Here is a 102,471-nt window from a genome sequence, read left to right on the forward strand (position 1 = left end):
TGTTGACATGTTTGCTGTAGTATCTGAAGTCCATGGTTTCATGCGAATTGAGATTTGAAATTGTTTGTTGTACTAGAAGTACAAAAGGGGGGAGTGTGGAAGCCAGTAAATAATTAACAAGGTTTTGAAGAGATCTTAATGAATGTTAGTTAGCATGAGTTAGGTTAACTGTGACCCTGGTTACGTGAGGAAGCAAGATAATGTAAGACAGAGTGAATTGTGTGAAAGTTATTACGACCTTGCAATGTGCAGTCTTGCAGTCTTGTTTTTCTAGTGAGATAGCAGGAAAGCTTATGTATAAACAAAATGTATTTGTTGCTTTTTACTGTCTGTATTATTGCTAGAAATTGTCTGTAAAAGGTATAAAGGCTTGCTGTGATTGTTTACCAGTGGAGAGACCTGTCCAGGACCCTGTGTCCTATGGCACTCTCTCCCTCCATGGTAATTACTGGAGAAATAATAAAGTATTTGATTTTGCTGCATCCAAACAAAAAGTGAGAACTGAGTTTTTCTTCGACAGTTGGAAAGGGACTCCTGAGGAGATATTATTTGGTTGTGTCCACCATGTTAGCGAGTCTTTTACTCTGCACGGCATTGTGAGGCATCTGTTGAGAGAGTGCCTATGTGGTATATACACTTGTGACGGTGCTGCCCGTGGGAGCCAGCTGAGGTCACTCAATTAGGGTGAACTGCAAACAGAACAGGGCAGACAAACCTCAGAAGCTGGTGGTTATTCTAATACTTAGGTTTACCAACCAGCACAAAACAGTACCTCACTGATTACTCAGAAGTTTAAACAATGCAGTTCCCTTAAAGTGCCCAGCCTCAGGCCTCCATTCAGACACACCTGTCAGATATGATGATGATTACTGAAAATCTTATCTCATCATATAAAAGAAAAGGTTCTTCCAACCCCAAAGGATCAGCCACATACCCAGGTCCAATTATAACTTAGATCTTACCCAAAATACACGCCACAGCCAATTCTTATTAACTCAGCTAAAATTTATTAAAAAAGAAAAGAGAGAGAGTGTTGGTTAAAAGATCAATATACATACAGACTTGAATTCAATTCTTGAGGTTCAGATACACAGCAGAGGTGAGCTTGTAGTTGCCAAAAGTCCTTTTAGATATAGTCCATAGGTTATAGTCCAATGTCCATATTCAGGGTGACTCCAGTCAATGACTGGGGATCTCAATTCTTATGACTTAAGGTTTCCCCTTCTTGAAACCCAAAGCAGATCTGAGATGAAGTAGGATCATGTCCCAGGGTTCTTATACATTTCCAGCAGCCTTTCAGCCTGAGAAAACAATAGGCTTAATTCTTCTTCCAAACATCCTGGCAATTAGCACAGGGTAATTTATCCATTAAACAGTTCAGATACAGGTTACCACAACCTTCAAAGAGACACATAGACAATAATACTATTTCACTCAAGTATCATCATAAATGTTAATATTCCTTTTTTGATCTTTGCATTAAAGTTATAGCAATAGACAAGACTTGTTTGCTTACATCACAAGACCTGAGCAAACATCTACCCTTGAGATCTCTAACAATGCAGACTTGCATTTCAAAGCTATATTTATTTACATATCTTCCTAACCAGTCCTTGAGGTTCACCCATGGGTCAGGACAGTCTGTGAGTTAATTAACTTTTTCTGGCCTGGTCATCTTTTAACGAGATATTAGATCAGACTCATAACATCACAACACTGTTTGAAGCCAGGCCTGCAAGCATTTCATGTGGAGTCTGGCATATTTCACAACAAACGTTGTCATTGACATATGCCCCGAGAGATGTAAGCATGTTCTGGCGGTCTTAGTGGTTGTTTGTGGGCTGCCCATCACCACTGAATTAGGTCACTAAAGTGAGAAAGTGTTGTTGAGGTAATATTGCTGTGGCTGTGAGACAATCGAAGTAGGCTCCTATGAATTCAAACTCTTGGACAGGAGCCAGTACATTTTTTTACATTTTGTACATTTTGTACATTTATTGGCAACCCTAGGTCCGTGAACAGGGTTATCGTGTTCTGCGTGGAGTTTATTGCTTCTTGCTGCTTTGGTGCCCTTATAAGGCAGTCGTCTAAGTGTGGAAATATCACTCCTTGTCTGCGGAGGTGAGCTGCAACGACAGCGAGAACTTTGGAAAAAACTCTTGCAGCAGTGGAATGGCCAAAGGGTAGTACTCTGTATTGGAAATGCTGTTTCCCTCGGGTGAATCTCAGGAATCTTCTGTGTGATGGGTGGATGGTGATATGAAAATAAGCATCCCGAAGGTCGAGGGCCGAGAGCCTATCTCCTTTCTCTAATGCCGGAAATATTGTGGTTAGAGTTACCATTCTGAAATGTTGTGTTCTCAGGAATTTGTTGAGTTTTTGTAAATCAGTCTCCACCTGCCGGTCTTTTTCTAAGTTAGAAAGTAATGTGAATAAAACCCTCTCCCCTGTGTTGTAATGGTATGGGTTCTAATTGTACAAGGTGATTTATTTCCTGTTGGAACAGATGCTCATGAGAGGGGTCCCTGAAGAGGGATGGGGAAGGTGGGTGGGATAGATGTAAAGGAGATGGAGTAGCCCTTCTGGATAATCTCTAAAACCCATTTGTCTGTCCTGATGGTGTTCCAGGCTGAGTCGCATGGTGACAGACGGTCTCCGAATGGGCAGGGACCATTTCTGGTTCTGGAGTGAAAGAGTGTGGTGGTCTCGTGCCCTTGACCACACCTTCAAAATGATTGTGATGGATTGGACCCCCCTTTTCTGGGGTCCCACTGAGTCCACCTGTCTCACCAGCTTGGGTTCCCCTCACTCTGTGCTGCTGTGACCGGCTCTCAAGCCTCTTTCCAGCACACGCACAGGTAGGGACACACCCAGCTATAGAATCACACAGAGCCTGCGATCAGCTCTCTGTGGGAGGACTCAGCTAGGGGATTGCCCAGCATTCACGTGCTCACCTCCTTTGGGGTGTAAACCCAAAATAATATTGTCTTGTGCTGTATAGAGAGATCTGCACAGCGCAAACTCATACAAATCGCCCCCTCCCTCAATGTGGAGGGAGTTATGCACAGCTTTTTGCCCCCCCCTTCCCCCAGTATGGGGGGGCGATGCCCACACCATCCTCGTATATCTGCAGATGGTGGGTGATGAGATGGTCCTGGCTTGGGTTGGGAGTGCTGAGGAGTGTATATTGCTGCATCATCCTCTTCTTTCTCATCACTGGAGATAGTAGGGGCTGATCTGCAGGGAGTAGTCAGCTGGCTTGTTATCGATCTGGATAGGGTGCCCTCGATGCCAAGTAGAGGAGATTCCGGCGTTGAAGCCACTATCAGGTCCGCATGCCTCATAAATTGCTGCAGTACTGTAAGGCTCGGTGCCGGAGATGGCACGGTGGAAGACGCGGGAGCATGAGTTGAAACTGCTGGTGCCAAGCATTTATGGCTGTGTGGCAAAAGTACAGCAGGTGGCGCCATTGTACCACTTGGTGCTGAGATCTTCAGCTCCGTGGGTGCCGAGTTGGCAGGTTTCACTTTAGTGTGTGAACCGCCATTAGAGCTTGCCTGCATAGGGTCTTTAGCTCGTTGGGCACTCTCGGTGCCGGATGTGCCTAGTGCCTCATGGTCTGGTGCTCTCGGTGCTGTCAGTACCAGGGCAGATTTTTCATAGGAGATCGCTTTCTTTTGGGCGACTCCTGGTGTGGGGATGTCTGCGACCACTGTTTTGTAGCCTTGGAACAGGCTCCTTGGCAGCCGTTGTTGGAGCAGAGCCCATGTCAGAGGCTGCCACTGGCGACCGTTGGCCAGGGAGTGACCTGGACTCAGGATTGGAGGCTGGCCTGAGGGATTTCTCCATCATGAGGAGCTTCATTTGGAGATCCCTGACTTTTCTTGTCCTGGCTGTTAACTTTCTGCAGTGTGGGCACTTATAAGTAATGTGCTTCTTGCCGAGGCAGCGGACACACTGAGTATGGCCATCAGAGATTGGTATGGAGAGTCTGCAGGTCAGGCAGCATTTAAAACCAGGTGAGCCTGGCATGCCTGACTGAGTCGGTCCTTTAGAGAAAAACGTTCAGGCTAAGGCTGTATGCCTGTCGGACAGCTTGGGGTGGGGAGTAGAAGGAAAACATTTTTTTTATGAAATTAAAGAAATGAGAGTAGGGCAAGGGGGTAGGGAAGCTAATTACAAACAAGCTAACATTACCAATATGAATTAGCCACTATAATTTTTTTCTTAAGTAAGAGGGTGCTGCTGATTGCTCCGACTCAAGCCAAAGGCAGTGGGGAAGGAACTGGGGGGATGGTTGGCTATGCAGTGCTACGTAACCACTCGGAGTGGTGTGAGATGGCTACTGCACGTGTGCGGCCCAACTGGGCACTACTACCACAAATCTCCAATTACAAGTGTAGGGCGTCAGGACATCTAAAGTGGAGCACCCACAGAGACACTCCTCAAAGAAGAACAGGTAGATACAGAGAGATGGTGGAGTATAAAGAAATCATAGAAGATTTGGATTGGAAGGGACCTCAGTAGGTCATCTAGTCCAACCTCCTGCTCAAAGCAGGACCGACCCCAACTAAATCATCCCAACCAGGGGTTTGTCAATCTGGGCCTTAAAAACCTCTAAGGAAGGAGATTCCACCACCTCCCTAGGGAACCCATTCCAGTGCTTCACCACCCTCCTAGTGTAACAATGCTGCCTCTGGTGGGACACAACTGAGAGTATCAGTTCAGGACAAATTGCTTAGAGGAGGGAAGTCACAACCTCAAGCTGGTGGTTCTCCACCTCTAAGGCATCAAACAGCCAAACAGAGAGGACTTCGGTCTCACCCCACTTGCTAACCATAAGGCATACAAGCAATTCCCTTAGACCAGGGGTTCTCAAACTGGGGGTTGGGACCCCTCAGGGGGTCGCGAGGTTATTACATGGGGGGTCGTGAGCTGTCAGCTTCCACCCTAAACCCAGCTTTGCCTCCAGTATTTATAATGGTGTTAAATATATTTTAAAAGTGTTTTTAATGGGGGGGGGGGAGTTTGCATTCCAAGGCTTGCTATGTGAAAGGGGTCACGTGTACAAAAGTTTGAGAACCACTGCCTTAGACACTCCAGTTCCCCAGGATCACCACCAGTGCCACTCGTTATGGGGACAAATGGTTATGGAAACCAACACCCCAGTAAAAGAAAAATAGTTCTCTCGATCCCAAAGGACTAAGTCCCAGATCCAGGTCAATATACAAGTCAGATCTTACCCACAAACCACACTGTTGCCAATCCTTTAGAATCTAAAATCTACAGGTTTATTTATAAAAAGAAAGAAATACAGATGAGAGCTAGAATTGGTTAAATGGAGTCAATTACATGCAGTAATGGCAAAGTTCTTGGTTCAGGCTTGTAGCAGTGATGGAATAAATTGCAGGTTCAAATCAAGTATCTGGAACATCCACAGCTGGGATGGGTCCTTTGTTCATAGCTTCCAGAGGTATGAAGCAGGATTGAAGACAAGATGGAGATGCTGCTGCTGCTGCTTTTTATACTCCTTTTGCCATGTGGCTTGTGCTTTCTTTGTTCCAACCCTAACCCTAACCCTGCCTGCCTTGCTGAGGGACAAGGTGTATCTGCCTTCTCTCAGTGGGGCAATTGTCTAGCTGATGGTCCTTCATGGGCCACCAAGCAGGCTAGGCAGTGCTGAGGCCAAACTGTCTGGGGTGTCACCCAGAAGCATGGCACAAGTTTGAAATACAGACAGTATAGGACAGGGGTGGCCAACCTGAGCCTGAGAAGGAGCCAGAATTTACCAGTGTACATTGCCAAAGAGCCACAGTAATAAGTCAGCAGCCTCCCGCAGCGTCCCCCACCCACTCCCAGCGCCTCCTACCCACTGGCAGCAGCACCAAGCAGCATCTCCCCCTCCCTCCCTGCACTTCCCGATCAGCTGTTTAATGGCGTGCAGGAGGCTCTGGGGGGGAGGAGTGAGGGAATGGCAGGCTCAGGGGAGGGGGCGGGAAGGGGTGGAGTGGGGGAAGGGCCCGTGGCAGAGCCAGGGGTTGAGCAGTGAGCACTCCCCAGCACATTGGAAAGTTGGCGCCTGTAGCTCCAGACCCGGAGTCGGTGCCTATACAAGGAGCTGCATATTAACTTCTCCAGAGCCACAGGTTGGCCACCCCTGGTATAGAGCCAATACTTATAACTTTAAATACAAAAATGATGCATGCACACAGATAGCACAATCATAACCAGCCAACCATAACCGTGTCATAGACACCTTACTTGACCTCCTTTGTACAAGATTGGGTGCCACTACATGGCCTTGGTTGCAACAGTGATCTATATGGTCACAGTTTATGTCAGTAACGTCACACTCAGTGAAATAGTTTTTCCTAATATCCAGTCTAGACCTCTCTCACTGCAACTCACCTTTTCGATGATGCCTACAAAAATCTTGACAATGGTTAGGCTGCTGGCATGGAGATATCATGGCTAATCATGCTGACAGATATGGTCTCATTATTTTATTGGGGATGTGGGCACAAATGATACTGCCAAGAATGACCTTGAAAGGGTCACTGCAGAGTATGTGGCTCTGGGAAGAAGGATAAAGGAGTTTGAGGCACAAGTGGTGTTCTCGTCCATCCTCCCTGTGCAAGGAAAAGGCCCAGGTAGGGACCATCGAATTGTGGAAGTAAATGTGTGGTTATGCAGGTGGTGTCAGAGATCGGGTTTTGGATTCTTCAACCATGCCTTATCTCAGTCAATATCAACATGTCATGATGCAATGTCAAGTTTTGTCACAATGTAACTTGTCACCAGATATCCCCAGATTTTATTATTATTTTTGTGTTAGCGTAGTGCCTAGGAGCCCCAGTTTCCATACACACAGAGAAAAAAGTGTCCCAAGGTCAGATGTGAAAGTAAGCCGGCATGGCCCGGTACGGCGTACCAGCAAGAGCCGGTACACAGCCACCTGTACCGGCAGGGGGCAGCTTCCCCAGGCGGGCAATTTAAAAGGGCCTTGGGCTCCCAGCAGCAGCTGGAGCCCCTGGCCCTTTAAATTGCTGCCAGAGCCCCACTGCCGGAGCCCTGGGGTAGTGGCAGCAGCTGGGAGCCCCGGGGCTCTGGCAGCAATTTAAAGGGCATGGGGCTCCCAACCACCGCTACTGAAGCCGGAGCCCCGGGCCCTTTAAATCGCTGATGTAGTGCCGGGGTAGTGATGGTGATTTAAAGGGCCCAGGGATTAAAAGGCCCCGCCCCTTCTGCCTGAGGCCCCGCCCCTTCTATCCAAGGGACAGTCCCCACCCCCCATCTGCCCAGGACCTCGGTCCTGTGTACTAGTAAGTCCCTTAAGTTACTTTCACCCTTGCCCAAAGTGCCAGATCCCAGATGTCCAGAAAGATCACTCTGCCCCTAATTTCTCACAGAAATTAGGTCTGCACACAGATGGCTCCCCTCCCCCACTATATGTGACTCAGCATGGGGTGATCTAGGCCAGAGGTTCTCAAACTGGAGGGTGGGCCCTCCTGCGAGGGCATGAGAAGATTTAGGAAAAAATTAAGAACTCACTGTGCTCATTTTACTCACAGCGATGAATAATTAGCAAAGCTGATTCCTCCCGACAGATCAGGTCCTCAGAGGGCGCTGTGCATTTTGATGGAAATCTGTTAAGCTTGCACAGCATTACACAAAGTTGTTGCCATCTGCACATTAATCCGTTTGTTACAACACAATGTACATACTTAACTGTAAACACAATCGTAGCTTTGCTTTTGCTCTTCTTACCTTGTGGGAGCATCCTATAACCCCCATATTCCTCGATTTTATATAATCCCGATCTTACATACAAAACAGGCCTTGTAAGGTGTCGGGAAGGGTTATGATCTGCCAAAAGTCATTTCTCTATCCATAGATGTGTATCATGAATTCACAGGAAGTTATGAGAATTGTGGTGTATGGTTGTCACTAGAACATGCTGTAAGTTGGGGAATCAGCCAGTTATTAACTCCCCAGAGGCAACAGCCCGCAAAGTAACCAACACCCGGGCAAGGTTTCAAACAACCATTGTCCAGCAAGGGAGCTACAATTCAGCAGCTCACCTGTACGAGGCCACACCAGGGGAATTGCTCAGCCTGGCCTGGAGACTCAGCAATGCCCCCAGACTGGCCTGGACTTGTGCTCCCCAAGCACATGGACTGAGGGTATAAAACAGACAGAGTGGGCACATACTGGGCCCTTCTCCTGCCCCCACCTACTCTGCAAGCAACTAAGACACTCACAAGGCTGAAGAGTCCAGCAGGGGAGACTGGCCCAGGTTTAAGGGACAAACCTGCATATTAAGGACTCATCCGGTGGGGCGAGTAGCTGCTTAATCTAGATGCTGCCCAGTCTAACAGGGCTGAGAGTTCAGACTGTGGGCTTAGATTTTCTTTTCTTTTGGTAACTAACTCTGACTTCTGGCCTATCACTTAATATCACTTACAATCTACCGTTTATAGTCAATAACTGTGATTAACTGTTTCTCTTTACCAGTGAGTTTGTATGAAGTGTGTGGCAAATCTGCTCAGGTTTTGCAAAGGCTGGTGTCCCCCAGTCCCAGGCTTAACTCTCGCCAGCCTGGGCTGTCTGTCACTACGCCCTGCTAGTGACCAGCAGCAAACCCCTGCAGGCGCTGAGATCACTCAGCACACCCGCATGTGGAGCCCACACCCCCAGCTAGATTGCATGGACGCTCCCAGAGCCGCTCCGAATCACACAGGGAAAGGCACCAGCCAAACCCCCAGCTCCCAGCCTTGTACCTCAGGAATATACCGTCTTGCAGATTTATTAATTGGTTCACCACTTCAGCAATGGAAAGTGGATGTACACCAGCCTTTGGTCAATTTCACAGTCAGAGGATTTAAAAAATCATAAATTTCATGATTTCAGCTATTTAAAGCTGAAATGTCATGGTGGTGTAATTGTAGGCTCCTGACCCAAACAGGAGTTGTGGGGGAGTTGCAAGGTTATTGTAGAGGGTTGTGGTACTGCTACCCTTACTTCTGGGCTGCTGCTGGCAGCGGTGCTGCCTTCAGAGCCAGGCAAGCGGCGGCTGCGGGCCGGGAGCCCAGCTCTGAAGGCAGAGCTGTCAGCAGCAGCACAAGAGTAAGGCATGGTATGGTGACATACCTTACCATGTCACCCTTACTTCTGCGCTGCTGCCTGCAGAGTGGGGCCCTCAGCAGTCGCAACTCTCTGGCTGCCCAGCTCTGAAGGCAGCAGGACAGAAGTAAGGGTGACATGGTAAGGTATTGCCACCCTCACTTCTGCGCTGCTGCTGGCGGGGTGCTGCTGGCGGGGTGCTGCCACCAAATTTCGTGTTGCCCTAGGCAGCTGCATGCTGCGTATGTGGCACTGGCTCTAGGGTGATCAGACGTCCCGATTTTATCGGGACTGTCCTGATATTTGCTTGTTTGGCCCGTGTCCCAAATGATGTTTGGTCGGGACACTGGACAAATAAGCAATTTTGCCCTCCGCTCCCGCACACAGGTGGAGCCCGGAGGGTCTCGTGCCCCCCCCCCCACACACACCCTGACTCCATCCCCTCCTTCCCCCATTGGATCCCTCCTCAAATCCATGCCCTGGCCCCGCCCCCTCACTGCCCCATTCGATCCCTTCCCAAATCCCTGCCTCTTCCCCAAGCACGCCGCATTCCTCCTGCCTCCCAGGCTTGCGCCGATCAGCTGTATGGCAGCGCAAGCACTGGAGAGAGGCCCAGGGGACACAGGGGAGTGCGGGGTGAGTGAGTCCGGCCTGGCCCTGTGCGCAGGCAGGAGGGCAGGACGGTACCTGCAGGGGCAGCCCCGGGTCCGGCCTGGGGAACCGGCTCCCTGTACACGCCCATGGGTGGGGGTGGGGGAGCAGCAGCTGCCCACGCAGGGACTCGGACGGGGCTTCACTTCCTGCCACATGGAGGCAGCAGCAGCAGCCCCGTTCATTCCCCTGCGGGACTCGAGTGGGATGCGGGGGCTGGGGCCTGCTGCCCCCACTCTGGGGCTGCCCGCCATGCTCTGCGGGTCAGCTGGGCGCGGGCCGGGCCCGGGCACACTCGGGGTGACGGGATTGCACCACTCAGCAGGGCGGGCTGTAGGGAAACCCCGCCCCAGGGCAGAGGCAGCGGCAGCCCCGTTCGTGCCCCTGTGGGACCAGAGTGGGACTGGGAGGCTGGGGCCTGCTGCCCCCACTCCGGGGCCACCCGTGGGATTGCACCAGCTGGGCACCTTCCCCTATGGGGGGGAGGTGGAGACGAGGCGAGCTGGTGCGGGGGGGGGGCCTCTGGCAGCTTTTTTTTTCCCTCCGCCCCAGTTTTGTCATCTGGTCACCCTAGCTGGCTCCAGCGGCCAGCCCCATCCCGTCCTGCCCCATTCAACCCCTTCCCCCAAACCCCCACCCCTGCTCCGCCCCACCTCTTCCTGCCCCTGCTTGACCCCCACCCTGCCCCCATTCCACCCTGACCCCTTCCTCCAAGCCCCTCTCCCAAGCGACAGGGCTGGGGCCGGGTCGCTGTGCTTCCCACTGCCACCGGTGAGTGCGGCGTGTGGGGGGGGAGGGCTGACTCCTGCTGCCAGCACCAAGCCCCCCGCCTTTCCCCCTGTGACGGTGCTGCCCGTGGGAGCCAGCTGAGGTCACTCAATCAGGGTGAACTGCAAACCAAACGGGGCAGACAAACCCCAAACGCTGGTGGTTATTCTAATACTTAGATTTACCAACCAGCACAAAACAGCTTCAATAGCACCTCACTGGTCACTCAGAAGTCCAAACCCCGCAGTTCCCTTAAAGTGCCCAGCCTCAGGCCTCCGTCCAGACACACCTGTCAGATATGACGATGATTCTTGAAAATCTTACTTCATCATATCAAAGAAAAGGTTCTTCCAATCCCAAAGGATCAGCCACACACCCAGGTCCAATTATAACTTAGATCTTACCCAAAATACACGCCACTGCCAATTCTTATTAACTCAGCTAAAATTTATTAAAAAGGAAAAGAGAGAGAGAGTTGGTTAAAAGATCAATATACAGACAGACTTGAATTCAATTCTTAAGGTTCAGATACATGGCAGAGATGAGCTTGTAGTTGCCAAAAGTCCTTTCAGAAATAGTTCATAGTCCAATATCCATATTCGGGGTGGCTCCAGTCAGTGACTGGGGATCTCAATCCTTGTGGCTTAAGGTTTCCCCCTCTTGAAACCCAAAGCAGATCTGAGATGAAGCAGGATCGTGTCCCAGGGTTCTTATACATTTCCAGCAGCCTTTCGGCCTGAGAAAACAATAGGCTCAACTCCTTCTCCCAAACATCCTGGCAATTAGCACAGGGTAATTTATCCATTAAACAGTTCAGATACAGGTCACCACAACCTTCAAAGAGACACATAGACAATAATACTATTTCACTCAAGTATCATCATAAATGTTAATATTCCTTTTTTGATCTTTGAATTAAAACTATAGCAATAGACAAGACTTGTTTGCTTACATCACAAGACCTGAGCAAACATCTACCCTTGAGATCTCTAACAATGCAGACTTGCATTTCAAAGCTCTATTCATTTACATATTTTCCTAACCAGTCCTTAAGGTTCACCCATGGGTCAGGTCAGTCGGTAAGGTGAGTTAATTAACTCTTTCTGGCCCTGTCATCTTTCAATGAGATATTATATTACACTCATAACGTCACACCCCCGCACTACCCTCATCCTCCCTGCTGTGCTGCTGCCCCCCACAGCCCCTGCGCCCGCGGCCTTGCAGCCCTTGAGCACAGCCCCCCTAAAGATATTTAGGTGCCTAGTGGGATTTTCAGAAGTATTTAAGTGCCTAAAGCCCATGACTGAATACTGCAGATCCCTAAACTCACTCAGCACCTGTCATGGAATGCTAATCTGTATTATATTATTAAGCCATTAGGTGACATAGTGTGTAAAATACCCTATTAAACTAACCTCAGCCATACCTGGCAGAGTGTTAAAGGATCTTATGCTGAACCCATCTGGAGTGTATAAGCAAGCTCCGTAGCCAGTCCAGCTCTGGTACAGAGGAACATGACACGGTGTCAGGCGTAAACTAACAGAAACAGAAGGAAAACACCAGCAAAGGTTGCAGACAGAAGGAACAGCACCAAAGATTGAAGGCTCTCATCCACATGCCCTTCTTCAGTGCCTCAGAGAACTTCAGCTTTGACAAACCTTCACAATTAAAAGACCAGAAGCAGGATTTTGCATTGCTACCAAGCTGCACAAAGACACTGGAGCTATCCAGGTATTATCTTTAATTTATACTATGGGTAAGCAAACATAGCATCTGTTTAAATCCTTTAACTTTATTGAAGACAGTCATAAAGATGACTATGAAAGGTTTCTAGCTATGTTTGATACATACTTTATACCTCAGAGAAATGCGGTGTATGAAAGAGCATGTTTTCACCAGAGAATTCAAGAACCATGGGAAAATGTTGAATGTTTTCTAAGAGTTCTGCATATATTGGCTGAAAAGTGTGATTTTTTTGGGAACGCAAATCATGAAAATATCAGAGACAGGCTGGTTATTGGGTTAACAAGTGATAACTCTTCACAGCTGGGGTGGCAGGTTTGTAGAAGCCCAGAACCCGCCCCACAAACTCTGTCCCTACCTGCCTAAGGCTCTGGGAGAGAGTTTGGGTGGTGGGGAGGAGGTCTGGGGTGCAGGCCCTGGGCTGGAGCAGGGGATTGGGGTGCAGGATGGGTGAGAGGTTGGGCTCTGGGAGGGAGTTTGGGGGGGCAGGAGGCCTGGGGGTGTAGGCTCTGGGATGGAGTTTGGGTGCTGGGTGCAGGTTCCAGGCTGCAGCAGGAGGTGAGAGTGTAGGAGGGGGTGAGGGGTGCAGGCTCTAGGATGGAGTTTGGGGGCAGGAAAGCGTGTGTGGGAAGGGGGTGCTGGGTGCAGGATCCAGGCTAGGGCAGGGGATGAGTGTGCAGGAGGGGGTGAGGGTTGCAGGCTCTGGGAGGGAGTTTGGGGGCAGGAAAGGGTATATGGGAAGGGGGTGCAGGCTCCAGGCTAGGGCAGGGGATGAGTGTGCAGGAGGGGGTGAGGGTTGCAGGCTCTGGGACTGAGTTTGGGTGCAAGCTCTGGGCTAGGGGTGCAGGCTCTAGGAGGGAGTGGGGGGTGCGGCGCTTACCTGGGGCTCCTAGGCAGGGCAGGCCGGGAGTCTCCATGTGCTGCTACCCCCAGGCCCTGCCCCTGCAGCTTCCCACTGGCCACAGCAAGGGGCCGGCAGCCACGTGGAGCAGGCAGGAAGCCGCTCAGCTCCGCTGCGCTGCCAGTGGTGAGTGGGGGCCCCGGGCTGTTTTAAATGGCCCGGGGGATGCGCAGGGCAGGGGCATCCAGGGCGGAAGGCGGGGCTGAGGGAGAGACCTGGTCTCAGACAGCACTGGAGCTGGGCCCATGGTGCCTAAGCACCAGGAATATTTTAATTTTTAATAATTGGAGATCTCCCATCTCATAGAGCTGGAAGGGACCTCAAAATGTCATCAAGTCCAGCCCCCTGCCTTCACTAGCAGGGCCAAGTACTGATTTTTGCCCCAGATCCCTAAGTGGCCCCCTCAAGGATTGAGCTCACAAGCCTGGGTTTAGTAGGCCAGTGCTCAAACCACTGAGCTATCCCAGAGTCCAGGCACCATGGGCCTATAGAACTCGCCACCCATGTTCACAGCAGCTACAAATGATGCGAGATTAACCCTAGTCACAGCTATACAGAGAGCAAAACAGTCAGAATTAGCCGAACAGAACAAAAGGCAGGAGCAATTTGAAAAGCCTGAAGCTAACTTAGAAGCTATAAACAGACACTTGAGTGTTAAAAGTCATGATCATAGAACCCCGGAGGCAAGGAGAGAGAACGCCCGGGCTAAGAGGGACACACTCCAGCCTGCACAAGGTGGGGAAAAGGGCCTGTCCCAAGAGATGACGCATGTCCAGCCAGAGGCACATGGTGTAATAATTGCATGAAATATGGACATTTTGCAGCTGTTTGCCGCACCAAAGCAGTCAGGGAGTTGACTCATATTACAGACAGCCAAGAGCCATTGTTTCTGGGATCTATTACGTGTGATGATATAGAGCCTGCCTGGAGAGTGAAACTGAATATTCCTGGCAATGCTGTTGTAACCATGACCGTCCTGGGGAATTAGAGAGACAAGGCGGGTGAGGTAATAGCTTTTATTGGACCATCTTACGTTGGTGAGAGAGACGAGCTTTCAGGCTACACGGAGCTCTTCTTTACATCTGGGAAACGGACTCAGAGTGTCACTGCTAAGTCCAAGTGGAACAGACTGTTCCTTTAGCCGTGACACTTCGAATACATTTCCCACACATGAGGAATTGCTCTGTGTAAGCTCCAAAACTTGTCTCTCTCACCGACAGGAGTTGGTCCAATACAAGACATTACCTCACCCACCTTGTCTCTTGAATATTCCTGGCAAGACTATTTACTTTAAAATTGACTCTAGAGCTGACCTCAGAATCATCTCAGAAGGGACTTACAATCACTTTCAACCTCTCCCAGAGCTGAAGTCACCTAGCACAGCTCTGACCAGCCCTGGTGGTATTCTGAACCCCACGGGCCAGTTCACCAGGGAAACAACTCACAAAGCCAAAAGCTTTGCATTCAGAGTACATGCGCTCAAAGGATCAGAGACCAACCACCTCCTCAGCTGTCGCGTGGCAGCCATGATCAGGCTAATGAGAAAGGTGAAAGAACTTGATGGAGGATTTGATGATATTGGACTTTGGAAAGGAGATCCAGTAAAAATCAACTTAAGAGACAATGCTGAACCAGAGAGTGTGCAAACACCCATGTTGGCGGTGAAAAGAGTCCTTGGAAGAAACTAGCTGCAGATTTATCTGAATTCAGGGGACATTATTACCTGGTCATAGTGGACTATTTTTCCTGGTATGCAGACAGGGCCGGTGCAAGGATGTTTTGCGCCCTAGGTGAAACTTCCACCTTGTGCCCTCCCCCGTCCCTGAGCCCCTGCCCTGAGGCGCCCCCCCTGCGGCAGCTCCCCATCCCCCACCCTCTGCCCTGAGGCACCCCCCCGCCCCAGCTCACCCCTGCTCTGCGCATGAGCAAGAGCACCCTGAGCACGCCGTGGCAGCTTCACTTCTCCCACCTCCTCCCCGAGCACGCCGTGGCAGCTTCACTTCTCCCGCCTCCTCCCCGAGCACGCCGTGGCTGCTTCACTTCTCCCACCTCCTCCCCGAGCACGCCGTGGCTGCTTCACTTCTCCCACCTCCTCCCCGAGCACGCCGTGGCTGCTTCACTTCTCCCGCCTCCCAGGCTTGCGGCGCCTAAGCTGATTGGCGCCTCAAGCCTGGGAGGTGGGAGAAGTGGAGCAGCTCACCCCTGCCCCGCCTCCTCCCCGAGCACGCCGTCGCTGCTTCACTTCTCCCGCCTCCCAGGCTTGCGGCGCCAATCAGGGTGGAGTTCCCCTGTGTGCCCCCCCTTACTTGCTGTAGGCGGCCCTCCCCGCGCTCCCCTGCCCCAGCTCCCTCCGCCTAAATGCCGGCGGCAACCGGGGCAGCTGAAGATCCGGCCGCCATGGTTGCTGCTGAAGAAAATGGCGCCCCCCAAATCTTAGTACCCTAGGCGACTGCCTAGGTTGCCTCAATGGTTGCACCGGCCCTGTATGCAGAAATAATGTACTTGAAAGACATAACATGTTGCAGTGTTACTGAGAAACCGAAGTGCCCTTTTCCCCACTCTGGTATTCCAGCAACAGACCACAGTTCACTGCAGCAGAATTTAAGTCCTTCCGAACAAAATATGCTTTTGATCATATTACCCGCTAGCAAATGGAGAGGCTGAGAGAGCTGCACAGACAGCCAAGAAAATCCTACAGCAGGGAGATCCATTCCTTCCTCTTCGGAGTTACAGATCAGCTCCAACAGCGGCTACGGGACACAGTCCGGCACAGCTCCTGATGTACGGTGTGAGGCCTTTTTCTGCAGCCACATTAGGAGAGCAGCAGCCATGAGCCAAGAAGCAGAAAGTCACATCCTCACATTCCATTAAAACAATGTGCTATGGGGCTGTTAGGAAGGAGATCCTGTGCTAATAGCGCCCACTATCCCCAGAGAAAGAAACAGATCTTAAGATGGTTAAAGAAAACTTTTTGTGTCTTATCAGTTGTGGCTGTAAAATCCCTCACTTCTTTGTTTGGTCTTTATGGTCCTCACTGCTCTACTGTTGATCTGTCTGGTCTCTGTCTGGTTCTTTGATTGTTTCTGTCTGTTGCATAGCTAATTTTGCTTGGTGTGAATCAACGATGGTGGTGGGATCTGATTGGTTAAAGCACTGTTTGACACTATATTAGGAATTGTTTCGTAATACTTCAGTAAAAAGATTGGTTAAGGTGCAGCTAAGCAGGAGCCCAGTTTCACTATATAAACTGGGGTCCAAAAGGAAGTTCTTAGGAGCCATCTCCAGGGCACAGCCCCAAAGATCAGAGGTGCCAGAGCTCAGCGCCCTGCCAATCACACCGGGCAGAAACTGGAGTCCCCAGGTGACCTGATCCTGGCTGGCCAGCAGGGAAAGTTCATCTGCCTTATGGGAGTGCTGAGCGTTGGATGCTTAGCGTGTGCATTCTGATGTGGTGACTGCTAATAACTAGGTTAAGGCTATTGCTGTGTAAGGCTTTTTCACTGGGAAAAGACCCCATAAACTCACAAAAGGTCACGCCCTGAGCCCTAGGAACCGGGAAAGGGTGGGGTGCCTAAATTGACAGGGTTACGCTGGAGCCCACGGAAGAGTAAAGGTGGGTTCCCCAGAGTGTGCAGGGGTGGCAGGTTTGTATAATTTTTGGTGTTGCCCAGAACGGGTCCAAGTCCTGTGCTCTGCCCCCCCCCCCCACACCCACACCTGCCTAAGGCTCTGGGAGGGAGTTGGGGTGCGGGGTCTGGGCGGGGGCAGGAGGAGGGGGTGCGGGGGGCAGGCTCTGGGAGGGAGTTGGGGTGCGGGGTCTGGGCTGGGCTGGGGCAGGAGGAGGGTGCGGGGCAGGAGGAAGGGGTGCGGGGGCAGGCTCTGGGAAGGAGTTGGGGTGCGGGGTCTGGGCTGGGGCAGGAGGAGGGGGTGCGGGGCCGGCTCTGGGTGGGAGTTGGGGTGTGGGCTCTGGGCTGGGGCAGGAGGAGGGAGTGCGGGGGCAGGCTCTGGGAGGGAGTTGGGGTGTGAGATCTGGGCTGGGGCAGGAGGACAGGGTGCGGGGCAGGCTCTGGGAGGAGTTGGGGTGGGGGGTCGGGGCGGGGGCTGGAGGCGGGGGTGCGGGGGGCTGGCTCTGGGAGGGAGTTGGGGTGCGGGGTCTGGGCTGGGGCAGGAGGAGGCGGGCTCTGGGAGGGAGTTGGGGTGTGAGATCTGGGCTGGGGCAGGAGGTGGGGTGCGGGGCAGGCTCTGGGAGGGAGTTGGGGTGCGGGGTCTGGGCTGGGGCAGGAGGAGGGGGTGTGGGGGCAGGCTCTGGGAGGGAGTTGGGGTGCGGGTCTGGGTTGGGGCAGGAGGAGGGTGTGGGGGCAGGCTCTGGGAGGGAGTTGGGGTGCGGGGTCTGGGCTGGGGCAGGAGGAGGAGGGGTGCGGGGGCAGGAGGACGGGGTGCGGGGCAGGCTCTGGGAGGGAGTTGGGGTGCGGGTCTGGGCTGGGGCAGGAGGAGGGGTGCGGGGGCAGGCTCTGGGAGGGAGTTGGGGTGCGGGGTCTGGGCTGGGACAGGAGGAGGGGGTCCGGGGGCAGGCTCTGGGAGGGAGTTGGGGTGTGAGATCTGGGCTGGGGCAGGAGGACGGGGTGCGGGGCAGGCTCTGGGAGGGAGTTGGGGTGCGAGATCTGGGCTGGGGCAGGAGGGGTGCGGGGGCAGGCTCTGGGAGGGAGTTGGGGTGCGGGGTCTGGGCTGGGGCAGGAGGAGGGGGCGGGCTCTGGGAGGGAGTTGGGGTGTGATGTCTGGGCTGGGGCAGGAGGAGGGGTGCAGGGGCAGGCTCTGGGAGGGAGTTGGGGTGCGGGGTCTGGGCTGGGACAGGAGGAGGGGTCCGGGGCAGGCTCTGGGAGGGAGTTGGGGTGTGAGATCTGGGCTGGGGCAGGAGGAGGGGGTGCGGGGGGCGGGCTCTGGGAGGGAGTTGGGGTGTGAGATCTGGGCTGGGGCAGGAGGAGGGGGTGCGGGGCACGGCTCTGGGAGGGAGTGGGGGTGTGAGATCTGGGCTGGGGCAGGAGGAGGGGGTGCGGGGGCCGGCTCTGGGAGGGAGTTGGGGTGCAGGGTCTGGGCTGGGGCAGGAGGAGGGGTGCGGGGGCAGGCTCTGGGAGGGAGTTGGGGTGGGAGATCTGGGCTGGGGCAGGAGGAGGGGGTGCGGGGGCAGGCTCTGGGAGGGAGTTGGGGTGCGAGATCTGGGCTGGGGCAGGAGGGCGGGGTGTGGGGCGGGCTCTGGGAGGGAGTTGGGGTGCGGGGTCTGGGCTGGGGCAGGAGGAGGGTGCGGGGTGGGCTCTGGGAGGGAGTTGGGGTGTGGGGTCTCGGCTGGGGCAGGAGGAGGGTGTGGGGCGGGCTATGGGAGGGAGTTGGGGTGTGATATCTGGGCTGGGGCAGGAGGAGGGGGTGCGGGGCGGGCTCTGAGAGGAGTTGGGGTGTGGGGTCTGGGCTGGGGCAGGAGGAGAGAGGTGCGGGGGCAGGCTCTGGGAGGGAGTTGGGGTGTGGGGTCTGGGCTGGGGCAGGAGGAGGGGTGCGGGGCAGGCTCTGGGAGGAGTTGGGGTGTGATGTCTGGGCTGGGGCAGGAGGGACGGGGTGCGGGGCAGGCTCTGGGAGGGAGTTGGGGTGTGGGGTCTGGGCTGGGGCAGGAGGAGGGGGTGCGGGGGCAGGCTCTGGGAGGAGTTGGGGTGTGATGTCTGGGCTGGGGCAGGAGGAGGGGTGCGGGGGCAGGCTCTGGGAGGGAGTGGGGGTGCGGGGTCGGGGCTGGGGCAGGAGGAGCAGGTGCGGGGCGGGCTCTGGGAGGGAGTTGGGGTGCGGGGTCTGGGCTGGGGCAGGAGGAGGGGGTGTGGGGGGCAGGCTCGGGGAGGGAGTTGGGCTGCGGGGTCTGGGCTGGGGCAGGAGGAGGGGGTGCGGGGGGCAGGGTCTGGGGGGGCGTGGGGGTGGGCGGACTGGGATGGGGCGGGAGGCGGGGGTGCGGGGCGGGCTCTGGGAGGAGTTGGGGTGTGAGATCTGGGCTGGGGCAGGAGGACGGGTGCGGGGCAGGCTCTGGGAGGAGTTGGGGTGCGAGATCTGGGCTGGGGCAGGAGGAGGGGGTGCGGGGCGGGCTCTGGGAGGAGTTGGGGTGCGGGGTCTGGGCTGGGGCAGGAGGAGGGTGCGGGGCAGGCTCTGGGAGGAGTTGGGGTGCGGGGTCTCGGCTGGGGCAGGAGGAGGGGTGTGGGGCGGGCTATGGGAGGGAGTTGGGGTGTGATATCTGGGCTGGGGCAGGAGGAGGGGTGCGGGGCGGGCTCTGAGAGGGAGTTGGGGTGTGGGGTCTGGGCTGGGGCAGGAGGAGAGGGTGCGGGGGCAGGCTCTGGGAGGAGTTGGGGTGAGATCTGGGCTGGGGCAGGAGGACGCGGTGCGGGGGCAGGCTCTGGGAGGGAGTTGGGGTGTGGGGTCTGGGCTGGGGCAGGAGGAGGGGTGCGGGGCAGGCTCTGGGAGGGAGTTGGGGTGTGATGTCTGGGCTGGGGCAGGAGGACGGGTGCGGGGCAGGCTCTGGGAGGGAGTTGGGGTGTGGGGTCTGGGCTGGGGCAGGAGGAGGGGGTGCGGGGGCAGGCTCTGGGAGGGAGTTGGGGTGTGATGTCTGGGCTGGGGCAGGAGGAGGGGGTGCGGGGGGCAGGCTCTGGGAGGGAGTTGGGGTGCGGGGTCTGGGCTGGGGCAGGAGGAGGGGGTGCGGGGGCGGGCTCTGGGAGGGAGTTGGGGTGCGGGGTCGGGGCGGGGGCCGGAGGCGGGGGTGCGGGGGGCAGGCTCTGGGAGGGAGTTGGGGTGCGGGGTCTGGGCTGGGGCAGGAGGAGGGGTGGGGGGGCAGGCTCTGGGAGGGAGTTGGGGTGCGGGGTCTGGGCTGGGGCAGGAGGAGGGTGCGGGGCGGGCTCTGGGAGGGAGTTGGGGTGCGGGGTCTGGGCGGGGGCAGGAGGAGGGGGGGCGGGGGGCAGGCGCGGGGAGGGCGTTGGGGTGCGGGGGCTGGGCTGGGGCAGGAGGAGGGGGTCGGGGGGCAGGCTCTGGGAGGGAGTTGGGGTGTGATGTCTGGGCTGGGGCAGGAGGAGGAGGGGTGCGGGGCGGGCTCTGGGAGGGAGTTGGGGTGCGGGGTCTGGGCTGGGGCAGGAGGAGGGGTAGCGGGGCGGGCTCTGGGAGGGAGTTGGGGTGCGGGGTCTGGGCTGGGGCAGGAGGAGGGGGTGCGGGGGCGGGCTCTGGGAGGGAGTTGGGGTGCGGGGTCTGGGCTGGGGCAGGAGGAGGGGGTGCGGGGGCGGGCTCAGGGAGGGAGTTGGGGTGTGATGTCTGGGCTGGGGCAGGAGGAGGGTGTGGGGGCAGGCTCTGGGAGGGAGTTGGGCTGCGGGGTCTGGGCTGGGGCAGGAGGAGCAGGTGCGGGGGGTCAGGCTCTGGGAGGGAGTTGGGGTGTGAGATCTGGGCTGGGGCAGGAGGAGGGGGTGCGGGGACAGGCTCTGGGAGGGAGTTGGGGTGCGGGGTCTGGGCTGGGGCAGGAGGAGGGGGTGCGGGGGCGGGCTCTGGGAGGGAGTTGGGGTGCGGGGTCTGGGCTGGGGCAGGAGGAGGGGGTGCGGGGGCGGGCTCTGGGAGGGAGTTTGGGGGCGGGCTCTGGGCTGGGGGTTGGGGTGTGGGAGAGGGTGAGGTGTGCAGCGCTTACCTCAGGCAGCTCCCAAAAGCAACCCGCACCCCCCTGTAGCAGCAGCTCCTAAGCGGGGGGCTGGAGGGGTCTCCACTCGCTGCTCTCCGCAGGCACCGCCCCCGCAGCTCCCATTGCTGCCGTAGGGCAGAGTCGGCACTCGGGGTGGGGACAGTGTGCGGAGACACGCCCCCCCCCCCAGGGCTGCAGGGGCATGCTGGCCGCTTCCGGAAGGAGGGCTGGTGGCCAGGAAGCTGCCTTTGCTCCATTGCGCTGCTGGTGGTGGCAGTGGGGACCCCGGGTCCTTTTAAATTGCCCAGTGGCAGCAGGCGGCGCTGGGGGAGGGATTTGGCCCCGAACTTTGGTGGAGCTGGGCCCCCGTGCTCTCATATTGGTGGAGCACGGGCACCACGGGCCCATAGAACTCGCTGCCCCGGAGAGTGTGTGTAACAGAGAATTTTGTGCAGGTCACACCGCCGGGAAGACAAACCAGAAGTACTGCTCCAGCTGCGGCAAAGAACCCATCTCCAGCCGTGACGAGAGCAGTCCCACAGGAGCTTACGAATGCTCTTACACCAGACGTCACTCCGAGAACCGCTGGGCCTCAAACCCGGTGACCGGCTTTGTGTCAAGCTGGCGGGAGAAAAGGGACAGACAACTGCAGCTGCCATAAAATAAAAAGAATTCCGTGCCCAGATCACGTGATTGAGACGGCCAGTGAAGCGTTAAACAGACGCCGTCGGCAGCTGCAGCTTGTTACTCAGAAAGAACAATCAACAGGCCAAACGCTACAGACTGTAGGTGCAGAACACGACGACGAAGATTCCAGGATTCCGAACCGACCCAGCCAGTCACTGCCACTAGCACACGGCCGGATGACCAAGTTGTTACACATTCAGGTCGTGAAATTAGAAAACCAGCAGGATTCAGAGACGCTTACCAGCCTGATCCGAACTGAACTTCAAAGAGAGCGCGGCAGTGTAAATATCGTATGTGGTAGGAATGCAGAATGTACAGGGGCGGATGTAGTAGGATGCTAAAGTGTGTGATACTGTTCAGCCACAAAGTGGTGCTCCGTGTCACATACCCTGTGCTAACCTCAGCCAGACCCCCAGACATTCCAGGAGCTGAGGCTGAACACAGCTGGAGTGGAGAAGCAGTGGGTGAAAGCTGGATTCGGGTCGAAGAGGAAAGGCCCGTTCGCTGAAAGGCAGGAATCTGTCCTCTGTAGCAGGAATCCATTACATTAGGCTTGAATAAAGACTGGGAGTGGATGGGTCATTACACAAAGTAAAAACTATTTCCCCATGTTAATTTTCCCCCTACAGTTACTCACACCTTCTTGTCAACTGTCTGAAATGGGCCATCCTGATTATCACTACAAATTTTTTTTTCTCCTGCTGATAATAGCCCACTTTAACTGATGCCTCTTGTTATAGTTAGTCTGGCAACACCCATTGTTTCATGTTCTCTGTGTACATATATCTTCCTGCTGCATTTTCCACTGCATGAATCCGATGAAGTGGGCTGGAGCCCACGAAAGCTTATGCCCAAATAAATGTGTTAGTCTCTAAGGTGCCACAAGGGCTCCTGTTCTTTTTGTAGCAGGAACGTTACAAGACATGGAGAAGCGTAAGTCACTTAGGAGGGTGTGGAAACTTGGGCTGAAGTCGCCTGTATTTATCAGAGATATTCCCAAGCCAGGAATGCAGCTGAGGCAGCCATCACAGCATCCTCTGGCTTCCCACTAGCCCTGGCCCTTGGACTGACGCTGCGCTTCCTCTCCTTCTACAGCAGAGGTCACTGTGTCCCAGGGGTGTGACCTGGCAGTAGGCCAGGGCTGCTGAGACAAGAGAATCCCTGCTGATGGCTTTCAGCGGGAACCCCAAGCCAGAGCTGTGACCGCTCAAGGCCCCGAGAGATCCCCCAGCCGTTTTCATCAGAGCGGAGGGGTTAGCTGTGGTTTTTCCTCCCCCTCCCCATCGGAAAGCCCTGCTCCAGGAATTGCAGGCTACCTCCCAAAAGTTTCAATTGGATACAGGGTTCTTATTCATGGGCTGCTTTAAACTGTTGCTGTGCAGTGTTAAACAGCTTCCACGTTCCACCCCAGAAGTGACTGCATTGCATCAGTCAGTGAAGTGATCCCTCTGGCCAAATAATCACAGTGTGAGAGTTCAGTGGTCCCGCTGTGCTTCAAGATCTGCTTTATTCTGCATTGGGCTCCAACAGGCAGCCTCTGGTGCATGACAACAAGCGTTTCCAGCACCCCGCCCAGACTCTCTGCTTGGGGAGCCCAGCCCTTGAAGGCATGACCACCCCCACCGCCCAAACACCGCGATTTGCAAATATTTTGTTAATACAAATTGCAAGTTTGCTTTGGGGCTATTCCTCGTGCCATATAGAGATGCACTTTAATACTACAACATTTAGGCACTTTAGCAAAACCAAAGGTATTTGTTATTCACAAGTGTTCAGAACACCAGGGGTTTGTTCATGAAACCTGCATGTTTCACAGGCTTTAGCTTGAGTGATTTGTCATCTGGAAACTCCTACTGGAAAGTTTTTTGGCTCCCATTATTTTGTTTTTCATTCGCTAGTCTCATGTTTAAAATGTTGCAGACGTCCATTCAGGGAGCACTAGCAATACCATGTGATTCAGGTGACCAGTCACAGACCACAAAGAGCGAACAGTGGCCATGACCCGCTGGCAAAGAATCCATTGCTTGCCACTGGTGTGTGTACGCTCGGGGCAACTATTTCTGAATAGAAGTCGGTTCTGGGTCATGAACAATTTGTGAACAGAAAGAAGGGCCAAATCAATCAGAACCTATTTCCAGCAACTCATGTGTCCAGCTCAGCTTGGGTGCATAGTGTGTAAAGGTCTTGGGTGGGACTCTGCAGGGAGACTCAGCAGGATGCTGCTGTCTTGAATTACCTGACCTCAGCTGAGAGAGACACATGGCAGAATGTGACAAAGAGTCCCATGGCACCTTATAGACTAACAGACGTATTGGAGCATGAGCTTTCGTGGGTAAATACCCACTTCGTCGGATGCATGTAGTGGAAATTTCCAGAGGCAGGTATAAATATGCAGGCAAGAAGCAGGCTAGAGATAACGAGGTTAGTTCAATCAGGGAGGATGAGGCCCTCTTCTAGCAGCTGAGGTGTGAACACCAAGGGAGGAGAAACTGGTTTTGCAGTTGGCAAGCCATTCACAGGCTTTGTTTAATCCTGAGCGGATGGTGTCAAATATGCAAATGAACTGAAGCTCATTTGCAAAGACTGATTCTTCCCTGCATATTTATACCTGCCTCTAGAAATTTCCATGACATGCATCGGACGAAGTGGGTATTCACCCACGAAAGTTTATGCTCCAATACGTCTGTTAGTCTGTAAGGTGCCACAGATCCAGACTCACACGGTTACCCCTCCGATACCTGACATGGCAGAATGCAACGATTGCCATTTGACATAAGGTGAGGTTCAAGCTTGCAGAGCACCTCACTTCTAGCCAGTCCCAGGGAGTAACAGAGCTGCGTTAGCAACTCAGCCACTGCACAGCCCCCGCCCTCTGCACGAGTCACTACAGAGCTGTGGTTCTCAACCTATTTACCACTGTGGGCTGCATGTGGTCCACAATGTGTTACGTGGGTCGCATCCAATACTACCTCTAGGGCTCGGAGGATGTCACATGGGCGGCAAGTGGCCCGTGGGCGGCAAGTGGCCCGTGGGCTGCAGGTTGAGAACCACTGAGGCTGCCAGAGAAGACCGTGATTGCGGAAGCGTGGTGCTGACGGACTCCCTTTGCATTGTGCAATACGTTAGCTGTGGCTCTGCCGGGCTCCAGGTCAGTCAGGGTTGGGAGAGGGCGAGTAGCTGTCTGTGTGGTTATATTTCCCCATAGCTGGTGGAAAGAGCGTGAGGAAATCAGCTCTCCGGCCATTTCACCCCCACAAATAGCTCCCTACGAGTGACACGAAAAGATCCTGGAATCTGTGTGTTCCCCCCACAGGGTATCCACATTCCTGCACAATCCAAAGCCGCAGCCCCCGTGATGGAGATCGAGCCCTACAACAGATCCAGGAGTTCTGACAAAGTGGGAACTTTCTTAATGTTTTGCATGGAAGATGGTGTGTGCCTCAGTTTCCCCCACATGGTGCACAAATATCTAGGTGGGGGAGATAAGACTGATCTTGCAGAGACCCTAGCGGGCAGGTGTGAGTGCCATATAGCTACTGGCGCACAGACAATGGCTGACACTCTGTATCCTGGCAACTGTTTGCTGGGCCCATCCTCTGCAGGAGCCAGCCGGAGGTGCTGGAGAACAGAGAGGTGGAGGCCGGGTGCCTGGCTTGCCCAGAAAGAGACCAAGGAAGGAGGAGGGGCAATGGGCTGGGCTGCTGGAGGCTAGGCAGTCTCCGGGTTTGGGACTCAGGGAGAGCCCAGGCCTCTGGATCTGCCCCCAAGATGGACTTTGCTGCAGGTTCCTGCTTTCTGTGCAAACAAAGCTCTGTTCTACGCTGTTCCCGACCACTAATAAACCGCCTGTGTCCCACGCTGGCTGGGAGTCAGGCCTGGCTGCGGAGTGGGGGTGTGTGGCCCCGTTGGGGGTGGGTGAGGCTGCCCCAGGCGGGCTGAATGCTCCAAGGTCAGACCCAGCAGGCACTGCAGCCAAGGGGGCTTGCCCTGGTGAGAGTGCGCCCTGAGGGACGCCACACTGCCCCAGGGTCCTGTGGGTCCCCCCGAGAGCGGTGCCAGAGCCCCGAGCCTGGGCACCCGGGACAGGAGTGATGAATACAGCTCAGTACAGAAACTACAGGGCGGCTCACAGGCCGCAGAGGGCTGGGAAAAGGCTGACAGCTCCTCTCCTGAGCGCGATGCTCTCCCACTCCTGCAAACAGAGCAAGGAAGTACTGGAGCTTCTCCCTGAGGAGCAGGGGGCCATCCCGGCCTCCAGCCAGCGGCTCTGGCCAGCAAGCCAGCCCTGGTTCACCACCGGCAAGAGCAGGTCTGACGAGATTTGGCGGCTCCCTGAATAATCCCGACTCCTACAGCTTGGCTCCAACTGTCAGGGGGTGCCATGCAGGAGACAGTCCAGACTCACCAGTGGTATCGGTGTCACTTCCCGGTGGGAGGCACAGGCTGCACAGCAGGGAGAGGAGGAATAAACGCTCGTTCGAGACACTGTGCCCAGGTTGTAGAATTTTATTTTACAGGGAGGTCGTACTGGGCACTAGCGAGTTATAGACAGGCCCCGCTGTGCTTCGCGTCCAGTGCCTTAGACAGAACTATCCGGCTACACTTGTTTTTCCTGCTTGGGTGGTCACCTGCCCTGGTCTGCACATGGTTCTGTCAGAGGAAGGGTCTCTCCCTCCTTCCCTCCCCTAGGAGGTCAATTCCAGAGCAACCATCACTGCCTACCTCACTCTGCCAGCTGGGTCCCTTTGCCACTGTCAATCCACAGAGCTTCCCACGCGTTAGGATTTCAAATGGCTCGTTACAAACCCCTTTGGGAGGGGTTAGAGCAGGGGTCCCCAGAGTGCAAGCACAGTTCTTTGCCTAATGTAGTCGGTACATGGTCATCCTCAGCTTGACTACACCCAGTGCAGACTGCACGGCCTGCCACAGGTCCAGCATGCAATGTGGGCTTGCTTGGCACTCAGACGGAGTGTCTGGAGGCCATGTCCATATTGTCATGATGAAGAGGGCTGCATTCTGCTCCACTCTGCTGCGAGTTGGCTCAGGCTGCCGGCAAGCTGCCAGCGGGACAGTGCACCTGGAAAGACGTCCAGGAGCATCCAAAGAGTGAATCTTGTCTCATTGCCTGTCAAAGTGATTTTGGTCTCCTGCCTAAACCTTCTGAGCTAATGGGGTCTCTGACTGTATGTTGACTTCTACTAATCTGAAGGCTTGAAGCACCACAGCCAGCTGCAAACAAATGCCTTTCAGGATGTCAATGAGAGGGTAAGTCAGGTTCCGGACACTGCAAAGGACGTTCAACAGGAATAGCAGCAGGGGCTGCAGGAGGCTGTTAAACACAGCGACCAAGAAGGGCTTAAGAACGTGATCACCTGCTGTTGTCAGCAGGCCCACCACCAAGACCTGGAGGGAGAAGATGGATTTTGGTTAGTTGCTTGATTTTGCTGAATATATTCACCAACCAGCAGCATGTACTGTATCCGGCTGTGTGTAGTGGAACTGCTGAGTTTATGAAGAATCTGTGCAGGGCAGTCCACTAACAAGGACCATGTTAACAGACCAACCATTGGGGCTGACGGTATCCAGATACAAGCTCAGGCTGGTGGGAATTCTCCAGGCTGAGAAGGGGGAGAGCAGCCAGAAGAGGCCAAGAGATTGAGGGGGTAGAGAGAACAACAGAGAAATCTCCGTTTCTCCCCACCACAGAAAACGGTAGCCTCTGCGTACTAGAAATCAGAAAAATCCAAAGTCAGAACAAAGCTGAAACTTCCCCAGGTATTTATAGAGCATTGGTGACCGCTCTGGGGTAAGAGATGAAAACCAGCTGCCCATTACAAGTCTGGTTTTCAACCCCTCAATCTAAATTCCCCCCAAAAGAAGCTGATCCTCTTGAGACTTTACCTGACACATTTCATCCCAGGGTAGAATCTGACTGCAGTACTGCAAGGGAATCGGGACTTTTATTCTTTGTGCTGAAAACATTTTTCCATCCTTGACTCTGAGAAATTTCCAACCCTTTTCCTAAGCTAGCTTTGGCTCATCCAGCTCCAAAACGGCTGGGCCTCCACCCTCCAGAGCCGCTTTGCTCGCTGAGCAGAGGCACCTTTTGGTATCTGGGGAAGTGATGGATTCATAGAATCATAGAATCTCAGGGTTGGAAGGGACCTCAGGAGGTATCTAGTCCAACCCCCTGCTCAAAGCAGGACCAATCCCCAACTAAATCATCCGATAGCAGGGTTTTGTTTGAGAATTTTTTAACGTTTGTGTTTCAAATGTTTGTGAGATTCTTTCTAATCTGCAAACAGCAACAAAGAGGCCCGTGGCGCCTTATAGACTAACAGATGTATTGGAGCATAAGCTTTCGTGGGTGAATACCCACTTCGTCAGATGCCCGTCTGACAAAGTGGGTATTCACCCACGAAAGCTTCTGTTCCAATACATCTGTTAGTCTATAAAGTGCCACGGGACAATTTGTTCCTGTTTACAGATCCAGACTAACACGGCTCCCCCTCTGATACTTTCTAATCTGCAAGTCTCTGTCTAGACAACCAGGCGGATCAAGATACTAGTCTTCCTTTAACTCCTTTTCTGGAAAGCAGGAAGAGCTTCCACACAGGGCCTGTTTGCTTGTCTTAGACTGAACAGTTCTTTTATGAATCAATTTATTTGGCTCCCAAAACCAACTATGCCGGTAAAATTAGCCAATGCTGGAGGTCCCTGAGCCCTCCAATTCCTAGAACGCACCCTTCTCCCAAAGGGATGAGGAGCTCCAGTAGCGTCTCAGACTCTGAGGACGTTCCTGAGGCTGTGCAGCAAAGGCCATTGGCCTCAAAAGCCAGGGGCTCTACAGGGGTTATCCTCTTTTCTATATAGAAAAGTAAGTTGTGCTCCCTGAAGGCCAACGCATCTCTGGACCCCATTTACCCCACCGCCCCCACTGGGAGTTGGTGACTTCACTGTTTAGGCTAGGGCTTGGTTACAAAGGAACCAGCACTTTTAGAAGGAGAAAGTGGGATACATACACCCCTCATGGAAGATCTACCGCAAGAGGGTCTGCTCAAGGAAAACCTCTCCCCACTGAGATGGTAGAGGCTCCACCAGCCACACGGCTTCACTCACACAGAATCCACCCTCTCCCGCATACCCAAACAGCACAGAAGAGCATGTTTTGATTAGAGTTTGGCAATTACGTAAAAAGAAGCCATGTTGATAAAGCAGAATCAGGACTTTCATTTTTGAGGAGTTTTCCATTTCTCCTCCTCATCCACCCACAAACCTAACGTCACCCCCTGTAGCATCAGTTCTAGTCTCCTAGGAAGGTTCTGGAGAACATCCTGTTTCCTTCAGAGGACTGAAGTTGTGCCCACCTCTACCAATACAGTCCCACATTATGTCTGGGTGGACTATGGTTTTAAATTGAGTTGGGATAGGCCAAAGGCATGTGACCAAAAAGGATGAGGTCATAATGACCTCCTGAGGTCCCTTCCAACCCTGAGATTCTATGAAAGAAGAGCTAGTGTGTTAAATCAGTGTTCTCTTATTTAAGGTTTGGGCTAAAGTAACAGAAATAAGACACAGTTAACTGGGTACCAGGTACAGTAAATAATTGGATATATAAGAAATTCTTTCATCTGGCCTTAGCTAAGATCTGATAGTTGGCAATGACATCACTTGTTTGTTAAACTGTACAGAAAAGTAAACTCTTAAAGGGTTCATTGCAGATACCTGCCTGCCCATGCTGGAGCTAACCCTCATGGGTTTATGCACCCCTGGGCTTAGCCCATTTGTAAGTATCTTGCTCAAATGCCGTTACTGTTTGGATGTAGTAAATTGCTTATTAGTTAGGCATGTTTAGAGACATTTCGGTCTCTAGATTTAACAAAGGAATGTGAGGTTAAATCAGTGTCATGGTAATACCCTGCATTGATGATGAAGGAACACGACCATTACAATCTGATCCTCCTAGGAGCCTTTCTAGGAGCAAGGAGGCCACTGGAGCTCTGGGAAGGGCCCTACTCACCTGGAACACTGACTTGCCGAGAAAGCGGACCAGCTCAATAAGGAAAATGAAGACCACGTTCACCAAGATCCTCAGCAGGCCAAAGAATTCCCTCAGGTTTTGCTGAATCACCTTCTCAGAGCTGCCAAACGGAGAGGAAACAAAGATTCTTACACTGTCAGGAAAGACCAAGTGGCTCTTTGGGAATGAATCACGCTAGCTCTGCCCTGGGTGTTACGGCAACACAGAACTAGTGTAAGAGTAAAATGACCCCCAAGTCCCACCTAGCCACACTAGGGGCCAATGCGGAGCTTGAAGAACCCCCTCCCCCAGCCCACCTTTGCAGCAACAGCTGCCCAAGGGCCCAAAACAAGTCAACGGCAGAAGCTGGAACAGAACCCGGAGTCCTGATTCCCAGTCCCCTCCTCTAGCCACTAGTGAACCCGTGATCCAGTGTTGCTACCATCTGCTGGGAGCTCAATGGCCCACCGACGTGATACAGTGGTCTATGTCGGAGTCCCCATTACAAAAGACACCCAGGAAATGCACTGGCCTCATGTGAGGTTGCCTCAGAGAGAAGCTGGTTACAGATGTGCTGTATAGGGCTAGATATCATTAGGGTTATTGCACCCAGAACCCTAGCAGGGATCTTTCACAGAATCATAGAAATGTCAGGCTGGAAGGGACCTTGAGAGGTCAAGTCCAGCCCCCCGCACTGAGGCAGGACCAGGGCCGGCTCCAGGCACTAGCAAAGAAAGCGGGTGCTTGGGGCGGCCAATGGAAAGGGGCGGCACGTCCGGGTCTTCGGCGGCAATTTGGCGGTGGGTCCCTCACTCCCTCTCGGAGCGAAGGACCCGTCGGCGAATTTCTGCTGAAGAATGAAGCGGTGCGGTAGAGCTGCCGCCGAAGTGCCGCCAATCGCGGCTTTATCTCTCCCCCCACCCCCAGCTTCACCACTTGGGACGGCAAAAAAGCTGGAGCCGGCCCTGGGCACGACCAAGTACACCTAGACCTTCCCCAACAGGTGTTTGTCCAACCTGTTCTTAAAAACCTCCAATGACAGGGGTTCCACAAATGCCCTAGGAACCCTATTCCAGAGCTTAACTCCTCTTAGTGATAGAAAGATTTCCTAATATCGAACCTAAACCTCCCTTGCTGCAGATTAAGCCCAGTACTGCTCGTCCTACCTTCTGTGGACTTGGAGAACAACTGATCAGATCCCCCCTCTGTCGTCCTGTCTCAGGACTAAACATGTCCAGGTTTTTAACCTTTCCTCCCAGGTCAGGTTTTCTAAACCTTTGCTCATATTTGTTGCTCTCCTCTGGACTCTCTCCAACTTGTCCACATCCTTCCTAAAGCGCAGCACCCAGCCCTCGGACCCACAATTCCAGCTGAGGCCTCGCCACTGCCGGGCAGAGCAGGACAGTGACTTCCCGTCTCTTCCATACATTTCCCTACCTTTCCAGGGCAGAGTTGAGGTCAGCGGGAAGGGGCTGGGGAAGGAGACACCCTTGCACTGCTACTGCCTTCACCGTACCAAAGAAGTGCAATTTTCAGGGCCACTAGTCAACGGTCCTTTCATTTTAGAAGGGAAAATAAATAATTTGAGACAGCTGCAGGCAGGGACTTCCCACAGGACAGCGAGTGCCAGTTACCTTTCTGCCAGCTTCATCATGTAGGCTCGCTCATGATCTTTCTTAGGCTGGTAATAATGTCTGTTTCCATAGTCAAAGCAGTACATGCGGCTGAAAGAGCCAAAAGCGACACAGTGAACACCCACAGCATGCGGCTGGCTGCCTTTCACAGTAACAGCAGGAGGACTTCTGCCACTGAGAGAGCTGTCACACGGGCATCCCAGAGGCTCCAGATCCACCACTATCAACAAACCACTCTGGATGGACTGGGGGGAAGCTATATGCAGCAGGCACCACGAAGATGTCCACAGACAATGCTATTGATGGAGGGGAGTGTGCCCTCTAATGGCAAAACAGAGAAGTGCTCTAGCAAGGCTGGGAGGGCGGGGGGAAGTTCCACGGTACTGTCCCTCAGTGACTCAACAAATGTATTCAGTTTGTGAGTAAAGATGTTTCCCACCCCCGCATCCTCCCCGCAACTACCAGCTGTGCAAAGTTCCCTGAAATCAGAGTCAAGCTGGGCTCTTTCCATCCCAAGTGCCCCCCCACCAACGGTTCTACGGGCCGAATCATGTTCTCATCGACATCTGTGCCACTCCATTAGCTGCTTGCACAGGTGTAACTGTCTGGAACCTGGCAAACAATTCTGCTGCTGACACCTGAGAAGGAAAAGACTCCAGCTTGCTCTTCCCTAGCACATTGGTAAAAAATAAAAAGCACCACAAAAATGTGCAAACAGAACTCTGAATACACAAAAGGAGCAGCCCTGTTGTGTAGTATGTTACCACTTTTACAGTCGCTTTTCTGAGGAGAACGACACTTTGAATCTCCTTTGTCTGCACTGGTGAAGGTACAGACTGAAGCAATGATTGCCAATCGGATGAGCCATGGAAGGCCCTGGAGCTCAATGCTTTGCCCAACCCCTTTTTCAGACATTGCTGTGGTCACCTCTCCGGGGTGGATCATGGTAGCTGGTTAACAGAACACAGCAAGAGTTCAGAGCAGGAAATGGGTGGCGGGGGGGGGGGGGGGGCCTTTACCGTTGAAAGTGCTGGTGAAGTTTGAGGGCTGGTCTACACTACAGTTACGTGCGCTTAACCACACTGCTGAGGGCTGTGAAAAACATCACGTCCCCTGCGATGCAATTAAACCGACCTGTGCCCCCCTGTAGACACTGCTAGATTGGCAGAAGAATTCTTCCATCGACATCGCTACTGCCTCTCGGAGAGGTGGATCTACTACAGGGACGGAACAACCCCCTCCAGTCGCTGCAGTCAGTGTAGTAAATGCCTGTGCTGTATCGCTGTCGCATTTCTAGTGTAGACATACTTAGGGCTTGGCTACCCTTGCAAGTTAGAGCGCATTAAATCAACCCCGGGCGCTATAACTCCTGCGGTGTCCACACTGGCACGGCACTTAGAGCACCTGGACTCTGCAGCTGGAGCGCTCCTGGGAATCCACCTCCACGAGAGGCAGAACGCTTGCTGCACCCCGGCTGAAACGCCTGAGTGTCAGATGGACAATGTGTTGCATTAGTGCGCTGTGACTGGCCTCCAGAAACGTCCCATAATCCCCTGAAGTCAAGTGGACACTCTGGTCATTGTTTTGAACTCGGCTGCAGGCATGCATCTATCCCCTTTCAAAGGTCTGTTTGTGATAGCCGGCTGCTTATCGGCGCCGGGAGAAAGCAAACCACTACTGTAGAATGCTGCTGCTGCAGAGGCAGGTAGAGAGGGTGTGTGTGTGTGTGTGTGTGTGTGGCTGATGTCAGGGTTTCCCTCTTCCCCCCGCCACTGTCTGAATTTACAAGACAGCATGCTGACACACTCTCTACCCCCCAAAACACACTGTCTCTCCCCCCACATACACACAACACACTCCCTGTCACATTCCTCCCGCCCATTTGAAAAGCATGCTGCAGCCACTTGCACACGGGGATAGCTACCACAATGCACTGCTCTCTGGGGCGTTGCAAGAGCTGCTAATGTGGCCACGCCACCGCGCTTGCAGTGACAGTGTGAACACACGGCAGCGCTTTCCCTGCTGCTGTCTCTGAGGGCTGGTTTAACTCCCGGCGCTCTACATCTGCAAGTGTAGCCACCGCCTTAGGTAGAAAAAATATGATAACCCACGTTGGGGTTTGGCCGGAACAGCAAGATTAATACCCCTGTTACTGCAAGAAGTGCTCTACAGCTTTAGAAACCAGATGGGACAGGAACAGCCTGGGAATCTGTCTGTGTGCACTTATGAACTCCAGTTGGATTTTACATTTATACCCGTATGGGGGTTGTTTGCTGCATTATACCTCTTGTGTTAAAAGGAGGGGGACTGGGCCTCTGCCCTGAATGGGACAAACTTCACAGACCATCAACAGTTGACTAACCTTGCCCTAGCCGGACAATGGAGACTCCTTGGAAGGAGTATTGACTTGCTAATGACTTATCAGATCCACCCCCTCTAAAACAAAGGGGTGTAAGGAGGTGAACCTATCACAGCTGGGTCCAAGGTCTCACCCTGGGGCTCATGACCAAACTCCTGCTTCTGTGAGTGCTTGAGCAGAGAGAGCCCAGAAGCAGAAGACTAGGCAGCAGGAGAGAGGGCGCAGAAGAATCTGGGATTCCCTGGAAGACACTGACTAAAACCCAGAGGACCCTCTGGAAGGGTGAGGAAACTGAGGCAGGTCCTTGCATGCCGGTGTTTGTTGTTTCTTATAGATCTGTGTATCTCTTGTGCTCTCTCTAACAAAATGAACGTGTGCGTGTGTTTAGCAACTCCGTTGCAGAGTCTGCATGTTACTTGCTTAGGGCGCGCCTACACTAACAAACCGCAGTAATTAAATCAGCGCACACTGCGCTCCTTCTGATGGCGATGTGCGTCCTCACCAGGAGCGCTTGCACCAACTGAAGTGGCACATTGTGGGGCACTGATAGGCAATGTAACCAACACAATGGCCACATGGACACTGCATTGACCTAACTACACTGACCCAAGTGCTACGTCTCTCACAGAGGCGGAGTTATTAGGTCAGTCTAGTGGGCCACTTACATCAGCGTGAGCAAAGTCATAGTGTAGACGCTTACTGAGTTCAGCTGATGTAAGCTGCCTTACTCTGTATTGCAGACCAGGCCTCAGACTGTCACACAGTTCCTCGAAAGGGAAACCACAAACCAGAGGGTCCAAAGCTTTTGTGGAACTCTGGGAGCCAGTACTTGCTACTGGGGAGTTTGGGGAGAGCAGTGCTAGTTTCAGGGCCAAGGAGTCCCACTCAGACCTGGGGGCTGCCCCTGTAGTGCCTGACAAGAGGCTCAAAGTCAGAGAGACGGTACCTAAACTCCATCAAGCCCTTGCAAGCCAAAAGCCTGTAGGACCCTGCTCAGGAGCCTGCTGAGTGTCCCGGATTGGGAGCTCATCTAGGAGTGTGACACCACATATGGTCAGGATGTAAGTTATGCATCATCTGTAAGATGGTGCCTCCAGCAACATTGCACTCCCCTCTCCCTAAGAGGGAATGGGGCTTGGTTTCACTACCTACTCTGACTCACTGACCCACTCTACCTTAATTAGTTTGGGGGATATAAGAAAATTGCATACCAATGGATGTTGCTGCAGTCACCAAAATTCATCCCAGCCTAGAACTTCCTACTAGATGCCCAACTCCTAGTATTTAGGAATCAAAACTGCCCTGAGAAGAGGGGAATGGGAGAACGAGTCCACAGGAAAGGGAAACAATGGGATAGAGGCCTTTTCTAGGAGCAAGAAGAGAAACAAGCATTTCACTTACTGGTCATCTTTATAACTAACATCTGTTACAGTCCTCACTTTAACTCCTTCCTCCACGGGACAATCAAGCTTTTTATACACTGGCTCCGTAGTGAACCCATAGTTAATCCAACCAAGCTGTCAAAGAGAAGATACAAGAGTATACATAAAACATATCAAACTGTTTCACTCTATCCAAAACTCAAGGACTGTTTCTAACACAATTTCTGGAAGAGAAAAGTTCTTTGCATTCCTGCACTTTTGGATGGCTTTTCCCCCCCCTCCTGATAAGCTCTTAGTTTGTCCTTGTTGAAGAACACACTCATGCTGTACATGGTTCTCTGTAGAATTAGACAAAACAGACCTGAAGTCTCCCCTATAAAGGGCAGTGTAGATGCAAGAGCTTGACTTCAGGAGATGGTGGAAAAAGAGTAATACAGATTTCATCAAGCACAAAATCCTCCCCAGTAACTATCTTTCTGGGGAAGCAACCCCTCCTTAAATGTACTGATGGCAAATGATCACCGGAACGAGCTACCAAGGGAAATGGTGGAGTCTCCATCTCGTGAGGTCTTCACACCAAGACTGGATGCCTTTGTGGAAGATAAGCTTTAACCATACAAGTCACTGGGCTCAATACAAGGGAAACGGAATGGCCAAGAGGTCAGAGTAGATGACCATGGCCTTAAACTAAAACCCTTGGCCACTCTGGGCAACATTAGAAGCTCTCCTTGCTCAGGGGTCGGGCTATTATTACCATTCCTAACCACGAATACCATGCTTTCTGTCTAGTATCAGTCATTCATTCAGTTCTTGATTGCTCTGCTGTGACGGTTAATGATGGGGGTTTACATGGGGGCACCCACCTGCCCACTAGGAACAGGACTGAGATCACTAGCTCACTTCAGACCCAAGTGACAGCTGTGAGGATGGCAACTTCCAGGCTGGGTTGGCTGGGAACCAGTCACAACAAGCGAAAGGCTTTGTACCCCAGTCCTCTACAGTGAAGGGTTGTAAGAACCAACCCTCAGCAGCAACACCACCACAGGCCTCAAGGAAGGGCTGGTACCTCACAACCTCTAACTCTGTCAGAGAAAAGAGATGACTAAGGGGGGCGGATAGGAGAGAGATCTGTCAGATGACGAATGGTGTGGAGAAAGTGAACCAGGAAGTGTTATTTACTCCTTCATGTAACGCACGAACCAGAGGTCACTCAATGAAAGTAAAAGGCAGCAGGTTTAAAACAAACCTAAGGAAGTATTTCTTCACACAACACACAGTCAACCTGTGGAACTCATTGCCAGAGGATGCTGTGAAGGGCAAAAATATAACTGGGTTCAAACAGAATTAAGTAAGTTCCCAGAGAATAGGTCCAATAGCTATTAGCCAAGACAGTCAGGGATGCAACCCCATGCTCTGGGAGTCCCTTAATCTCTGACCACCAGATGCTGGGACTGGACTGGACAAATTCCCTGTTCTGTTCATTCCCTCTGAAGCCTCTGGCCCTGGCCACTGTCAGAAGACAAGTTACGGGGCTCGATGGACCATTGGTATGACCCAGTGTGGCCATTCTTATGTCATTTAAGAACTGAGGCCCTATATAGGATGGCATGATGCCAGCTTCACCTTTAGCATAAGAAGGTCCAAAGCTCTGGCTTCATATAGTTGTACCCTCTTATACCAGTAGAGAATGCGGTGCCCAAGGGAGAGTGAAAGAAAAAATGCATGTGCATCAACGCTAGATTTTACCGTCCACGAACAGGCCTGGGTAACGTAGCTACCTACTGTAGGGTTAGCCAGAGTGCCCATCACCATAGCAACCGAGCACTGACCAGCTCTACCGGAGTTGACTTGTACACAAATGAGCTCCAACCAGGATTGAGGTGTCTGGGCAGAGCTGTGCTGGGACAGCTGGCACCGCACAGCACCTGCTCACATGATGCCAACCTAAGCCATGCAGTTCCTTATTTCCAAGAGCACAGCCTTTTTCTGCTCTGGTCTCCTTTAAACCAACTGACCACAATGCTAGATGAACTTTATTATAAAGACAGGCCCAAGCAGCAAAGCTCCCTTGAAGCATGTGCATGCGCATGAGAGGTCACGGGTGGGGCACAGAAGTTTGGGGCCAATGTATTGCTTCATCTCTGGTTTGCAAGGGACTTGGTAAAGTACAAACACAGCCAAGCTATGAGTTGGCCCTGCAGAATGGCGTGGAGGCCTGAATATGGGGCCCACAGACTGCATTGGGGCAGAACTTTGAATATGCTCAGATGTAACTTTTGGGAGTAGAGGGCAAAAGCCCTTGAACACAGATCAGTCGGTGATGTTGCAGCTCGCTATCACCATCACAGGCTGGCCAGGACCTCTAGACAGAGTTGTCTCAGCTGAGCGAGTGCCACAGAGACAAAAAGTATTGGAGTTTTCAGAAGTCAAGTGACTTGGAGAGAAATGTGCTGTTATCCTGAGACACACCCAGCTTTTGGATAAAAGGAGTTTTTAGGCACAGCAGAGAACCAGCAGGGTTTCCAGTCCAACCTCAGACACAAGTAGAAGGTTATCAAGTGGTTAAACCTCTTCCTAAGGAGAATTTTATTAACTAAGCAGACATTTCCGGAAGACAGAGCTCTTCAAAATCCCCTTCACAAATGAAAGCCAAACCTATAATCTCCATTCTGTTAGCACAACACAGGTCCTGGGTTATGAGGAACATCCCAGTTTGGGCTGATCAAGTGCCGAGAGAGTCTGCAGAACAAATGACACAAGGATGAGCAGCCCCTCTATAGAGGCTCCCACATTTTTTTACGGGAGGCACTTTCACGTCGGGGTTAGAGCTGAGCCTGAGTGGGGACAGGACAATTCAAGGGTTGGCTGAAGGCATCTGTCATGGAGTATGGGGGAGTCAGGGCTCTGCACCCCCCACTTCCTGTGATTCACTATGACTCTCTCCCAGCCAGTAAAACAGGAGGTTTATTGACCAGTGCTTCTCCAAGTGGTGGTCCATCGGCTGCCGGTCCGTGGCGAGTTTCTTCATAAGAGCATCGAATAGGATAATAATATGGCACTGGTCCCTGGCACACTGGAAAACAAAAATTGCCGGTCCCCCACACCAGATAGCTTGAGAAGCACTGTATTAGACGACAGGAACACAGTCCAAAACAGTGCGTGTAGGTGCAGACAACAGGACCCTCTCAGTCAGGTCCATCTTGGGGGGGCAGGGAGCTTAGACCCCAGCCCTGGGGCATTCCCCCCGTTTCCCCAGCCAGCTCCAAAGTGAAACTCTCCAGCCCCTCCTCTGGCCTTTGTCTCTTTCCCCGGCCAGGAGGCCACCTGATCTCTTTGTTCTCCAACACCTTCAGTTGGCACCTTTGCAGAGGAGGGGCCCAGGCCATCAGTTGCCAGGAGACAGGGTGTCGGCCATTCTCTGTGCAAACACCACCATACTGGCCCTCTTGGGCTCTGCAACAATCACACACCCTGATCCCCCCACCTAGATACTTAAGAACTGCATAGGGGAAACTGAGGCACCCACACAGTATTCAGAGAAAACATTAAGAACATTCCCAGTTCATCACAGTATCCAAGGGTAGTCACACTCAGAAAAGTATCTGCGACTGAAAGCTCTTGGCATAGCATCTACCCGAACCTGAGCTGAGCTTCTGGGCATTACCGTAAAACAGATAATAAATAAGAACACTATGAAATAATAATCAGCACTTCACTCTTCACTATCACCTGGAAAAAATGCCAGACTGCGAGAGATGTAAAGAGCTCCATCAATTTACATTATGAAAACAAAGATCAAGAAGGAGATGGATCCCAGCCTAGCTGCTTGCTCAGTTACCAGTGAGGATACAAAGAACAGAAGATTTTCAGTGTTCAGGTAAGTGTTTGCAGCTCTAGCTATTGGAGAGAAAATAAAAAATCATCTATTGACTTGTAAACTAAGCACTTGGGCTCCTCAATCCCAGCCTGAGGCCCCCATGGCTTTCACCTCTCCAGATTCTTCTGCAGCTGGGGTCTCACCTACTGAGCATTTGCTGTCATGGCCACTTTTGGCATCATGTGCCAATTCGATCACAGCGGAGTTTACACCAAACACACCCTACTCTGCTTTCTCTCACACTTGTCACTCCAGCAGCCGACTGCTTCCATTATAGGGATTGAAACCCAAGAGCAGAACAGATGCAGCAGATCAAAGGCTAAATAAAAAACAAGAGGTTCCTAGAGAATGCCCCCAGACAGCTTGCGGAGGCCATGAGGCAGCTGCACAGGATGCAGAGCTGAGAGTCTCCAGAGGCTTTTTGGATGAGTTAAGTGTTTACCAACTGGGCTACAACGCCGCCTGAAGCCTCAGAGATGTTTAGCTGCTGTGACAGGAGACCAGTGTGAGAACCATTGAGCTCTACAAAATACAGCTCTCCAGTCCAGCTGGCGCTGAGGGTCCGCGCCCCACACAGGGATCCTGATATCTTACAACATACCATTTCAGAAGCAATTACACTAGCACAGGCCAAGCCTATAGATCACTACCGTTAATTTGTGCACTACATTATGGATGCATGTACGGAGCTAGGCAGTCCTGACTCTGCATGCTGTAGTGGCTAGGCAGGGAGGTTGCCTCAGACACATATATATCGAAATAGGACTCTCAGAGTCCTGTGCGGTACTGAATTGGGAACTGCCACATGAAGCTACAGAAGGCTTTGGGCGGCCTCCACACAAGTGGGTACAGACGGTCCATTACCTCTTTCAGTTCCTCTTCATGCTCCACTTCAGAGCCCTCAGCCCACTTCCTTCCTGCTCCTCCCAGTGGAGGGGGAGAGTTCCTCTTCTCAAGCCCAAAGCTGTTCTTGTTCCCTCTGGCATCTGGGAAGCAGGGCAGCTGGGTCTGGTTTGGAGAGGATTCTAGACAAATATTCCAGCAAAGGAAACAAAGAGGAGCGTTAGAGTCAGATGCTATCGCCAACAAAATCTGGGCTTGAGGGGGGAGGGGCTGGCAGGTTTTTTTTGTTTTTTTCCTCTTTTTCTTTGGAAAAAGAAATGCAGACAAGTCAGTAGCTCCCCCCTAAGCAACAGCTGGCGGAGTCAGGAATCAGATTTCACAGCAGCTGGGAGCTCAGCCAGCCTCCCATTCCACCAGCACCGTGATGATCATCACACATTTCCTTTAGCATCACCACAGTCTATCAGATGCTGTCCGTGGACCCAGACTGCCTGAAACCACATCCCAACTGGCTGGCTGCGTCATGCTGAAGTCACACTATCCACCTGCTGCATACAGCTCACGATGTCGCTAGCTAAATCACACACCTCCGGCAACACAGGCCTCTCTCACCAGAGACAAAGCAGCTCTCCTTAGCTGGGGAGAGCAGGTTTCTCCCTACCCCAGCCCCTTTGCTTTTCCTGCCTTTTTCCAGGCTGCACCTTGCATGTGAACTCCCCACCCCAGTACCCAAATTCATTCAAATCCCTCCTTAGCACTCACTTCTTCTAACAAGACTCACTTTGTGTAGTGTTCCTTACCACAGGAAAGAGGAAGAACGAGGTTGCGATCAGTACAAAGGGGACTCTTCATTGAAGCGGCTGGACACAGACAGTCCCTGTGGTTTTCCCTGACCCTATAACTTCCAGACTGACTGGCACAGTTTGTGCTGCCAAGTGTCACTACACATCTCCTGAAATCCTGGCCTGGACCATTCAGTCATAAAAAGACCTGCTGACTATGCTAGTGGTATCAAAATATCCATCAGTTGCCTAAAGCCTCTCGCAGCTGACTTGTGTGGTCTGCAAGCAGCTTGGGGCACAGAACACATCTTCCTGCATGGAGCATGCTGCAGGCACGTAATGAATCTTTGGAGAATGTCACTGTGTCCTCCAACTGAGAGCAACAATATACCATTTGAATTCAGGTCCTGCCTCCAACGTGCTAGGCACAGTCCAAACCCTGCCCTGAAGCACCTGTGATCTAATAATACTTGGCACTTGTAAAGCTGGGCCAGTATCATCAGCCCCATTTCACAGCTCGGGCAAACGGGGCAGAGAGGTGAAGTGACCTGCCCTAGCTCTCATAGGGAGTTGGCAGCTGAGTCATGAATAGAACCAAGGAGTCCTGGCCGCCAGCCCCATTCACATACAAATTGCAAATGGATACAGTCAGCAGCAACATAGAGCCTTCCCCAGCTCAGTGACCGTGCCTGGCCTGCAGGGCCGGCTTTAGCAAGTGCGGGGCCTGATTCCTGGGGGAGGGGGGGGGGGAGGGGGAGGGGCGCTTGTACTCACCAGGCGGCGCTCCCAGTCTTTGGCAGCACTTCGGATTGCTGGCTGGGAAAGCGGGGCCACGGGGCTGCCGTGCTCCAGCCGGAGCTCCGGCCGGGAGAGCGGGGCCGTGGGGCTGCCACGTTCCAGCCGGAGCTCTGGCCGGGAGAGCGGGGCCGTTGGGCTTGCTGTGCTCCAGCCGGCGCTCCGGCCGGGAGAGCGGGGCCGCCGCGCTCCAGCTGGCGCTCCGGCCGGGAGAGTGGGGCCGCCGCGCTCCAGCCGGGAGAGCGGGGCCATGGGGCTGCCGCGCTCCAGCCGGAGCTCTGGCCGGGAGAGCAGGGCCGCGGGGCTGCCATGCTCCGGCCGGCGCTGTGGCCAGGGAATTGGGGCCGCCAAAGACCCCTGCGGAGCGGACCGCCGCCGGGGTGAGTAAAAAAAATTAAAAAGGCACCTAAGGCGCGGGGCCCGATTCCGGGGAATCGGGCGAATCGGACTAACGCCGGCCCTGCTGGCCTGGGCCAAGTTACCTTCAGTTTGTGTGCTCTTGGCAAGGGGCTGCATCCGCCTCGGACATCTGATCTCAGACGGAGCCTCTGAGCTGTCACACTGCTCTCTTTTTTCAGCTGGTGCTACGGCCAGCTTGGCCAATGGCGGTGGATCTCCTGTTGGAAAGTAAACAGGTCAGGCTCTCTTTTTGTGAACGAGGCAATGAAGAGGCATTCAGGGCACAGCCAGAAGACTGAATGGATAAGAAAGGAGTCAGTGGACACAATTTAGTAGAAGCTCTACCAAGGATCATCTAGTCCACCCCGTAGGTGCCGACTTCCCATCTGCCCCGTGCGTGCTCAATTCTCCCCGTCCCACCCCTGGCCCTGCCTGCCCCTGCACCACCCTCGCCCCGCCCCAATCCCACCCTCTTCCCCCAAGTCCCCACCCTTGCCCCACCTCTTTACCACCTCCTCCCCTGAGCGTGCTACGTCCCCAATTCCCCCTCATCCCCCTGAGAGCCCTAAGTGCTGCCAAACAGCTGTTAGGTGGCAGGAGGGAAGCGCTGGGAGAGGGAGGAGCAGGGACACGGTGTGCTCAGGGGAGGATGCGGCAAGGAGGGGTGGGTGCCAGGGGAGCTTGGCTGCCAGTGGGTGTGGAGCACCCGCTAATTTTTCCCTGTGGGTGCTCCAGCCCTGCGGCACCCACGGGAGTTGGCGCCTATGGTCCACTCTGTACCAAGCCAGGACACACTCCCCAGATAGGGGATCGTATCAGACTTTAAACCAATCATCTTTTACTATTAGGTGGTTACCTACTAGTCAGACAATATTAGACCAGGGCTTTGGAGCAGAGCCGGGAGCTGGAGCGCGGACCAGGAGGTTTTATGCCCGGAGCTGGGGCGGAGCAATTCAAAAATGTGATTGCTCCAAATCCGTGTATTAGACTGCAGCTGTTCACTCCTCACTCTAATGCCAGGTACCACCGTAAGCCATTCCTCTCCCTCTCTAGGAGTCGTTCAACTTTCAGATACTTTTAGAAGTGTGTTTCCACCCCTGGGGCATTGGCTGGGCTAGTTGGACACGTCTAGTTCTCACAGCTTTTCCTCACATATCAAACCCCATCAGCAATTTCTCTATACTCTGAGCTGCCTCTAACTGATCTTTGCATCTCTCTGGGACTGACGTGATGCTCACAGGGGCAGAGACAGGACAGCTGTACCTTTCTCCAGTGCGTTCTGGCAAAGGGCATTGACAACATTCATGAATTAAGCCACTCACCTTCCCCCACCCGCACCCCTCTACTGTGCCAATTCATTCATTGATGAATCTCCCTTTCCAATCATCTCACCCAGAAAAAGTCCCCTGCCCACATACACAACATGACCTGGTTCTCTATTTCAAATCTGGCTTCCGCTCTCTGATGCAATTGGCCTGAGAAAGGGTCAGCGCTCAGTCATTTGGAAACTGAGAAGTAGCTAGGATACCAACTGGCTAATTCACTAGCTGCCATTCTGCACCAATCCCAACTTCTATATGATTTTTACACTCAGGCACGGTGGTCGTTGCTAGCTTGTCTGTCCATGGACAATTCCTGAGTCCACTGGATTTTCAGACAAAGTGGAAGTGCTCTTTCCCTCCACGGCTTTCTTCAGGCCTTCCAAATGCTGAGTATATTTCAGAGCAGGATAGCTGCTTGTGGAAGAACATGCTTACTCAGCTCTAAACGCACTCCTCTTGCTCCACCGCGGTTTCCAATGACAGAAGTGGAGCAACTGGAGTTTAGAAGTTTGGTTAATCCCTAATTTTAACAAGTTTCTGCAACAGGATCTGGCAAACTGAGAGATCCTATACAGAAAAGCAGAGCTGGAATATTTTTTTACCCAGAATAAAGAATGCAAAGCATGGTGAAGGACTTCAGGCAGAATCATCCCTTCGATTGTCAGGGGCCTGGGTGGGTATCTGTGTTTTTGTCTTGTTTCCTTGATGTTTTTATTTACCTTGAGCATGTTCTGTTGAGCTGGGCTGGTAAACAAAGGCTCTCTGATTCTTCACGGAACCTTGATGAGATTTAGCATCTTTGGGGTCTTGATCTAAGAGAAATTAAGGAAAACAGGTACAAGAAGTAAACCGTCTACTGAGCCAAGCCACAGGCCACTCAGATGCCCCAAAAATGGCCACAGTAAAGAGTCCTGAATAGAACAGGATCACTTTTTTCCAAACCAAGAAGTTATTCCAGTCCTGGGCTCCCCACGCACACAGCAGTTCTGACGTCCCTCATTCCTGGCCCACAGCCCTTCGGCTCTTACATCCCCCCACTGCTCTACCAATGCATCCCACTACTCCTGAGCTAGAACATCCTCTACTGCCGAGAATCTGCTCAGACCAAGCAAACCTGCCACGCAGGTTGAACTGTGCTAATCTTGGGGAGGTTTGGGAAGGCAGACTATGCACAAGGCTGAGAAGAGCACAGCCATATAACAGTGCATTGAAGCTAGCGGGGGGTTATATTTGTGTCTGACGCGGGTGCCAATTACTCAAATGTGCACTGGGGCCAGCCCATCAGATTGGTGGGGAGCTGGTAAAATTCACTGATATAAGATTTGTATTTTTTTAAAGCAGTGGGGCTTGGGGGAAGGAGAGAGTGGAGCTGCCGCAAGCTCAGCCCTACAGGCCAGGGTTGACAGGGCTACCATACTTGTCTCTGCTGCACCCTCTGTGGGCAAGCAAGGGGCAGGACTGATGACCTACACTGGAGCTGCAGGTGTAACTTCTAGCTCTGGCAGACAGACCTGCGCCAGCTGTGATGGACTAGCATGCTACAAATAGAAATACTGCTGCAGCAATGTGAAGGGCTAGCAGCCTGAATACGTACACAGGGCTTCAGATGGGAGTGTACTCCAGGCAGCTAGCCCCAGCTCCAGGGTAGATTAAGAATTCCATCCAGTTCTTCAGTTTCCCCTGTCAGGAAGATGCTGGACTGGAAGACGATTCCAAGTGACTACAGAACATGAGATCTGTTCTCCAGGCCAGTCAGAATACAACCCAATAATGACAAACCTGCCCTCACCTCTATCAGATAAAGGGATCTGTTACAGTCTCAAAAAGAACCTGAGAGGCACCCTACGACCTCATCTTCAGGAGAGTTCTGGGGACATTACCTATCAAAGTTCCCTTAAAGTCCTCAAACGGAGGGTTCTTCTGGTCCACTCTCCTACTTTCCACCTTTTTCCTTGGTGCCTGAAGATGGCTCTCCCATTCAGCAGAGGCTCTGGACACTTGTGAGTGAGTGAAAGCAATATTCATCCATGAACTGTAGAGATTAAAGGTCGAATTAGGAAAATAAAGGGCCACATACATGCAGATGAGGTTTCCCTCCCGTAGGGTTAAAAGCCAAGGCTAAGTTATCTGTGATGATATCTACTCTCAGTCAGGAAACTTGTGATCTAGTTGTGCAGATTAAGAAGATATTTGAACCGGAGGGGGAAAAAAAAATCAGCTGTCTGGATTTTGTGGCTGTGTAACAAATTCTAAGATGGTTGGCCACGTACTGGTAATTTGGAACACTAACATCTGATGTTCCTTCAAAGGAAGCTCTCTGTGTTTGGTGCTGCAATGCTTCCATCTGATCCACACACGAAGGAATTTTTGCGTACAGCAGGGATACAGACTGAATGCTATTTTGCCATGCAACACCTCATAAACCTTATGGTGAAGTCCTTACACCATCTCCAGCTGATCCCCACTCAGCCCCTTGACAAATGCGGAGTTTATCGCTCAGTTCCCACAGCTCCCCAGATGACAGCTGTTGTGCTAACTAGGCCTACAAATTTACCCAAACTGTGAGTTAAACTGTAAAAAGTGAATGAACGTTTATAGTGTGGGTAACAAAATGGAGGAACTAGAACTACTGGTGCAGGAAGTGAAGCCAGATGTTACAGGGGAGTCAGAAAGATGGTGGAATAGTAGTCATGGCTGGAGTACAGGTAATGAAGGCTTTGTGCTGTTCAGGAAAGACAGAAATAAAGATAAAGGTGGTAGAGCAGCACTATATGTTAATGATGAGGTTGACTGTAAAGAAATTAGAAGTGATGGAATGGATAAGACACAGTCCATTTGGGTCAAAATCACTTTGGGAAAGAAAACTACCAATGGCTACTCTAGGATAGTGCTTGGGGTGTCTAAAGACCCCAGGATCCAATCTGGATATGGACTGACACCTTGTTAATATTTTAATGAAATAAATACAATCGTAAATTGTGTGATTATGGCAGACTTTAACGTCCAAGATATAGATTGGAAGACAAGAGCTACTAGTAATAGTAGGGCCCAGATTTCCTGGATGTGAAAGCTGGCAGATGTCTTCATCAAACAGTCATCGAACCAACAAGAGTTGATGCCATTTTAGGTTTGGCACTGGTGAGTAGTGAGGACCTCACAGAAGAACTGGTTGCAGGGGACAACGTTGGTTCAAGTGACCATGAGCTAATTCAGTTTAAACTGAATGAAAGGATAAACCAAAACAAATCTGCAAGTAGGGTCCCTGATTTCAAAAGGGCAAACTTTAAAATATTAAGGGAATTAGCTAGGGAAATGGATTGGACTAAAGAACTCAAAGATCTGAATGTGGAGGAGGCTTGGAATTACTCTAAGTCAAAGTTGCAGAAACTTTGCCTGCATCCCAAGAAAGGGGAAAAAATTCATAGGGAAGTGTTGCAGACCAAGCATCTCAAAGAGGTGATAAAGAGAAAGCAGAAACCTACAAGGAATGGAAGATGGGAAGGATCAGCAAGGAAATCTACCCTTTGGAGGTCAGAAAGTGTAAGGATAAAGTGAGAACTGCTAAAAGCTAAGTAGAGTTGGACCTTGCAAAGGAAATTATGTTTGCCTAAGTTAGGTTGGCATACAGCTGATGCAGTAATTAAAGGAAAGAAGAAGTAGGATCGCCAAGCACTGAGGATGGGGTGGAGATTAAATACTTTGCCTCAGTTTTTAAGGAGGCTAATGAAGAGTTTAGGCACAGTGGCAGGGTAGTTAATGGGAACAAGGATATGGAAGTAGAAATTACCACATCCAAGGTGGAAGACAAACTCAAACATCTTAATGGGACTAAATCGGGGAGCCTGGATAATCTCCATCCAAGAATATTAAAGGAACTAGCACACGAAATTGGGAGCCCAATAGCAAGGATTTTTAATGAATCTGTAAACTCATGGGTCATACCCTATGACTGGTGAATTGCTAACATAGTACTGTACCTATTTTGAAAAAAAGTGATCCAGGAAATTACAGGCCTGTTAGTTTGACCTCAACTGTATGCAAGGTCTTGGAACAAATTTTGAAAGAGAAAGTAGTTAAGGACATAAAGGTAAACGGTAATTGGGATAGAATATAACATGTGTTTACAAAAGGTAGATCATGCCAGACCAACACGATCTCCTTCTTTGAGAAAAAAAACCTGATTTTTTTTACAAAGTAAATGCAGTAGATCTAATCTATCTGGATTTCTGTAAGGCATTTGATAGAGTTCCACATGGGAAATTATTAGTTAAATTGCAGAAGATGGGGATCAATATGAAAATTGGAAGGTGGATAAGGAACTGCTTAAAGGGGAGACTACAATGGGTCATACCGAAAGGTGAACTGTCAGGCTGGACAAAATTTACTAGTGGAGATCCTCAGGGATCGGTCTTGGGACTAATCTTATTTAACATTTTTATTACTGACCTTAGCACAAAACGTGGGATTGTGCTAATAAAATTTGCAGATGACATAAAATTGGGAGGAGAACCAATATGGAGAAGGACCAGCATATCATACAAGAAGGTCTGGATGACCTTGAAAACTGGAGTAATAGAAATGGGATAAAATGTAATAGTGCAAAGTCAGGCACTTAGGGACTAACAAGAAGAATTTTTTCTATAAACTGGGAATTTATCAGTTGCAAGTGACAAAGAAAGAGAAGACCTGGGTGTGTTGGTTGATCACAGAATGACTATGAACCGTCAACATGATTGCGGCCATGAAAAAGGGTAATGTAATCCTAAAATGCATCAGGCGAGGTATATCCAGTAGAGACAAGTATAACGATACTAACACTTAAAATACACTGGTGAGACGTCATCTGGAATACTGTGTGCAGTTCTGGTCTCCCACATCTAAGAAGGATGAATTCAAACTGGAACAAGTGCAGAGAAGGGCTACTAGGATGATCTGAGGAATGGAAAACCTACCTTGTGACAGGAGACTCAAAGAGCTTGGCTTGTTTAGCCTAACTAAAAGAAGGCTGAGGGGAGATATGATTGCTCTCTATAAATATGTCAGAGAGATAGATACCAGGGAGGGAGAGGAGTTATTTCAGTTAAGTGCCAATGTGGACACAGAAACGAATGGATATAAATTGGCCATCAGCAAGTTTAGGCTTGAAATTAGACAAAGGTTTCTAATCATCAGAGGAGTGAAGTTCTGGAACAACCTCCCAAGGGAGGGGGAAAGGAGGAGGACACGGCCCTAACTGGCTTCAAGACTGAGCTTGATAAGTTTATAAAGGGGATGGTACAAAGAGATTGTCTACATGCAATTGTAGGTAATCTGCAACTGCTAGTAGCAAATATCCCCAATGGCCGGTGATGGAGCACTAGATGGGGAGGGTTCTGAGTTACTAGAGACTTCTTTCCCAGGGTCTTGTCCACATGCTCAGGGTAAACTGACCACCATATTTGAGGTTGGGAAGGATTTTCCCCTCAGGTCAGATTGGCAGAGACTCTGGGGTTTTTTAGCTTTCCTCTGCAGCATGGGACACAGGTCACTGTCAGGTTTAAACTGGTGTAAATGGTGGATTCTCTGTAACATTAAGTCTTTAAATCATGACTTGAGAACTTCAGTAACTCAGCCAGAGGTTATGAGTCTGTTACAGAGGTGGGTGGGGTTCTGTGGCCTGCGATGTGCAGGAGCTCAGACTAGATGATCATGATGGTCACTTCTGACCTTAAAGTCCAACACACCAGGCCAGAGAGAAGGAGCCAGATGCCATCGCCATCTCTACTGGCTAAATCTAAATACCACCTGCGATGTCAGACTTTGTCACACACCCCACCCAGGCGTGTGTTCTTTTCCTTCCCCACCTTATTTCTTCTCCTTCCTATCCCTCCCTCTCCTTTTTACTTTTATTTAATAAGAGTCTGGCTTAGCTGGCCAAGACTGCGTATTCTGCAATTCTGCTGTAAGCCTGGGAGCAAAAAAGGCAGCTACATGCAATGCCTTAAACAGCCTGAAGCTGAGACAAGTCTGCCAGGTCTCTGAGGGTATCTCCACACAGCAACTAGACACCTGCAGCTTGCCCGTGCCAGCTGACTTGGGCTTGCAGAGCTCTGGCTGCGGGCCTGTTTCACTGCTGTGCAGACCACTTAGCTTGGGCTGCAACGCAGATGTAGGATCCTGAGAGATGGGAGGGTCCCAGAGCTCAGGCTCCAGCCGGAGCCTGTAAATCTACACAGCAGTGAAACAGCCCACAGCCTAAGCCCCATGAGCTGGAGTCAGCCAGCCACAAAGTCTTCTGTGCTGTGTAAGCATACTCTGGATGACTGCCCAGACAGTGTGCTGGGTTTCTCCAGCAGTGACACTGCAAGTGAGAGTCAATACCAGAGCCAGAAACTGCATTTTCTATCTTTGCTGCTCTTTTCTCTCCCCCTTTTGTGTTTATTCCTCTTGTCTTGTCTTCTAGGAACCAGGATTGGACTTGAGCAGCAGCAGCAGCAATGACAGAGTAAAGTCCTCATGTTGCTCTGGATATTTCAGGAACTGCACTGCTCTGGAGTGAATGTGTCCAACCCTCCTTGGCCAGAGGGATGGGGAACAGTCACGGTAACGTGTCATGATGGTAAGAGCAAATACAGTCGAGCGAGAAGGAAACCCACAGAGAAGAAAATCTCCCAGTCTAGGGCGGTGCTAGCTGGGGCTGGACCTACCCATCCTGCTGTGGAACTCCTGCTCCATTCCCTTGATGGCTCTGCTGCTTCTTACGTCCCTCCTCTTCCTGACTGCACAAGGACTTGGTAGCACCAGCCTTGGGAAAGATGCAAGACATTAGCAGTCTCATATTGGTAGCCAAAATGTTTGCATCACAAGGTGAAGACACCAATATAAAATTGCTCTTTAAAACAAGGCATGCTCTCCTTCCCTTGAGCTACAATACAGCACCCAAGGAACTGGCTAGGGTTACAGATGGGGAAAGAACATTCATCTTGGGCCATACGGGGAGCGCAGGTGTTTACTACATTGAGACAAAGTTCCACATCACACAGTTTAGACTCCCCTCCCACCCTCACCTAACCCAACCTTAGGCATGGGCTCCTCCTGCACATCACCCATCTCCTGGGACCAATGATCTCTAGTACACATTTCCTAGGGTTTGGTGGTCTGTCCAGTTTTAAGGGCCCCGGGTGATGGAGCTTCCACTCCATCCTTGATGAGACTAGAATCCACAAGCTAATCCACCTCACTGCTCCAAAAGCCCTTCCTGTAGAAAGGACTGGACTAGTGGCCTTAGGTGACTGTGGACTGAGTTCTGCTTCTAGATCACTCTAATGCTTGAGTAAAGGACTCCCTTCACTCTGCATCAGGTCCCCAACCTGTAAAACGTGGAGGACAGTCCATACCTAGCTCTCTGGTATGCTGAGAGGTTTAGCATCAGTGAAGTGTTTTGGAAAGCTTGAATTTACCATGGCCAAATTATCTCCCCTGATCTTCCCTTCCAAATGCTCTCCATTCCCTGAAGTTTCTGTAAGAACGGTTGGCACGATCCCCACCCTCACCTTCATTCAGGCCCGTAACCTGGGAGTTTCCTTTCATCCCTCTCTCTTCTTTCCCCACATATGCAAGTCATATCCAAATCTTGCCACTTCTTCCTCCACAACCTCTCTATCTCTGCAGCGAAGAGCTCATGTCCAGGCCTTTATTTCTCATATCAACCTCTACAACTCCTCCTCTTCTCTGGCCTCCCTGCCGCCTACTTCACCTTCTCCAGTCCATAGAAAGCTCACTGTGCATTATCCCCTTGCTTCTTTAGAGTCACTGATTGCTTAGGATTCCCCATAATTCATGAATGAAGGACTTCATCCCTGAGCACCAATTAAAGTCAAGTGCTGCAGCTAAAATCTTACCAAGAGTTCCGACATTGCTAGCCCTCCATATGGCTCCTCCTCGCAACTGGAAGAAGAACGAGAACTGTCCCAAGGACTGCTCAGTGCATCTATGTCCTGAAATACAGAAGGAGGTGTCCAAGTCAGAGCCCACTCCACTTTCAGGCAGTTACATTTTGATTTTCTAACATCTTTGTGTCGTTTCAACAGGATATGGTGGTGTTCTTCAGCTGATGTCCTAAAGTGCTGCACAGCGCTGCGGCCAGTAAACAGGTGGTGCTGCGTTCCATCACGGAGGTAACTGCATTTCAACGTGGGGAAGTCATGAAGCAATTGCTATTTTTATGGTCCATAAAATGCTTTGAAATCCTCCTGCATGAAAATTGCCATACCACATATCAAAGATGTAAGACCACAGCGAAGGCTGACCAATAAGATATTAACCCTGCAATGTTCAGGAAGATTTTAATCATTGCAAGTATGCTTTGCAAGGGTGGTAAGTACATTATATATTCCATACACCCACCAGAACTGGTCTTTAGCTAACAAATAAACTAGTTAATTGGCTTAAATATAAATTATACACGAAAGTAAAAGGTATAGAGTTGAAATGTGAAAACCTGACTGATATGAATACAAGTCTGTGTTGTTTTAAGCTTTCAAGTCTGGATTACCTAGCTAGAAGGCCAGATATGGATTGCTAACTGCATTTCATTTTTGCACTGTACATGGTGAAAGATGCTGTCATTATGTACAATGTGGAAGAGAAATCACCACGATAATTAACGAAAACTGGAAGGAAAGTTTGTGGTTGGAGTCAGAAAAGCAGCTATATTTAAAAGTTTCATTTCTTACTCAAGCAAGCTTCTCCTGTGTATCTCTGAGTCATATGGTAGCTGCTCAATTTGCTAACACAAACTGCTCTCCCAACTACAACTATGCAGTGATGGCCGAGAGAGGGGGATTCTGATCTGCCTCATGCATCCCACACAAAGCTGGAAGGCTGAGAGCCTGTTTGGGAAGGCCCATCATTGTGGTACCTATTGCAAAATCTTCATTACTAGTGAGGAGGTCAGAGGCACATGCACATGTCTAGATTTGTTGAGTTGCTGCTCTGATGACCAGGAGATTGCTGAGCGATGTTCGGTTGCTGAATTGATGGCATTTGTCTTGAATTCTCACTTCACAGAGTGGACCCTGTGAAGGCTACTGTCTTTATTACTAGTGAGGAAGTCAGAGGCACATGCGCATGTCTAGACTGGTTCTTGGGTTTGACCTTCCACGGTCATCTTGGTCAACTCTGAACGGAATCCAAACTAACCATGGTAGATGTGGACATCTAATGCACAAATGGAAAATCAAGGACTCTCTGGTATGCGAGTGTGGTTCACCACGACAGACCATCAAACATATCACTACCTACTGCCCAATTTATAAATATGAAGGAGGCATTACTGCAATAAATTCTGCTACTCCTGATGTAGCCATTTGGCTCCATCAACTTCAGGTGAAACTGTAGTTGCTGCTCTATGCCAGCCATGTGAAAGAAGGAGGTGGTCTAGATTTTCAGATCCCAGTGCTGACAGAAAAAACATCAGCAACTGATTTACAATCAAAGCAAATGGGATCTGGAGTCATTGACTGAACAATAACTTATCACTTGATCTTGCCTGATACTAAGATGTTTCAATGAGAATGGAGAGTGCTCAGCACCTTGCAGGATCCAGCCTTTAAGTTATCAAAGTACCTGATGTGATGTGAGCCAGTCAGAGGAATCATCCCAGTCCTCTGAAGGGAAAAACCATAAGGTAAAGAAGTTTGCAGTCCACTGCAGACTGCTGATTACTGTGCTTGCATGCCCACTCTTTTTTATTACCAACTTGAATGAACAGAAACAGGCACAAGAAGGAGGAAAGTTATACATGTGAACATGTTTTAGGGTGCCTCAAGTTACCAACCGACAAGGTGTTAAGTGGCAAGAACCTGCCACCCCCCCAGACATTGATGCCTTGCAGAGAATGCAGCCAAGTCCGACGTTTGCTTGCCTGAAGTTGGCAGTTATTGGAAAGTTTCACTAAACAGTAGCCTATTCTCGTCTAAGAATTCAGCAGGAGGCCTGCAGGTCAGTTTATAGGGAGCAATCAGATATGTAGACATCAGATTAATCATCCTGTAAGTATATAAGAAAAGGGAGAAATCTAATGCTGTTTCTATTATACTTTCCTTCTCTCTTTTACTGGAAAGAGTGACAAGCTTGAGGGAGAAAAGAAACAAAGCTGATCGAAGGCCAGACGACAGGATTCACACGGAAAGGTCCATAAGCACCTGAGGGATGTCACTACCAAGGACGGAGAGAGATCGTTTAAGGTGCCCAAGGGGGTATAACTAGGGGATGGAATTAAGAAAAGGAAACCAGGCTGAATAGAAGGAGAAAATGCATGAAAGCAAAATCTTTTAGTCTGTGGAGGGAAAGTGGTAGAAACCCCATCACCTGGGGTTGTTACAATTAGACTGGACAAACGCTAGAAAACAAAATGTGCCACAGGAAACAACCCCCCAAATGCCACGCTGCTCCTGCGAGGGTTATTCCTGGGGGTACATACCATGTGGCAGGCCTGGCCTCCGCCTCCTCCCAGGAAGTCTCTGGTAGCTGCCTAGAAGTGCAGAAGGGCATGGAGCTGGGGTTGTAGCTGGGCAGCTGAAGTGGGCAGAGGGTAATACCCAGGGGCGTAAGGGGCCTAGCACTGGAGGGAGGACTTACAGCAAGGAGATGGTGGAGGGGGGGTGAAGCTGAGGCTAAGAGGCGAGGGGTCCCGAGAGGGCAAAAGCAGGTACTGGGCAGGCCTAGGAAGTGGAAGGGGCCTGGAGCGATCTAAGCTGGGGTGCGGGGGTCTGGAGTGGGGGAGGAGCTGGAGCTGCCCAGGGCAGTGGGAGTGAAGAGATTGGGGTGGTCTGGCGCTAGGGGGTGTGTGGGACTGGAGTTGTGGGGCTGGAACTGTCTGGTGCTGAGGAGCAGAGCTATCTATGGGGTGGGGCTTTCTGGCGCTAAGGGGCACTGTGGCCTATGGAGGGGGTCTGGGTGCGGGAGGGAGTGGAGCTGGGGGGCAGAGGTGTGGGCCTGCCTAAGGGGGCGGGGCCGTGTCGTGACAGGCTGGGGGCAGGACTGTCTGTGGGGGAGGGTCTGTGTCGTGACAGGCTGGGGGCAGGACTGTCTGTGGGGTTGCTGTGGGGGAGGAGCTGCCTGTGGGGCGGGGGCGGGGCTGTCTATGGGGGTTGCTGTGGGGAGGCGCTGTCTGTGGGGTGGGGCTGTCTAGGGGGGTTGCTGGGGGGAGCTGCCTCTGGGGTGGGGGCGGGGCTGCGGACGGGCCTGTCGCCGCTGGCCGCGTGGGGGGGCGCGGCGGGGTTGCCGGGTAACCGCCGCACGTAGCTCCCGTCCGCTCCCAACGGCCGCCCGCGCCAGGCGGGTCCCAGTGAGAAGTGACCGACCCGCGGCGGCCAATCGCTGAGCCGGGCTGGGTGAAGGGGGCGGAGCGATCTCAGGAGGCGAACCAATGGGAGCGGAGAAAAGCGGAGGGGCGGGGACAGATGTTAAAGGGACCGCGGACATGTTCATGGCCCTCGCTAGCGGCCCAGAGGAATCCGGGGAGGCGCCTGCTCCCCGCTGCATCCTCCGCCCCCACCCCCACGGCGCCGAGCGAGAGCCCAGGTGCATTGTGGGTACGCGGCTCGGCATTGGCCAGGGTCTAGGCGGGACCGGCTGGGGGCGGGGCCCAGCCAGAGGGTCTGGGGATGGGCCAGGAGGGGCGGGGCCAGAACTGGGGTGGGACAGGAGGGGCGGGGCCAGAACTGGGGATGGGCCAGGAGGGGCGGAGCCAGAACTGGGGATGGGCCAGGAGGGGCGGGGCCAGAACTGGGGATGGGCCAGGAGGGGGCGGAGCCAGAACTGGGGGATGGGCCAGGAGGGGGCAGGGCCAGAACTGGGGGGTGGGGCAGGACTGAGGAGTACAGGGCCGGCAGGAGGCGGGGCCCAGTCAGAAGGTCTGGGGGGTGCAGAGCTGAGCTACAGGGCTTGGGGGTTGCTGGGCTGGCAGGTGCAGGGTACAGGACGGGGGGTGCAGGGTCAGGAGGGGGCAGGGCCCAGCCACAGGGCCTGGGGGGGTGCAAGGCTGGGGAGGGCACAGGCGCAGCTAGAGGACTTGGGGGTACTGGGCCCAGAACAGGGGTTGGGAGATCCCAGGATGGTGGCACTGCAGCCTGGCTCCTTCAGCCCAGACCCGTCTCACTTGAGCTATGGGAGCAGCTCCGTTAGCTGCTGGGAGTATCAGGCTGTTACCCTCTCTGGACAGGCAGTGGATATGATGTGCATGCTCCACCAGCATGTGGCAGCAGCACTGACGCTTGCAGAGCTCATCCCTGCAATGCTGGAATGACGTGATGACGCCTGGAGCCACGGCATCCTTGGTGATGTTCCCTTAAAAAGGGCTCCAGAGGTGATCCCAGCAATTACAGACCGGTAAGTCTAACGTCATACCGGGCAAATTAATCGAAACAATAGTTAAGAATAAAATTGTCAGACACATAGAAAAACATAAACTGTTGAGCAATAGTCAATATGGTTTCTGTAAAGGGAAATCGTGTCTTACTAATCTATTAGAGTTCTTTGAAGGGGTCAACAAACACATGGACAAGGGGGATCCAGTGGACATAGTGTACTTAGATTTCCAGAAAGCCTTTGACAAGGTCCCTCACCAAAGGTTCTTACGTAAATTAAGCTGTCATGGGATAAAAGGGAAGGTCCATTCTTGGATTGAGAACTGGTTAAAAGACGGAACAAAGGGTAGGAATTAATGGTAAATTCTCAGAATGGAGAGGGGTAACTAGTGGTGTTCCCCAAGGGTCAGTCCTAGGACCAACCCTATTCAATTTAGTCATAAATGATTTGGAGAAAGGGGTAAACAGTGAGGTGGCAAAGTTTGCAGATGATACTAAACTGCTCAAGATAGTTAAGACCAAAGCAGACTGTGAAGAACTTCAAAAAGATCTCACAAAACTAAGTGATTGGGCAACAAAATGGCAAATGAAATTTAATGTGGATAAATGTAAAGTAATGCACTTTGGAAAAAATAACCCCCAACTATACATACAATATAATGGGGGCCAATTTAGCTACAATGAGTCAGGAAAACGATCTTGGAGTGATCGTGGATAGTTCTCTGAAGACATCCACGCAGTGTGCAGAGGCGGTCAAAAAAACAAACAAGGAGGAGGTTGTGAAGGCCAGGACTATAACAGTGTTTAAAAGAGAACTGGATAAATTCATGGAGGTTAAGTCCATTAATGGCTATTAGCCAGGCTGGGTAAGGAATGGTGTCCCTAGCCTCTGTTTGTCAGAGGATGGAGATGGATGGCAGGAGAGAGATCACTTGATCATTGCCTGTTAGGTTCACTCCCTCTGGGGCACCTGGCATTGGCCACTGTCAGTAGACAGATACTGGGCTAGATGGACCTTTGGTCTGACCCAATACGGCCATTCTTATGTTCCCTCATGGAACTACTGCACACCAGCTACTCATCAAGGCCCGGCCCTACTGAAGTCAGTAGGGATGTTACCATTAATATTAACTGATGCAGGCTCAGGCCCCAAGTCCAGAATCTAAATACCCCAGGTGTCAATAACCAGACACTGAAATAGGGCACGAACTAGGGGTAGGACTGCAAAGTCTGGACCAAAAACAGAAAAGGGATAGGACATGAGCAGCAATCCTCATGAAGTGAATTATTCTAAATCATATTCCATACCCCCAACCAGGCTGGCTACGTGCATCTATCCTCTAGCCTGATGGCTGTGTCAAATGGAGGTCCCCAAACATCTAGGCCTTGTAACTTGTATCCTGTAACTTTTAAGTCTTTATTTCTAGGTGTGGAAGGATTTGATTTGTATTGTTTGATCTTGGTAAACCTCAGATTCCCTGTACACACCCAAACTGAGAACAAAAATATTTTCATCAATAACAATAGAAATGTAGACAGGCAATGCAAGAAAAATGCTGCTTGAGAACTTACTGTGATTTAGAATTTTGAATGAGGCTTGTTACGAATGGCCTAGAGTATGAATAGTAAACAGGTGTGATTTATTGATTTAAGGATATTTAATTTGTGTGTTTTGACATGATTCTGACAATTTGTTTTAAGTTTGTAAAGCTTTATCTTTTTGAATATCAGTGTCTATTGTCCTTAGTCTGATCTCCCCCCACACCTCCATAATTTCCCACAACGGAAAATTTAAATAGGTAAAAATCTAAAAAAAAAAATGCTTAAAAATAAACATTGATATCAGTCAAAATTATAAAAGAGTTACATTCTGCCAGGATTAATTATTTTCCAGTTTAATTTCTCCCACATGACTTAGTTACTTGCCACTTAGTGTCCCAGTGTTAAATAATCACAATAAATAAATACTGGACACTTTAGAGCAGGGGTCTTAAACTCAATTTATCTTAGGGCCAGGGCCAGTCCTCAAATCCTCCCAGCAGGCCAATAATGTGACTGAAGATGGTGTTCAGAAAAGAAAACATTTATATTGTATTTTTTATTTCGAATTTCTTAGAAATAATAAAACTGTCATACAACATTATACAGTTCTTTGCCTGCCAGAGTTTTTAGTGTTTGCCAGACACCTGGCAACGCTTCAGTTCTATCAATTTGTTGATGTTTGGCCTCAGTGACTGAGCAGATGAAACCTTCAGGATTGCAGCAAGGGGTGCATCAGATAGTTGTGTTCCATATTTTGACTTAGACTCATAGACTTTAAGGTCAGAAGGGACCATTATGATCATCTAGTCTGACCTCCTGCACAACGCAGGCCACAGAATCTCACTCCTTTGTTACTCCTGTAACAAACCCCTAACCTATGTCTGAGTTATTGAAATCCTCAAATTGTGGTTTAAAGACCTCAAGCTGCAGAGAATCCTCCAGCAAGTGACCCGTGCCCCACGTTGCACAGGAGGCAAAAAACCTCCAGGGCCTCTGCCAATCTGCCCTGGAGGAAAATTCCTTCCTGACCCCAAATATGGCGATCAGTTAAACCCTGAGCATGTGGGCAAGACTCACCAGCCAGTGCCCAGGAAAGAATTCTCTGTAGTAACTCAGATCCCACCCCATCTAACGTCCAATCACAGACCATTGGGCATATTTACCTACTAATAATCAAAGATCAATTAATTGCCAAAATTAGGCTATCCCATCATACCATCCTCTCCATAAACTTATCAAGCTTAGTCTTAAAGCCAGATATGACTTTTGCCCCCACTACTCCCCTTGGAAGGCTGTTCCAGAACTTCACTCCTCTAATGGTTAGAAACTTTCAGCTAATTTCAAGTATAAACTTCCTAATGTCCAGTTTATATCAATTTGTTCTTGTGTCCACATTGGTACTAAGCTTAAAAAAATCCTCTCCCTCCCTGATATTTATCCGTCTGATATATTTATAAAGAGCAATCATATCTCCCCTCAGCCTTCTTTTGGTTAGGCTAAACAAACCAAACTCTTTGAGTCTCCTTTCATAAGACAGGTTTTCCATTCCTCGGATCATCCTAGTAGCCCATCTCTGTACCTGTTTCAGTTTGAATTAATCCTTCTTAAACATGGGAGACCATAACTGCACACAGCATTCCAGATGAGGTCACACCAATGCCTTGTATAACGGTACTAACACCTCCTTATCTTTGCTGGAAATACCTTGCCTGATGCATCCCAAGAGCGCATTAGCTTTTTTAACGGCCATATCACATTGGCGGATCATAGTCATCTTGTGATCAACCAATACTCCGAGGTCCTTCTCCTCCTCTGTTACTTCCAACTGTTGTGTCCCCAATTTATAACCTAAATTCTTGTTATTAATCCCTAAATGCATGACTTTGCACTTTTCACTATTACATTTCATCCTATTACTATTACTCCAGTTTACAAGGTCATCCAGATCTTCCTGTATGATATCCCGGTCCTCCTCTGTGTTAGCAATACCTGCCAGCTTTGTGTCATCCACAAACTTTATTAGCACATTCCCACTTTTTGTGCCAAGATCAGTAATAAAAAGATTAAATAAGATTGGTCCCAAAACCGATCCCTGAGGAACTCCACTAGTAACTTCCTTCCAGCCTGACAGTTCACCTGTCAGTATGACCCGTTGTAGTCTCCCCTTTAACCAGTTCCTTATCCACCTTTCAATTTTCAAATTGATCCCCATCTTTTCCAATTTAGCTAATAATTTCCCATGTGGAACCGTATCAAATGCCTTACTGAAATCGGGGTAAATTAGATCCACTGAGTTTCCCTTGTCTAAAAAATCTGTTACCTTCTCAAAGAAGGAGATCAGGTTGGTTTGGCATGATCTACCTTTTGTAAAACCATGTTGTATTTTGTCCCAATTACCATTGACCTCAATGTCCTTAACTACTTTCTCCTTCAAAATTTTTTCCAAGACCTTGTGTACTACAGATGTCAAACTAACAGGCCTTTAGTTACTCAGATCACTTTTTTTCCCTTTCTTAAAAATATCAACTATGTTAGCAATTCTCCAGTCATACAGCACAACCCCTGAGTTTACTGATTCATTAAAAATTCTTGCTAATGGGCTTGCAATTTCATGTGCCAGTTCCTTTAATATTCTTGGATGAAGATTATCTGGGCCCTCCGATTTAGTCCCATTAAGCTGTTTGAGTTTAGCATCTACCTTGGATGTGGTAATATCTACCTCCATATCCTCATTCCCATTTGTCATCCTACCATTATCCCTAAGCTCCTCATTAGCCTTAGTAAAGACCGAGGCAAAGTATTTGTTTAGATACTGGGCCATGCCTAGCTTATCCTTAGCCTCCACTCCATCCTCCGTGTTTAGTGGTCCCACTTCTTCTTTCTTTGATTTCTTCTTATTTATATGGCTATAAAACCTTTTACTATTGATTTTAATTCCCTTTAAAAGGTCCAGTTCTACATGGCTTTTGGCCTATTCATGGTGGAAAAAAGTGATGCTGCCTCCATGGCTGACTCCGCCCGGCAACTAATGGTGCTGCTGCCATGGCTGACTGTGCCTGGCAACTAATGATGCTGCTGCCATGTCTGACTCCGCCTGGCAACTAGTGATGGTATCTCTGTCCCTCTCCCCCAGCCAATGGGAGCTGTGGGGACCGGTGCAGCATGGCTGCATGCATCTCTCCTCCGCGGGCCACAGTGGGGAGGTTCTCGGGCCGCAGATGGCCTGCAGGCCGGGACTTTGAGACTCCTGCTTTAGAGTCTTTAAATCAGGATTTGACATCTTTTTAAGAGGAGATAGGTTCTGTCTAGTTAAACCACAACTTATTGGCCCTGATACAGGAATCGTAGCCTGAAATTCTGCGGCCATGTTACACAAGAGGTTAGATTAGATTATCATAGCGGTCCCTTCCGGTGTTAAAATCTGTGAACCTCATAGTGCTTTACATCACCCCCATTTGAGAAATGAGGAAAAGGGGGCATGTTGAGGAGAAATGACCCACACGGCAAGTCAACGGTAGAGCTAGGAACAGAACCCAGGAGTCTTGATTCCCTGTCACCAAGCCAATATCTATGTTAAATTCAACATTACCTTTGAAAAAGTCTATGACCGTCAGTCTAGTATTTCTAGCATCTCTACCGGGAGACTGGAGACTTGCAGCTTGTGTGGGAGGTTTTCTTCATGTGTCTGTCTCAGCAGCTGGAATGGGTTTGATGACTAAATTCATTGACACAATACTGTGGAACAGCTCAGGTACTGTCAGAGATCCCCTGGGCTAAATCCCAACCTTTTATCCAAATTAAATAACATTCCTCATCAGCCGCACCAATGCAGGCGAAGCTGATAAAATCAAAGAAATGAATATTTTACATTGCTGTGGAACTTTTCAATTGGTTTCAGATATTTACAGGTGACTGAGAACAGCGGTTTGGTGTGTGGAAACACTGTGCAGCCTGTTGCTGCTGCTGCTACAATACCAGCAGGAATAGCTGGGAATACCCTGCTCTGAAATACAGCCACCCTGCTGTGAAAGTGAGGCAGGAATCTGGGACACCGATCAACAGAGAGAATTTTGGACCAATGACTTTAGAGCAAAAACCCTACTCATGAAAAGTGCCATGGAATCCTGAATACACACATAGAACAAACAGGATATTGGCACTCAAGGTCTCAGCGGAAAGACCTTCATGCAGTAAACTGCATGGAGCTCATCCGTTTATTGACCTTGGCTGGAAGGATGAAGAGCTAGGCGAACCCTGCTGGAATTTGAAGCTGTGATTTCATGGAATTTGGGTGTCTGGGGGCTCCTGGTTATCAGTTTCAAAAATGCTTTAGCTAAAAAAACCCTACCATTTCCTACCAAAACCTCTTTGGGGAGAGGCGGGAATATTTTAAACTGTGCAAATCAGAATTCTCCTTTGCTAGTTAGAACTGAGCTCCAGCTTGTTGTTTTTAGAGGAGTATGTACCAAGGGAAGTCTTGTCTTGCAGGGAAGTGTGGAAAGAAGATGGAATGAATAAATTGGTTTACTTCCATTCTCTGCTGAGCCCCAGATCCCTGCCACATGCTGAACAGCCAGCAGAGAGGGATATCACTCCATTCCCCTTTGTTTAGGATGGCAGGCATGGAAATCTCATTTTGTGGTTACGTTTTGACATCAGGATTAAAAAGAGCTTGATCGGGTTAATTTCACTTCACCAGGTGACTGCTGCGTGGGTGGGACACAGCACGCACTGGGTCCTCTCTAACATACTGGGGCTGGAGTAACTTCAGGCTCATACTGGGCCTGGAGTAACTGTGATGTGCTCAACCACAGCTTACACCCAGTGCTGAGGGAGAATGGCTGGCCAGTGCTTAAAAATACCACCAGGTGTATTGTTCCTTCCTCTTTCTAAAAAGTGCCACAAGATCTTGGACAGCTGCTTGTGAGAGGGACACCAGCTGGAAGAAGGGACCTCAGCTTAACTTCTCCGAAGCAGAGCATCTCCCTGGAGCACCCATTGTGTTATGCTGCAGTACAGCTGTTCTTAAATGGTGGCCCCTGGACCAATTGGTAAACCTCAGGGCATTTGGTCCCCAGGTAGCTAGCTGGCTGGCTGCACTGGGCTGGCTTCTCCCCCTTGTAGGCAGCTTCTGCACTTCATGAAAAGCTAGTTTCAAATGCTATACAAATCTCCCCTGAGGAAGTGTTATCCCAATGGGAGAGACTCACCCAAGCCCACCTGGGCTCGCTGGGTTTACTAATAAGAGTGTGATGCCAATGAGCCACATGTAGGTTTCCACTTGGGAAGGAGCTTGGAGGAAGGTACCTGGAAGAGACCGGTCAACAGCTGGCCAAGAGAAGCCATTTTCTCCAGGGTTGAGGAGGGCTGGCAAGGCAAGGATTCCCAGGCATACAAAGAGCTTGCACAAGGGAAGCTTCATCATCGAATGAAGGGCTGGAATGGATGGGCCGCCATGTGGGGGAATAGCTCCCCCGCCCAGGTGAAACTCATGTCTCAGTCAGCCCAATTCAGCTTGCCTGGGCAGGTGAGAGGTTGGCATAGATCTCTGGATAGATGAACAGGTGGCACAAGGCAGGATACCTAGGGAGAGAGATTGGCACAGGTGAGGGGCTGACCCTGGATGGGTGAGGGGTTATGGGGCTGGCCCAGGTGTGGGGCTGCCCAGGCAGTGAGGGGCTGGTGCAGGTGAGGGGCTCAGGGGCTGGCCCAAGAGCGGGGCTCCCCTGGCTGCGAGGGGCTGACCCTGGGCAGGTGAGGGGCTCCCCAGACAGGTGAGGGGCTCAGGGGCTGGCCCAGGTGAGGGGCTGACCCTGGGCAGTGACGGGCTCCCCAGACAGGTGAGGGGCTCAGGGGCTGGCCCAGGTGAGGGGCTCCCCCGGCGGTGAGGGGTGACCCTGGGCAGGTGAGGGGCTCAGGGGCTGGCCCAGGTGAGGGGCTCAGGGGCTGTCCAGGCAGTGAGGGGCTGACCCTGGGCAGGTGAGGGGCTCCCCAGACAGGTGAGGGGTTCAGGGGCTACCCAGGAAGGTGAGGGGCTCAGGGGCTGGCCCAGGAGCGGGCTCCCCCGGCGGCGAGGGGCTGACCCTGGGCAGGTGAGGGGCTGGACCAGGTGAGGGGCTCCCCCGGCAGTGAGGGGCTGAGGGTCTCAGGGGCTGGCCTGGGTGAGGGGCTGACCCTGGGCAGGTGAGGGGCTGCCCAGGCAGGTGAGGGGCTGGCACAGGAGGGGGCTCCCCCGGCGGTGAGGGGTGACCCTGGGCAGGTGAGGGGCTCAGGCCCTGAGCCCTCCCTGCCCTGGGCCAGCCCCTGAGCCCCTGAGCCCCTCACCTGTGCCAGCCCCTGAGCCCCTCACCTGCCCTGTGCCAGCCCCTGAGCCCCTCCCCCGTGTGAGCCCCTGAGGCCCTCCCCTGCCCTGTGCCAGCCCCAAAGCCCCTCCCCTGCCCTGTGCCAGCCCCATAGCCCCTCACCAGTGTGAGCCCCTGAGCCCCTCCCCCGTGCCCGCCCCTGCGCCCATCCCCGGCCCCGCGCCCGCCCCTGAGGCCCTCCCCTGCCCGGTGCCAGCCCCTGAGCCCCTCCCCTGCCCTGTGCCAGCCCCTGAGCCCCTCACCCGTGTGAGCCCCTCCCTGCCCTGTGCCAGCCCCTGAGCCCTCACCAGTGTGAGCCCCTGAGGCCCTCCCCTGCCCTGTGCCAGCCCCAGAGCCCTCCCTGCCCTGTGCCAGCCCCTGAGCCCCTCACCCGTGTGAGCCCCTCCCCGTCCTGTGCCAGCCCCTGAGCCCCTCACCCGTGTGAGCCCCTCCCCGTCCTGTGCCAGCCCCTGAGCCCTCACCCGTGTGAGCCCTCTCCCGTCCTGTGCCAGCCCCTGAGCCCTCCCTGCCCTGTGCCAGCCCCTGAGCCCCTCACCCGTGTGAGCCCCTGAGCCCCTCCCCCGGCCCGTGCCAGCCCCTGAGCCCCTCACCTGCCAGGGGAGCCCCTCCCCTGCCCTGTGCCAGCCCCTGAGCCCCTCACCCGTGTGAGCCCCTCCCCTGCCCTGTGCCAGCCCCTGAGCCCCTCCCCTGCCCTGTGCCAGCCCCTGAGCCCCTCACCTGTGCCAGCCCCTGAGCCCCTCCCCTGCCCTGTACCAGCCCCTGAGCCCCTCACCTGTGCCAGCCCCTGAGCCCCTCCCCAGCCCTGTACCAGCCCCTGAGCCCCTCACCTGGGCCAGCCCCGGAGCCCCGCCCCGGCCCTGGGCCCGCCCCAGAGCCCCTCCCCTGCCCTGTGCCAGCCCCTGAGCCCCTCACCCGTGTGAGCCCCTCCCCTGCCCTGTGCCAGCCCCTGATCTGTGCCAGCCCCTGAGCCCCTCACCTGCCAGGGGAGCCCCTCCATTGTCCTGTGCCAGCCCCTGAGCCCCTCACCTGTGTGAGCCCCTGCCCAGGTCAGCCTCTCCCTCTGACAGGTGGGGGGCTGGCACAGGTGCCATGGGAATGGTGCCTTTATTTATTGTAGTCAAAAGTTTCATGGACTGGGACCATAAATTGCCTGCGGGAGAGAGAGAAACTGAAAGCAGGCGGGTCCCCGGCTGAGGGGCTGGTGGGCGTTGCAGCCCCCTGCCCCCGGGAGCTGTTCGGCCTCCGTCCCCTGGTGTCATTAGCGCAGAGCTCTTGATCCAGCCGATGTTGTTTTTTCAAGCTAATCCTAGTGAGGTGCGGCACAAGCAGGTTTATCTCTGAGTGCTGGAAACGCAAACCTTGCAGATGGGCTCACATCTCTTCAGGCCAGCTTCTTCCTCGCCGAGATACGCGCTCTGCTCTCCAGGGTCGTGTGTGGGCACACCAGCACACACACGCTCTCTCCCTGCAGGGTTGTGTGTGTACAGCCTGTCCCTGCAGGGTTGTGTGTGTATATTCTCTCTGTGGAGGTTGTATGTATACACTTTCTCTCTCAATCCCCCTGCAGAGTTGTGTGTGTACACACTTTTTCTGTGCAAGGTCGTGTGTACACACACACGCACATGCTCTCTCCCTGCAGAGTTGTGTGTGTGTATACACACTGTTTCTGTGCAGGGTTATATGTGTACAGTCTCTCAATCCCCCTGCAGAGTTTTCTGTGCAGGGTTGTGTGTACACACACACTCTCTCTCTCTCACTCCCCTGCAGAGTTGTGTGTAAGTTTACACACACTCTGTGCAGGCTTATGTACACACGCTCTCTGTCTCTCCAGGGTTGTCTCTACACACAAACCCCTTGTGTACAAACTACAGGAAGCTCCCGCCCCCAAAATGGCAGGTGGGGAATAAAGACCAAAGGTTTCCTGCTGCCATTGGTGTGCGGCACAGACTGGCAGGCTGCTCCGCAGTGCCGTGGAGATGGGCCCAGAAGAGCCCCATGCTAGATGAAGAGAGGAAGTGGGGAGAGGAGCAGGAGACCGCACTGTTGGAGGGTTTTAGACCAACTTCGCAGAGCCAGTGCAAGAGCTTTAATTGGGTTATTCCCCCTTGTGCCTATTCCTCCGTGTGCCATGTTCCCACCTTCCCCAATTCCCCCCACAGGAACATTGCCCCCCCCATGTTATGCTAATGTTCCAGGCTCGCTGACACAGCTGGCGGGCAGTCCGCTGGCGAGTACCTAGGAGCAGCGGGATTAAATTAATAAAGACCCTGGCAGACAGTGGAGGTTTTATTGGCAGTTTGTCAAAGGAGTTTTCAATGCCACGATGAAGACAAAATGAGGAAACCCCATGAGACGTTGCGGCTTTTAACCTTTTCCTGCAGGGATTGTGTTCAACTGCCTGGTCCGAGAGAGGCAGAGCGCGGCCCTGAATCCTAAACAAACCGCAAATAGACGAGTGGGATTTCTTGGACCGAGGCGAACAAGCTGGAAATGAATAACAACTTTTAAAACTCTCTCAGTGCCCACAGTCGAGGGGCTTGTTAGGAACAAGGAGATGAGATTTCTTAAAAAAACCAGACAAAAACCAATGCAAATAGGACCTTTTGTTTGAGAGCCTCCCTTTAAAAAAGTGACAAATAGGATGAATATGGGGGGAAACTCTGTGACAGCGAGATCCAGGCAGTCAACAAAAGCGCAGGCGTTGACAATAAAACCCCCCACCCTCGATCCTGCACTGGCTGAGGGTGGTGAGCTTGGCTGTCATCGGCCTGGCCACCGAGCCTCTCTAGAACTAGCGGTGTTCTAGCCTACTGTCACCGGCCTGGCCACCGAGCCTCTCTAGAACTAGCGGTGTTCTAGCCTACTGTCATCGGCCTGGCCACCGAGCCTCTCTAGAACTAGCGGTGTTCTAGCCTACTGTCACCGGCCTGGCCTCCTAGCCTCTCTAGAACTAGCGGTGTTCTAGCCTACTGTCACCGGCCTGGCCTCCTAGCCTCTCTAGAACTAGCGGTGTTCTAGCCTACTGTCACCGGCCTGGCCTCCTAGCCTCTCTAGAACTAGCGGTGTTCTAGCCTACTGTCACCGGCCTGGCCACCGAGCCTCTCTAGAACTAGCGGTGTTCTAGCCTACTGTCATCGGCCTGGCCACCTAGTCTCTCTAGAACTAACGGTGTTCTAGCCTACTGTCAATGGCCTAGCCTCTCTAGAACTAGCGGTGTTCTAGCCTACTGTCACCGGCCTGGCCTCCTAGCCTCTCTAGAACTAGCGGTGTTCTAGCCTACTGTCACCGGCCTGGCCACCGAGCCTCTCTAGAACTAGCGGTGTTCTAGCCTACTGTCACCGGCCTGGCCACCGAGCCTCTCTAGAACTAGCGGTGTTCTAGCCTACTGTCATCGGCCTGGCCACCTAGTCCTGTCAATGGCCGAGCCTCTCTAGAACTAGCGGTGTTCTAGCCTACTGTCACCGGCCTGGCCACCGAGCCTCTCTAGAACTAGCGGTGTTCTAGCCTACTGTCATCGGCCTGGCCACCGAGCCTCTCTAGAACTAGCGGTGTTCTAGCCTACTGTCACCGGCCTGGCCACCGAGCCTCTCTAGAACTAGTAGTGTTCTAGCCTACTGTCATCGGCCTGGCCACTGAGCCTCTCTAGAACTAGCGGTGTTCTAGCCTACTGTCATTGGCCTGGCCACCGAGCCTCTCTAGAACTAGCGGTGTTCTAGCCTACTGTCACCGGCCTGGCCGCCGAGCCTCTCTAGAACTAGCGGTGTTCTAGCCTACTGTCATCGGCCTGGCCACCGAGCCTCTCTAGAACTAGTAGTGTGGGGTGGTTTTTTCCTACCAGTGGCTGCTGCCCAGAGATGATGATGGTGGTGGTGGTGAGGTGTTTCCCTTTCTCCAAAGCAACAGGCCCTGGCCATTGCCAGAGGCAGCATACCAGCCTAGATGGCTCACTGTGCTCCTGGACCAGTTGCAGCCGGGTTAACTGTTCATCCCTCCCAGAGCCCAGTCCTCCTTGTAATAATAAACTCATCCCTTGAATGCAGATGCGAGGAGGCGAACGGGGAGTTCCCCTCCTTCGGCGAGGCTGTAATGACAAACACAACGACCCAGGCAGGGCGGCACAGTGGAAGCCGGTTCAGAATGCTGAGTGTGTCATTTTAACAGTGCGCTTCCCTGTTCCTTTCAAAAGCCCAGCCCAGAATAACGGCCAGAGGGTGGGGGAAGCCAGGCCGCTGCAGCAGAAAGGGACAGGAAGACCCGAGTCACACACTGAACAAGGACCTGTGTGTGGATGTAAGTGTTCAAACTTGGGTGCTTCTGGCCAGACACCTACATATGTGTCTAGGCACCCAAATAAGGAAACATATTTAATTGCTTAAGTGTGGAGTTAGTTGTCTAAATATAGACACCCAACTCTGAAAAATGTGGCCATAATATAATCTCCCAGGGGAGCGTATACAGTCCCTCAAAACTTCAGGGACCAATCCTACAAGGCTCTCCTGGACAATTCTCCCTCGGATAATATTGCGTAGGAGAGCCAGTATTCATTGACAGCTGTGTTAGGGTTTCATTGCTCCTGGGGATTACGCTATAGATTCCCTGGTAGCTGGCATTGTCTGAAATGTCCGCGTGTTTTTATTACAAAGGTCTGAAGTCATCTGCAAAACAGCTAATCCCAGTTCCCTCTCTCTACCTCGGTATTTATAAAGTGTTGAGTCACAGGCACAGACCTATGAGAAAGTGAGAGGCTTAATACTGCACACTAAACTGGGTGTCACTCTTGCCTGCATGGGGTTTGGTTGCTTGCATGTGAATTCCTTCCTTTTAACTGAGCGTCTGGTCCTGCAAGATTTCCAAGGCAAGGCAGGACGTGTGCTCTGTCCAGCACCTACCCCCACGGGGCCCTGATGGAGGTCTCTGGGGGTTACCTGCGATACGAAATGAAGAAGGCTGTTACAGACATGGCTAGGCTGTTTACGCTCCTCCTCCCAAAGTTATGGAGTTTTCACACTTGGTAGCCGAAAACCCATGTCTATTTCTGATGATTTGAGGAAGTGTTTCTCTTATTTTTATTTCACAGACTGAAGTTAGAAAAAAAACCCCAACCCACGTTTCAAATTCCCCTCTCTGACATCGAATTCAAAGCCAGACCTCCATAGGCGTCCAGTAAGCCTGGGGCTGCCTCTTCTCTCTTTCCGTTCGGGGAACCTACATTAGGTAAGTCCGCTTGTCTCTTGCACATTAACTCTATGAAGGATCCGCTAGTGAGAAACATCCAGGCAGGAACTGATAGTGGTGTAGTGGATCTTGTGTTTTTTATCTCGGCCCGGTGTCTGCAGTGCTGTTACCGACTAGAACGATGTGGTTATGAACGGTTAATTGCCGCTCAGACCTGAGAGCAGGGCTATGTGGGAGTGGAGTCTGTCTGTTCTTGCAAGATCATTGTTCATGTTTAATTAACAGGTGGGGGAAAGGCTGTTGTAAATAATAACCTGTTACTATGTCACCCAGCTACAGACTGTGATCAGGTCAGAATCAAGATTTAAGGATTGAGATAAAACTCAAGAGTCTGGAGTTAATGAAGTTGGTTTCTCTGCCTTCCACCTCCTTTAAGAAATAATTTAAAGGGACACGGTTGTCTTGAAAACCAGATCTATTGGAAATGTTACCCCTACAATAGTTACAAGTAGCACACGAGATTAGGAAACCCGAGAGACCTTTGCAGAAAAGCAAACCTCTGTCTTTGCACCTTGTCACGCGGCGTTTTACAGGGCTTGATAGAGTCAGTTTCATTGTTCCTCTTTACGGTCAATTCGTTGCTTGGTGTTTTCCTTGCTGAAAAGAAACCGAGCCTTTTTAAATAAAGGAATTTAGAAAAAACCTCAGGTCAGCCTGTATAAAGGAAACTCCATCAGAAATGGGCATTCTCTGGAAGTTAGTCAATTTAAAAAGAAATTGTCAGTATGCCATTGTTATTGCTGTATTTTGATAATGCCTAGGAATCCCCCTCTGGGAGCAGGACCACATTGTGTTAGCTCATGTACAAACACAGAACAAAAGTCTGGCCTGGAGAGGCCAAACTGACTGTGACAAGTAGATGAGGCACACAAATATTTCCTTGGGTTCTGCTTGCTGCAGTTCAGCCAGTCTGCCCTTTCCTCACATTCAATGGTCCCCGCGTAGCCACCTCCCAGTGACGTGATCAAAATGATCTGGGACTCGTTTCCGTGGGTTTCCATATGGGGAAGAGCCTGGAAAGACCGGGATCATTTAGTTTTGGGAGAAGATCAATACCATAGTAGACAATACCCACTCCTGCCGTGAGTGCGGGGGACTGGACTCGATGACCTCTCAAGGTCTCTTCCACTCCTGTGATTCTATGATCTCGTAAACTAACCAAGGCTTGTTAAACATGACGCTCGGCGTTCCGTTGGAGGGTATTGGCTAGACCTGAACGAAGTAGTGGGTGTGGTTTAGACAGAGCGATCGTGAACATGTGCTCGAGATGTTTGTAAATTCCAGCAGCATTAATCTTTGCCAGCACGAAGAGGATGACTCTGGAATTTCATATGGTACCAGGGATGCTGGCCAGTTGGGAGGTTGAGAAATCGCCACCCACCTTTGCGAGCAGAGCCTCCAAGGGAATTTTTGCCCGATGCCTTTTCTGCCGGAGTGGCAGCAGAGTGTGAGCTGGTTTGCATGGGAGGGTTTTGCCTGAACCCAACAAAGAGCTGCCCTCTATTGTGACTATGATGGTGCTTTGCACTCCACAGCACTCGTCACCTGAGGGTCTGAGTGCGACAGACGCTCTGTTATCTTACCTGGCTCCGCGAGGGGCTGGGGGTGGCTAGGAACGGAATCCAGCTTTCTAGGATCAGGATCGCAGCCCTCTGCTCTAGCCCCTAGTAATGCTGTTTTGGGAGGAGCTTAAGTGGGACATCCCCCCCTTCCGCCCCGCCCCGGCTGGAGGACTGTGGAGTGGCGTGTTCTGGGTTCCAGGCAGACAGGTTCTCTGAACCAGCGTTACTGGGAGACTCTCTCTCGTCTGTATCTTTTTTCCTTAGTCCTATTCTCAGGAACGTACCATTTGCCAGCCTAGATCAGAACATGGGTCCGTAGAGCTAAATATCCTGTCTCTAGCAAGGGCCAGTGCCTGCGACTTCAGCGTTGGAGTCCCCGTGAGACGTCTCATTGGCAATGCTGTGTCATGGGGCAGTTCCTGATCTCACCTGGGGATCAGCCGGGGGCCGGATGGCAGAAAGTCTTTGCAAGCTTAGCCTTTCATCTCAGCAGATCTGAGCTCCGGCCAGGTCCTCCAGAGTCCTGTCTAGCCTGCCTCTCCCCCTTCCTTTCCACTCACTTGCTTTCCTCGTTCCCGGTGCCCCGTCCTCAAACCCTTTTCCTTCACCAGTCGTCCCTGGGTTCTTCTCCAGGCTGTCACCGGGGGCCCATGCACCTGCACTGTGCGGCGCTGCTGCGTAGGGTTTTGGAGGCGGGGACTGGGTCTTATTCTTTTGTTTTTATGCACCCTCTCTGAAGGCCGGGGTTCAAATCCCACACACGTGATGCAGTTGGGAGGGATTTGGGGGTTCCATCCTCCTTCCTGCCCCCCAAAACAGCCTCCTGGCAGGCTCAGGACTCCCCCACCAGCCTGCTGCATGCCTGTGTGTGGACATGGGGCGAGCTGGGGGTTGAGTTACTTTGCTGACATATTCCGTGGCTCTTGCTTTGTGCTTAATTTGCCTGTTGTCAAAGGTAGGAGGTGGGCGGGTGCGCGGAACAGAAAATCAAGGCCTTCCACTCGCAAAGGGAGGTCGCCGGAGGTCCTTGTGAAGGGGAATTGGGCAGCCACAGGTGTCTGTGGGCCCAGGTGGGCTCAAGTGCATTGGCAGAGCGTGGCTGGGATCAGGACTGCAGGAGCAAGGGTCTGGATCGAGGTGCGCGGGCAGAGGGGACCCAAGGCTGCACTAATAGGGTATTGCACCAGCACATCTCGGGGGGGAAGGGAGCCCCTGGACTGGAACAGCAGCAGGTCTGACACCTGAGCCCTGCTTGCCGGAGACCTGGGGGGGGGCGGGTGAGTGACAGTGTACAGATAAGTGGGGATGGCGTTTCTCCGCCGTGCACCTTGTAGATGGCACCAGCTCACTTCGGGAGCGATGGTTTGTTTCCTTCCCCGGTTTCTGCAGTGGGGCAGGGCTCCGGGGAGAGCTTGGCCTTTCGTTTCCCGTGGGACTTGGCCTTGCAGAGGAAGAACCAGCTTGCAAATGTGCGGCTCCCGTCTCTTTACTCACACGCCGGTTGCTTCACCCGCCTGCCCGTCACATCCGTGGTTGCTGCTGTAGCAACCCCCGTGATGTCACTGCCCGGGTTCCGAGATCTAGGTGTGATGAAACAAGCAGAGGCTTAAATTGCCCAGGAGGGAGCAAGGCGGGAAGTGAGCAGGACTCCAGATCAGGCCGGGGAAGCAGGAGGGGAAGCTGCCCCAGTGGGAGGAAGAGCCATGAAGTTTGAGTTGCAACACGAGTATCTGCAGCTCATCCAGAGCAAAAGTATTGGTCACTTCTCAGCCAATCAGATAGCACATGTAAATCTCTGCTTGCTGGTTGGCCCGGAGGAATATTTTTTTCCTCCATCCTGGACCTGTAACTTCTTCCCCCATTTGAAACTAGCAAGCTAATGCCGGGCCTACGCGACGCGGTTAGGCTGACGTCAGCTGCTTGCTGTGGAAGTGTCTTCACTTTGGCTCCCGCCGACGTAAGTGCCTCTCTACACCCATTTAGTTACATCACCTCCCCGAGCGGCGCAGAGACGCAGTGTCAGCGGAGACCCTGTGCTTCTTACGTGACTGTTACTGGCTTTCAGGGGCCGCCCCCCCCCGATACCCCATGCTGACAGTCGACTCGATACTGTGCTCCCGGTGGGGGCTCGCACCCCGACACAAGGAGCCACATGTGGACACGCACAAGCGATTGAATAACCGCAGGGGCTGCACGCCAACGGACTTTAGGTTGACGCAATTTTGTGTTGGAGATGTGGCCTAGGAAGAATGGCTGCAGCGAGAGACGCCTGTGGGCTCGGCCGCAGGACTTGCCAATGCGTTTGACGGGACCCTGAGCGTGTGCCGGTAGAGACGCTGCCGTCAGGTTTCCGTCATCAGCAAGATGTCCTGCCCCTTGAGAAAAAACCGCTCTGTATCTGTATCTGTACAGCCCGGTGACTCGAGCCATTCCCCCAGGCCATGGTCTGAGCACGTGCGCCTTCAGCTGGCCTCCAAATGTGCCCCCTTGCCACTGGGTCCACTCGGCGCTACTGGCTCTGGGGATTAGCTCTGGCCAGGCGTTGCGCCCTCCTCTGGCAGCGTCCCTCCCACCCTCTGCACCTCAACGTGTTCCCTCTTTGTGCCTGGGCTCCTCCGGCCAGGTCACTGCGCGCTTCCCCTTCGGGGGTCCCAAAGTCTCTCTTGACTCATGGACTCTGGCAGTCTTCCTGCTCACTGCCCAGCAGGCGCCACTTCCCCCGCGGCCGGCAGGGGAACCCGGGCCCACCCACCACTCCAGGTCCCAGCCTGGGGACCCTGCAGCTGTGGCCTGCTTTCCCGCAAGACCCTGTTGCTCCTTCCTACAGTGCCTGGGCTTTATACAGGCCCTTCCAGTTCCTGCCCAGCTGAGCTGCCTGTCTGATCAATCCCTGCTCCCTGGTGGTTCCTCCAGGTGCTGCCTGGGCAGTTAATCTTCCAGCTGCACCCGATTCCAGCCAGGGAGGATGGAGTCAGCACGCGGATCCTGCCCTACTGAGTCAGCCTGGCCTGAGCTGCGTTGGCAGGACTCAAACACTCCTAACAGGGTTGGTCCGCACGAAAGCCCCCCCTCCCCACCGGTTACAGACACCTTTCATCCTGCGGCGTCCCAGCACCCCTCACAAGCCGCCCCTAGGGGGTGCCACCGAAATGCTGCCAGCCAGGCTGTGCAGCCGGGTGTGGGTGGCCAGGGTGAGTGGAGTAACTCCTGGCTCTTACGAACCCTGGCACGGTGTCGGAGAGCAGGAGGCGGTGGTCATGCCCAGAGGTTAGAGCAGGACTGGAGCCCCGGGGCAGAGCCAGCGGCAGACATCGGAGCTGGGAGCAGAGCACGTTACCCTTGCCTGCAGTGGGTAACCTATTGCACAGGTCCTATTGCAGCAGCCCCCAAACCGCTGCTGCGGGGCACTGTTCCCACCGACCAGGCGGCCGTCTCCAGGCCAGCTGCACTCCCGGAGGTTGCTGGAGCCTGACTCCGGCTCCTGACCCCTGGTCTCGTTAATATCTGTGCCCTGACTCCGCTCCCTGGGGAGGCTGAGGGGCGAGATTCAAAGCTGTGATTGCGGAAACTCTGGGCGTGATGCTGTTGGCTGCCTGTGACTCTGCCAATATTTACCGTCTAGGTCAATTCGTGCTCGTTACCCGGCACTCACAGAGCACTTCACATTTCCAGAGCGCTGAGCAAACGTTGGCTGGCTCCCAGCGCCAGTCAGAAATCTCGCCCAGGGCTCGGGGTTCGCGCTCTGCTTCAACCGGGAAACCCAGCCGCTCACTAAGCACCATGCAGAGCAGAGCCCAGGTCACGAGGGTTATTCCTGGCCCCATTTATGCCGAACCCCCCAACAAAGAAAACCCAGTTCTGGGGGACTGGTAGCTTCAGGGCAGGGACTGAGGTTACTAGTTGGGACTGAGTTGTTGGCAGAGCGATGTGTGGGGAGCCCAGGGCCCAGGGGGCTACATATCGGGAGTGAGGGGCACCAGCAGAGCTGTGGGGGAGGGGAGCCCAGAGCTGGGATAGCGGGGGTGCAGGTCGGGATTGAGGGACACCATCAGAACTGTGTGACTGGAAGGAGACGAAGGCTGCGCAATAGACGAGGAGGAGGAGGAGGAGAGAGACAGGAGACACAGGGAAATGGAGCGTAAGGACGATGTCTGGCTCTGTGGAAACACAGACGGGTGATATTTATGGCCTGGGGTACGAGATCATAGATGCGCTTAGGAGGAAGAGAGCTCCTCTAAAGGGTTGCTCCGTGCGGGGCGGGACTGTCTCCATGATGGGAGACTAGGTCTCCTGCGTCTTTCCAGTGGTGCAGGAGGGCTCCCTGATGGGGATCTCGCGACCGACGCGTAACCGGGAAGGCTCATACAGAAAGGAGGCTGGTCGGCGAGGGAGAGATGCCCAGCAGCGGCACTGCCGTTTTGCACTGGTTTAGAAGGGATGCTGGCATTGCCTGGAGCCAATGGTAGCAAATGCAGGTTTGCCCCCGGGTCTAGAGGGAGCGTGCTGCTTTCTGGGCTGTGCTGGGGCCTGTCACAGCTGGAATACTGGGAAAGGGGCTGACTTTTCTCCTGCGTTTGGCAGCCGTCCATGGTTACACACCCCCTGCCCGGGCTGCCGGCGGCGACGGGCCCCTTGGCAGAGCATTTCTGTGAGAACGCACGGCCGGTGCTGGAGTTCGGAAAGGTTCTGCTTGCGAAGAGGGGACGTTGACTCACCTATTGTGTGTCATTTCCCTTCTGGTTGTGACTAAGCAGCGATTCGAAACCTCCACTTCCCTTCCCCGCCATGCGGCAAGAGCTCCCAGGGCAAGCGTCTGACCGACCGGGCAGGGCCGCCCTTGGCAAGCCGTCCGACGCAAAGGGACGCCTAGGAGGCCGGGTGCCCGCCACGCCACCCCGAGCAGCAAAGCCCTTGGACGCGGGTTTGCACTGTAACAAACTGGTTAGCATGTGTGTGCGCCACTGCCCCCTGCTGGATGGAATCAGAACCGCTTGTCCATGTGTCCTAGGCCCTGCACTGCTAACAGCGAGTGGAGGGTCTCCTTTAGCTGAAGGGATAGGGGCGTTGTGGAGCAGTAAGATCAGGACTATCCCTGCAGAGCCATGATGTTCCAAATGGATGCAGGCTGCAGCCTATTGAGGACATCCCCGGCTGGCCAGGGCTTTGTTGTTGTATTTTTCACTCTCCAGCGTTCGTCAACTCTTTCTCTTAGCAGCTGCCCACCGGCCTCTCTTACCAACCGTTCCTAGCCCCTTCCGTGTGGGCCGAGGCTGGTTTCCACTGCGCCGGCTCCGTGTGCGGCAGCCAGCCCACGGCACCCAGCCAGAGCTCTGTGCGAAGAGCCATCCGGGAAGCCGTTTGCAGAGCACGGCAAATTTTATTGGTCCTGCAAAACCCAAGAGCTGCACCACATGTTCCCGCGCACTGGCTCTCGGCACCGTGGCTAGCAGCCAGTTACACCTGGATCCACACACCTCTCCTCCAGAGCGTGCTCTTGGTAACTTTACTACTGTTACTTCTTTGTTCATGTAATTACCTTGGTGCCAGAGTGGCTAGCAAAATGTGCCCCCTGCTGGCTGGATGTGGAGCAGGGAGCGTGACCAGATATTTTTTAAAGCAACAGCCACAACGCAAAGGTCTGTTGTCTCTCAGTGCGCTCGTCTAACCCTTCCCGAGTGGGAGGGGTGGGACTTGGTGACCTTTTCTGTTCCCAATTGCTTAGCTCAGCCAGTGCCCTGCTCTGCCTGTTACTGGTGGGGTGGTGCCAGTTACCACAAATATTCGGCCAATTAAGTATTTTTAAAGTTTTTCCAAAGATACCTGTTTTTTAAGAGTGCAACTTAGATTATTTCTAGAATCCCCACAAGCCTGGAAAGTCCCCTGTCGTCCCCCAGGGTGGTCATGTGGTGCCGGGTAGCAAACTTCTGCTTTCGAGTAGCTGCCCTGTGAAGTCCCGGCAGGGTATGAATATCGCGGAGGAAGGCTGTTTAAAGAGCTGTGAAGTGCTGTTTCCTCCAGAACTGAAAGACAGAGGCGGGAACTGGGGAAGGGGAAGGCTCCTGTGTTTTTCCTCTGCACGTGCCCTTAAATCTTGGCGGGTCGGTTTCTGCTGCAAGCCTAGAATCTGTTTATTGGCTGTTCATCCTCACGCTTCAGGGCGTAAACTGATCGGCAGCTGAGGTCAGGAAGAGGTTTCATGGGAAATGCATGGTTGTGGGAGATGACATGAGGACTAGTTCTGACATCCTCTGGAGCAACCGGCACCATCCACTGTTAGGTACAGGATGGCAGACAAACTCGACCATGGCAGTGTGTGCACAGAGCTGACCCCAATTCCTACTCCCCCTTACTCAGCTGCTGGCATCAATTACCCCAGTTCCCTTGCCTGAAATCTGGGTGGTGAAGAGAGCTCTGCAAAGAGTGACTCCTAGCTGAGATCAGCTCCGGCTGAGAATAGCTAAACATGGCTTCTACCACTGCCTATCCAGTACCTCCCTCCTCGCCTCACCTTCCTCCTCTGTACAATGGGGCTAGTGATATGCACCCGTCAGCAGTACAGGGCCTATGGCACACAGTCAAGCAAGCCTGCTTCCACCCAGGAGATGGCAGCTCTTTGTATTCCAGTAGCACCGAGAGGTTTGCGACAGCAAGCGCATGGGCAGGAAGATGGACAAGGTGCCCGAGAAACAATCCTGTTTCGTGCACTCAGTAGCTGGCCAGGCGTTTGGGGGTTTCTGTCCTTTGTCCCACACTCTGGGGCAGAGCTTTTCCTGTTCACCGTCCGCTCCCTTTCTGCTTTGGGGATTCCTCTTGAGCGTGGCACAGGTGTGTGTGTGTGTGAGACAGAGGTAGATTCAGGGCTCCTGGGGCCTTGGGCTGGGGCAAGGGTGAGGTCCTGGTGCTGGAACCATGGCCCTGCCCCGCCCCTTCTGCCTGCAGCCCCGCCCATGGCCCCACCTTGTCCCGCCCGCTTGCCTATGGCCCGCCTCCATTCCACTCCTTCCCCCACAGCCCTGCGCCCTGCTCCCTCCTTTCCGTGCCTCCCACCCACAGCCCAGAGACCCGAGAAGCTCTGTGCCCTGGGGCCTCTGCAGGGAGCAAGAGCTCCTCCAACCCCGGGGCTGTGGCGGGGGGAGATTTTTCCAGGGGCCCCAGATTGGCTGCTCCTGCATCCCAGGAAGGACTAGCTCAGCCAGTTGTTTTCTGGCCACTGGGGCTGAGCGGAAGCTGCAGCAGATTCTGATCAAGCAGAGCGGGGCAAGTGAGGGTGTCTTGAAGGAGAAGGGAGGCACAGAGTTCTAAGAAACGAACCCAAGGTCGTGTCTGAGCCTGGTTCAGCAGGGAACTTAGAGGAGCATCTAACTTTAAGCATATGAGGAAACTTAGTGAAGTCAGTGGAACTGCTCATGTGCAGGGCAGCGATATTATCTCCTTGGGAAACTGAGGCACGGCGCGACTAAGTGACTTGCCCAAGTCACACAGGCAGTCTTTGGCAGAGCCAGGAATTGCATCCAGGTCTCCCAGCACCCTACCCACCTGATCTACCTGCCCCCTCCGTCAATCAGGAACTTCTCATGCTGCACTATGACAATTATCAACCTGGCAAAGTTAGACTCAGACCCTGAAAGGTATTTCGGTGGCTAACTCCCATTGGCTTCAGCCTTTGAGGATCCAGGCTATAGCAAATTTCACTTCACAGGCCCTTTCCTCCTCCTGCTCATTACTCTGTCTGCTGTAATGGTCCCCAGAGTGTGTGGGGGGATCAGCACTACTGCACTGAGTGGACAGGATCAGAACTGGGTGCCCTATTCCTCTGTGTCTGTCGTTCTTGTGACGGGGCCCGTGTTTTCACAACAGCTCAGTTGCTGTTCTCATTCCTGTGGTCGCCATGAAGTCCAGACTGACCCTAGCGCCCAGCACAGTGACAAATGCCCCATATTACAGGGACGACATCAGTCTAACCGGGACATTTCCATGTGGAAAGCTGCATCTAGTAACTGACAGCGCTCCTGGTAGTCGGTGTCAGTTTTCCTCTGGGTAGTCAGCTGTTTCGAGAGAGCCTTCCCTGCAGAAACCAGGACGAGAACTACATTTGCTGATTTAAATCAACCTGCCCTGTTACAAAGAGGAAACCTTGATTTAAATAATCAATTTTAATCATGTTTTGCATTTGCACTTTTTATTTTCCTAAAGACAGGTCAGTTCTCATTGGTCGGTAACCATTAGACCAGTGCTTCTCAAAGTGATGGTCTGCGGACCGGGGCCGGTCCACGAGCCATCGGCTGCCGGTCCGCGGCAAGTTTCCTCATAAGAGCGTCGAATAGGATAATAATATGGCACCAGTCCCTGGCACATTGGGAAAAAAAATCGCCATTCCCCCGCATCCGATAGCTTGAGAAGCACTGTATTAGAACACGTTGATTTGCAGCCTTTGTGTTAAATTTGGGGCTTCTTTTTGATAATCAGGAGGATACGCTATAGCTAGACACTTTTTTTATTTAAGCAATTATGCAGCTTGAGATACATTTTTTCAGATTCTTAATTGTTACATTTGTATTCAGTTAGAAAATGGAGAATGAAGCATTTCTTATACAATAGATGATTAAGTTTTAACTTGGATGAGAATTCAGATTCAATTAAAAATGCACAAAAACACAGGTTGCTTTTTTTTCTTAAACTACCTTAAAATTGCTGGATACCTGAGAAGAAACAGTTGATTAAAAAATTGATCAAAACAAGTTTTGCATTTAAAACTAACTGATTTATAAAAGAAAGGAAGTATCTGCAGTTAGTGAACTGAATGTTCTTCTTCACATAGTGCACAGTGTACCTGTGGAACTCCTTGCCTGAGGAGGTTGTGAAGGCTAGGACTATAACAGGGTTTAAAAGAGAACTAGATAAATTCATGGAGGTTAAGTCCATTAATGGTTATTAGCCAGGATGGGTAAGGAATGGTGTCCCTAGCCTCTGTTTGTCAGAGGGTGGAGATGGATGGCAGGAGAGAGATCACTTGATCATTATCTGTTAGGTTCACTCCCTCTGGGGCACCTGGCATTGGCCACTGTCAGTAGACAGGATACTGGGCTGGATGGACCTTTGGTCTGACCCAGTGTGGCCTTTCTTATGTTCTTATGAATGGATTATTTCTAGTCACCACATCCTTCAAGGGTTTAGAACTAGTAGAGCTCATCCTCTCACACCTAGTTTTTATTCACAGGTTGGGAGGGGAAAACAAGCTTTCCTGCTTTTGCAACTCCCAATTGGTTTCTTAACTTTGAAGGAACTAGTAGTCACTGAACTGACCTAGCTGAATAAGCTGATCTGAAGAAACTCTTCTCTCTGTACCTGCAGAAGGGGCTGCTGCTTCCAAAAGGTAGTTTAGAATTTCAGCGAACTCGGGTTCCAGGTGTTTCACCAGCGACTTCCACCAGTTCAGTGGTCTGACTTCCTTTAAAACTGGGCAGCAAACATGTACTGCTTCATATTATTATTTTGTATTTAATTTAAATGATGCTGATAGATTATAATACATGTAGGCCTTAACGTAGGTCATCAATTTCAAATGTAATTTATGTAATTTTTTTTTAAATGATATACATTTTAAAAAATCCAGTGTTTTAAATGGATTTTTATCCTTTGGTTTGTAAGAACAGTTCGGGCCAGGTGATTCCAACACCACATGATGTGGGGCGGCTGTTAGTCCTGGGGTGAGCTTTCGGCTCCTTTTGGAAGGGGACCAGACTTGAAGTGGACGTTGTCCCTTTAAGTATCGCTGGCCCCAGTGCCCACCCTGGGGCACTTCCTCATTAGTGGCACTGTGCTCTGCAGAGCAGCTGTTCCCTTTCACTGCTTCCTGTTGCTTAACTGGGGTTTATTCCATAACAACACTTTCCTCTTCCCTGTGGTCTTGTGTTTTCCTAGGGAGGCGTTTTGGAGCAGCCTTCTCTGCAGCTTTCCATCAGCCCCCCTGAATTAGCTTCACTTTTCCTCTGTCTGCCTCTCTGCTGCTGACATGCCCCAGGCAGAATGTAAGGGGGTGGCTGCATGCACTCCGTGTGTGCCCCCTCCCGGCCCCGGCACTGTGGGTCCTGGGTCGCTCCAGTCTGAAGGGAGGGGAAAATGCTACCCAGTCAGGATAGCCTTGCACTGACCTCATGTTCAGAAACCGTGAGCCAGCCCCAGTCCCCCAACATCACCACTGCAGGCATGAGACTGGCTTAAAAAAGTCTTGCAATTAAAATAAATACAGGCAGGTTCTTTGCATTTGCCTTCTGGTTTTGGGGCCGTTTGGGTCGCATTTTCAGGCTTTTCTCCACAATCACCGTGGCTAGAAACATACCTGTTTTATTTTAAAAATGGCAGCTGATATTCTCGTGCAGTCACATGGCTCTAGGAGCTGGTGCCTTAAGTTAAACACCCAGTGGCACAAGAGTTGGCCACCCGGCACCTATTGTAAGAGGCGAGACAAGGTGCAGGTCCCTAGAGGAATTAGCCCACAGTTGTCACTAAGAGACGTGGTGTAACAATGAGCACGTCACAAGCCATGGCTATGTCTAGGGCCCTACCAAATTCATGATCCGTTTTGGTCAATTTCACGGTCATAGGATTTAAAATATCATCAATTTCATGATTTCAGCTATTTAAATCTGAAATGTCACTGTTGGGGTCCTGACTCAAAACCAAGTTGGGGCGGGGGGCAGGGAGGGGAATGCGTTTCCCTTACTTCTGCATTGCTGCTGGCGGTGGTGCTGCCTTCAGAGCTGGAGAGCAGCAGCTGTTGGCCGGGATCCCAGCTCTGAAGGCAGAGCTGCCGCCAGCAGCAGCGTGGAAGGAAGGATGCATGATATGGTAGTGCCACCCTTACTTCTGCGCTGCTGCTGGCAGTGGCGCTGCCTTCAGAGCTGGGATCCCGGCCAACAGCTGCTGCTCTTCAGCTGCCTAACTCTGAAGGAAGCAAAGCTCTAAAGGTGACAATGCTGCAACCCGCCTAAAATAACCTTGCCACCCCCCTGCAGCACCCTTTTGGGTCAGGACCCCCAATTTGAGAAATGCTGGTCTCCCCTGTGAAATCTGTACAGTATAGGGTAAAAGCACACAAGACCAGATTACAGGGGGGGAAGCCAGTTTACACGATCTGTGATGCGTTTTTCATGGCTGCGAATTTGGTAGGGCCCTAACTATGTCCATAAAAACCGTGCTTGTCAGTGGGGCCCATCCCAGCCTCTGACTCCTTCACTTGCAAATAACACAGGATGGACATGACTGGCGCATGTATGTCTATGGAACACATTCCTTGATCTCGCTGGGAATGGAGATGTGCACCGGGGAGCGGTTTGACTTGAGGGGGAGTTTGCTGGTGGGGGAAGGTGTCCATGGGTGTGTTCAGCCGGGCACGTGAGCTGGGCTGCGGGTGGATGCGAGCGCCGACTCAGCAGCTGTTTCGCTGGATTTGCAGTGGCTGCGTCCAGAGGAAACATGCTTGAGCAACCTCAACTCTTGGGAAATCAGATGTTTGTTTTGGGAATAAAATAATAATAGCCTACATTCTGCCAGTCTGACGCTTGCTGATGGGTGCCTTACGCCACGTGCTGCCCCACAGACTTCCCTGCGGCTCGTTGATGAGTAAGGTACTACTCAACGGGAGGACAGGTGGCAGAATCTTGCCCAATACGTCGAGGAATTGCACACCCACCATTGAAAAGCAGCCACCTCTGGGGTGGAATGTGGCAGCTGCGTCCCAGCACACAGCAACACTGTAGAACAGTTTGAGACAGGAAGGAAGCTGGCCACTGTTTGGATGGACCCTCCTCTCAGCTTAAAGGAGAGGGACCAAAAAGAAACCTGGGGTTGCATGAGTTCAAGGGAACAAACAGGCCAAAGAAGTTAACGTAACTCAGGGCAGGTCTACACTAAGGGCAGGGGTCGAACTAGGGTACGCAAGTTCAGCTACGTGAATAGCGTAGCTGAACTCGAAGTACCCTAGTTCGAACTACTCACCCGTCCAGACGCCGCGGGATCGAAGTCCGTGGCTCCAAGGTCGACTCCGCCACCGCTGTTTGCAGTGGTGGAGTACTGGAGTTGACTGGAGCGCGCGGGGAGTTCGAACTATCGCGTCTAGATTAGACGCGATAGTTCGAACTCCGAGAAGTCGAACTCACCGCGTCGACCCGGCAGGTAAGTGTAGACTAGCCCTCAGTCACTATCCAGCATCAAAAAGGTCCCGAGTTCAGTGGACAGAGACCTATGGCTGCTTTGCACCATGGCAAACCCAACATCCCGTTAGCCTTTACTAAAGGTATGGAAAAGGGAGAAAACTAGTTCGAGCCTGTGAACTGTAACTTCTTAAGTGAGGCTTTCGTTTTCACAGCCTTCCGTGTCCCCTTTCCTTTTAGCTGGGGGGCAGGAGGGTTAGAGGGAAACTCCCCTTGTCTGACCAGCCCTTAGGTGGTACCAAAGATGGTGGTAACTGCCCTTTGGGGGAGAAGAGAAGCTCTATCCAGTGAGATGGGCCGGCGCTCAGGTGTCCAGACGTCTTGATTTTATAGGGACGGGCCTGATATTTGGGGCTTTGTCTTATAGAGGCATCTGTTACCCTCACCCCCAGCCTGATTTGTCAGACTTGCTATCTGCTCACCCTAGCAGGAGCCATTGTTTCTGCTGTTTCATCCCAGGCGGTGGACGGTCTGGAGCTGGCAGGGGTGGCTGTGTCATCTGGGTCCCTCCCTCTGGCCCGGCCTGCTCAGGACATCGTTAGGATTGGCACTAAGAAGGTCTGGGGTCCCAGGAGCTGGGGTGGGGGTGTGGCTGCCGGGATGGTGATGCTTGTCTGTCTGTTCTATTTCCCCAGAGTCTCTCTCTCTAATGACCCCAGAAGGGAGTGGTGGGTGGAACAGCCCGTCCCCGCATTATTCTGTCCACTAATTTGACCTAATATCTGACACACCAACGTTAGTTTGCTAATTTCTGGTTCCACATCTTCTGTTTTGAACCAGCGTCGTATCAACACTCCTGGGATGACGGCGACATGGGTACAGACCGGGGTCGGCAACCTGCGGCACGCGAACCTGCTGCCTGCCGGGGTCCCGGCCCCACTCAGCCCCCCCGGCCCACCGCTCTCTCCTGCGGGGGCAGGAGGCAGAAGCTTGGTCCTGCCGGCAGCCAAGCTCCCCCCTCCCCCGCTTCTTCCCCCAGCGTGCTGCCTTCCTGCGCGGATCAGCGGGTGGCCCGTGCGAGGGGGGGGGGAGCGGAGCGGCAGCGCGCTCGCTGCGCCAAGGGGGAGGCAGGGAAGAGGTGGGGACAGATGGGGCCCTGTGGGAAGGGGTGGAATCAGGCATATCCCCTCCAGCCCCCTGCCAGGAGCGGCTCCTGGCAGGGACCTGGGAGCACCCCCACGAGCCGAGCACCCCAGCCCTCTGCCCTGACCCCCCGCCCCCATACAGCCAGCCCTCTGCCCTGACCCCTGACCCCCCCCCCACACAGCCAGCCCTCTGCCTGACCCCCACACAGCCAGCCCTCTGCCCTGACCCCTGAACCCCCCCCACACAGCCAGCCCGCTGCCCTGACCCTGAACCCCCCACACAGCCAGCCCTCTGCCCTGACCCCCACACAGCCAGCCCTCTGCCCTGACCCTGAACCCCCCCCACACAGCCAGCCCTCTGCCCTGACTCCCACCCAGCCAGCCCTCTGCCCTGAACCCCCCCCACACAGCCAGCCCTCTGCCCTGACCCCTGAACCCCCCCACACAGCCAGCCCTCTGCCCTGACTCCCCACACAGCCAGCCCTCTGCCCTGACCCTTGAACCCCCCCACACAGCCAGCCCTCTGCCCTGACCCCTGACCCCCCCCACACACAACCAGCCCTCTGCCCTGACCCCTGACCCCCCCCACACACAGCCAGCCCTCTCCCTGACCCCTGAACCCCCCCCACACAGCCAGCCCTCTGCCCTGACCCCACACAGCCAGCCCTCTGCCCTGACCCCTGAACCCACAGCCAGCCCTCTGCCATGACCCCCACAGCCAGCCCTCTGCCCTGACCCCACACAGCCAGCCCTCTGCCCTGACCCTGAACCCCACACAGCCAGCCCTCTGCCCTGACCCCCACACAGCCAGCCCTCTGCCCTGACCCCGACCCCCACACACAGCCAGCCCTCTGCCCTGACCCTGAACCCCACACACAGCCAGCCCTCTGCCCTGACCCCTGAACCCCACACAGCCAGCCTCTGCCCTGACCCCCACACAGCCAGCCCTCTGCCCTGACCCCTGAACCCCACACAGCCAGCCCTCTGCCCTGACCCCCCACACAGCCAGCCCTCTGCCCTGACTCCCCACACAGCCAGCCCTCTGCCCTGACCCCACACACAGCCAGCCCTCTGCCCTGACCCCTGAACCCCCCCACACAGCCAGCCCTCTGCCCTGACCCCCCCACACACAGCCAGCCCTCTGCCCTGACCCCTGACCCCCCCCACACACAGCCAGCCCTCTGCCCTGACCCCCACACAGCCAGCCCTCTGCCCTGACCCTGAACCCCCACACAGCCAGCCCTCTGCCCTGACCCCCACACAGCCAGCCCTCTGCCCTGACCCTGCCCCCACACAGCCAGCCCTCTGCCCTGACCCCCACACAGCCAGCCCTCTGCCCTGACCCCCCACAGCCAGCCCTCTGCCCTGACCCCTGCACCCCTCACACACCCCAGCCCTCTGCCCTGACCCCTAGACACACCCCACACAGCCAGCCCTCTGCCCTGACCCCCACACAGCCAGCCCTCTGCCCTGACCCCTGAACCCCCCCCCCACAGCCAGCCCTCTGCCCTGACCCCCCACACAGCCAGCCCTCTGCCCTGACCCCTGAACCCTCCCCCCACACAGCCAGCCCTCTGCCCTGACCCCTGAACCCCCTCCACACACAGCCAGCCCTCTGCCCTGACCCCCCACACACACAGCCAGCCCTCTGCCCTGACTCCCCACACAGCCAGCCCTCTGCCCTGACCCCTGGTTGCCGACCCCTGGTATAGACTAATCCAGATTCTCTATCCGGCTTTCTTGCGCCTGTTCCCATCTGCGGTGATTGTTTTACCCGACGGTGACGTTTGATGACGGTACGCTGGCGGTGTAGAGCGAACGTCGCAATTAGGGTAGATTTGTAGGCGCACTGGTCACAACGTGCCGCCCCCCCCGACCAGCTCATTTCACATTGGCCCCCAATTGTCGTCTGGTTCCTCCAACCTTGGCTGGATTCAAACTGGTGCCATGGGGGGGTGGTCGGGGAATAAGACACGTACGTGTGTGTGTGTGAACTCCAAGGTAGGCCGTGCAAGGGAGGTCACAGCTGTGTGCCCAGAGCTGGGACCTGCGGGACGGGGCCTGGACTTCGGGTGGGTGATTAAAATGCATGTGCAGCAGCCGGTGAAGAGCCCCCCAGGGACCGAGGGCTGTGCGGGGGTGTGGTCAGCACCTACCAGGGAGCTGCGCCAGGCGGGGGAAGGGGCTCCCCGTCGTGTGGGGTGTCTAAGATCGTACTGGACTGGAGGGAAGAGCTCTCCCCACGCCCTGGGCTAGGTGGACCCCCCCCTTCCCGGGTGGGTGCCTGTCGCTCTCCTGCCCAGGGGACGCGATGCCGTTCCTGTGTCAGGGCTCTGCCGAGCTGCCTGAGGGCGTGGGAGCAGCAGGCCAGGCTGGGCTCCTCTCCCACCCTGTGAGCGGCAGGTCTACAGGAGACGCGTGCTTGGTGTGTCGCCCCACGCCCTGCCGGCACCGGCTCGGGCAAGCTGCAGCAGGCAGAGGGCCTCCCTGCCCAGCCCAGAGACCCTCCCGCTCTGCAAACACCAGGGTGTGGTGGGCCCCGCATCGGGCATGGCCTTACCCCTCCCGGAGCGATAGGTGTGCAGCCCCCGCCATGACTGTCTCCTCTCCAGGCTCGGGGCTGTTCAACGCTCCCCCCATCCGCCCTCCAGGCGTCGATGGGCCTGAGGGCAGAGCGGTGCGTGCCCCGTGCCCGGTGACCTGCTCCCATCGGTGCAGATGGCACAGGGCTGGGCGTGGCACTCGCCTCAGAGAGAGGGAAGGAAATGCTGAGCACTGGCAGCAAAGGGGAGAAGGCAGGGGCAGCCCGGCAACGAGATCGCCTCCTCCCAGGCCCCGCTGGCCACTTCCCCTGCCCATGTGGGCTTTCGTCTCTCCTTTCCCCGGGCTTATCCTCTCTCCGAAGAAGCTTCGGGGGGGGAGGGGGAGAGGAAAAGTTCTGCTGCGTCCCCTCCACTTCCAGTGCCTGACTCCCTCCTCCTGGCATCGCCATTGTCCCAGAGCTGAGAGGAACCTGGCCTCCTGGCGCTGTCCCCGCTGTAGTTGGCAGCTGTGAAGCCAGGGAGGGAGTGGGGGGAGCTCATGCAGAGTGTTTTGTTTTTTTTATAGGACCTACAAAAAATGGGTTTTTTTTTTGTTTTTTTTTTTTTAAATCTTGGCAATAACAGGATTTGTTTTGCGTGTGAGAAGGTTCATAGATTCAAGGAGTTGAAGGCCAGAAGGAACCACGTTAGCTCATCTAGTCCGTCCTGTATCACAGGCTGTTACATTTCACCCCGTTACCCCCATTTTGAGTCCAATAACTTGTGTTTGGCTAAAGCAAATCTTCCAGGCAGGCTGCCGGGCTGGATCTGAGGAGCCCGAGCGATGGAGAATCTGCCACATCCCTCGGTAGTTTGTGCCAGTGGTGAACCACCCTCCCTGGTCACAGTTTGTACCTTATTTTAATTTGTCTGGCTTCAGCTTCCAGCCAGCGGTTCTTGCTCTGTCTGGCTTCATGAGAACCTGGTATTTTCTCCCTTTGCAGGCACTCTCACACTGCACATCGGGTCACCTCTAGATCTTCCTTGGATAAGCTAAATAGATTGTCGGTCTCTTGCTGTCCGGCATTTTCTCCAGCCCTGCCGTCATTTTTGTGGCGCTTTTCTGCACCCTCTGCGATTATCAACCTCCTTTTTAAAACGCGGCGCCCAGAACAGGGCTCAGTATCCCAGGAGCGGGCTCCCCAAGGCCAGGTACCAGGGCCGCCCAGAGGAGTCAGGGTGCCTGGGGCAAAGCAATTTCGGGGGCCCCTTCCATAAGACAAAGTTGCAATACTATAGGATGCTATATTCTCATGGGGGCCCCTGCAGGGCGTGGGGCAAATTGCCCCACTTGTGCCCCCCTCCCCCCGGGCGGCCCTGCCGGGTACAGAGGTAAAATCACCCCGCTGCTCCAGGATCGCATTCACCCTTTTGTCGCCCTGGGAGCTCCTGTTGAGTTGCTTAGCAACGGTGACCCCAGAGTCTCTGCTTTCGAGGCCCCAGGCCCCCATTCACGTCCTGGGGTTCCTTGTTCCTCGAGGTGTAACTTGTACAGACGTTTTGTTTGCCTGGGCCCAGCTTCCCAAGCGATCCAGATCGCTCGGTCGGGCTGCCCCGTCCTTATCCTCACGCACCCGCCCGTCTGCGGGTCAGCTGCAGCCTTCACCAGCAGCGATTTGCATGTGGACCTCCAGCTCATTGAGGAAAACGGTGACTCGCGTCAGGCCTCGGGCCATACCCTGCAGGGCCCGCTGGGAACCCTCCCAGCCGACGATGGCTCCCCGTTGACAGCTCCTGTCTGAGATCTGTCAGGCGGCCAGGCCCTAATCCAGCATGCCCGTAATGCCGCGCTAGCCGGGGAACCTCTGGGGACCTCGGGCGCAGGCAGCCTCTTAGCAACCTGCCGGTGTGTCGTGCAGCAGAACAGCTGGTGTGTGGGGCCGTGGGCGGCTGGCGCAGGCCTGTTTCGAAAGGCCTAGCAGCTGGCTCTCCCGCGGGGTTTGGTTTTTTCCTCTGTGACCCCAGCAACAAGGCCGTGTGTGTGCCCCGCGGTGCCCTGCCGGAGGGGCTGAAAGAGGAAGCGGGACCAGAAGGAGAAGCTGTTGAGCAAGTGCCCAGGCCCTGGGAGAGAGGTGGCATGGAGCCCGTCCCTGGCAGAGCCCCAGGGCTCATGCAGCGCAGCAACCCCTGCTCCCGCCCCAGCGTGAGCCCCCTGCTCCTGGGAGCCAGCAGCCCAACCCCATGCACTGGGGGACCCCCCAACGTAAGCCAGCCAGGAGACCCCACATAACAACTCCACCCTGCAGCACCTCCCAGAGCTCCCATCCCAGCTGACTCTTGCCCCAAATATAATTTAAGCCAGGGGGTCTCCTCAGCTGGGATGCCCCTTCCCCCACCACATGGACAGGGGCCTGGAGCCCCCATCCCATCTGGCACCCCGCCCCCACCCCAGGAGCTGTCCCAGCTGGCCAGGGTCACACTATGGAGGTGTGAGTGGAGACCCTGGCAGCAGGGGAGGAGCAAACAAGCAGGCCCTGGTAGTCCCGTGGGCCACCTCGAGGCAGCGGCCGCTGGCCTGCGTTTGGGATGGGATGGCTGGAGCGGCTGTCACCTTGGGTGAAGTGGGGGAGGGGATGGGGGCTCTGGGCTCACAGGAGAAAGGGGCGTTTTGGTTCACACCGTGTGTGTGCAGGAAGGGCAGCAGTTTGGGGGGGTCTCGGGGTGTGGGGAATGGGCCCCTGACTGCGAGGGCACTGCCCTGAATCCAGCTTTTCTTGGCAGTAACTGGAGGGCAGCAGCTGCTGGCTGGTTGGTGGCCTACGTGAGATGAATTTGTTGGGTCTCTGCCCAGTTCCTAACGAGCAGGTGTCTGCATCAAAAGACACCCCCATAGCTGGCACCAACCAGCCCCCTCCTTGGCAGTCCCCGCAGAGAGGCTGAGGACTGGTTGGGCCTGGAGCCCGACCTCCATTCGCTTTCCCCACCCGAGTGTGGCTGTCCACAGGGGCAATAACCGGCTAGGCGGTAGCCCTGCTGAAAAGGAGCTGGTGGCTACAGTCGATCACACACTGAATATGAGTCAGCCGTGGCAGGCAGCTGTGAAAAAGGCTAATATCCTTCTGGGACGTGTTAACAGGAACGTCGTCTGTAAGACACGGGCAGTAACTGTCCTGCTCTGCTCGGCACTGCCGAGGCCTCGGCTGGAGTCCTCTGTCCAGTGCTGAGTGTCACACTTCAGGAGAGATATGGAGAGAGTTCAGAGGAGAGCAACAAAAATGATCCAAGGTTTAGAAAGCCTGACCTGTGAGGAGAGGTTAAAACACGGGGTCTGTTTAGTCTGGAGAAAGGAAGCCTGAGGGGAAACCTGAGAACAGTCTTGTTACGGGCTGTGGTAAAGAGCACGGGGATCAGTTGTTCTCCATGTCCACTGACAGTAGGACAAGCAATAAGGGCGTAATCTGCAGCAGGGCAGACTTAGGTTCGATATTAGGGAAAACTTTCTAACTCTCAGGGTAGTTAAGCTCAGGAACAGGCTTCCAAGGGAGGTTGTGGAATCCCCGTCACTGGAGGTTTTTAGGGACAGCCTAGTGACCCACCAGCCTTGCTCTATAATTACGACTGATGTGCCCTTTCTAGGGAGAGCTGTATTTCTGATGGGTGAAGAGGCGGCTTTAATTACCCCTGTGGACCAAAGTGGTTGTAAAAGACTAAAATGGACCCCGGCCATTCATGACCAATCATTGAGGAGACTGGAGGACTCACGTGTTAGAACTCTCAGAGACGTAATTATTAAGTCTGAGAATTCCTCTCAAATTTGTGACTAATATGAGCTGCTAGTGAAGTCCGTACAACCATTTGTCTCTAAACAAGTTGACTTTTTGGTTTTAACTATTCTAAATGCTTCCAGAGATTGTGGATGTTTTAAAGGAAGGTAGTTTCTCTCCGCCACAAATTAAGGGTCGACCTATCCCAGTGTCATTATAAACTGATGACGGGATTGTTTGATCACTCCAGTTATTATCTTGTTTTCCCTCTCATGGTAACTCTCATTGTAACTTAATTATAAGATCAAGATCATGATTTTGGGGACGAACCCCTCTCAAATTGAGTGGAAGCCACCCTGTGGAACAAATCTCTGCTTTTACTTAGTTAGGGATAAAGTTTTATCATTCGGACCACTGGTCCCCTTATCATAAAGGCTTAAAAAGTGCTTAGCTCTGCTCTTTTTTACACGCTCACATGGTGGGAACAGAGTTGCCCCCGGCACTAAGAATTTTATTGCAGACCGTCTATGGGATTGACATTTGGTTAAGGGGACACATTTTGGCCTTAGAGATTGTTAAAAATATTTTTTTGAACATACTTTTATTTCTCCCAAAGTCTGCCCCTGCCTCGTTTTTACATGCCGAGTTGGGTGTTCTTTGTGTAAGTAGCAGAGCAGCGTGCATTGCTTTTCTTATATTTTGCTTTAAAACCTGTCCTCTTCCAGATTATAAACTGCCCCTTCTTTGCCTCCAGGAGATGGAGGAACAACCTGGTATAACACTTGCCAGTTTATCATAGCTCTGTTGGGTTTTTCTGCTACTCACTTTGTCGATATCTTATAATTGATGTAATCTGGTACTCAGAGCGTGACAGCCCATCCCCCAGAAGAACATCTGGCTATGATTCATGATTTCAAGTTTGCCTTTTGGTTTTCTCCTTTGAAGATGGCCCATGTCTTTGAACTATATTTGAATGAGTCCTCAACCCCCCGTTGCTTAAGGCACAGACTCAGCTAAGATGCCAAACCATGGAAACCGCTGTCTTTCAAGCTGTCAAAACGTTCCTTCACATCTTCGGTTTTGCCCATGTAAATCTGGAGTGCTGGAGAATCTAGCTCGCTCTCTTTTGGATTGTAGAATTTTCCAGCTTCTGAGAGCATGTGGGATTTTACCTCTTGTATTGGAAATGAGCTTTGATCACCATCTCCAAAGATAATGTTTTTAGTTTCTTCTCAGCCCCTGGTAGTAATCAAAATGGTGGCAATGTTTGTCCTTTTAGTATTGCACTGAAGAAGGGAGTTTTTATTAGGCTCTGACAGACATTTTAACGGATCACATACATCAGTGTTTCTCACCGACTGGTTCGCGGACCGGCACCGGTCCCTGAGATCCCCTGACACGGTTTAGGAAGGCAGCAAGCCCGTCTGTGGTATCGAAAAGGTTGAGAAACACGGATATAGATGTTGTGGTGACTTCAGATTTGTAGGTTTGTCTTTTGTTTTCGCAGCAGACGTGTCATAGGTAAGGCTTAGTCACAATTTAGTCATGGAGGTTGCAAAAGTCATGGAATCCATGGCTTCCAGCGATCTCTGTGACTTCAGCCTGCGCTGGCGGGGAGCTTCAGGGTACTCCCATCGCCTCTGGCGGCCCCCGGAGCTCCAAGCTTGCCGCAGGCGGTGGGGGAACCCCCGAGCTCCCAGCCGTGGGCGATGGGGGACCCTGGATCGCCGACACACAGTCTGCGGCGGGGGCCTTGGAGCTCCTAGCCACCATGCAGCTGACCCAATGCAGGCGGGTGTGGGCACCCACAGATCCCCATTTTGTCACTGATATTTTTAGTAAACATCAGGGACAGGTCATGGCTTCCGTGACTTTTTGTTTATTGCCCGTGACCTGCCCGTGACTTTTACTAAAAATATCGGGGACAAAATCTTTGCTTTAGTCACAGGTGATTTAATAAAATTGAATTGAATAAACAAAAAAGAACAGGTTGGACAAACCCCTGTCAGGGATGGTCCAGGTTTACCTGGTCCCTCCTCAGCGCAGAGGGCTGGATTTGGTGATCGCTTGAGATCCCTCGCAGCCTGACAGATCAGTGAATCTGCCTCCCCCCCACCCACTATTATCCCTGCCCTTCCCCCTCCCTCATTCCTTTCCCCTTAGCTCTGCCCTCTCCCCAGCGTGCCTGGCCCTGTAACAGACTCTCCCTCTCTCTCGGTGCACAGGCTGGTGGCCGGCATAGCCCCGTGAGTCGCAATGAACGCGCATCCCCGTCGCATCCGCCTGAAGCCCTGGCTCATCGCCCAAGTGAACAGCAACCAGTACCCAGGCCTGCAGTGGGTGAACCCCGAGCGGAAGCTCTTCTGCATCCCCTGGCGCCATGCCACCCGGCACGTCCCCACGCAGGACGATGAGAACACCGTGTTCAAGGTGAGCGCCCAGGGGCCCGTGGGACGCCAGGCTGGGGGGGGTACCCCTTGGGGCATGTGGCACCCAGCTGACAAGTAAGGAACGGGGTTGGCTGGGTCACACGCACAATGTGATGTGACCCCGCCTGGGACTCCCAGGAGCTGCTGCTGCACTGGAGCAGGCCATGGGTCCCTCTGCCCCCTTGTGGGGAGGCTCACGGGACGGCATAACCCCCTGGTGTCCCAGAATGCACCCGGCTTGCTGCGCGGGACTAGCTACCAGGCCACTCAGTTAGCCGTTTCCTGAGGTGTTTGAAAAGGCCTCACCCCCCACCTTGTCACCGCTTAGCCACAGGCCTGTGTCGGGAGAGCGTCTCCGAGCTGCCTTCTCCCCGGGCCACCCCCCGGCTGCCCCTTGTCACCGCTTAGCCACAGGCCTGTGTCAGGAGAGCGTCTCGAGCTGCCTTCTCCCGGGCCACCCCGGCTGCCCTTGTCACCGCTTAGCCACAGGCCTGTGTCGGGAGAGCGTCTCCGAGCTGCCTTCTCCCCGGGCCACCCCCCGGCTGCCCCTTGTCACCGCTTAGCCACAGGCCTGTGTCGGGAGAGCGTCTCCGAGCTGCCTTCTCCCCGGGCCACCCCCCGGCTGCCCCTTGTCACCGCTTAGCCACAGGCCTGTGTCGGGAGAGCGTCTCCGAGCTGCCTTCTCCTCGGGCCACCCCCCGGCTGCCCCTTGTCACCACTTAGCCACAGAGCAGTTCAGGAGTGAATCTTTCATCAACGGATGGGTGAAAGCTTGGATTTCCCGGCTCCTAGCACTGGGGCTGGGGCTTGGCCTATGTCCGTGACCACCCCCTGCATCCCAACCTCCCAGGCCTGGGCCAAGGAGACCGGCAAGTACAACGAAGGGGTAGATGAGCCGGACCCAGCCAAGTGGAAAGCCAACCTGCGCTGCGCCCTCAACAAGAGCCGCGAGTTCAAGCTGATCTACGACGGCACCAAGGACACGCCCATGCAGCCCTACAAGATCTACGAGGTGTACGAGGGCCACCAGCCCAACGGAGGTACCAGCAGCCCGGGCAAGGGGGAGCCAGTGCATAGAGTGTGCTTAGACGGTCAGAAAGCCTGTGACAAGGTCCCGCACCAAAGGCTCTTGAGCAAAGTGAGCTGCCATGGGATACGGGAGAACGTTCTCTCATGGATTGGTAACTAGTTAAAAGACAGGAAACAAAGGGTAGGAATAAATGGTCAGTTTTCAGAATGGAGAGAGGTAAATGGTGGTGTCCCCCAGGGGTCAGTACTGGGCCCAGTTCTATTTAACATATTCATAAATGATCTGGGAAACGGTAAACAGTGAGGTGGCAACATCTGCAGATGATAGAAAACTACTCAAGATAGTTAAGCCCCAGGCAGACGGTGAAGAGCTACAAAAAGCTCTCTCAAAACGAGGTGACTGGGCAACAAAATGGCAGATTAAATTCAATGTTGGTAAATGCAAAGTAATGCACGTTGGAAAACATGATCCCAACTATACGTATACAATAATGGGTCTAAATGAGCTGTTACCACTCAAGGAAGATCTTGGAGTCACTGTGGAGAGTTCTCTGAAAACATCCACTCACTGTGCAGCGGCAGCCAAACAGCGAACAGAATGTTGGGAATCATTAAGAAAGGGAGAGATAGTAAGACAGAAAATATCATATTCCCTCTGTATAAATCCATGGTGCGCCCACACCTTGAATACTGCCTGCAGATGTGGTCGCCCCATCTCAGAAAAGATATATTGGAATTGGAAAAGGTTCAGAAAAGGGCAACAAAAATGATTAGGGGTATGGAACGGCTTCCATTTGAGGTGAGATTAATAAAACTGGGACTTTTCAGCTTGGAACAGGGATGACGAAGGTGGGACATGATTGAGGTCTATAAAATCATGACTGGTGTGGAGAAAGTGAATAAGGAAGTGTTATTTACTCCTCATAACACACGAACTGGGGGTCACCAAATGAAATTAATGGGCAGCAGGTTTAAAACAAACAAAAGGACGTATTTCTTCACACAATGCACAGTCAACCTGTGGAACTCTTTGCCAGAGGATGTTGTGAAGGCCAAGACCATAACAGAGTTCAAAAAAGAACTAGATAAGTACATGGAGGATAGGTCCATCGATGGCTGTTAGGATGGGCAGGGATGGTGTCCCTGGCCTCTGTTTGCCAGAAGCTGGGAATGGGCGACAGGGGATGGATCACGTGATGATTCCCTGTTCTGTTCACTCCCTCTGGGGCACCTGGCATTGGCCACTGTCGGAAGACAGGATACTGGGCTAGATGGACCTTTGGTCCGACCCAGTATGGCCGTTCTTATGGTAAGGGGGGACTGGGCTGGGGGAGGAGGGGAACTGGGGGACAAGCAGGGAGCCTGGAAATGAGGCTGCTGGGAGAAATGAGGGTCGGGTCATCTTTTCTGAGGGGGGGAAGGGAGGATAACCCCCCCCATCCCTGCCCGAGCTTCTATGGCCTATTTCCCATCTTCGGCGGCCCCATCTCAGAGCTGCAGAGGCTGGGCAGGGGCCGCCTGGTGAGCCCCTCAGCGCTTGGGGGCGCTGCCGGTGCCCCCACCCAACAAACATCCCACAAACAGGCCCCACAGCACCTCCAGCCCCCTCCCCGTGACTCACCGCCCCTGCAGCCCAGCTGCCAGGCCCCATGACACCCCACCCAGCAAACTCACCCTGCAAACAGGCCTCGTGACCCATCCCTGGCAACCCAGCTACCAGGCCGCATGACTCCCCACCACACCTAGCTAACAGCCCATGTGCCCCCCCCCCCCGAGTGCCCAGGTGTCTGGTTTGCGACGGGAACGCCATTAAAAGTCCAATCGGCGGCATAGCAGGGCTAAGACAGGCTGGTCCCTGCCCGTCCCGGCTCTGCGCTGCGCCCCGGAAGCAGGGCCGCTCGGGGGGGGGGGCAAGTGGGGCAATTTGCCCCGGACCCCACAGGGGCCCCGCGAGCCCTGGCCCTTAATCCCTTCCCTGGCTAGTGGCGCCTTTTTAATTTTCACTCACCCAGTGGTGGTCTGGGTCTTCAGCGGCACTTCGGCGGCGGGTCCTTCAGTGCTGCCGAGGACGCGGAGCGAGTGAAGGGCCCCCCGCTGCCGCCGCCGCAGACTCGGAGCGCCGCCCGGGGAGTACGAGCGCCTCAGTGGTGCCCCAGGCCCCCTGAATCCCCTGGGTGGCCCTGCCCGGAAGCGGCCAGCAGGTCCGGCTCCTAGGCGAGGGGGCACGTGTGTCCACGCGCTGCCCCCACCCTGAGCACCGGCTCCGCACTCTCATTGGCCGGTGCCTGCAGGCAAGAGCAGCGCATGGAGCCTCTTGGCCCCCCACCTAGGGCCCGGATCTGCTGGCCACTTCCGGGGCGAAGCGTGGAGCCTGCCTTAGCGCCACTGACTGGGAGCCGCCCGAGGTAAGCCCACGCCCCGAGCCCCTGCCCTGAGCCCCCCCCAAACCCGGAGCCCCATCCTGCACCCGAAACCCCTCGCCCCAGCCCCACCCCAAGCCTGCACCCCCCAGCTGGAGCCCTCACCCCAGCCTGCACCCGAAACCCCTCGCCCCAGCCCCCCCCCGAGCCTGCACCCCCAGCTGGAGCCCTCACCCCATCCTGCACCCGAAACCCCTCGTCCCAGCCCCACCCCTCGCCTGCCCCCCCCAGCTGGAGCCCTCACCCCATCCTGCACCCGAAACCTCTCGTCCCCAGCCCCACCCCGAGCCTGCACCCCCCAGCTGGAGCCCTCACCCCCTCCTGCACCCGAAACCCCTTGTCCCAGCCCCACCCCGAGCCTGCACCCTCCCAGCTGGAGCTCTCACCCCTTCCTGCACCCCAACTCCCTGCCCCAGCCCAGTGAGGGTGGGGGAGAGTGAGCCACCGAGGGAGGGGGACTGTAGTGAGTGGGGGGTTGGGCCTCAGGGAAGGGGCGGGGCCTCAGGGAAGGGGCGGGGCTAGGGTGTTCAGTTTTCTGTGACTAGAAAGTTGGCAACACAACCCCACACCCTCACACGAGCCAGCTAACAGCGCCTGTGACTGCCCCCCCAGCAAACGCCCTCTGACCCACCCCCCACAACCCAGCAAACAGGCCCTGTGACCCCCTCACACCCTTACCCCACCCAGCAAACAGGCCCCACGACACCCCAGCCCCTTAACCTCCCCACAGCCTCACCCCACCCGGCTAACAGCCCCTGTGACCCAGTCTCCACAACCCAGCTAACAGGCCCCTTGACACCCCCCAGCCCCTCCAAAAACAGGACCCGTGACCCGTCCCCCACAACCCAGCTAACGGGTTCCGTGACGCACCCCAGACACCCTCACCCCTCCCAGCTAGCAGGCCCTGTGACCCCCGTCTCACCCTCAACTAACAGGCCCCATGACACCCCCCTCCCGCAGCAAACGGGCCCCATGACTCCCCCAGCCAGTGGGCCCCGTGACCCCCATGTGTGACTTGCTAACCCCCCCTCCCTGTGTCTCCATTGCAGACTCGCGGGCCGGGGACGATCACACCTGCTGCCTGGGCGAGGAGGAGGAGGAGGTGAGTGACGGGGTTGGCGGGGCTGGCCTGGGTGTGGGTGAACGCCGCCACCCCCAGCAAGGCAGGGCCTGTGAGCACCGTGCCCCTGGTGCAATAGGCCAGCTGGGCTGTTAACCATTACGCACTTCGCAGGCCGGCAGAGCTTTCCATGGAGTGTCCCCCGAAAGCCCTGAGCTCGCCCCCCCGCCGCACAGCGCTGGCCCTGCTAGCCAGCGGGCTGGCTGCCGAGCCCCGGGGGTGGGGGAATCCTTTTGGCTGCGTGGGCTGACTGCCCTTGTGTTGCCAGGAGTCCGGTTTCAAGTGGGACGCTTGGTCGAAAAGGGACCCTGGCGGCTCCGTCCGTACGGCTGATCGGGCTGTTCAAAGTCCAGTCGGCGGAGCTAAGGCAGGCTCCCTGCCTGCCCTGGCTCCGCGTGGCTGCCACGTCCGGCTCCTAGACGCAGGGGCGGCCAGGGAGGCTCCGCACGCTGCCTCCACCAGGAGTGCCGGCTTCGCAGCTCCCATTGGCCAGGAACCGCAGCCAATGGGCACTGCGGGGGCGGCACCTGCAGGAGTGGGCAGCGCGCAGAGCCACCTGTCCGCACTTTTGCCAAGGAGCCGGACATGCCAGCCGCTTCCGGGAGCCGCCTGAAGTCAGTGCCCCCTGGCTGGAGCCCTCACCCCATGCCCCCTCCTGCACTCCAACCCCCTGCCCCAGTCCTGAGTCCTCCTGGAGCCTGCACCCTCCTGCACCTCAAGCCTGCACCCTCCTGCACCTCAACCCCCTCCTGCACCTCAACCCCCCGCCCTGAGCCCCGTCCCGGGGCCTGCACCCCCCTCCTGCACCTCAACCCCCTCCTGCACCTCAACCCCCTGCCCCAGCCCTGAGCCCCGTCCTGGGGCCTGCACCCCCACCCCCAACCCTGAGCCCCGTCCCGGGGCCTGCACCCCCCTCCTGCACCTCCAACCCCCTGCCCCGAGCCCTGTCCTGGGGCCTGCACCCCAACCCCCAGCCCTGAGCCCCCTCCCGGGGCCCACACCCCCTTCCTGCACCTCAACCCCCTCCTGCACCTCAACCCCCAGCCCTGAGCCCCCTCCCGGGGCCTGCACCCCCTCCTGCACCTCAACCCCCTGCCCCAGCCCTGATCCCGTCCCGGGGCCCACACCCCTTCCTGCACCTCAACCCCTGCCCTGAGCCCTCCCACACCCCAAACCCCTCATCCCTGGCCCCACCCTAGAGCCCGCACCCCCAGCCGGAGCCTTCACCCTCCACAATGCAACCCCCTGCCTCAGCCCGGAGCTCCCTCCCACACCCTGCACCCCTCACTTCTGGCCCCACCCCAGAGCCTGCCCCAGCCCGGTGAAAGTGAGTGAGGGCGGGGGAGGGGGAGCGATGGAGGGAGGGGGGGTGGAGTGAGCGGGGGCAGGGGTGGGGTGGGGTCTCAGAGAGGGGGCAGGGGCAGGGCGAGGTCGTTAGCTTTTGTGCGATTAGAAAGTTGGCCCCTCTACTCTGCCCCCTCTCCTGGGTCTGTCACTGCCCCAGTAACCGGCACCTCCCGTCTCTCTCGCAGCTGCAGAAACTGACGACGCTGACGATAGCGGGTGAGTGCGGGGAGGGCAGGCCGCGGTGCCTGGCAACGTGGGGACGGGGCTAGTCTGCTCTCCGATCTACCGAGCCCCGGGGACAAGGCCCCTCTGGTGCCCGGTTAAACCCTCCCTCCCTCGGGTGCCCTGCAAGCTGACACAGTGCCCAGGCCTGCGACAGGCCAGGTGCCGGCTCGGCCTGAGGCCGGGGATTGTGACGGGCCCCAGTGGGTGATCTCGGGGGCCGGGACGCTAGCCAGGGCGTCTCTCGGCCTCGCCCCGGCCCATTGGCGGCGTCACTGCAGCCCAGCCGCCCAGGGCCAGCAAAGTCTTGTCACCACGGGGGCTCTGAGCACCTCCCTCCTGAGTCTGCCCCCTCCGCCCCTGCTCCACCCGGACCCCCCACTGGGGAGCAGAAGGGTGGAGGGTGCTGCCGGCTCAGCCCCATGGGCTCCCCCTGCTCTGTGCCCAGAGCTGCCTCCAGCCGACTGGGGCAAGGTGGGGCACAGGGGGCCTGAAAGCTGTGGGGAGAGACATGGGGTTGTCCCCCTCTTCCCCCGGTCACGGGCTGGGTTTGTCCCCCAAGCAGTGGGTCTTAGCTTCCAAAGTGCCCCGGGGCTCGGCTCGCACAGCGAGACCCCACCCCAGGTTGGGGGCTGCCCCTCTTTTAACCTCGATCCACCCTCCCGTGTGGGGCACTAAAGGACCCAGCTCCCATCCGGAAGGGTCAGTTGTTTTCCTCCTTTGCTCTCCGTTAGGGCGAGGGACCTTGCACCAGGGTTGCCGGAGAGCAGGGGCCGTGTGCCGAGGGAGCCCTGGCCCGCTGGCCGGCCCCCAGGGCCTGGGTGTTGGGCGTCGTGGGCTGGAGCCGGGCTCGGCTGGTGATGCCAGGGCCCTGCCCGTGGCTGGCTCGGGCTGACGGGGGCGGGATCCTGAGCCAGTGTGTTTTGGTGGCTTTCAGATCCCAGCCAGTGCGTGGAGCCACTCCCCTCCTACGTGTGGCCGAAGCAGGAAGTCCCGTATCCCAACCCCTGCGGGAACGGCTCCTTCCCCCCGCTGGGCGCCCAGGAACTCCTCCACCCGGACGTGTCGGCGCCTCCGCCTCCCACCGCCGGCGCCTTCGCAGCAGGGGAGCTGCCCGCCCAGAGTCCCGCCGGGAGCCTGCAGAACCTGCCCCCCGGGGACGTGTCTCTGCAGCCCATGGAACAGTTCATCCCAGACCTGCTCATCAGCCCGCACATGCTGCCACGTAAGAGCCCTCGCTGCGTCCTTGCACTGCCCCTTCTAGCCTGGTGCACGGGCACCGGGCCTGCGAGCTCTCCGGGGGGGCTACCTGCCATTCGGTCCGGACAGCGCCTTGCGCCGGGACCATTCCGGTGCGCGGCTCGCGACAGGAGCGGGGCCGGGGGGAGAGCGTGGCGGGAGGTAGCGGCGTGACGGTAGCCCAGGGCTATTTCCCCGGCTAACGGGCTTGTCTCGCTCTCCCCGCGGCCAGTGACCGACCTGGAGCTCAAGTTCCACTACCGCGGGCGGCAGGCCAGCTCCCTGACCATCAGCAACCCGCACGGGTGCCGGCTGTTCCACAGCAGCCTGGAGCCCACGCACGAGCAGGTGGAGCTCTTCGGGCCCGTGACGCTGGAGCAGGTGCGCTTCCCCAGCACCGAGCACATCCCCAACGAGAAGCAGCGCTTCTACACCCACCAGCTGCTGGACGTCATGGACCGGGGCCTGATCCTGGAGCTGCAGGGCCAGGACATCTACGCCGTCCGGCTGTGCCAGTGCAAGGTCTTCTGGACGGGGCCCTGCGCCGGCGAGCGGGCCGGCCCCAACCCCATCGAGCGCGAGAGGAAGATCAAACTCTTCAGCCTGGAGAACTTCCTCAACGGTGAGCGGAGGGGCCGGGGGCCAGCCCTGCCCTGCCCGTCCTGGCTCCCCGGCCCCAGCCCCGGCCCCAGCCTGGCGTCTCTGCCACCAGTCCGCCAGGGCCCCTCCCCTCTGGCCCTGGCCCCTCCCACGCGGCTGGGGGGGTGTCGCTAGATGCTGGCCCTGCCCCTCATGCCGTGTCTGTTGTGGGGCTCCCTAGGGCTCATCCTGTTCCAGAAGGGCCAGACCAGCACGCCGCCCCCCTTCGAAATCTTCCTCTGCTTCGGGGAGGAGTGGCCGGACCAGAAGCCGAAGGAGAAGAAACTGATCACTGTCCAGGTAAGGGGTCCCACGCCCGCTCTCGCCCCTGGGAGCAGGGCCTATGGCCCCACGACTGGGCCAGCTGCGGGCCTGGCTGCTGGCTTGGCTGTTACGGACCCTCTGCCTCTCCCCCTTGGCCCATCTGCCCCCTTCCTCCTGCCCAGCCTGCAGCCGGACACGCCAGCCGTGGAACTGTGGCCTTGCAAGCCGGGTGCACGCAGGCCAAGGCTAGAACGGGGACGCGCCAGTGGGCCCCCAGGGAAGGCCGAGTGGTTGGGGCTGGTAGATGCCTACAGCTTGCAAAGGGGGATTGTGAGGGCCAGGGCTGGGTGCGAGTCCCTTCCCAAGCATGGGGTCACCAGAGCATCTCGGGCTGGGAGCCGGGATCAGTCTTGGATGGGAAACTCAGCCACCGATTCCTCGCTGTGCCCTCATTCAGCCGGCCTCTCCGCCACTCCCCTCCCTGGGACAAGCTCAGGTATTTTACCGGTGCTAAACAAGCCTCTGCCCCGTGCAGATTACGACCAAATCGCAGCCCTGGCCTGCCGGGAGGCGCAGCAGCAAGAGTAGCTGTTACCCGGCAGGGGTCAGGTGCTGGGAGCAGGGACTCCAGAGAGGGGCTGGGTGACTCAGCCCAAGATCCTTGCAGGACGTGGCGGGCAGACCAGGGGTTGAGGCTGTGCGGGGGCAGGGGTGAGCTGGCTGCAGAGGGAAGCCGGCTAGCTACTGCCTGCTCTCTGTCTGCTGCCCAGGTCGTGCCAGTGGCCGCCCGGATCCTGCTGGAGATGTTCTCTGGGGAGCTCTCCTGGTCGGCAGACAGCATCCGCCTACAGATCTCCCATCCGGACCTGAAAGACAAGATGGTGGAGCAGTTCAAGGAGCTGCATCAGCTCTGGCAAAACCAGCAGAGCCTGCAGGCCCCCCCGGCCTCGAACCTGGAGCCAGGCCCGGGCCCTTGGCCAATGCAGGCCAGCAGCATGCAGCAGTGAGGACGTGGGCATGTCGCGCACACACACCCGCTTCCCCTCCCTCCTGGCGGGCGCCCGGGTGAGCCTGGCCGTGCACGCCAGCCCCGAGGAGGGGGAGACGAGGCAGACGGATCTCTACAGGGCGATGCTCCGCTGGATCCGTCGGCGCAGGGTGCCCGGCTCAGCTGCCCGCTCCACGCCAACCTCCCAGCTGTGGACCCCAAAGGGGCATGGGGGAGGGGGCCCTTCCTGCATGGGATGGATGGAGGCCGGCCCACACCACCACCTGCTGGGAATACACGAGGCTGCGGGCCCGGCCCCACCTTGCCAGAGCACTGCAGGGACAGGCAAGGCCTGCGATGGAGGAAAGAGACGGTTAGACCCACGGCCCTGGGCACGCACGAAAACTGCCTGGTGGGTGGGCAGCAGGTGCTGGGGCCTGCTGAAAGGACAGGCCTGGCCTCGCTGTCAGGCCCGATGCAGCCTGCGGGGGGGAAGGAGCCCGAGGCAGCACTGCAGTCCCAGTATCCGGGAACTGGCCTGGCACAGAGACGCCGCAAGGGAAGTGCTCAGCTGTTAATAAAAGCAACCACTTGCCTACTGGTGCGCGTGCTGTGTCGACATTCCCGTCCCCGGGGCTCTGGCCTGGGCAGGTTTAAAGGTGCCACGCAACAGCGCTTCCTCTGCACCCAGCCCCAGCTTGCCCTGCGTGCAGGCTCTGAGGTGTTGCAGCAGAATCCCCTGGTGCCGGCTGCGTCCGTGCGCCGCTCTCCTCACCTTGCCTCAGGGTAGAGCGTCATGCCACGTATGTGGCCCTCTGTACCAAACCCCCAGCGGAGCACGACACAGTCCTACCAGCCAGCCTGTTCCTGCGGCAGCAGCTCGACAGCTGGGTGCCTGGTACAGACCTGGGTCTGACTCAAATTGCTTGTAAACGTGGGGTCAGACCCACGCTGATCTTTCATGGTCAAGGCAGGTTTCAGTGCAGAGGGTCTGGTTACCTTCCTTGGCTGGTGGAGGGGTGGGGAGCAGGGCATAAGAACATGAACATAGGAATGGCCAGACTGGGTCAGGCCAAAGGTCCATCCAGCCCAGTGTCCTGTCTGCCGACAGTGGCCAATGCCAGGTGCCCCAGAGGGAGTGAACCTAACGGGCAATGATCAAGTGATCTCTCTCCTGCC

At 54.1% G+C, this 102,471-nt stretch overlaps 2 protein-coding genes and 2 long non-coding RNA genes across 9 annotated transcripts; 2 read left to right on the forward strand and 2 right to left on the reverse strand.

Moving 5' to 3' along the window:
* Positions 1-26,038: 26,038 nt before the first annotated feature.
* LOC120395531 lies at positions 26,039-53,984 on the reverse strand. Its single transcript, XM_039519998.1, has 11 exons — positions 53,424-53,984; positions 50,842-50,937; positions 49,648-49,745; positions 44,842-44,993; positions 43,681-43,773; positions 41,723-41,857; positions 39,685-39,845; positions 34,963-35,078; positions 31,203-31,292; positions 29,569-29,689; positions 26,039-26,951 (listed from the first exon to the last, which is right to left on the reverse strand). The coding sequence occupies exons 1-11, from the start codon at positions 53,424-53,426 to the stop codon at positions 26,700-26,702; spliced, it is 1,317 nt and encodes a 438-aa protein (XP_039375932.1). The 5' UTR covers positions 53,427-53,984; the 3' UTR covers positions 26,039-26,699.
* LOC120395533 lies at positions 29,055-32,097 on the forward strand. Its single transcript, XR_005592681.1, has 4 exons — positions 29,055-29,141; positions 29,515-29,802; positions 30,906-31,025; positions 31,275-32,097. It is a non-coding gene; the product is annotated as an uncharacterized LOC120395533 (long non-coding RNA).
* On the forward strand, positions 53,170-101,892 carry IRF5 (interferon regulatory factor 5). Of its 5 annotated transcripts, none has more exons than XM_039519994.1 (11): positions 53,170-53,187; positions 55,167-55,333; positions 68,293-68,429; positions 91,821-92,025; positions 92,875-93,064; positions 96,523-96,575; positions 98,126-98,156; positions 99,100-99,387; positions 99,634-100,023; positions 100,222-100,340; positions 101,075-101,892. In XM_039519994.1, the coding sequence occupies exons 4-11, from the start codon at positions 91,852-91,854 to the stop codon at positions 101,309-101,311; spliced, it is 1,482 nt and encodes a 493-aa protein (XP_039375928.1). In that variant the 5' UTR covers positions 53,170-53,187; positions 55,167-55,333; positions 68,293-68,429; positions 91,821-91,851; the 3' UTR covers positions 101,312-101,892. The 5 variants fall into 5 exon arrangements, with proteins under 5 accessions (XP_039375928.1, XP_039375927.1, XP_039375929.1 ...); XM_039519993.1 differs by lacking the exon at positions 53,170-53,187 and adding an exon at positions 54,290-54,537; XM_039519995.1 differs by lacking the exon at positions 53,170-53,187 and adding an exon at positions 54,290-54,526.
* On the reverse strand, positions 67,654-71,544 carry LOC120395534. Of its 2 annotated transcripts, none has more exons than XR_005592682.1 (3): positions 71,507-71,544; positions 68,962-69,047; positions 67,654-68,140 (listed from the first exon to the last, which is right to left on the reverse strand). It is a non-coding gene; the product is annotated as an uncharacterized LOC120395534 (long non-coding RNA). The 2 variants fall into 2 exon arrangements; XR_005592683.1 differs by lacking the exon at positions 71,507-71,544 and adding an exon at positions 71,340-71,444.
* Positions 101,893-102,471: the final 579 nt, after the last annotated feature.

Source organism: Mauremys reevesii, linkage group 1 (assembly GCF_016161935.1).
Source record: "Mauremys reevesii isolate NIE-2019 linkage group 1, ASM1616193v1, whole genome shotgun sequence".
NCBI classification, from domain to species: Eukaryota; Metazoa; Chordata; order Testudines; family Geoemydidae; genus Mauremys; species Mauremys reevesii.

Coding starts and splice junctions, on each gene's coding strand:
- LOC120395531 (XM_039519998.1), bottom strand. Junction 41,858..43,680: donor CTCAACAGAACATGCTCAAG/GTAAATAAAAAC, acceptor ACTTTCCAACAG/GAGATCCACCGCCATTGGCC. Junction 29,690..31,202: donor ATGATGAAGCTGGCAGAAAG/GTAACTGGCACT, acceptor TCCGTTTGGCAG/CTCTGAGAAGGTGATTCAGC.
- IRF5 (XM_039519994.1), top strand. CDS start 91,852: ATGAACGCGCATCCCCGTCGCATCCGCCTGAAGCCCTGGCTCATCGCC. Junction 93,065..96,522: donor GGGCCACCAGCCCAACGGAG/GTACCAGCAGCC, acceptor TCTCCATTGCAG/ACTCGCGGGCCGGGGACGAT. Junction 100,024..100,221: donor CCTGGAGAACTTCCTCAACG/GTGAGCGGAGGG, acceptor GGGGCTCCCTAG/GGCTCATCCTGTTCCAGAAG.